We start from the raw sequence: 144179 nt of genomic DNA, 5'->3' as shown, positions 1-144179 counted from the left end.
CTATAGATTGCTTTGGGTAGTAGAGTCATTTACACAATGTTGATTCTTCCAATCCAAGAACATGGTATATCTCTCCATCTATTTGTATCATCTTTAATTTCTTTCATCAGTGTCTTATAATTTTCTGCATACAGGTCTTTTGTCTCCTTAGGTAGGTTTATTCCTAGATATTTTATTCTTTTTGTTGCAATGGTAAATGGGAGTATTTTCTTGATTTCAATTTCAGATTTTTCATCATTAGTATATAGGAATGCCAGAGATTTCTGTGCATTAATTTTGTATCCTGCTACTTTATCAAATTCATTGATTAGCTCTAGTAGTTTTCTGGTAGCATCTTTAGGATTCTCTATATATAGTATCATGTCATCTGCAAACAGTGACAGCTTTACTTCTTCTTTTCCGATCTGGATTCCTTTTATTTCCTGATTTCCTTTTCTTCTCTGACTGTTGTGGCTAAAACTTCCAAAACTATGTTGAATAACAGTGGTGAGAGTGGGCAACCTCGTCTTGTTCCTGATCTTAGTGGAAATGCTTTCAGCTTTTCACCATTGAGGATGATGTTTGCTGTGGGCTTGTCATATATGGCCTTTATTATGTTGAGGAAAGTTCCCTCTATGCCTACTTTCTGCAGGGTTTTTATCATAAATGGGTATTGAATTTTGTCAAAAGCTTTCTCTGCATCTATTGAGATGATCATATGGTTTTTCTCCTTCAATTTGTTAATATGGTTTATCACATTGATAGATTTGTGTATATTGAAGAATCCTTGCATTCCTGGAATAAATCCCACTTGATCATGGTGTATGATCCTCTTAATGTGCTGTTGGATTCTGTTTGCTAGCATTTTGTTGAGGATTTTTGCATCTATGTTCATCAGTGATATTGGCCTGTAGTTTTCTTTCTTTGTGACATCCTTGTCTGGTTTTGGTATCAAGGTGATGGTGGCCTCGTAGAAGGAATTTGGGAGTGTTCCTCTCTCTGTTATATTTTGGAAGAGTTTGAGAAGGATAGGTGTTAGCTCTTCTCTAAATGTTTGATAGAATTCGCCTGTGAAGCCATCTGGTCCTGGGCTTTTGTTTGCTGGAAGATTTTTAATCACAGTTTCAATTTCAGTGCTTGTGATTGGTCTGTTCATATTTTCTATTTCTTCCTGATTCAGTCTTGGCAGGTTGTGCATTTCTAAGAATTTGTCCATTTCTTCCAGATTGTCCATTTTATTGGCATAGAGTTGCTTGTAGTAATCTCTCATGATCTTTTTTATTTCTGCAGTGTCAGTTGTTACTTCTCCTTTTTCATTTCTAATTCTATTGATTTGAGTCTTCTCCCTTTTTTTCTTGATGAGTCTGGCTAGTGGTGTATCTATTTTGTTTGTCTTCTCAAAGAACCAGCTTTTAGTTTATTGATCTTTGCTATTGTTTCCTTCATTTCTTTTTCATTTATTTCTGACCTGATTTTTATGATTTCTTTCCTTCTGCTAGCTTTGGGGTTTTTTTGTTCTTCTTTCTCTAATTTCTTGAGGTGCAAGGTTAGGTTGTTTATTCGAAATGTTTCCTGCTTCTTAAGGTGGGCTTGTATTGCTATAAACTTCCCCCTTAGAACTGCTTTTGCTGCATCCCATAGGTTTTGGGTCGTTGTGTCTCCATTGTCATTTGTTTCTAGGTATTTTTTTATTTCCTCTTTGATTTCTTCAGTGATCACTTCATTATTAAGTAGTGTATTGTTTAGCCTCCATGTGTTTGTATTTTTTACAGATCTTTTCCTGTAATTGATATCTAGTCTCATGGCGTTGTGGTCAATAAAGATACTTGATACAATTTCAGTTTTCTTAAATTTACCAAGGCTTGAGTTGTGACCCAAAATATGATCTATCCTGGAGAATGTTCCATGAGCACTTGAGAAAAATGTGTCTTCTGTTGTTTTTGGATGGAGTGTCCCATAAATATCAATTAAGTCCATCTTGTTTAATGTATCATTTAAAGCTTGTGTTTCCTTATTTATTTTCATTTTGGAATATGGGTCCATGGGTGAAAGTGGGGTGTTAAAGTCCCCTACTATGAATGTGTTACTGTCGATTTCCCCTTTTATGACTGTTAGTATCTGCCTTATGTATTGAGGTGCTCCTATGTTGGGTACATAAATATTTACAATTGTTATATCTTCTTCTTGGATCAATCCCTTGATCATTATGTAGTGTCCTTCTTTGTCTCTTCTAATAGTCCTTATTTTAAAGTCTATTTTGTCTGATATGAGAATTGCTACTCCAGCTTTCTTTTGGTTTCCATTTGCATGGAATATCTTTTTCCATCCCTTTACTTTCAGTCTGTATGTGTCTCTAGGTCTGAAGTGGGTCTCTTGTAGACAGCATATATAAGGGTCTTGTTTTTGTATCCATTCAGCCAATCTGTGTCTTTTGGTGGGAGCATTTAGTCCATTTACATTTAAGGTAATTATCGATATGTATGTTCCTATTCCCATTTTCTAAATTGTTTTGGGTTCGTTATTATAGGTCTTTTCCTTCTCTTGTGTTTCTTGTCTAGAGAAGTTCCTTTAGCATTTGTTGTAAAGCTGGTTTGGTGGTGCTGAACTCTCTCAGCTTTTGCTTGTCTGTAAAGGTTTTAATTTCTCCATCAAATCTGAATGAGATCCTTGCTGGGTCGAGTAGTCTTGGTTGCAGGTTTTTCTCCTTCATCACTTTCAGTATGTCCTGCCACTCCCTTCTGGTTTGTAGGGTTTCTGCTGAGAGATCAGCTGTTAACCTTATGGGGATTCCCTTGTGTGTTATTTGTTGTTTTTCCCTTGCTGCTTTTAATATGCTTTCTTTGTATTTAATTTTTGACAGTTTGATTAATATGTGTCTTGGCGTATTTCTCCTTGGATTTATCCTGTATGGGACTCTCTGTGCTTCCTGGACTTGATTAACTATTTCCTTTCCCATATTAGGGAAGTTTTCAACTATAATCTCTTCAAATATTTTCTCAGCCCCTTTTTTTTTTCTCTTCTTCTTCTGGAACCCCTATAATTCGAATGTTGGTGCATTTAATGTTGTCCCAGCGGTCTCTGAGACTGTCCTCAGTTCTTTTCATTCTTTTTTCTTTATTCTGCTCTGCAGTAGTTATTTCCACTATTTTATCTTCCAGCTCACTTATCCGTTCTTCTGCCTCAGTTATTCTGCTATTGATCCCAACTAGAGTATTTTTAATTTCATTTATTGTGTTGTTCATCGTTGCTTGTTTCATCTTTATTTCTTCTAGGTCCTTGTTAATTGTTTCTTGCATTTTGTCCATTCTATTTCCAATATTTCAGATCATCCTTACTCTCATTATTCTGAATTGTTTTTCAGGTAGACTGCCTATTTCCTCTTTATTCGTTAGGTCTGGTGCATTTTTGTCTTGCTCCTTTATCTGCTGTGTGTTTTTCTGTCTTCTCATTTTGCTTATCTTACTGTGTTTGGGGTCTCCTTTTTGCAGGCTGCAGGTTCGTAGTTCACGCTGTTTTTGATGTCTGTCTCCAGTGGCTAAGGTTGGTTCAGTGGGTTATGTAGGCTTCCTGGTGGAGGGGACTAGTGCCTGTGTTGTGGTGGATGAGTCTGGATCTTGTCTCTCTAGTAGGCAGGTTCACGTCTGGTGGTGTTTTGGGCTGTCTGTGGCCTTATTATGATTTTAGGCAGCCTCTCTGCTAATGGGTGGGGTTGTGTTCCTGTTTTGCTAGTTGTTTGGCATAGGTTGTCCAGCACTGTAGCTTGCTGGTCGTTGAGTGAAGCTGGGTGCTCTTGTTAAGATGGAGGTCTCTGGGAGATTTTCGCTGTTTGATATTATGTGGAGCTGGGAGGTCTCTTGTTGAGCAGTGTCCTGAAGTTGGCTCTCCTACCTCAGAGGCAGAGCCGTGTCTCCTGGCTGGAGCACCAAGAGCTTTTCATCCACACGGCTCAGAATAAAAGGGAGAAAAAGTAGAGAGAATTAGTAGAAGTATGAAGAAAGAAAGAAGGAAAGGAGGGAAGGAAGGAAGGAAGGAAGAAAGAAAGAAAGAAGCAAAGAAGGAAAGAAGGCAAGAAGGAAAGAAAGGAGGGAGGGAGGGAGGAAGGAAGGAAGGAGGGAAAGAAGGAAAAAAGACAGAAAGAAGATACAGTAAAATAAAATAAAGTATAATAAAGTTATTGAATTAAAAAATACTTATTTAGGAAAACAAAGGGACGGATAGAACCTTAGGACAATGTTGGAAGCAAAGCTATACAGACAAAATCTTACACAGAAGCATACACATACACCCTCACAAAAAGAGGTAAAGGGGAAAAAAATCATAAATCTTGCTCTCAGAGACCACCTCCTCAATTTGGGATGATTCATTGTCTAAAGGAGGGAAGGAAGAAAGAAAGAAAGAAAGAAAGAAAGAAAGAAAGAAAGAAAGAAAGAAAGAAAGAAAGAAAGAAAGAAGGAAAAGTATAATAAAGTTATTAAAATTAAAATTAATTATTAAGAAAAAAAATTTTTAAAAAAACATGGACGGATAGAACCCTAGGACAAATGGTGGAAGCAAAACTATACAGACAAGATCTCACACAGAGGCATACACATACACATTCACAAAAAGAGGAAAAGGGGAAAAAATCATAGATCTTGCTCTCGAAGCCCACCTCCTCAATTTGGGATGACTCGTTGTCTATTCATGTATTCCACAGATGCAGGGTACATCAAGTTGATTGTGGAGCTTTAATCCGCTGCATCTGAGGCTGCTGGGAGAGATTTCCCTTTCTCTTCTTTGTTCTCACAGCTCCCAGGGCTCAGCTTTGGATTTGGCCCTGCCTCTGCGTGTAGGTCGCTGAAGAGCGTCTGTTTTTTGCTCAGACAGGACGGGGTTAAACGAGCCGCTGATTCGGAGGCTCTGGCCCACTCAGGCCGGGGTGGGGGAGGGAGGGGCACTGCGTGCGGGGCGGGCCTGCGGCGGTAGAGGCCGGCGTGACGTTGCACCAGCCTGAGGCCCGCCGTGCGTTCTCCCGGGGAAGTTGTCTCTGGATCCCGGGAACCTGGCAGTGGCGGGCTGCACAGGCTCCGCGGAAGAGGGCTGTGGCTAGTGACCTGTGCCCCTTGGTGGCGGCAGCAGCAGCCTTAGCGTCTCCCACCCGTCCCTGGGGTCCGTGCTTTTATCCGCGGCTCGCGCCCGTCTCCGGGGTCCGCGCTTTTAGCCGCGGCTCGCGCCCGTCTCTTGGGTTCGCGCTTTTAGTCACGGCTCGCACCCGTCTCTGGAGTTCCTTTAAGCAGCGCTTTTAAACCCCTCTCCTCGCGCACCAGGTAACAAAGAGGGAAGAAAAAGTCTCTTGCCTTTTCGGCAGGTGCAGACTTTTCCCCGGACTCCCTGCCGGCCAGCCGTGGCGCACTAACCTCCTAAAGGCTGTGTTCACACCGCCAACCCCAGTCCTCTCCCTGCGCTCCGACCGAAACCGAAACCCGAGCCTCAGCTGGCAGCCCCGCCCGCCCCGGCGGGTGAGCAGACAAGCCTCTCGGGCTGGTGAGTGCCGGTCGGCACCGATCCTCTGTGCGGGAATCTCCCCGCTTTGCCCTCCGCACCCGTTGCTGTGCACTCCTCCGCGGCTCCAAAGCTCCCCCCTCCGCCTCCCGCAGTCTCCGCCCGCGAAGGGGCTTCCTAGTGTGTGGAAACTTTTCCTCCTTCACAGCTCCCTCCCACTGGTGCAGGTGCCGTCCCTATTCTTTGGTCTCTGTTTTTTCTTTTTTTCTTTTGCCCTACCCAGGTGCGTGGGGAGTTTCTTGCCTTTTGGGAGGTCTGAGGTCTTCTGCCAGCCTTCAGTAGGTGTTCTGTAGGAGTTGTTCCACGTGTAGATGTATTTCTGGTGTATCTGTGGGGAGGAAGGTGATCTCCGCGTCTTACTCTTCCGCCATCTTCAAGGTCCTCCCTCGACAGATACTTTTAATGCATGCTTTAGATTTATTCATTTTTCCAGATGTTTAATATTTTACTTCTAGAATCAAATCTATATAGCCACATCTATCTGAGCTTTCCACATAATTTGCTGGCAGTTACATTAAATATTTGCACTTGGATATTTGAAAATAAACAGTAAAGATTTCTTTACAAGGAGTGAATATCATTTACGAGTTTTTAAATAAGTAGTGTGAGCCTGAAGTGGTAAGGGTAGTCAATTAAATCTAGTCCCTATCTTTAAAAAATTTTTTTCAGTTTCTTAGGAAGACCAACATGGCCATTGAGTATAATAGTATATACACTGACTGCCTTTGTTTTGGACTATCTCTTTTGAGCATGTTGGTATGGAGAACAGCCTTAAAAGAGAGTCTCCCTATGGGGCAGAAGGCTGGCTAGTTTACTGTCCAGTGTAATAAAGATAACGTCTCCCTCCAGGGTGAAGTTCTGTCAGGTTTGATTTCATTTAATTATAAAAGATTCAGGTCCCCTGAACTCAGGGTTGTTCATGTGTGGGACATAATCCCACTGAGTACACAGCATCTACCTGGGTCTTTCACAGCACAAGGCGAACCAAGGCAAACATAAATCTCATGTTAATTTCTGTACTGTGAATAACAAAGTCCTTTGTCTCTGACCCAGGAGTCTTGCCTCTCTATTTTGTCTCTCTATCTAGGAAACTGTAGCAGACTAACTTCCAAGTAGAGTTCTTGACAATCAACAGCTTGTTGCTTAAACAAATATTATACAATCAAAGGTAAACTCCTGCTTCATTAAATTTTTCACTATTCTGTGGATCTCACCAATCTTTTAACTACTAGAAGCTTCTGTACATGCATTTCCTTCCCCTAGAATGTCCTGCTCCATGTAGTTGGTCAGGAATATTTATTGAGAGATTGCCATGGGCCAGTTGGTGTGCTAAAAGTTGACAAGACCTTATGGTTTTTACCCTCATGAAGAATTTAATCTGGAGGATCCACTGGTTTAGTAAACTCTGCTTTGCCCTTAAAGACGGAGCTCAAATCTTATGTCTTCAGAGGAACCCTTTCACTCATTTCTGCTCAGCTGTTCTCTCCTCTGTGCTTCCACGTTGTATTTGATCCACATCATGGCTTAACTCTCAGTCTCAAGGAAGTGACCATGTCTCATTTATTTTTTATCCTCATTACCTACCTCCATGCCTGAAACCTACTTGGCCCTACATAAGTGTTTAAGAAAGAAAGAAAGGGATGAACAATAAAGAAGCATACAGACTCTATACACTGCTTAGTCTGTTCTCATGCTAAGGACAAGATTAGGTTGAGGCTTTGACTCATATTTTATTTCATTTGTTTGTACCCCTTGTCCTAAATGACTTAGGCACGATTCAAAGCCTAGAGGCAAGGTGCCATCTTGGCACAAGTCCTTACTTTTTACCCAGAGAGTTACAGATGACCTTTGATTAGGAGATACAAGCCTGGTATAATGGAAAGGGCATGTGCATTAACAGAAGCGGATTAAAGGCTGGGCCCTGGGACTCCAGGATAAGGGACACTAAGACATCAACGAAAGTGTAAGTGATGGAGAAAATTGTTTTCTCCCAGGATTTCTCTCTGGAAAAATACTCTAAAGTGTTGGGGAAGATTTTTTAATACATTGAGGGGACGAGGGAGTAACAAAGTAGCTGATAACAATTACTAGCTTTCTCAGAAAATGGAACATATGAAGTGCAGAGCTCTGGTTTCCATGAGGGGTATTAGGTTTGAAGCCAAAAGGAGAAAAGCTACTGCTATTACGAGTCTTTCTTCTCCACACCACTTCCTCCAATCTCTCAGCGTCTCTTCTAAATAAATGTTGAATAAACAGTTTAAATTTTTCAGCTGGTGGTGTGGTCGAAGAGGAATGAAGTGGGGATTTTACTCTGGTCTTCCTATTTGGAGAGACACAGATGTGGCTTCAGATCTTAAGTTTGGGGAAAGAGCTTAACCTCTCCAGGCAGAACCAGCTACATGATTTATGGAGGCCAATGCAAGATTAAAATGTGGAGCCCCTTGTTCAAAATTATTAAGATTTTCAAGATGACAAGAGTAAAGCATTAAACCAAGCATAGGGCTCTTCTGCGCAGGAGAATCTGTCAACTGCAGGGTTCACATGCCCTGTCTCTGGGCTCCAGATACCTTGTGTGAAAAGTGTTGATAAAAATGACTCCCTCACAGGGTTCTTGTAAGGATTACATGAGTTACCAGGTGAAAGTGCCTAGTCTATTATAAACATTCAGTAATTATTTGTTCCCTTCTTTCCCCTCCCCTTTCCTCTCCTTCTCTCTCTTTTCCCCACACCCTTCATTATAACAAGGGTAATATATTAAATACACCTATGCTATTGGTTAAATTAACTGTCAAAGAAACAAATATAAGGTACTTGTAGATAATGTTAGGGATAATTTTCTATAATAACAAAGATAGTACAGGAAGATTGAAATCCATGAATTAAATCACTTCGTAAGTCATAACATAAAATTTCTCCCCATCAATTACTTTTAATGAGAATTAATAGGAATCAATTTTTCTAGTGCCATATTTTGCAATTATACAATACAGTGCTGGAATTAGACTAAAGATCTTTTCTTAGTTCAATTCCATATAGATTAGAGCACTCTGCTTTAATTATCTTAGAATTCACTGCACATTCACAAAAGAATGGTATCTCCTGTGTGTATATTTTTAACAAAGTATAAATCAAAAGAATTGGTTTTATTTTGTTTATTTTTGTATAGTCAGTCTGGACAGTAGCAGATATACCCTGCATACCAAGTGTCCTGAATATGAAACTTAAGTATTTTATATGAAATTCCCTCATGAAAATATTGAAAAATGCCAAAGCATCTGTTATGTAAATTAAATATCAGCCTTGGGCAGCTATGAATTATGGGTCATTCACATTATACAGTAAAATGTTTTACTTTCTCTTAACTAGCACAAATTCCCTCTAGACCTAAGAGTCATTCACAATACATATTTAAGTACAGAAAATGCAAATGGCAATGCTTCTGAAACCCAGTCATAATACCAAAGAATATATATTTTATAATCATTGAAAATTATATTTTCAAATAAATTTTCTGATGTTTTTGTTTTAATAATTGTCAAAAAAGTTGATGCTTTCTTTTAAAATTCTCTGCCTAAAAAATATAAGGGATATAAAATTGAATTAAATTTTAACAGAATAAGAAAATATCCAATGTATATTATAAACATGACCATTATTTCAGTTTATAACATGGTTCATGGGGGAAGTATGGACTGGGAGTTTGGGGTTAGTAGATGCAAACTATTACAGATAGAATTGATGGACAACAAGATCCTACTGTATAGCACAGAGAACTATATTCAGTGTCCTGGGATAAACCATAATGGAAAAGAATATAAAAACAGAATGTATCTATATATATGTGTAACTGAGTCACTTTGCTGTACAGCAGAAATTAACACAACACTGTAAATCAACTATACTTCAATAAAATAAAAATAACATGGTTCCTGTACTAAAAGATTCACTCTATCTTCATAAAACTTAAAAAAAATTGTATATATATTATAGAGAGGCATATTATGTATATACATATATATTTTTAAATAATGTGTGTGTATCCAAGAAAAAGAAAACATCCTTGATCTTTTCCTATCTATTGTTTATTGGAATTAAATAGCCCCAAAAGATAGGCAATCTTTTGTTCTCCTCTGGTGTTATATAATAAAGCCTTCTTTGCTAACTTCATCACAAGCAATAGCTGAGTTGCATAAAAGCTTCCCCAAACCCAAACCCTATAAATATAAATGCAATCACATAAGTCTGTATAATTCATAATGAGTATAGTAGTTCCTATTCTGCCTACTTCTGAGGGTTGTGATGAAGATCAATGGAGATAAAATGTAAGAAAGCTTTCTGGAAGTTCTAAAGCTTTTTATAAATATGTGGGAATACAGTAAAAGGTTGACATTGTCATGTCTAAGTATTGTCAAACACCACGTATTAAATGGATGGTTTCTTGTAACACTGTGTTATGTATAAAGTGCTAAACTATTTAAAACACTGGCTCCAACACTGTGTTTTCAAGTTATGATGATATAGTTTATGTCAGAAACTGTGAACTTGCCATGGAATATGATCCTTTTCCTAAGTACCCAAAAGAATATTTGTTACTAATATTAATGGCTGAAAAAATTTTTATTTTGTTTTACTTGTAATTTGGGACTAGTAATGTAGCTTTCACCATGGACTAGTTAATTTAATATTTTTTTAATTCCAAAAAACTCACTGTTATGTAACAAATATCATAGTCATTTTTCCCAAATGTTTCTAAATGTGTATGCTGTTCTTTTACAAAAATAATATACAAGTATATTTCATATAATTTGTCTTTTGTTTTAAACTCTTTAATTAGATACATTAGAAATTTAAGAATTCTTAACTACATCCAAGGCATGTACCAAAGTTTTTTTTGTTTTTTTGTTTGGTTTTTGTTTTTGTTTTTTGCGGTACGCGGGCCTCCCACTGCCGCGGCCCCTCCCGCCGCGGAGCACAGGCTCTGGACGCGCAGGCCCAGCGGCCATGGCTCACGGGCCCAGCCGCTCTGCGGCACGCGGGATCCTCCTGGACCGGGGCACGAACCCGCATCCCCCACATCGGCAGGCGGACTCCCAACCACTGCGCCACCAGGGAAGCCCTGTACCAAAGTTTTAAGCCATATATCTTCAATGTTATATGTTGTAATACAGATTGCCAACAAACACGTGAAAGAAAGCTCAACATCATTAATCATTAGAGAAATGCAAATCAATACTACAGTGAGGTATCACCTCACACCAGTCAGAATGGCCATCATCAAAAAATCTACAAACAATAAGTGCTGGAGAGGGTGTGGAGGAAAGGGAACACTCTTGCACTGTTGGTGGGAATGTAAATTTATACAGCCACTATGGAGAACAGTATGGAGGTTCCTTAAAAAACTAAAAATAGAACTACCATACCACCCAGCAATCCCACTACTGGACATATACCCTGAGAAAACCATAATTCAAAAAGACACATTTACCCCAGTGTTCATTGCAGCTCTATTTACAATAGCCAGGACATGGAAGCAACCTAAGTGTCCATCGACAGACGAATAGATAAAGAAGATGTGGCACATATATACAATGGAATATTACTCAGCCATAAAAAGAAACGAAATTGAGTTATTTGTAGTGAGGTGGATGGACCTAGAGTCTGTCATACAGAGTGAAGTAAGTCAGAAAGAGAAAAACAAATACCATATGCTAACACATATATATGGAATTTAAAACAAAAAAATGGTTCTGAAGAACCGAGGGGCAGGACAGGAATAAAGACATAGACGTAGAGAATGGACTTGAGGACACAGGGAGGGGGAAGGGTAAGCTGGGACGAAGTGAGAGAGTGGCATGGACTTATATATACTACCAAACGTAAAATAGATAGCTAGTGGAAAGCAGCCACGTAGCACAGGGAGATCAGGTCGGTGCTTTGTGACCACCTAGACGGGTGGGATAGGAAGGGTAGGAGGGAGACAGAAGAGGAAGAGATATGGGGATGTATGTATATGTATAGCTGATTCACTTTGTTATAAAGTGGAAACTAACACACCATTGTAAAGCAATTATACTCCAATAAATATGTTAAAAAAATTTTTTAATAAAAACTGTATTGTAATAAAAGTGCTTTAATATATATTATTATCTTGCTACTTAATTGTTTTCCAACTAATTTGTTTTATTACTTAAAATAGTAAAAACATTACATCTTAGAATATTTTCAGTTTTCTTCTCTTTTCTTGGCATGTCTGTGACCAAGGTCCAAATTTAAAGGAACACTACAGCCATTTTCTTGCTACTTCTGATTTTTATATTTTGCTTAGCATTTTTTCCATATAAATTTATATTTATCAGAAAGCATATTCTCAAAAATGTTCACCGTTAAATAGGGATCTAACTCCAATGACTAATTAGAAGGTATAGATGATTTATAGTGATATTCACTGTGTTATAATCATATACATAAATAATTATTTCTGAGTTTGGTAACAGATAAATATGGATATTCACGAAAATAAAACTACATTCTGAAGCTAATATATCTGAAACAGCCAAAAATACACAAAATTACGAACTTTGTCTCCTCCTGAGTGCCACTCTCTCCTCTAGTATAAGTGGATTTCTGAAGGACATTCCAGTCTTGACATTCCCTAATGAGATGACTCTGCTTGGGCTTTGCCAGTGGATTTTGACAATTCAAACAGAAAATGCTGCTTTAAAAAATCACATCTTGGGGGCTTCCCTGGTGGCTCAGTGGTTGGGAGTCCGCCTGCCGGTGCGGGGAACACAGGTTCGTGCCCCGGACCGGGAGGATCCCACATGCCGTGGAGCGGCTGGGCCCGTGAGCCATGGCCGCTGGGCCTGCGCGTCCAGAGCCTGTGCTCCGCGGCGGGAGAGGCCACGACAGTGAGAGGCCCGCATACCTCAAAAAAAAAAAAAATCATATCTGGACTTTCTGCTTTAAAACCTCAAGTTGGTCATCTGCTGACCACCATACTAATCACCATGAAACATTAACTTCTGAATAACAAGAAAGTGATATAGCAGGAGAAATAAAAGAGGACTTAATGTGTATGGAGTGTCCACTAGATATTAAGTATCATAGTAAATGACTTATATTGAGTATTTTATTTAAAGAGAATGAGATATCTCTTTAAATGAAATATCTGAGAGCTAGAACACACACTACTAATGACTTACTTCCTAGATAAAGATGAATACAGAAATATATGACAGTGCTGTCTAGTGATTTTTTATTTAAGAAATTACAAATAATAAAGAATTATGATGATAGTCATCAAGACTGTGTAGTATTGAAGGTAGGATAAACATATAGATCAATGGAACAGAATAGAGAAACCAGAAGTAGATCCATATATGTGTGTTCAGCTGATTTTTGACAAAGGTGCAGAAGCAATTCAATGGAAAAGATAGTCTTTTCAGTAAATAGTGTTGGAACAATTGGGCAAAATAAGGGGGAAAAAAAGAAACTTGACCTAAACTTCACCTTTTATAAAACTATTAACTCAAAATGGATCATAGGTTTAAATGTAAAATGAAAAACTGTAAAACTTTTAGAAGAAAACATAGAAGAAAATATTTATGACCTGGGGTTAGACCACGAGTTCTGAGCTATGGTACCAAAAGCAAGGGGGAAAAAAAATCAATAACCTAGACTTCATAAAAATTTAAAATTTGCTCTGTGAAAGGCCCTAAGAAGATGAAAGACAAATCACTGACTGGGTAAAAAATATTTGCAAATCACATCTCCAGCAAAGGACTTGTAAGCCAAATATATAAAGAACTCTCTAAACTCAACAGTAGGAAAACAAGCAGTGCAATTAGGAAATGAACAAAAGACTTGGACAGACAACTCACCAGAGAGGATATGCAAATGGGAAATAAGAAGATGAAATGACATTTAATATCACTGGCCATTAGGGAAACGCAAATTAAAGCCACGACGAGCTACCATTACACACCTATCAGAATGACTCAAATGAAAAGTACTAACAATATCAAGTGCTAACAAGGATATGGAGCTACTAGATCTCTTATACACTGCTAGGGGAAATGTAAAATGGTAGAATTACCCTGGAAAACAGCTGAGCAGTTTCTTATAAAGTTAAACAGTCACTTACCCATACAACTCAGCAATTGCATGTTTGGGTATTTAGCATAGAGAAATGAAAACTTATGTTCACACAAGAACCTGTATGTAAATATTCATAGCAGCTTTATTTATAATAGCCAAAAACTGGAAACAACCCAAATGTCCTTCTAGGAATAGACAAACTGTCTGTGCTGTGGAGTGAAAAGTAACAAACTATTGATAAATGCAACAACATAGGTAGAACTCAAAGACATTATGCTAAGTGAAAAAAGCCAGATGCAAAAGGTTACATACTGTAGAATTCCATTCCTGTAACACTCAGTGACAAACTGAGAGTGATGAAGGACAGATGAATGTTGGCCACCTTTTAGGACTGTGAAAAGGGTGTGAAAATAAAGGGTTAGTGTGAGGGACTTTGTGGCAACAGAACTGTATCCTTATTGTAAAAGTTGTTATACAAATCTGTACATGGGATAAAATTTCAAACACACAAAGAAAGAGTGCATGTAAAAGCTAGTGAAATCTGAACAAGTTCTGTACTTTATTTAATGGTATTACACCAATGACAATTACCTGGCTTGACGATTTAATATGGTTAGTTGAGATGTTATTAGAGAAAGCCGGATGAAGGATGCACAGGAAATTATCATACTATTTTTGCAACCTCTTGTGAGTCTTAAATTATTTCAAAATAAAAAGTTTTTAAAAAAGTAATGTATGATGTGATCAGAATATAAATTTACTTCCACCTGCAACTTCAAGTCTATATGAATATCTATACTGGTTTAAAAAAAATCTTGACATATCTAAGATGTTCAAATCCATACTACAACAGATACAGAAAGAACGAGATTTCAGAGTGATTTCTCCAGTAATCAAGTCTTTTAAAAATAATGTTTACAAAAACAGGAAAAAAAACCAATTCATTGGCCTGGCAAGAGCTTTGGAAGAGAAGGAAGGAGAGAGTGAGGAGATTTGAACCTAGTACCAGAGGTTACCACTGGAGATAAATTTAGGGAAAATAGACCCAAGATAATTACAGTTATCAGGTGAAGTGCAGTGATGAGCTAGATCAAGCAGTGAGTTTCATTTAGTGAGATTAAAGCCAAAGATTACAATTTAGACTTCAAGTTGCTGTTTCTGTTATTTGCTGTCTTTTTAAGTTAATGATTGAGCTACTTTGGAATTTAAAGTTCTGGTCTTTTTCTTTTTTTAAAGCATGGAAAGTCTTATTTCAGATGACAAGATTTATGATATACCATCATTCTTCTCTAAAAATTTCTCTCAAAATTCAAGGAGTCCCTTTGCAATTGGAAGTATCCTGTGATCATTATAGTGTTCATTCATGTGAAGTGGTTTACAAATTGTTTTAGCATCTTGGAAATATAATTGGCCTGGGCTCATGATTTCCAATGATTCTCCTATCTATAGAGAGTAAACGTCTCCAAAGTTACAATAGGGAAGAAACTTACAATCTCCCTAGATAACTTTTTTCTGAAGAGGATTTGCTAACATTCTATGTCCTTCCCCTAAATTAAAGATTGTAAGGCAGTGACATCAGAAAATTGGGTATTTGTGATATGGAAGACAAGGATCAGTTCTTGGATGGATATTCAATGCACAGATTATAGACAGTGATGCAGCCACCGTTGCAGCAAATGGACTGCAACTACATATTTTGAATTATTGAAGCAGTGGCTTGAAACTATTCAGTAGATCAGATGTATTGCCTTCCTTCATGAGATTGATGAGAATTCAGCTCTGCTCACCACACTCCAGCGCAGAGGACTGGAGGGCATTTAGCATGCTGAGAAAGGTCAAAGTAAGCCTGTATCAGTTTCTGAAACTAAAAATTCCAAACTCCTTGCCACCCATTAAAATGAATGAAGAAAAGCTATGTTGTGATGTGTAGCATCCTGAAGACTTGCTAGAAGCATAAAAGGAAGGAAACTTCTGTGGCTCAGACCAGGAAATGCTTATTTGTTTCCTTCCAGAGCATATAAAGGATCACAGTGCTATGCACTGTCTCACTCCTGAAACATTATCAGATCAAAAGTTATATGCAGCTTAAATAATGGAAATTCCAACATAGAAAATCCATTACTATATTTGGCCCTTCTTTTTGGCAGATAGTACAGAAACAAAACAGTAAAGTAATTTTGCTATTCAAATTGATTGTGAAATGGATTTTTCATACAAAAGGCTGGAGTCAGATCTCACTGTAGGCAAAAGTATAAAAATTTAGGAAAAACACTAATTCTTCAGAATATTAGGTTTCTGAGAAAACATTTGCCACTAGTGATGAAATATATTTAACTCTCAAGTTGAGCTTTACTCTGGTCAAACCACCACAGTTCCAGATTGTACAACACAGTTTAGCATGCGTGGAATACCCTTTGTCACATGAAAATGGCTGTTCTTCAAGCTGAAATAGTGGGAATTTGCTAAGATGGAGATTTTTTTTCTTTGCTTATGTGCTTCTTATTAGCATGTCAGGCTGATCAGGACTAGAATTCTACCACTCTCTTTCCTGCATTTTTTTTCTCCTTCTTCTGACTTCCTCTAGCATTAGAGATCACAAAGGGCTTGGCATAATTATTAAATAATTGGGCTTCTGGAAGAAGGAAATGTGACAAGTAATGTGCTATACACACACACACACACACACACACACACACACACGAACAATTTCTTTCCTTTTGTTTTCAATTTCTTTCCTTTGAGTTTATATCTGAAAATCTGTTTATTATCCTCAGTCAAATTAAATAATAAGGATCAAAATAAAAATTTTCTTTGAGACCCCATAATTGTTCATCTCCCGGAGAAAGGAAGAACAGTATTTATTTATTTATTTATTTTTAATTTTTTTTGTTTTTTTGCGGCACACGGGCCTCTCACTGTTGTGGCCTCTCCCATTGTAGAGCACAGGCTCCGGACGCGCAGGCTCAGCGGCCATGACTCACGGGACCAGCCACTCCTGGGCATGTGGGATCTTCCCAGACCAGGGCACGAACCCGTGTCCCCTGCATCGGCAGGCGGACTCTCAACCACTGCGCCACCAGGGAAGCCCCCAGTATCTATTACCAATAATTTAGAATGACCATGGTAATAAAAAGGGCTAAATTAGTCAATTAGGTTGTGTTGCATCCTTTTTTATTGATTAATATTTAATACATGTGAAGAATATATGTAACAAATTATTTATGAGACACAATGAATTGAACAGCTACTAACCTAGTCCCAACTTAAGAACATTGCGAATAATGTTACATCTACCTGTGTGTCCCTTCTGTGTACCATTTCTTTACCTCTCTATTACCCAAAAGGTACCACTATTCTGAAACTTGTGTTTATCCTTCCCTTGCCCCCCCACCCAGTAGTTTTATCACAAATGTATTTAGATCTAAACAATATACTGTTTGATTTCTTAGTTTGGAGATTGTAAAAATGGTAATCTAAAGTACACATTTTATGATTTCCTTTATTTAAGTAACATTTTGTTTCAATAATCCATTGATGTTGTTGCATATAATTGTAGATCATTCATTTTCATTGCTGCATAAAATCACATTGTATAAATTTACAATTTAATGATCCATGATCCTGTCAGACATTTGGGACATTCTGTCACCCAGTTAACCAGACCCTTATCATCACCCATTTAAGTTTGGGTAATCCTGACTACCAATTGGCTAAAAAATTTTTTCAGTTAGAACAGGATTAGCACCATGATAAATTACAGCCCTTTGTAACCCAAGAAAGCGCCTAAGATCCTTCTGGTCATGGGATGCTTAGCCTTTTAGTAAGCCATACTGGTTCTAATATTTATTCCTTTTCTTTTGTGTACAGAGGTTTTGTAACACTATATTGTGCTTCACATTTACTTTGAATGAACATGGTCTGAGTTTTGAAAGCTTGAATGGAGAAATAATTTCCATAATGGAAAGAACTTGTGCTTGGATCAGTCCCATCTGGATTTAAACTCTGGTTCTGCCACTTTCTAGCTATCAGATCTTGGATAATTTATTTAACTTCCCCAAATCTCACTTTCTTTCTCAATAAAATGGAACAATCATGCATATTCATAAGATTGATTTTTTTAAAATTTTCTTTGTTTTTGGCTGCATTGGGTCTTGCTTGCTGCACGAGGGCTTTCTCTAGTTGCGGTGAGTGGGGACTACTCTTCCTTGTGGTGCGCAGTCTTATTGCAGTGGCTTCTCTTGTTGCAGAGCACAGGCTCTAGTCACGCAGGCTTCACTAATTGTTGCATGCGGGCTCAGTAGTTGTGGCTCGTGGGCTCTAGAGCACAGGCTCAGCAGTCATGGCACACAGGCTTAGTTGCTCCATGGCATGTGGGATCTTCCCGGACCAGGGATCAAACCCGTGTCCCCTACATTGGCAGGCGGATTCTTAACCACTGCGCCATCAGGGAAGTCCCATAGATTGAAATATTTTTAAAAACATAATATGTTAATGCCTAGCCTAATGTCTGGCACACAGAAGGCATTTAATAAATGTTTAAGGAATAAAGGTTTGAAGAATGAATCGGCAAAGTGGTGAACAAGGAGGCAACATAAATGCCTATGGAGCAAAGAAGGTAACCTAAACGTGTGAATCAAGTGAAAGAAAATACTTAGTTGTGGGTCCTGTTAGAATAAGGGAACAAATGCCCAGTATTCACAGGGCTGCCACATTTACACACAAGGTTGTTCTCTGGAGGTGCACTATAAGACAGCCCTGGTTTTCTTATATAACCATAAATTTAGAAGCGGGAAGTCTGCTACAGCTATTCTACAGTGCTGTCAAAAACTAATGTTCATTTAAGCTATCTTTCTTCTGTGTACTAAGCATGTAGTTTTTGTCCTCATAATTACAGAATGGCTACTGCACCTCCATATATCTGTGTTCCAAGAAGGAAGAAAGCAAAGGGTCATATGTTGTCATCACACAGTTCCTCCTCTGGGTTCCCCTTCCCAAAAAGGTCCTGTTTATATTATCTTTGACCAAAACTGTACCTTATGGCCAATCCAGCCTACAACCATGACTAAAAAAATCAAGTGTTTTAACTTTCCAGCCTCTATAATAGAAGACAGAAATTTTACAAACATATTATCCCTTCCACTGAAGGTTAAAACAGAAAACGTTCTTTTAAGTTTAAGGAAATTATGCTCATGAAACATATATCACTGTGTATATCTGTTACATTTTATTACAGTTTTGACTAGGTTGTTTAAGGCACTATATAAATAACTCAAATGGTAAACATTTTGCAAAATAACTGATTTCTTAAAGATTATACTGCAGGCCAAAGTATGTGAAACAAATAGGGGAAGAGAACAGGAGGGAACAATACAAAAAGAAACACACTAGGAAATCCAAGATATTAGAACATTCTCTAACACCATATACAAAAATAAACTCAAAATGGATTAAAAAACTTAATGGAAGACTAAAACTCCTAGAGGAAAACAAGCAAAACGCTCCTTGACATAATTCACAGCAATATTTTTCTGTCTCCTAAAGTATGGGAAATAAAAGCAAAAATAAATAAATGGGACCTAATTAAACTTAAAAGTTCTTACACAGCAAAGGAAACCATTGATAAAACAAAAAGACAACCTACTGAATGGGAGAAAATATTTACAAATGATATGACTGATAAGGGGTTAATATCCAACATATATAAACAACTCAGACATCTGAACATTAAAAAGCAAACAACCCAATTAAAAAATGGGGAGAAAAACTGAATAGCCATTTTTCCAAAGAGGTAATGCAGATGGACAACAGGCATATGAAAATGTTCAACATCACTAATTGTCAGGGAAATGCAAATCAAAACCATGATGAGATATCACCTCACACCTGTCAGAATGGTTATCATAAAAAAAAACCACAACAAATGTTGCTGATGATGTGGAGAAAAGGGAACTCTTGTATGCTTGTTGGTAGGAATGTAAATTGGTGCAGGCACTGTGGAAAACGGTATGGAGGTTTTTCAAAAAACTGAAAATAGAACTACCATATGACCTAGGAATTCCACTCCTGGGTATAAATCCGAAAAAAACAAAAACACTAATTCAAAAAGATACATGCACCCAAATGTTCATTCAGCATTATTTACAATTGCCAAGATATAGAAACAATCTGGGCTTCCCTGGTGGTGCAGTGATTGAGAGTCCGCCTGCCGATGCAGGGGACACGGGTTCGTGCCCCGGTCCGGGAAGATCCCACATGCCATGGAGCAGCTAGGCCCGTGAGCCATGCCTGCTGAGCCTGCACGTCCAGAGCCTGTGCTCCGCAATGGGAGAGGCCACAACAGTGAGAGGCCCATGTACCGTTAAAAAATATATATATATATATGGAAACAATCTAAGCGTCTATCAACAGAGGAATAGATAAAGAAGATGTGGTATATATGTGTGTATATATATATATATATATGTATGTATATACACACACAATGGAATGGAATACTACTCAGCCACAAAAATAAAATTTTGACATTGGCAGCAACATGGATGGACTTCGAGGACATTATGTTTAGGGAAATAAGTCGGACAGAGAAAGACAAATACTGTATGATATCACTTATATGTGGAATTTAAAAAATACAACAAACTAGTAAATATTGCAAAAAAGAAGCAGGCTCACAGATATAGAGAACAAACTAGTGGTTGCCAGTGGGGAGGGGAGGAGCAATATAGGGGTGGGAGAGTGGGAGGTACAAACTATTGGGTGTAAGATAGGCTCAAGGATGTACTGTATAACATGGGGAATATAGCCAATATTTTGTAATAACTGTAAATGGAAACTAACCTTTAAAAATTGTATAACAAATAAAAATTAACGAATAGAATCAAAAAAAATTTTTTAAGAGAACCAACAAAAATAATAAATAAATAAATTTTTTTTTAAAAAAAGAAACAAGATAGAGGAGAGAAAATTGAATTAAATATGATGACAATAGTTAGCAACCATCTTAAGTGCTTGTTTCTCAAAATCAAAGTCAACTTGCACTCAATCTCATCCTCCCAGAGTGTTGATGAGGGTGCTGCAGAAGAGAAAAAAAACCTATAGATGCTTCAGCCTCCACAAAAGCCCATACATAATAATTTTCAAATATGAAAAAGAATATTTTATTATGCTATGTAAGAATGTTGACCACAGTCTAAAAAAACCAATGTTTTCTCTATTTGAGGAATTCAAAACAATTAATAGACATTAAAATGTATTCAGAAGAAATTTGCTAACAATATACTATGTATGGAAATTAAAGTGAATCAAGGATCCTTTGCTCATTCTCTCCCCTTTTTTCTCTCCATCACTTCTTTTTTATTCTCTCTCTTTCCCTTGCTCTCCTTTTCCCTAAATATGCATATATAAACACACACGTATTAATCCAAATAATATTATATTTCTCTGCAGTATTTTAATAACATACATGCACATTTTAATAACAAATATGCATTTGTAAATAAAATAAGGTATTAGAATATTAGAGCATATGGTTTAATCTGTAAGGGAACAAATGTTTTCAAATTATTCCTTTTCGTTCTTACATTTTTTTTAATGAGACAAGACAGGATGGCAATAACATGTTCCACTGTCTAGTCTTCCCTTTATCCTAACTTATAGCATTATGCTAAATAAAAACAGATACAGTTTTCCACACACTTATAATGCAGGCGTAAACAGTCACAAGGAATGTTATTTCCATTTAAGGTTTATGTCTCCAACATCTTAGTACTATAGTAATAGTTTGTATTTTCAACAACACATCAAAATCCACTTTTAAAATTGTACATATACTATGATCCTACAATTGTGAATATGTTTGTAATCATAATGTAATGAACACATTTAAGAGAAATCTCAAGAACAGTATCTAATGTTTTATCACAGTAGTATAAATAGTCACATTTTAAATTCTTTAATTCATTTGACAATTTTTTTGAGCACATGCTATGTGCCAGATATTATGACTGCCTCTTTTCTTCTCATGTTAAGCCTGGGGTCTGTCTTAGTCTCCACTCAATTGCTGGCATCTAACTAGCGTCTGGCACATAGTAAGTGTCGAATAAGCATTTGTCAAATGCATGAATTGACATTCATCTTAAAAGTCTGTTTCTGTTTTCTGGTCTACTTCTTAGTCACTGTGAATCTAAACCTTTCTTTCCAAAAGAGTAATCCTTTTTCTTATAGCAGAATTTCAGGCTTGAATGGTGGTTGCCTTTGTTTTCCAGCTATCTACACGTGTGCCAAGCTGCCTGAGGCACTACTTGAGCGAATTCTGAAAGCAGCTCTCTTTTTCCTCCCACTCACCATTACCTGAATTCAGTTCACTAGCCAGAATCTTCTTGGATATCTTCTCAGAGGCACTCTGTTGTGCAAATCCAGCACTTTTAAATACAAGCATCATTGAATCACCCAAAAGACTGCTCAACCAAAATTATCCTCCCCACAGAGGGTAAAACTTCCATGAACGTCCTTTTTAGGCTCATTTTCTTACAAATACCACTGGTGAGTGTAACATTAAATTTCAATAATTTTATAATAAAGAAGTTTATCAGATTGCTTTCCTCTCTGAGAGAAAATATTCAGGGCATGTTGTGACTACCAAGAGGTGCCACATTTTTCTCAGGGATTCTAGATCTATCTTGTGCATTTAGCAGTAAACCATAATATTTTATGTAAACTGTTTTGTAAGGTTAAGGGTCATAAAATGAAGTTAGTGAATGTTTTCTTTCCAAGAAAACAAATGTTGTATGTGATAACATATTTACTGGATTACTAAGGTTACAATTGTGACATATCAAGACTCTGTGAGTTTCCGCTGCATATTATATACTTTATTAATGTCTTAGTGAATCATTGTATAATAAGTATTATAAAGTAAAACGTTTAAAATATTTCGGAAATGTCTAATTCTATGTTGGAACCCACTGCCAACCCACCATGAACTATGGCCTAATTTTATGCTTAATTATGAAGCAGCTACAGTATGAATTATCTCTCATCAAAAACCATTCCAGGTCAATGAAGTTCTAAATAGTTCCTGAAGCTATCTCCTCCCTCACACCGTTCATGGGAACCCATATTTTTAAATACCTATAAATGTTCTCAGAAGCTGTGAATCCCAATCCTGTTCTATCACTAACCTACTTTATAATTTTATGTTGCTTTCCTCCCTGCAAGTTTTCTTCCCTGTATAAAAACGAATTTTAACGCAATACTTTTCTCATGAGGACATTGTGAGATTTAATTAATTAATTAATGTACGTGGAACATTCTGGGAAACTCGGAGGCAAGATATTGTGTAAGTATAGAGTATTATACTAAAGTTTCTAAACTGGCTTAATTATACAACAATATACATTTTCAATATGAATATTTTGGCACTATATTCTCTGTGCCAATATTATAATCTAAAATAATTATAGTAGCTTTACTTTTCAAAAAAAGACATCTTTTTCTTAGAATACCAAATGCCACTAGTCTTTTAGCTGTGGTTAAAATGACAGTCTTAGTAATTTTCTATTAGGAACCAAAAGTCATATAAAATGAATTCAAAGAGAGTGAGGAAAAGGACTGCCACAGTTGGTCTTGGCTGTGGGTGTTTATCATGACACACTGACACCATTAGCGATGCACTAGTGTTCTAAGGGTGTGCTTACCATGGTTCTACACAGAGCCAAATTTGAGTTCAAAGCAAAACTTGATGAAATAGTGTTTATGTGGCAAGAAGCAACAAGTTTAAGGGGTGGGGAAAACTCTGAATGTCACAATGACCACCCTAAATTTTCTTTTGTTTGTTCCACCAAATTGAAAGCAATAGCAACCCATCATCCACCTAGCATGCATTGTCCCATAACATGACAGCTACAGAAATAATTGTCCAACCACTTGAATATTTTCAATATATTCCAGCAAGCGATGGCAGGGTCAAATTCCCACAAAGTATAGAATTTATGATCTTAGAATCCACTTCCTTTACCGGCTGAATCCCTCATGCATATATATTTAACACCCTACTTCTAATAACAGAATTATTTGAACTCATAGTGCCTGTCATCTGTTATTCTCAAAGTACCTTACTAATAATAAATAATCTGTGAAATTTGTCTCTGCTGGGTATTACTACTTCTGTTTAAGCAGCAAGTCCCTGAGGTTGGTCCTGTCTATTACCACCAAGATGTCTGATTAGAGGAATGAGGAGTGGAGCCGGGTACCAGGGCCAAATTGCAAGGTGGGTGGCTGGTGATTCTGCTGCTTTCTGTGCTGTCAAAACAAAAAACAAACAAAAAAAAACCCTTCTAGCTATGGCTCCACACAGGGACCAGTTTCCAAGTCTGAATCCCTCAGCAAAACAATAGTGCAGTGAAGCTCAGCACAACAGTAGCAGATCCAGGACCAAAACACTGCCCTAATCCACACCTGTTCATCGTTCCTTTAACCTGCACTTGACTCAGTGCTCCTAGCTTCAGTGTTTCAATTCCTCTCACCCAAGAAAGTCAACAGAAGACCAGAATGACAACTCCCTTCTTCTGAGATGAGCAAGTGGAAATCATAATAATCTTAGAGCATTGGCAGGAGTAGTATGTCTTGTTTATTTGTTTTTCTACTTTGGGGATAGTAACAGAATATAAAAATAAAGTTTCATGGATAATAAATGTAAAAAGGGGAAGCATAAGATAGTCAGGTGATCTCCAAAAACAACTTAATAAAGAGTTGTTATTTCAAATATTATGTAATACATACCCTCTTGACATTTTTGTTGTTGATTCTGAGCACCTCAAAATTACTATATATTCATTTCTATTTGTGGATAATGCCTGCGTAACACTATCAGCATTAAAGTTGTCTTAATTTCTAAGCCGCTTGGTTCTTTCTTGCAAACTTTCCTTAACCACTTATGCAGATAAGGAAATGTGATTCTCACATGAAGACGGAAATTCTTCAGATTTGTGAAGATACCAAGTGTCATAAGGATATTCAGAGTCTCCAAAATTTATATTAGTCTTAGAGTGCAGTCTTTCTTTTTTTAATCAAAATGTGAGTGATCCTGGAGTAATTGATACTATTCAATTATCAAGTAAAACTTCTGAGCTCACATTTTTATATCCTTTCTTTCCCAAATTCCACACAGTAAACATTTAAAGTAAAAAGATCTATATCAGCACTGAAAGTGGTTAAGAATGCTGTTTGCAGACCAGCCATTTTGTTAAATTTCAGGACAAAACATGGGTGAAGTCATATTCAAAGTGCTGACATAGCATCTTTGTGAAAATTAGGACAGGACACCTTTTGAGGAGATAGAGCTCTGAAAGCACATTCATGTCTCTCTAAATGTTGAAGAGCCCTAAGATTCCATTGTTGATTTCTCCTCTGTCTTACCCTACTCATTAGAAGTTCTCATGTCTTTAAATATCATCTTAACACTGACAGTGAAATTTGTATTTTCAGCTTCATCTGCCTGCCCTTGTTCTTGATTCATGTATCTATTGTCTACTCATCATATCCACCTCAACAGGTAACCAGCCTATCAAAGTTAACAGGGCAAAAAACAAACAAACAAAACCCTCTCAATTCCCCTACCTCACCGAAATCTGGTCTTTCCCTTTTCAATGAATGGCCCTACATTTCACACATATATTTAGCCCCCAATTCTAGATGCCATCTTTAATTCTTTTCCCATCTCCTACTGCAACCCTAAAGCATGTTCTGTTGGTTGTTTGTTTACAGTAAATCTTCATTCAAACCATTCTCACACCCTCTGCTGTGGCCAGCTAATAGAAGCCATTATCACTGTCATCATGACTTACACAGCAGCCTCCTAACACTTGTCTCAGCCTCTACTCTTGCTCCCTATACAGTCCATTCTTCACACGGCAGAGCGATCTTCTCAGATTATAAATCAGACCCCAGCGTTGCACAGTTCAGACCCCTCCAACAGGTCCCCAACAGAGAATAAAATTCAAACTTATCATCATGGTGAACGAGGTTCTGCGTATCTGGTCGCTCTGTAGTTCTCAGACCTCATCTAAACTACTCGGATCTCTGGTTCTCTGCCCTCCTAACATTGGTCTTTTGGTTCTTTTCTCAAAAATACCAGGCTTGTTTCTGCCTTAGGGCCATTAGACTGCTCTCAGCATCCATGCCCTCATGCTATACATGTTTATTGAGCACCTATCATATGAGGCTGTTTTATGCAAAGGAGAAAACAACAGTGACTATGGAACCTACTTCCAAGGAGTTTACATTCTAGTGCCTAAAGGAATTCTCTATCATCTCTCATCAGGACTCCTAAATAGTCTCTTAACCCTTCTCTCTGCTTCTAGTCTTACTCCCTTTAAATCCCATGCTTCACACAGAAGTCAGAGGGTGCCAAGGTCCACAGAGAAACTTTCTCTGAAGATTCTATATAAAACAGTGCTCCTCTCTCCATCCCAGGTCCCTATCACTTTCTATTCTTCTTTACTTTTTTCATGGCCATTATAGTAATCTAAAATGGTATTATAAACTTAGTTGCTTACTTTTTTATTACCTGTCTCGGCTATAAGCTTCATAATGGTGGGGATTTTATTTTTTATCCCTAATTCCCCTTCTTAAACTGCACCTGACACATAATATAGATTTAATAAATACTTTAGAGTGAATACATTAAGAAGGATGTCAAAATACACAACATGTACAGGAAAGAGCTTAAACCGAGTGGAGATCATTTCTTCTGGAAGTGCATATAAAAAAGTTCCAGACTTGGAATTATCAAGTATGTGGAGTGGAAGGAGCCTGAGAAGGAAGCACAGTTACTTACTGAGGGACCGTCTGTTAAAAAACCTGGTGGATTCCCACCTTTTAATTGCCTCATACAGAATAATTTGTACAGCATTTGTCTCCAAACTAAAATCAGAGTTGTCCTCTGAAGAAAGTGAAAACTTCTCTTGAAAGTATCCAGAACCGTAAACGTAACTGGTGACACTGTAGAGAGAGTAGGGTGGAGACAGGAGTCAATGTGAACCTATAGGACAAAGGGGGAAAAGGAAGAGGGAAGAACTTGGCCTGAGGAAAATACCCTAAGTGAAGCATGCCTGTTCATTCCTGCACACACATCTCCAGCCTGCCTTCTCCTCTGTCCTTGTTCTCCTAAACTGAAGTTTGTTCATCTGTAGGGCATGATTGTTGACACAGAGCCAGAAATCAGCAATCCAATTTAGGGAAGAAAGTATTTAGATATAGATCTGCACAATTGTAATTAGAGTTTACATTTGCAATAGCACTTGCCATGTATAGGCACTGTTATATGTGATTTAAATACGTTAATTTGTTTACAAGTACTCCATGAGGTAGGTACAATTATTATTTTTCCCATTTTATAGATAATGTACAGAAATGGTGAAGTGACCAGCCCAGGCCCGCACAGCTTTTAAGTAACTCAGTAGCAACTCTAAACCAGGAAGTCTTGCTTCATGGTCAAAACACTTAACCTCTACTCTTTGTAGAAGAAACTCATGTCATTGCCCTGTTAACCAACTTCATTCTCCATTCATTAATAGAAATGGAAACTCAGGAAAACAAGACACATGAGCTAAATATACAACACCAAAAAGTAGAACCAAAGGAACAAACAGAACAATTAGCACTATTGGAAACAAAATTAATGCAAGATGCTAGTAAAATTCTAATAGTATCCTTAAAAAATTTCAAGAAGCTCTTGTATCCACAAAATATGATCGGAATGTCTTGAGAAAAGAGCGGTCAGGAAAAAAAAATAGTTCTTGGAAATTTGAAATATTATTGCTGAAAAGATATTTAAATAGTATATCTAAAGACTAAAAGGAACACCATAAAAGACCAAACAATGATATAGAAGATAAAGATAAAGTAACTTCAAAGAACATAATGTAAAAAGACAAGTAAACTAAAAATATGATAAAAGTAGTTAATAAACATGAAAAATTGATCCAGGACCTCCAACATCCAACTATTAAGAGTTCAAGAAAGAAAGAGAGCAAGAGTGAAAGTGAGAGAAAGAGAGCGAGAGGGAGACAGAAAAGAAAGAAAGAAAGAGGGATAAAGGGGGAATGAAAGAAATAATGAAGGAGAATGGAAGAGAAGATATATTATTAATGGAAGACAATGGAATAAATGTCATAATTAAGCAGTAGTAGAATAAACAGAGGCATGAGCCTGTAATGAAAGGGTGTGAGTTTTAGTAGGGGAAATTTTTTTAAAGACATCTGTGGAGGAAAACTCATGAAATATAAAAACTCCAAAGATTAAGAGAAAATTCTAGAATCTTAAAGACAGAAAGAGTAAGTATCCTACAAAGAAGTGGGAATCAGAATGGTGTCAGTAAGTCTGGATATTAGAAAACCATAGAGGAGGGCTTGACAAAAATCTAAGATTGGAAACTAGAATTCAAAATCTAATCAGGGACTAGATGCATGCAAGAACTCAAAGAGTTTACCTCCCACATATGTTTTTGTAAAACTAATGAAAAATATATTCCACAAAACAAACAAGAAATCTTATGAAGAGTTAAAAATGCTTGTTGAGGAGTTATGAAATTAATACAAAATATAAAAGTAAGAAAATTACATCTATACACTAAGACTAGAAACTACAAGTCTAAATTAGTACAGAAGTCAAGAGGGCTCTGTGAAGCATCACTTTGAAAAGATAGTAGATTCCTTTCAAAAAAATATGAATATGAAATGGGAATTTCTTCTGTCAATAAGGAAAAGAAAAGGCAATTAAAACTCAGAAAAACACAAAAAGCTGTACAAGAAAGCTTTGTCCTAGAATGAGACTAAAAATGTGGCATGATTTTCAGTAACTAATTTATGTTCTGTAAGGACAACACTCATTTAACTTAATCTTAGAACATTCAATTTGAGCAACATGGTTTTTATCACCTATGGTTATTTTTTTTTTCTACAGTAAATTACACAATTTCAATATCAGTAAAAGATGTCTTATAATTATTATAAATGCTGTTTTTAGTTTATAACTTTTACATTTAACTTATTGTCAAAGGTCACAAAACTTTTGATTATAGTCATAGAATGATTTAAGTTAAATAACACCTTAGAATGTGAAATTATAAAATGCCTGCAATTGGAAGATGGCATGAGGAGACGTGGAGGAATATGTAAGGGACCTAACTTCTCATATCATATAAAGGGAATTCAAAAGATTCTTCCTAAATTTTATGAATTGAGATATAGAACTTTAAATACTTAAAATTATAATACTAACCACTAGAGTAATTAAATCATAAACTGAGTGGTGGAGGAACTGTAAGGGAGGAACAGAAAATAGTGTAACTGTGGTCACTTTCTACTTGCAACACTGATTCAGCCAATACTGCTTAAATCAAAAAGTATTGATTTAAGTATTTTACTATATTTAACTATTATACTGGTACATGCAGATCACTTAGAGATATAATAGTAGCCTCCAGAAGAAATAAATTTTATCATTTTTATAATAAGTAAATAGTCATATGAAAATTAAGAAATTCTTGGTATCAAGATGACACCCTGGCTGAAATGAAGTTAGTCTTCATGTCATCTGGCTGAAAAACGTTAAAGTTCTATTACAATGTTAAAATATATATTCCTAAAAGAATGAAGTATGTGAGATATGTAAATTAATTTTTGATGTGAATTATGACCATTCCTTAATTCAGCTAAAGAGCAAAGAATTTAAGATAAAAATGAATAAATAAAATGCAAAATGTAAACAAACACATTAGTGTTTTTTTTGAGATATATTTATTATTATTATTATTTTTTTGGCTGTGTTGGGTCTTCATTGCTGCACGCAGGCTTTCTCTACTTGCAGCGAGAGGGGGCTACTCTTCGTTGCAGTGCACAGGCTTCTCATTGTGGTGGCTTCTCTTGTTGCGGAGCATGGGCACTAGGCTCACAGGCTTCAGTAACTGTAGCACGTGGGCTCAGTAGTTGTGGCTCTCAAGGCTCTAGAGCACAGGCTCAGCAGTTATGGCGCAAGGGCTTAGTTGTTCTGCAGCATGTGGGATCTTCCCGTGCCAGGCTCGAACCCATGTATTAGCAGGCGGATTCTTAACCACTGTGCCACCAGGGAAGTCCAAACACATTAGTTTTTGCTGCATAACAAACAACCAAAATATCTCACTGGCACTCAACAATAAGCTTTTATTACTATTATTATTATTATTCCTACTACTATTATTATTATTTTGCTTACAAGTTTGCAGGTTGACTAGGACAACTTCAGCTTTTAGGTCCACTGCAGTGGCTCAGCTCCATACTCCTATTCAGGAACCCAGACTGATTGGGGCAGCAGCCATCTGAAAAATGCTTTTCTCATGGTAAAGGTTGGAAGTTCCTGCAGGGAAGAGTAAAAACATACTGCTTCTTAAGGCCTGCGTTCAAAATTTACACATTCACTTCCACCTTCAGTCCACTGGCAAAGTGTATCACATGCCCAATCTCAACACTGATGGGACAGGGAATATGATTCCTGTGGTGGAAGGGAGAGGAACGCATTTGCTCAACAATAACCTAAGCTGCCATAGACACATAGGTGAAGTTATTTCTTTCTACTGAGCACTACTGATCTCACTCAGAAATACATTTTAGGAAATTATTATTCCGATTACTTTACCGATATTTGTTTCCCCAAAATAAAAAGGCCAGTAAAAGCCTTACAAGTCAAGTTACCAGTAACACTGAGATAATAGAGTAATATACAACCAAGCCATTATTTATCATCTCACTAAAGCAGACACTAAAGCAAACTGCATGGTAAATTATTCTCAAAAAGGAAAAGTATCATTTTTTCATTGTCTCAGCATACACATTTATGTATACGTGATATTAATTCTAGAAACATAGCAGTCACCGTTTATGTGCATGAGAATATGTATAGCATTTGATGGGAAATGCTCACTTTTTTCTGTTGAATAGCAATATCATTTAGAATATTGAAAATGAATTAGCACATTGGACACAGCGTAGTCTCGTGAAGGTTAACTAAGAGTAACAGCATTTCTCAAAACAAAATTCTTAGTGTATATGTGAAAGCTCTTTAAATATAGGAAATATTACTTTTAACCAAACATATATATATATATGTAGTTATATATATTATACAGTAACTTAACTTGTTTTCTTCCATCTCTACAAAAGAAGAACTATTATCATCAAATAAACGTTGATTTTTTTTTTAATTGGGGTATAGTTGCTTTACAACGTTGTGTTAGTTTCTGCTGTACAACGAAGTGAATCAGCTATGTATAGATAAACACTGATTTGAATTTCACAAATCAAGTATGGCTAACCATTAAGATTTTTCTACATTATTTTGACATTGCTAAAAAGAACATTAAATTCGGGCTTAGAGACATATGGCAATATCGCTTTGATTTGGTTGATTGGCCATCATGTTCAACAATTTGAATTCATTTTAGAAGCAATTTAAACAAGTTACTGGTAAAACTCCGAGCAGGGACAACAACAGGCTGAACGAGAAGTAGCCCTTCTTTCTCTTTATGTATCTCTGTTTCTCTTTTTCGTCTTCTTTTTTCATTCCCAGCTCAGGAAATACAGTCCTCATGCAAACCTAGTGAAATAGCTATTGGGGTCTTATCCTGCTTTCTTGGACCTCCCAGCATCCCCCCCCACAAATTTCCAAACTGTAAAATTGATTAATGATTAATACAAATATACATATCTGTACTGAATAGAATAAGAGCCCTACAAAAGTTTGCATAATCCTCAAACTGTGGAGAGCTTATTAAAGAAAAAAATCAATAAAATTTCAACTAAATTGAATAATTCAACAAAGCCTTTTGCTGGAAAAAAAATCTATATATATTATAGCTATATCTATCTATCTATCTACCTACATATCTCTATATATATAGACAGAGAGAGACATGCATACACATATATGAGTACCTTTGTACACATACATACACATACATGTATATGTGTAGGTGTGTTTATAGATATATACCCCAATAAACCTATGCAGATGCAGTACACTATTTTCATGATGTTCCTGAATAAAATACATCTAGCTAAACCTACCTTAAGTGTATTCCTGACTTACACTTTAATAACAAATCAATAATTTGGAGCAGAAGTGTCAGTGAGGCAAAAAGACTGTCCAAGAAATATATCTAAGGGTAACTTCATAAATTTTGTTTAATTTTTTTGAAGGACTTACATGCAGACATTTTTATCTTTCACTAAATGATCTTTCCAGTGTTTCTGAGTTAACCTTTTGCCTCTAATGGTCTTTCAGGTCTCTACCCATCAAATCTCTCATTCTCATAACTGCAAACTTTTAAGTAAGTAAACAAACAGAACTTTTTGCTGATTCAAATCGGCTCATATCTTCCTAAACCAGGCCAAATTTGTGATATTTCGTGGTACACAGATAGAGAAAGTGAAATGTTTAGTAAACAATGATGACACTTCGTAGGTACTCACTAGATATTTGTTGAATGATTCAATGTATGAATTCTATAAAACCAGAACTGAAAGACAAATGTGGCTTGTTTTTCTTTATTTCACAAAATTTCAACTCCAAAACATGCAGAAAGTCACTTAGTGAAAGAGAAAATGGGTATGTGTATTTAATTCCTTCTACATGCATGCTTAAAAGATTCAAATATAGATTTACAAGATGAATTTGTCCTGGATGTATTTCTTGAACGATCTTTTTTTCTTTTCATTATCACCACTGCTTTAAATTATTGATTCGTCATTAGAATATCAGTCAGGAGTACATTTAAAGTAGGTTTAGTGAGAGACATTTATGCGAGAATACCATGAAATAAGGTTCTCTATAAGCTGATGGGTATGTTTATTCTTGAAATAGTCTGTGAAGGAGTTTTGCTGATGTGGTCATGATAATGTGCTGCTTATGTTTCCCTCTGTGGGGAGCAAAATTCACCGAAGGCCTCAGCAGCTAATGCTCCTTTAGATCCACCCCATTCCTGGGCTGATCATGTCAGGGCCATACTTCCAAAGAGTGAACATGGTGAAGGGGTGGTGCAAGACATGGTGCTCCTTTAACAAGGGGCTTTGGCTCAAAGACTATTAGACTGACCAAAACTTTCTCAGAACTGAGCTTCAGTATGAGACTCTTCCCAGTGATCTGTCCTCTTGCCCCCCTTCTCTCTCAGGTGTCAAACATAACATGGCAGACTGAGTGCTCTTTCCACTTTCTCTGGTGCTGTCCCTTTACCTTTTACAGATTTCCCCCAATAAAACTCTTGCACTTCCAATCCCCCATCAGTTTCTCAGACCACCCTAACAAACAGAGCTGAATAATTGAGTTGAGTTGCAATTGTATTGATTTTTCTCTTTAAAATCTTCTCTAGGGTTGGAGCATCATGCAAACATTTATAGAACTCCTACTCTACCCAGTACAGATCAAGTATTAGTATTACTTGACTTCAGCTTTCCCAGCATCATCAACTAGCCGGGGTGTCCCCTTGACCAGCCAACTTCATCACACCAGGGAAACAGCTGCTCTGGTCCATGGGCCAGATCATCGTGGGTTAGGACGGCCAGGTCCGCATGGTGCTGGGGGCCTCCGGGGGGCACTCAGGTCACCACATCCACTGCGTTGGCCATCATCCACAGCCTGTGATTCGGCTACGATGTGAAGCAGGCTGTGGAGGAGCCCCGGCTGCACAACCAGCTTTTGCCCAACACCATGACACTGGAGAAGGACATTGACCAGGCAGTGGCTGCAGCCCTGAAGACCTGACACCACCACACCCAGGTCACTTCTACCTCCACTGCTGTGGTACATCATCTGCACAGCCGGCATCTGGTCAGGACGCTTCAGACTCCAGGAAAGACGGGAACTCTGTGGACTACAGAGCGCTCAGGCAGGCAAGGCAGGTGGACTGGCAGGCCAGGGATGTGATGCCCATGGGGCCCAGGGTGGGACTTTGGGGAATGTGCTTCCCCTGTGAACAGCAAAGCAGTGCAATAAATGGGGGCTACAGCACCAGGCTCTGGGCGGTCTTGCTGGCTGGCTCCCAATTCCCTGGGAAAACAAACAAACAAACAAACAAAAATAATAATATTGATGAGGAAACGACCCAGAGCAGGAGGAAGAAGAGGAGGAACTGGCAGCTTCTCAAGTCTTATTGTCTCTAAGTCAGACCTGTTCACCTTTTTGGAGCAAGTGAAGGATACCTGGGATGTGAAGGGACTGGAGACAGGAGCCATACACCCAGCTGTATCTTCTCCTGGTATCCAGGGTTTGATGCTATAAAAGACAGGCATAAAAGAGTTTTCCCAAAAAGTGCTGCTCAGAAAATTTGAAAGCTGTCGCCTTGGAAATTTAAACATAACAGAAGACTGGGAATGTAAGCAGGCATGTCAAGGGTTGAAAGGACGTGATTATGGAAATAATCATATTGAGACAATTCCCATAATAGAAATATTACTGCCAAAAGAAATAAAAGATATAAATCGAATTGGGAAAAACTCCACTTTTAGCCAGTAACTTATGGCAGAAAAATACTTTTTTGTAAGTAAGGACCCACATCATTTTTCTATCATACACATTCTCTGAATGGACATTTGGAAAACCTGGAGAATCATCGAGTCTATAGTGTAAATACTCATTCAGACAGTTATGAATATAGGCTAGGAGTAAACATCCATTCAAACAGTCTGAAAACAAGAGATTTAAAAATGAAGAAAAAAATCCCAATATGATCAATTTGGGAGATCCTTTAACAAGTGTTCTTTATTCCTTAACCAAAAAATATTTAAAAATATATGAATAGATCTCATTCATTATGAGAAATATGAATAGATCTCATTAAATCAAATACGAATAGATCTCAACAGTTTGGAACTTTGATTTACAGTGGAAATTGCAGAAGGGCAAAGCAAACCCAAAATAGCGATTCAGCCAAGTCTGCATGGGTATGTTAAGCCCCTGGTTTGGAAATGGAGAAAAGAGATGAAACAGAGAAACATGGTCTACTTCTTACTAGCCCATGCTGTCCCTTCTAGAGTTTCAATTGCTAATTCATTTGAAATGCTTCCAAAGTGAGGTCAGGTTGCTAAAAACAATAGCTGTTGAACACAATCAGATACAAGAGATATTGCCATTATATCTCTGAGCTCAAGAATTATTATTTTTTAGCAGAGTTTAAATGTCTTTTAAAAAAATTTTAATGGGTATCCAAGCTTCATTTGTGAAATTCAAAGCAGAATTTATCTTAAAAGATCTTATCAAACTACTCTGTTTTAGTAGAGCTCAAAAAAAGCAGATAACATTATTTTTTATCAAAAAAGTACCATTTTTTATGTCTAAGAAACTCTCAAATATATGCTTGTATGTTAATTAACTTTTAAAACAACAGTTAACTCCAATTTAACCTTCACAAGGTTGGAAGCAATGCTTTGGATGTGCTTTGCCTATCCAATGTAACAATCCTTTTTTTTCATTAATTTTATATCAGGTGTGTTTCACTGAATTTTTTATTATTATTTTCTTATTATAAACATGAAAATAATTTTGAAAGAATGCCTGCAAGAGGAGAGCAATAGGTTGTATAAGCTGTAAAAGCATTAAAACATAACATAAAAACTACGGTACATAAATACTTGAATTGGTTGACAAAACTGAGAAAACATAACTTGAAGTCATTACAATTGTACACCTGCAAAAAGAGTAAGACTACCAAAGAAAAATTATCCTAGTACGAAGTATGTAGGGACACTACTGAGACATCTGTAAGACATCTAGTAAAAGAATAAAGTGGTGCTGAGAATATTGAAAGTAAATGAGAATAAATGGAGAGGCTAGGTACTGTTGCTTGAAGTGGGTATGGAGTTTGCTGCCCTGTAGAGGAAGCCATTACAAAGACCCGCCAAAGTAACAAGTTCCTTGGTCCCAGCCATATCACAGTTTCTACCTCACAAGTACAAAGCTGGTTTCCCTTGGCCCAACAAAGTGTCCTTTGGAGGGTATGTAATCATGACTATATCATTTTATGCCCACTCAGTGCCTCTGCTTGACCACATATGAATGGAGATGGGTCATAATGGAACCACAGCAAGTGAGGGGGAATTATGACACAGGCCAGCCATACCTGCCTCCAAAGACTACTGTCAAAGACAAATCCTGGGTTTGAATCAGAAGATTCATCATTTACTAATATATTTCCCAGATTGTAAATCATCTGTCTCCCCCAAAACCACTCCTGAGAGAATATAAACTCCTGAGGGGCAGGAGTCGTTGCAGATTTGTTCACTGCTTCATACCAAGCACCAAGAATAGTGGCTGGTAGAGAGTAGGCACTTGAAAAATAACTGTGTATTGAATGAGTAGCTCTCCCTCCCCCAGGAGACTGTAAGACCCTTGGGAGCAAGAACCATATTAAATTGGCCTTTGTACATCCAGCATCCAGTTCACTGACTGAGACCTCTTTGCATCAGTGAATACTTGTTGAATTAATTAATTGATTATTTGAAAGTAGAACCCGTAGAAAAATAAATTTTCTTTCCAATCTGGAGATAAGACATTGGAATCTATCTTTGGGCCATGCATGTGTCTTTTGTTTATCAGGTGTCCTGCAAACTCTTCCAGCCAGCTGTAGGATTCAAGGACAAGTATAACAATGTAATTCATTTTTCTATGGAATCCACACAGAAGCTGGTGCAATTCTGAGGACAGAACAGGAACTAAGGTGGCATTTCCCAGACCTCAAGCATTTAAATATCACTTACAGAGTTGCTGCTTCCCCTACACCTCAGCTGCACTGATATATTTTTCAATTATTTATTATAAAACAATTTTCAATTTACAAATTTCAAATTTTAAAGGCAGTACAGAGAGTTCCCATGTACGCTTCACCCAATTTCCCCTAATGCTGACATCTTACACAACCATGAAACATTCGTCAACACTTGGAAATTAACATCGGTACAACACTATTAAATCAGCTGCAGACTGTATATTTGTATTTCACCAGTTTTTCTACTAATGCCCTTTTTCTATTCCAGGATCTAATCCAGAACACCATGTTGCCCTTAGTCATAATAACTCCTTAGTCCCCTTCTAACCTATTAAAATTTCTTGGTCTTTCCTTGTTTTTTCATGATCTCAACTAACAGACACTTATGAAGATTTGTGGTCAGGAATTCTATAGACTACCTCTTAATCTGAGTATGTGTACTGCGTTATGGTTAGATTAAGGTTGTAGATTTGGAGGAAGAACATCATAGAGATGAAGTGTAGTAGTCCATTAATTTTTATATCCCAAAGATGTTGCTATTTTACAAAGCAAAGTGAGTATTTCGTATCACATGCAACACATGTCAAAACTGGGTTGTGCTAAGCCTAGAACTCCTGGTAGATAGTTCTTTTGTTTACCAGAACAATTGAATTCGTAGTCTAGAGATACAAGGATAGGCTAGGAGCCTAGTCTGGAGTGGGGGTCAAGGCTTAAATTACATGTGTGGGTGAAAACACCTGCTCCTGTTTTGGTCCTTCTAGTGACTAATCCCATCAGCTTCTGGAGAAAAGAAAATGAGAAAGAGACAATTTGGTGGGCAAATACCCAAGTTTCTTACATTGATATCATGAGTGATGACACAGTATAATAAATGGCGCATTGTAAATGTAATAAATATTTGTTGATGAATAAGTAAATAAACAAATGGCAAGGCAACAGAGGCACATCTTCTGGTACAACTGACAGAATACTGGGCTCTGGGGACAGTGGACCTGACCCAAGATGTTTGGCAATTTTTCTTTTCAGATGTCATAATAACCTGCAAAATTAGCTTCATAATAGATAGTTGAAGAGAAACGGCTGGTAAGATCTCATCAAAGTTTACATTAAGTATAAAAGCTAGAAATTAAGTTGAGCCACACATAATAAGCTTCTTCTTGCCATTCTTTTGAACCAAAAGAAGATCCTAGAAAAAAATACTTTTGTTTCCTTATTTTAATTAAGTCAATATATCTAACAATCTTAAGTCAAGGCATTTACATTTTTTAACAACATTAAAATGAATGTTTTCTATATATTACAGACAAGAACTTACGTTCTCTTACCAAACTTAATGTAGTATAGATTATTGGTAGAATTTTATCTTTTGATTTTTAAAGGTTTCACCTGGAGGAATCTAAAAATGCATATATCACTGAAAAGGCAGTTTTTCTATTTTGGAAATAATTCCTCCTTAAAGAATGTCTCTGGCTTAAAGAAAATTTGGAAAAGGTTTTCTCTTTGAAAAAACTCATACGATTGAAGAGATTTCACCTTCAAAGAGTTTTACTCCAGAGAGAGTCCCCTTTGAGAATTATAAGCATTGCATAGGAAATGTATTCTTTGAAGATTTTCATGTTAAAAAACAGTTGCATGACTTGGGTATCCTCTTTGAAGTTTTTTTTTTTAAACAATATTAAAAGGATTTCCCCCTTTGAATGTTTTCATGTTACTGAGTACTGCTTTTCTGAAAAATGTTATTCTCTATTCAGGGGGTGTGCTTTTCTTTTCATTTTTTCCCCATTACTATCATACCTTTAATTATTTTGTTCTAATAAGAGAGATTGAAGATACTAATATACCAGGGCTCCTTCTACCTGCTGTAAAACTAGGATTTGATTTCTCAGCTTCACCCTGCATCAGATCAGATTCAGAAGTACTATAAAAATTACTACCCCATATAAGGAACCAACATAGAAATATGACCTAGCACAGGAGGTTTTATAAGAATTGGCAGTGTCTGGATGAATTACTTAAGAGCATCATTAAGTGATTACAGGTAACAGAGAACACCTCAATGAATAATTTCATCATTGTGTCCCTAAATCAGATACAGCTAAAGAAGAGACAAATCTTTTGGGGTAGATTAACAAGATTAACATCAGGTTTCTCTCATTTGACTAACTTCCAGTGAGACTCCATTATATGTGCTAAATAGGACACAAAATAAACAAGGTATCAACCTTACTCTCAAGAAGTTTATAATCTTACAAGAAGGCATAAAATGCACACAAATGGCTATAATGTCAGATCTTGTGTTAATAAGTGCATCAGTAGTAAAAAAACCCTTATCAGGTTACAGAGAAAGGAAAGGCTGTTTCCGATTAGGGGAATAAATGTCTTCATACAGGAGGGGACATTTTAGATAAGTTTTAAGGCAGAGTTTCCATTTGGAGACTAGTAACCCATAATTGGGTCAAGAAATCAATCTAGTGAGATGAGATTAGCATTTTCTTTTAATGAAATGGAATGGTAGAGAATAGAATAGAATACAATCAAAAAGAAAGTTTCTATGACTCAAAGTAAGGGAAAATGCACTTTCATGAAAATTTTATTCCATTTTATTTTTATGGACATATATGTGTGTGTTTTAGGTTGCAAGTTACTTCTTACAGTGGGTCTCAGTAAAACAAAACAAACAAAACAAAAACCATCTGAAAGCCACTATGTTAAAAATGGAAAAGATTTCAAGGAAGAAAATGAGCTAGGAGAATAGACACATTTTTGGCAGAGGTCAAAAACAGAAACATATTGAAGGACAAAATAATTCAGTACCTGGAAGATAGAGTTCACTAGAGGAGTGAGATAAAAACGGAGAAGTAAAATGAGGTGAGGAAATGAGTGAATTTTGGAGGAACTTGAAATCCAAGCCAAAGACTTCAAGTATTGTTCTAAAGTAGAGGGGAACAATTGAAGATGTTGTGACAGGAAGTAACAACATCAGAATATGTACTAGGAAGATTAATCCATCAGGGATAGATTACAGGTAATAGAAATTATAAATGGGAGAGAGATTAGTGGTATATTGCAATACTGACTGAACAAGAGTGGAGTTTGTTATTTTTTAAATAAATATATATATACACTTCAAAAACACAAATTTTAAAATACTAAAATAGGATAAAGAAGAACTATTATAGTCTCAAATAGAGATGTGTCATCTTATAAAGAAATAAAGTAAAAAAATGAAAAACTTTTCCCTTTAATTGTGTTCTTTTAAATAAGAAGAATAAAAAAATTACACTACAGTAACACTGTGACAATGCTACGTGTAAACACTGCAAAAACTGGGAATGAATTTGTAGGTCTTTTCTTCTTTTCTTTTTTTATTATTATTAGCATTAGGCTTTCTTTTTCCTAATCATTTAAAAATTAAAACTCCAAGACTTTTTTGAAGATATATCAGTTATATTTAGTAACTTTTATATAAAGATAGAATTCATATTGCTAATACGGCTAAGCATCACCATAACTTAAGAAAACTACTCAAAGACCAGAATCACACCTTATGCCTCATATATTTCAGCTCCTAGCACAATGTCTGATGAATAGTAGGTAATTTTTCTATATTTGGCATATAAAACTACAGGATTCCCAGTGAAGTTTGAATTTCATGTAAACGATGAATTTTTTTGGTATAAATATGTCCCATTTCAGAAAACAAATACATTTTAAAATATAAGTTAGGTCCCAAATATTCCAATATACATACTTACACTAAAGAAAACTATTCAGTGTTTTTCTGAAGTTCAAATTTCACGTGTACTGTATTTTATCTGGCAACCCTAATAGTAGGTGCTCACTAATGTTAAATAAATAAGTGAATGCTTATATATGGGTTATTTTTATTGTGGTAAAATATACATAATATAAAATTTATCATTTGAACCACTTTAAATGTACAATTCAGTGGCATTTAGTATATTCATATTGTGCTACCATCACCATGATCCACCTCCAGACTTTTTCACTATCCCAAACTGAAACTCTGTACCCATTAAAGAATAAATCTCCATTCCCCCCTTCCCTCAAGTCCTGGCAAGCACGATTCTACCTTCTGTCTCTATGAATTTGTCTATTTAAGGTCCCTCATATAACTGGAATCATACAATATTTGTCCTTTTGTGCCTGGCTTATTTCACTTAGCATAATGTTTTCAAGGTTCATCTATGTTGTATTATGTATCAGAATTTCCTTCTTTTTAAGGCTGAATATATGTTTGTTCGTTGTTGTTGTTGTTGTTGTTTTGCGGTACGCGGGCCTCTCACTGTTGTGGCCTCTCCCATTGCGGAGCACAGACTCCGAGCGCGCAGGCTCAGCGGCCATGGCTCACGGGCCCAGCTGCTCTGCGGCATGTGGGATCTTCCCGGACCGGGACACGAACCCGCGTCCCCTGCATCAGCAGGCGGACTCTCAACCGCTGCGCCACCAGGGAAGCCCAATATATGTGTTTTTATTAGAGTATTCACATAAAGACTACCCTGTAACGCTCATATAGCCTTTCAAGCTTTGCTCCAATTCCAGCACTTTGCGGGTTAGAGCTATGATTCTTGCTGTTGCCTATCTACAACCCAACATCTTTGCATTTTCTGCAAGAAGCATAAGGAGTGGGGGGGTGTCAGAGGACAGCATGACCTCCAAAGAAGCTTTCAAAAAACTCATTCCCTCCTTCTGTCCCTGAACGCTGCTGCTTCCAGCAATCATACCTTCTGCATTTTCTGGACTCTGGAGCTTATCACCCCAGTCCTTCCAGAGCCAGCCACTTGTGTCTTCTAGCTTGGCTGAATTTCCTGAACCCCTGACACATTGTCTGACCATAGATCCCTACCAAAGCCTTCTTCCCAACTGCTACTGTGTACCGGGGCAATAACCCACTACAATATGTTCAGTAAGCAATTATAGTAAATATTTGCTAGCATAAGTTGAATTCTTTTTTATTATTTTGAAAAATTTATAATCACTGATACATCATTGGTCATTTTGAAATAATGTGTGGGGACTATAAATTTAACTTTAAAATCTTTTAAATATGTTTATATAATAATATTTTTATATAGCTGACATTTGTTTAATTTTCAGCTCTATTAAAGCAATTTTGTACTATTCTCCATATATATGAGATGGTTGCTAAGGAACTATTCAGTGTAAATATCAGGTAATTCAGGTTTGGGCTTCAAAGGTCAAAGAGCTAAATTTGAGAGATCAGGGGAAGATAATAGTTTCTCTTTTTTCCCCCACTTGAAAATGCAGAGAGATATTCTAAAGTCTCCTTTTGTTTCTGTGCAAGATGAATCAACCATGGCACCTGTGCCTTGCCTATCATGACACTCATACCATTTTATGGTGATTGTTTAGCAGCTCTCCTCTAGGCTAAGTGTTATGCTGTGTAAAGACTGCCTTGTGTACCCTCCTCAGTTTCCTGGCCCTGATAAATTCTTATTCATTTTTGCTTTAAATAGTCAATTATATTTTGAAGAAATGTTTTAAATGAAAAAAAATTTAAATATAACACATATTTACCTTTTCCAGCACTTTTCATTCCCTTTTTAAGATCCAATTTCCTATCTAGAATAATTTTCCTTTTATCTGAGGAACATTTTTCTCATGGCACAGATAGCTGATAATTTGCTCAGCTTTGTTTGTCCAGAAAAGAGTTTCATCTTCCTTAACTTTTGAAAGATATTTTCTCTGGACATAGAATTCTAGTTTGAAAGGAAAATTTTTCAGCACTTTAAAGGTGTCACTGCAAATCATCTGGATTGCAATTTTTTCTGGTAAGAAGTCTGTAATCATTCTGTATTTCCTCTGGCTGGTTTTAAGATTTTTCTCTTTATCATTGATTTTCCACTACTTGATTATGATGTGGCTTCATGTGGGTTTTTGTGTGTGTGTTTATCATGCTTGGTGTTTGAGTTCTTGAACCTGTGGGCTAATAGTTTTGATCAAATTTGGGAATTTTTCAGTCATTAATTTTTTCAAATATTTTCAGTCTTCCCTTCCAACTCAGAACTTCAATTACACATGTTTTAGACTATGTACTATCATAACATGGGTCATTGAAACTCTGTTCATTTTTTTCAGTCTTTTGTTCCTTCTTATATATCAGTTTGGATAGTTTCTGTCAATTTTTATGTCTTCAAGTTCATTGATCTTTTCTTCTGTAGTGTCTAAAAACTCCATTAAGCCCATCAACAAAAAGTTTTATTTCAACTATTATCTTTTTCAGCTCTAGAAGTTCCATGTGATTTTTTATTTCTTTGTCACATATGTTATATAAAAATAATTTTATATAAAATAATCCTTTTATATCTTTTATTTCCATTGCATTATATTTCTGTTTTTTCTTTAAATACTTGAGCATATTTATAATCACTGTCTAAGTAAATATCTGCTAAAACCCATCATATCTATAATTTTAAGGTATATTCCTACTGATTGACATCTCTCTTGGCTATGAGTCTCATTTTTCTGGCTGTTTTCATGTCTTGTAATTTTGTATTGAGTTTTGGACATAGCAAATTTTATGTTGTTGCATGTCTATGTTTTGTTGTCTTTTAAAGAGAGCTGAATTCTGTTTGGTAGACATTTAAGTTACTTTTGGATCAATTTGGCTCTTTCATGATCTTTTTTGTAGCTTGGTCAGGGATGGTCAAGAGCAATCTTAACACTAAGGCTTGTCTAGCCCTACTACTAAAGGATGACATTTCTAGGTCTCTATTGAACATCCAGGAAATTCAATGAGGACTCTCTACTATGGCTTATTGGAACTCAAATATCTCCCAGCCCTGTGAGAGCAATGATCATTACTCAGCTTACAGGTCTTCAGTTATTCCTTGACCAGCTTTATGGAGTTTTATTCTATGCATGTACAGCTCAGTATTCGCCAGCAGACTCTAGGGTAACACTTGCAGACTTCTGGAGCTCTTTCTCTGCTCTCCTCCTCTCCAGTTTCCCATCAGTTCAAATTTCAAGTTATTTAACCTCTCCTAAATTTGATATCTGTTACCTCAACTTAGTGAGACTGTCATATTGTGCTTTGCTTAACTCTCTCCTCACCATATTTCAGAAAGTGCCTTCAGACACAAGTTGGAGAGATCATAGGGCTCACCTCATTTTTTCCCTTTTCTCAGTCCTGCACTGTTTGTTGTCCAGTGTATGAAAACAGTTATTTATTTCTATGTTTTCAAGTTTTCTAATTTTTTTTTAAAATTTTGATGGCAGGAGAGCAAGTCGGTTCCCAGTTACTCCTTATGGCTAAGGACACTAATGAGCCTAGCCCATATTCTTATCTGTGATTGACTTGTCTTGACTATTTACAAGTGAAGTTTCTGTTTTCCCCTGCTGTATTAGACAAGAACCCTGATTTCACTATATAGAAGTATGTTCAGTTTGATTACTCCTGAGAGGTAGAGAAAGAACATAGCAATCTTAGAAGAAAAAATATAAAGAGTGGCCTACTCCCTGTGGACATTAATTCTGCTGTAGCTCAAGTACCTTGTCCATATTACAGCTGGGCCAGATGTCCAGACTGGTGAACTTTATTGCTACCAGGGACTTAGGATCTTGACCATTATTTCTTAACTCAGGTGGTATTAATTTCATTAATGTTCTTTAAACTATTTACAAACATTTGTGTATGGTATGGATGAAATATTTCACAATAAAAAATCAGAGTTTCATATTGCAATACAGTAAAAGACTTGGTAGATCAAGGTGAAAAAAAAATGTAGTTTCTATCCTCAAGGACCTATAAGGTATGTGTGGTGGTGTAGTTGGGACACCCAGGCTTACAGAGATATTTAGAAAATAATAGATAAAAATGGGTGATGGAGAGCTATGGGATATTATTACAGCAAAAAGGGAAATATTTTTTTAGTGTAAGTGACATATTAAATGACTCTAATAAAGTAAACAGAAATTAATTAGGCAAAGGACATGTGTGAGGTAGTGTGGTGTAGTGTGGGAAAGTTGGGAAGGTCATAAACAGGTGTAAACAAGGGCACTGAGGCAAGAATGGCACGCTAGGTGCAGGAACTGTTAGTGTCCTATTTGTCTGGAGCATAAAGTGGGAGACTGGGAGTGTCTGAAAATGAGGTTCGACACCATGAAGAGTTTGCATACCATGTGAATAAGCCTGGACTTTACCTACAATGAAAGGGAGCCATTAAAGAATTTTAAGAAGATTAGTTCCATATTCAGATCTGTTTTTACAAAGATCCTGTGGAGTGTAGAGTTAATATGAATAAGAACAGTGGTTAGAAGAGTCAAAAGGTTATTATAGCAATTGAGTTAAGAGAAGATGCCTTCCCCTGAACAAAATTTAGTGATAGAGGAGGAGGGAGTCATTGAGAAATCAAGGACCTGGATGGTATAGCAACAAGGAACTGCAAGAGGCACCCTTCATCCTCAAAACTAGAGGAAAGGAGTAAGTGTGAGTGGTTTATCTAAATTATTTCATAGATGAGAGACCTGCTAGTTAAGAGAGATTGTATATTATGGCCTCAGTTTTCTCAGTAAAAGTGGTCTGAGAGTGAGTGGAGAATTTGATAAGATTTGTGCCAATTTGGAGTAGTAATTGAGGGAGAGGAGGCTAGGTATGACTCAAGGGATTAATAGGAGAAGCTGAGGATCCGATTGTTTTGAAAATATGATTTTATGGTGGCAACATCTATAAGACTGGGAGATTTTTTTCACTTGTGACACTCAACTGTTCAGGTGTAGGAAAGAGAAGATGATAGTCTGAAGCCTTGATTGGGGTTTTGTTGGGCTGAGTTGGGAGGATAGGGCTTCAGAGTTTTTTGAGTAGCAATTAAAAGCTTTCTTTAAATAATCAAAATCTACCTTTTAAAACTTCTCTCTCATACTCCTATAATGAAGAGGAGAAAAATGTATTCATCAGAATTCCTCTTGGGAAGAACAAACTATAGTATTATTGGAAGAATTATTTCTTGGCATTTCAAATGAGACCCCCCCCCCAAAGGCATGTTGAAGCAATAAATGGTGCTCACTAAAACTACACTCCTGAGAGAGGAAGGACACTTTGTTTTGCTTCAACAGAGAGAAGAGAGAATACAAAATCAAGAAGAAAGAGAGAAGAAAAAGAAAGTTGTTGCAGAAGTCTAGCCCCTGCACAATATAACTCTTCATTGTCACCTCCAAATATTCAGGATGAATCTCATGAACACTTGGTGGAAACTGATTTATTATGTTAACTAAACAAGGGACTGAATTTCACATGTATGTTAGTGCAAGGTGTACTGATGAAGGAAATATAGACAGAGGAACTGGAGGCAGAGTAGATCATGAGAATCTAAGCTCCCAGGAGTGGACATTGGTGATTCACACCAACTTTACCTTTAGTGGTAGGAAAGACCCCAATAGCTTCTCAAGGGCAGAATTCAAACTGATCCCTCTGTATATCCTGACTGTCTTGGCATACGCCTTACACATGAGGAGCATTCAATAGCTAAACTCTATTCTGAGTCATCTGTCTCAAGGATGCACGCTACCTTTTATAAGAGGAACAGGAGAGAAAAGAGTGACTGGATCTCTGACCTTTCACTGCCTTCAAATAAACAACTCAAAGCACAGCTCAGCGCTGTCATTTTCATATAACAAGGGCATGACATTTTCAAACATCAGAGTACTAGGCTAGCACGGGTAAATTTTCTAAGAGAGACTGGATAACCAGAAACATACTTGCATTCAGTATCTAGTGTAAATTTTTGTGGCTGGGCTGCAGGTAAAGCCACCCTTATAACAACCCTGCACCAAAAGCCTTAGGCATCTATTCCTAAAGGTTAAGTGCTGGCTCTCTGTTCTCCTCTGGCTGGTCCAGGATATTATCTGCAAAAAGCTTGTCAGGTTGGTTACTATAGTGGCTAGTACTGGATTGACCAATAATCAGGCTAACTTCATGCCTCGGATAAAAGCAAGGTAGGAGCACCATGGGTTTTTTCAGTGGAAGGCTTCCAAATAGTCACTAGAGGGAAATGTATTGGACAAGGTTTAGGTGCGTTTTTTCCCTAAATTTTGGATTAAATTGGGAGCTGGAAAGATGTGGGGGGAAGGAAAAAGTTTTCCTCAGCCCTCTTAGGGTCTCTGGATGGGTCTGAAAATCAAACTGACAAAGACAGATCAACAGCAGAAAAGCACACAAATTCTACTGAATTTTTACATGTACGGGGAGCCTTCACAAGAGAACGTAGACTTGAAGAAGTGACTAGAGCGGGAAGCTGTTATTCCTTTTAGACAAAGAAACAGTAAGTTTGTGAAGAATTGACCAAAGCGGTTTGGGCTAGAGGTAGTAAGTGGTGAAGAAATAACTAGGAAGGTAAGGGTGAGTTTAACAAAATTTGTACAGATTTCTCGACCCCAAATTCCCCATCTCTGATAACAAGAAGTTGTCCTTCTTTCTGGTACAAAGAAAGTAACTTTCAGGTGGGAGTTTCAGAGACGGGTGAAGGGGTGGTGGGACTTCAGAGTGACCTACCTGCTTCTGCTCTTTTCTCGAAATCCTTCAGCTTAAGATATTCGATACGCCAAGGTCGCATATTTTGAGTTAGTGTGCCTTGAACCCCATGAAATGGAAACCATAATTTTGTAAGTAATTATGCCTTCAAAAAATCACTCTGTGGCCTATTTAGTGGATATTTTCAGCAGACATAATGTTGTTGGGTCCTAAGCAAAAAGGTACTAAACAAGAAGGGATAGTCACTGAAGAAAGGGGGAATGTCCAAGTTCATTTGACAAAGATGAAAGGCAGAAAATATTTCACTATTTCCACCTATTCATTCAGCTGTCAAGTCTTAAGCAACTCTAACTCTTCCAGCTAACAACATGTTAGCTAATAAAAATCCTTAGGGGACTGATTGAATGAATAGATAAGAATTATTCATAAATCAACCATGATTAGCATATCAATTGTATGTAAATTAACTACTTGTGAAGTACTTGAGAGTGTCGAAGAAATAGTTTAGAAAACTGTAAACTTAGAAATAGTTTACAGTTAATGTTACTTTAAACATTCTGCTTACACTTAGACCGTTAAGTTGTACTGTTTGTAAGTAAGGAATTCTTTCAGGGAAGAGGAATGTTATTCAAGTCTGGCTCAACCTCAGAAGTTCTAAAATCCACAAAATCTGAATATTGTGGAGTTTTTTAAAAAAATGTTTTATTGTAGCTTTTAAATCCTCTCTTTTTTCTTTTTTTAGTGATTTTGGGAAGGAGATCCAGAAGATATGTCTACACTTGGTGAGTATAAAAAAAGGTCCAAAGATATATTTCATAAATTGTTAAAACCTTAGCTTAAAATATACCCTAATTGGTCACTTTGCATTCCAAAGCACATATAACATCAGAGTGGCCAGGCTGGCATCTTCTATTTAACTATATCCATGTGTCCGATGGAATGTAGGGAAGGAATAATCTCTTCCTCTGCCTATTTTAGGTTTTCCAACTAGGGCCTGTAAATTCGACTGACAGAAGATAGATGAACAAGAGAAAAACAAACAGAAGTTTATTAACGTGTATATCCCACATATGCACAGGGAAACTTGGGGATTAGGAGCTCAAAGGGGTGGCTAGAACTTGGGTTTATGCAGTACTTTAACAAAAGAATAATAAATTTTTAGAGAAGTAACAAGACAAAGGAAAAGCACTTCGAGTCTCTAGGTCTCAAATTGCTAGACGGTAAATATCTGGGTAACTAATGGTAAATAAAGGCTAGTCAGTAAACTTTGTTATGCTTATTCCTCACGTGCTGCCTCCAGACTGATAAGGGTCTAAATTTGTCTCCAGTGGGGACATCTTTGTAAACTGTTGTCTTGCTTTTAAACAAACAAGGAAAGAACAAAGATCTTTTCTTGTATCTGCTTCTTCTCAGTTGCCTTCAACTCAAAATCATCCTTATGCCAAAGTGGCATATTTCGGGTGGCAAAATCTTTTACTGTTCAGGGACAAGATTTTGTTTGCTGCTGAAACCTCTCTGTATTGGTAGAAAATATGAAAAAGGGATAGCTTTCGATGAGATATAAATAAGCTATGCTTTTTGTTAATATCAAAAGAAAGTATTCCTCCATTGCATTAACCAAGGTAAAATCAAAATAATATCATATTATTAGCATTAATATTGTTACCAAACTCAGGTTAAGCTGCTCACCACTCAAAAGTCAATAATTCGAGAGGCAAGTGTCAGTAGAAAGGAAAGTTGCTTTAATCAGAAAGGCCTGCAATCTGGGGAGATGGTGGACTGGCATCCAGAGACCAACTCAGAAGGTTCTGCTCAGCCATGACAGTTTTTAAATGGGAAAAAGGGGGAAGAATCTCAGTTATGTTAAATAACTTAATTTTCATCAAGGCAGGAGGTTGGGTTCTGATCATTCTCCATTGAGTGCAGACTGGGTGACTCTCTCTTCAGATGTTATCTTGTCTGAGTTATCTGCCTGCAGGATTCCTTAGGGAGCTGTTGGGAGTAGAGAGCTAATCATTCTTTAACTACTTCATTCTTCATTCTTCTTTTTATCTAGGGAAAGAATCAACAGGTTAGACGAGGCATGGTGTGCATCAGGAGAGCATAAGTCAGGAGTTAGTTTCAACTGCTTAGTGATCTCATTCCTATAATTAGGTTATTTTAAGGTCAGAGAGGAATAGAAATGGGCAAACAGGACCTACAGGAAAGGGGCAAAGGAGCTGCTTTCAATATCATGGGAAAATATCCAATTGGCCGATTATAGAAGCTTCAAATCAAAGACAGTTTTCAGGCTATACCAAGTGTCATGAAAGAGCTACTGACATAAATATCTTGAAGCTTTATGTATTTCAGTATTAAAGAGAAATGATGAATTCATTATATTGGCTTTTCCCCCTCTTCTGACATATCAAGAGTCTCAAGGGGGCAACAGTTTTATGAAACAGTCTTGCAACTTCCAAAAAGTTAAAATTGTAAATGTCTACCCTGAGTTTCTGCCCAAACATCTTGTAGGAACCTCAAATCCTCTGCTGCTTAAAACCTTCCAACAGTTTCCTGTTGCATTGCCTTTGGGATAAAGGTTCAAACTCCTTAGCTTGGCATATACAGACATTTCAGTAACAGGTTCCCTCTTTACTTTCCATTCCTTACAACAAAATGTTCAACACCATTGTTACCTCTCTGTGTACAGGTTCCAAGCACTTCATGCTCTCTCCTGACGCCCTGTTTTGCACACGCTGTTTCCTCCATCTGTAATGCCCTTCCCTGTCTCATCTATTGGCAAACTGAGGATCGAAGCTTCAACCACCCAGAGACCCTGATCACCAACGTCTCCTACTCACATTCCCCCCAGAAATGTGTAGGGGGCCTCCTTTATGTTTCTGGTTATACTAGAGCTGCACTGAATTTTATTTTATTTTTTTGCACTGAATTTTAGTAATTCATTTTCCCATCTCTTCTCTCTACCAGAAGTCAAATTACTTGAGGTTGAGGACAGTTAGGTTGTGTTGTTTCTTTGCTTTCTTTCATTCTTATGGCTTCAATACTTCACACAGATATTGAGACATGGTAAATTTTCGATAAGTTATATGTTAAATAACTTAATTTTCAAAAATTTTGAAAAGCCACAGTCAACATATTTCAATATATTTACATATGGAGTATTATACCTGCAGTCTCATACTGTTTTATCTTCTTTTAAGTCTCTGCTTAAACCTTACTTTATCAGAATGGCCTTCCCTAACCTCCCTTTTGAAATATATCAGTCAATTCTCATTTGTTACCCTTTGTACCCTGCCTTGCTATTTTTCTATATAGCAGTTATCATCTCCTGACATATATATGTATGTATACATGTGTATGCATACATGTATATATGTGTATGTGTATATATATATGTATATATATATATTTTTTACTATCACTTCCTCTGGAATGTAAGTTCCTTGAGAGTAGTCTTTGTTTTGTTCTCTACTATGTTCCCAGTCCCTAAAACAGTGTCTGAAACACAGAAAGTGTAAATTCATTCATTTAACAAATATTTATTGTTAATAAGATTAATATTTTATAGAGCCAGGTACTGTCCTAAATGCTTGGGATATATTGATGAACAAAGTAAGAGCTTCACCTTGTGAGTGTCCAGGGTGAGAGACTGTTGAGGGAGAAAGAAAGACAATAAAAAATAAACATAATACATAAGGAAATCATTTACTATATTGGAAGATGTTATGAAAAATGAAAGTAGGGTGAAGAGGATCAGGTGTGCTTAGGGGACAATTTACAATAGTAAATAGGATGTTCAAACAAATGTTTATGAATAAATAAATATGTATTGTGTGAATACATACTTGTTTAATGAATGAATGAATATCTCTTATTCCATGTGGTCAGCTATTTTATTTATATTTAAACTTCCATTAGTTAAATAACTTTGGCTCACCACCAGCAACATGAATGGTAACTTCTAGAATGGAAACTTATTTTTGTTTGAGCTGGATATTTCACCTCATGCAAAAATGAACTGAAAATCTATATTCTTAAATAAGACAACCTGATTAGAATCTTTGAGTTGGATCATAGAATCTGTACACCTCTAGTTATGTCATTTCGCAACATTTCTTTTAGTGAAAAGAAGTTAAGTGATACGTCCCACCCAGTTTAGGCAACTGACACAAGAGCCAGCTCTCCTGAATTACAGATCCAGTATTCTTTCCATTATCTCAGCCTGGTTCAAATCCAAATGTTCATTCTGAATAGAACTACTAGCCTGTAAAAATGCAACACACTTTATATCGGTGGGTAAAGTCAAATTGTTTTTCTGTATTTCAGTCTTCTAAACTATGAAACAGGATAAGGAATAAAGATTTGTCATCTGTTGTGCAGGCAGATCACTAGAAATAATAATGTTCCTAAGTAAACTTTCTTCTAAGTTCCCACTTCAGCTCATTTGTCTTATATATCTAATCACTTATTCATATATTCAAACATTTTTATTGAGTGTCAATTCTGGTCCAGGCACTGTGCTAAGCACGTACAATAGAGAGATGATTACCACTTGATTTAACAAAATCTATTCATTAATTCATTCCATAATGATTTATTGACTATTTGCTTTGTGCCAGGTATTGCTCTAAGTGTTGGAAGAGCAGCAAAGGACAAAAAAAATGCAAATTTATTACACTCATGTTGTTTGCATTTTGAGAGATGAGACAAATAATAATCAATTAAACATTTAGATATACAATATAATGTTACACTCTTAATCCCTAAGAAGAAAAAAAGAAGTAAGAAAGGAAATAGAGTGATGGGAGAGAGTTGCTATTTTGCCTTTCTGAGGGAGGGGGGCACTTCTGAGCAAGACTTGAAGGGAGAAAACCATGCAAAGGTGCAAGAGAAGCATGTTCAAAGCAGCGAGCCCAGCCCGAGGTTGATGTGCTTGGCAGTGTATTCTAGATACAGCAAGGTGCGCTGTATCAGTGGTGTGTTGGAGACACTTGTACACACCCTCGAGAGCCAACTCTGCTCACCTCTTCCCAAATCCATGTTTAGTCATGCTTGTAGCTTGAAATCAGCCATGCAGGAAGAATTTAAGTCATGCAAATCAACAAACATGACCAATGAGAGCTTTTCTCCCAGTATTCTGCCTCTGTTCCCATGCACTGAGGCAGGGGAGAGTAGTAGTGGTGAGATCATCTCAGGGGGCAGATCTGACTTCTATGAGACTGGTTCATATGGCGGAGACCTGGCAAAAATGTTATGCTTGTTTTCTTATGTAGCCCTACAATCTCCCCCAACCTCAGCCCCTGAGGTGGAGAGAGTATCACTTGTAGTTACTGCTCCTTGTAATTGGCAGGTGGTGTCAGTGAAAATTCCCTTTGTCCCACCCTTGCACTTAGGTGCACTTATGTGCCACTCCTACTTTTTAAAAATGTTTAGTCTTTAACACCTATTTTATCATTTTCACAGTACCACCAACAACTAAATCTGAAAGAATAAAAAAGCTAAGTTGAGGACAGGAACAGAAAATGCTATTGATAATACCACCTGAAGTAAGTATGACATAAGAATGGCTTTAAGGTTCCCAAACTGAAATACATAGTACATTTGTAAAGTTCCAAAATACTCATTCTAGATCTGTTATCACATTTTTAAGAACATTATGTCAAGCACTAATATGATGGTGATAAAGGTAAAGCAACTAATGCATTGCAAAAAATGTCATACAACTTTTTTTTTATTGACAGTGTATGTAGTTCCAATTAATGTGTAGAAAGAATATTATCTTTACCCTTTACCCTTTACCCATATAAATGGTAGATTTCCTTTATTACCCCAGAACCTATAAATGCAGATAAACAGTGGTTAAAAGAAAAATAAATGTTTATTTGGTATAAGTAACAGGAAGAACTTGACTAGCTTACTAGCTTAAAGAGGGAGAGAGAGAGGGAGGGAGGCTCAAGGGTAGGAAAACCACTGGGCCTTAGGAATGACTGGAATAGAAACTGGAAAGTCTGATAGCCAGGCAGTATAGACTCTCATTAAGTTTTGCTCTCTTTTTGCATCAGCTTCATTCTTTTATTCCCTCTACAGACCAGTTATCTCCGCTCGTTAGCTCATATGGTAGAATATGGTTGTCCATTACTTCTGGGTTCAGATGTTACCTTTCTAATCACGTAAGAAGACCAGCTGAGAGTCTTTTCTCCTATCTCTAAATTTCTAGGTGGAAGGATCCAATTGATACAGTTTGCTAAGCTGCCCATTCCTAGTCTAATCAGCTATGGCCAAAGGGACTGGGCTCTCACAATACAAATGTGGCACATCAGAATACTTCAGACCCGATTCTAGAGTAGAAAAGAACTCAAAAAATCACTGAATTCAATCCATTGCCAAATGCAGTGATCTCTTCTGTCTGCTCTCTGACCGATGGCTATATTCAGCCTCTGCTTAAACACTCATAATAACAGAGAGCTGACTAAAGCATGAGGCAGCTCATTCATGGGTGAGGCAGTTTTATTGTTAGAAGGTCCATTCTTACATTGAGCTAAAATCTCTGTAACTTCAATCCATTATACTTTGTGGAACAATAAATAAGATGCCTAATTCCTCTTTTTACTTGGAAGCCCTTTATTTATTAGAAGATAGCTAAAATGTTCTTCACTGGTTTTCCCCAGTGTAAACATCTCCAACTCCTTCAAACTTTCTTTCTCTGGTAAGAATCCCCCATCCTTCACTATTTTAATAATTAGTTTGCTTTCAGCTGTCTAAAAATGATATTTTTACTCCAAAGCATAAAGCAGTAAAGGAACCACCTTTGCTCACATCACTGGCAAGTCCAAAGTCAGTCTTCAGCAAGTGGGTGGTCCAGCAGCTCAGTTACACATTCAACCCTCAACAAACGCTTAGGGAGCAGCTACTATGTGCCAGACATTTGTACTAGGCATTCGAGGTATGTCAGGACCCAAACAAACTGCCATTCTAGAGCTTATATTCCAATGGAGAGAGACAGATGGTAAACAATAAATGTAAAAAAAAATAAACAAATCATATAGAAGGTTAGTGGTAAGTGTTTTGAATAAAAAAAAGTGGAACAAGGAAAGGGGGCTGAGATTGGGGGTGAGGTAGCAGGTGGCTGTATCAGGGTAACTTTCATTGAGATTTCAATCAAGACTTAAAGATGAAGACTTTATTGGGGGTGTACATAGGAAGTGGCAAAGGGGATATTTGAGGGAAGAGCCAAGAAACAGCTAAAGAGAAGACCCTAAGGCGAGACAGTGCCTGGAATATTCTAGGAACAGCAAAGGCCAGTATGTCGGCAAGAAATGAATATAAAGAAAAGAGTTATCTCGGCTGAGGACAGAGAGAGGGCAGGGGACCAGATCATGTAGGATTTATAAACCTTTGTAAGGACCTTGCCTTTTACTCAAAATGAAATCAAGCTCCATTTCAGGTTTCTGAGCAGAGGCGTGACATGGTTTTGCTTACATTTTAAAGGAATCTCCCTGGCTCCTATTAAAAATAGATTGTTGGGAGGCAAGAGATTCTTTCTGTCTTTCTGTAGGCTTTATGCTTAGGTAGGCTCCTGTTGTGATTTTAGTGTGGTTGCAAGCAATGATCAGAAGTACATGCTTCCATGTTTGCGTCCATCAAGAGAGAGATGATGATTATTACCATCATCAAATGATGGTAAATTTCATGCTGACAGACCCACCCTTGAACCAACCCCTGGTTTCAAGGGCGTGCCATGCTCTGATTGGCCTTAGGTCTGGATCACCTGAAATTATCACTGTGGAAGGGGGGGATGATTACTTTGATTGGTTTACCCCTGACCAAATTGCATGGCTACCCCACAATAGAGCTGCTAACGATATTGCTCTCCACAATTATCCTGTTATAACTGGTATTTTTTTTAACATATTCTAACTAAATATAATCTGTGGGGAAAATTTGAGTAGGACACAATGGAACTATTGTATGGTTAATTGAATACTTTTATTTCATTAACAAATCCTAATACTGTAATTGCTTTGGGTCAATCCTTCATGATTTCTTTATAAGTTGTACCATCAAACCCTGTATCCCCTAATATGTAGAGCATTTTGCAGCTGATCTTTAAAAACTTAAATAGGAGACTTTACATTTATATTCCTGTTGCAATCCTTTCAGTATCATTTTGAATGCTGATTCTATCTTCCTAATATAAGTTATCTGTCATTTGCAAATTTGGTAAAAATACTTCATCATAAGTATTAAATAAGGGCAAAATCATATTCATTTCCCCTTTCTTAAAAAGATACTTTATTTCTCTAGTAGAAAATGGGTATAGGGGGTGAGGGAATTATAGACTGAAGTGATGATCCTCCAACAGAAATATCTATTTGCAAAATAATTAAGAGACTTAACCAAACCTGAACGATTTTCAGCTCTCATTTCTCAGTTTTTCATTGCCGGTGTTAAGAAGCAAATGTATTCAAATTACTTTGAATACTCTAGAAATATTAAAATACATTTTGAAAATGCTGATGGGTTCCATTTTTTATTTGGTTCCTTTCTGTGTGAAGTTATCAAAGAAGAATTTAGTTTGGAAGAGTTACGTATTCCAGGAATGAGCTTAAAAGCTGTATTTTTATTTGCAGAACACTTGTCAGTTATCATTTGTGTGGTTATTTGCATAAAGTCAAATAAATTATAATGTGGATTTTATAATACATTTATAGCATTTCATAATTTATGATATTATAAAGCAAAATGATGTTGTTTCTTTTGTATTTAGCATATTTTTCATCTTTTACTTTTTTCTTTACTTTTCTCCATTCATTATCCTAGTTTAGTTCTTTATGCATGATCATTCTAAAAACTGCTGATCCACTCAAACTATTGTGTTCTCTTCCAAGAATAATCTTTATTAAATGCACAGTATAGGAAGGACAGCCAGCTATGCTGAACTTTTTTCAGTGAACAAGTAGATAAGCAGTCGCTTTTGCAGAATACAAAAGAGCAATATTTGTGCTAAAACAGTCCTTTGTTCGCTGCCATCTAATCCTTTCTTTTTTAATGTAAAATTTATTTTTACCAAAGTAACACATGCACAAAGCTTAAAAAATAAATAGTTCTGCAAGATTTATCATGAAATAAACAAACCCAAACTACACTCTTCTATCTCACCTTTTTCTTTTCCCTAAGTATTATATCCCAGAAACAACAACTTTAAACTCTTCTTCCTGATTTTCCTGGTATTTACCACCATGCTTCTGATTAATATGTTCATATGCCATTTTCTCACCTATCAATTCTAGACATTATCTGTTGGCTTCCTACTTAGGAATATGAGAATTTGTATTCCCATCACACAGACATATGCACACATCCCTGCTTTTTTTCCATCCTCCCATGAAATTGTTTTACATCTTAATTTTATTAATATTCACTGCTTACATTTTTATGAAGATGTAACTATTTTTATAACTGATCCACAGAGTGTACATGATTATACCTCCTTAAAACTTTATCTTGAAGTTAATTTTTTAAAAGTTTCCATGTATCTTTTATTATTTTTTTCCCCTAAGTTTGCCAACAGTACTATAAAACTCTGCTCAATATATTCAGACATTTTTGGTCTATATGTTCCATGTTTTTCCTTGGAGTCATGTTTCCTGGAGCCCTCTGGTCTCATATTGCATTGGAACCCAAGGACTGATATATGGCTATATAGTTGTTGGCTTAGGCCTTAATTCATTGATATCTAATTTACTTCTCTTATATGTTTGATCTCTGGTTTCCTGGGTACCACATCTTCTTTACTGATGTATTCCTTCATTGGGACATACATCTTCCAGAAGATTTCAAAGAAAAAGTACATAGGGAACAAACTTTTCTACATTTAGTGTATCTAGAAGTATCTTTATTCTATTTTTGCACATAGATAATTTGGAAAGGAATCCTTCTTCTCAGTACTCAGGAAGATTTGTGCAATGTTTGCCTAAGGTGGAGGGAGGAGGTGGGCATTGACAGGTGAAAAAGAGAATCTTAGTACAGTTTTACTTTGGATGTCTCTTATTATAAGTGAGGCTGAACATTTTTGTTTTTACTTTTCTATAATGTTTGTTCATATTTTATTCATATGTTTTACCCATTTTTTAAAATTTGTTTGTTGGCCTTTGACTTTTATTTTTAGGAACTCCTTGTATATTAAAGAAATCAGCGCTTTTTTATGATAAGAATTGGTAATATTTTCCTGCAAGGACTCAAGGACCTGGAGGGTAATTTGATAGCATCTTTTAAAATAAAAAATGCATTCTACCCAGAAATTTAATTTATAGTATCTATCCAGCAGATATATTCACACATGTGAAAAATGACTTAGAAACAGGGATATTCATCAAAGATTTGTTTGTAAATAGCAAGATTGGAGGCAACCTAAGTGTCCATCAATAAGATCTAGTTAAATAAATCATGACTCTTATTTGGTGGAATATTTTGCAGCTATATATAAAGAATAAGATATTTCTAAATGTACTTACTGATAAGGACAGATCTCTAAGATATATTTTTAAGTTAAAAAAATAAGTTACAGGACAGTGTGTACTGTGGTTACTACTTTGTAATAAAAACTATGTATGTATGTAATCAATTTATGCATTAGAATATATGTGGAAAAATATACAGTAAACTGGTCCTCAGCAGCTGGAGAGGAGGTGTTAAAAATATGTGCTTCTTCTTTTTGAAACAGCTTTATTGATATACAAGTTACATACTATGAAAATCACCAGTATTAAGTGTATAATTCAATGAATTTAGCATATTTAGCATATTTACAACTATCACCACAATTTAGTTTTAGAACATTTCCATTAGCCTAAAAAGAAAATTATGTCCATTTAGTTATTCCCCATCCCTACTCCCAGCCCTAGGCAAACACTAATCTACTTTCTGTCTCTCTCTGTTTGCCATTTCCAGGCATACTGTATATGCTTTTATACTTTTTGAGTTTATATTTTCCATTGTGAATTTATACCTGTTATTCAAAAATACATACCCCTCAGAATTATCTAATTGATCCTATGATTATTTCCTCTTCTCATAAGAAGAAAATGCAGCATAAAAAAGTTAAAGGAAGTCTTTAGTAATATAAACAGACAAGAAGTGAGGATAGGAATAAAATCAGAACATTATGAAAATGATCCTATCTCCAATTTTTTTTTTTTTTTTTTGCGGTACGCAGACCTCTCACTGTTGTGGCCTCTCCCGTGGCGGAGCGCAGGCTCCGGACGCGCAGGCTCAGCAGCCATGGCTCACGGGCCCAGCCGCTCCGCAGCAGCATGTGGGATCGTCCCAGACCGGGGCACGAACCCGTGTCGCCTGCATCGGCAGGCAGACTCTCAACCACTGCGCCACCAGCGAAGCCCCTATCTCCTATTTTTATTGCATCAGTATTAGACCTCATTTTGGCTTAGCATACACTGAAATTTAGGTTTAATCTTTGTTCACATAAGTGTAAATCTCTGTAAAAGGTCAAAACATTTACCACTCAGAAGGGAAAGAACAAATCATTATACTGAAAAAAGATATGGGTATGAAAATAATGCTGTACAGGCACTTCACTTTTTATTGCCTTATTTTGTTAGAAAGCCATAAATACTAATATAATCTTGTCATATATTACAAAGGTTGACCATCTGCTAATGTTGAGATTAATAATCTACCCCATGGTTAACTCATAAAATCATACAAATTTAGATTTGGATGAGGTTTTAGAAATTTATCTATGACATTTTCCCAGATTTATTCCACTAGATACCGGCCAATCTAATTATGTTAGTGGTGACATGTTTAACCTTTGTGAAAGTCTCTGTATAGATTTATTTATATGAATATTGTTGCTGTTAAAAAATCCAAGGGCCAAATTTGTGACCTGTTCCTTCTCAAGTGAATAATAATACTTAATAACAAAAATAATAAGGATGATGATAGCAGCCTTTATTGAGTATTTACTGTAACCCATCACTGAGCTAGAGCAGTGCTTTATGTACATTATGTCTTTTAGGTTTCACAGTCACCTAGGATGAAGGCCCTATTTTTAATCCCATTTTCATTTTCAGGAAAGGAAATCCCATTATTTTCAGTAAATGAAATTTATTCCTGGAGGTTAACGAACATGTCTAGTGTCACACAGCTACTAAATGAAAAGAGCTCAAATTTGAACCCAGTCTTTAATCAGCATGCTTTTGTGATATACATTGTTGTATTAGCCTCACTCCTGACTCCATGTTGTATTTTGTCCTTTGTTTTATTTCTTATTTCACTTTTTATATTTCACTTTTTGTGTCTTGACTTGTAAAGAACCTTAAATCTTTTCTAGAAAGTGGTGGGGTTTAAATAAGCAAGCATATTGACAATTGTTTGTTTGTAGTCTTGTGCTTTATTAGGAGAAAAAAAAAATAAAAATGTGTTTTTGTGTGTATTATATTTTCTTTTGCCTCCTAAGGCCAGGTTTGCCCCCATGCAACAGTTTGTTTTTGCCAGGATAAAGCAAGAGCTAATCAATCAACATTGGTTGAGTCAATGTGGGGAATACAAAGAATTATGCTAGAGTTCCTGCCCTTTGGGAGCTTACATATTTAATTGTTGAGTGAAAATACACGTACAAAACCACAAACGGGCTTCCCTGGTGGCACAGTGGTTGAGCGTCTGCCTGCCGATGCAGGGGACACGGGTTCGTGCCCCGGTCCGGGAAGATCCCACATGCTGCGGAGCGGCTGGGCCCGTGAGCCATGGCTGCTGAGCCTGCGCGTCCGGAGCCTGTGCTCCGCAACAGGAGAGGCCACAACAATGAGAGTCCCGCGTACCGCAAAAAAAAAAAAAGCCACAAGCACGTGAAAAGTGATTATTAATGGCACTGATAATGGGCGCTTTATGTATCATAAGTCAATGATTAAGGCAAAGAAGCCACTGTAGGAAATAGGTGTTTTTGTTTTTAAGGAATCCCAATCCCTGAACCAAATCAAGAATTTTTAACATTTGAGTGCTTTGAAGAGTTCTATTTGGACAAGATGCTCCATAAGGTTTGCCCAAGTTAAAAATAATATAATTTTATGAATCATACAGAAAGTACCATTTAGTACAGTGAAATTCCAAATAGTAAAAGGATAAGAGGTTTGCATGCAGAAGATACAGGAAAGCCCATAATAGGCATTGAGAGTAACTGGAGAGACAAGGGATATTTGTGTGTGTGTGTGTGTGTTGTGGTTGGGGGGGGAAAGGTGGAGGAGAGAGAAAATTGCTGGCAAAGCAGTTACCCACTGAGCAAATTTTTCAAAAATGGATGCCTTTTCAAACGTTGTAGAGCCTCTGATAAAAACATTTTAAAGGAAATTTCCAATATGCTATTAAAAATAAAACAGAGACCGTGAGAGATACTGTATAGAAAAGAGAGTCAATTTGAGTAGCCTTTCTTAATGCTTCTTCCATCTCTAATCAGTGGTGAAGATGGAGCTACCGCTCCCATCCCCACTTGCTCTTTCAAGCCCCAAAATGGTAGATCCTACCCTTGGTACCAGTTTTTGTACCAACTCTTTAATACATCGCTCAACCTGTGTTCTTTTCGCTCAACCTGTGTTCTTTTCCATCCAGGTATTGTGAATATTTCCTAGGGGTCCCCACTAATCATCAACTGAGTAAGGTGAGAATCACATCCTTCTCCACTTGGAACTTCAAGCGTCTGGAAGCAAAAGCGTATGTTTCAATCTGATGATGTGTACTTGCTTTGGAAATATTGTTTTTACTAAGCAGTGGTCTTGGTTAACGGGGTAAAGTGTTGTTTGTTTTTTAAGAGGATGGAGAGGTCTGCAAATAAAAGATGGCATAGAAAAAAAAGCTATAAAATAGTTTTTCCTTGGCCCGCCTAGGTCGAGGGGGGAGCCAACTTGGAGCCTGATTTGGAGGGAAAAGTGGAGGCTGCCTGGGGGCAGTCCTGCGGTCCAATGACCACGCTCCCGAGGTCTAAGGCAGTGGGTGTGGAGGGTTGGGCGGTGTCGCACCCACAGCGCCCTAGGAGGGCAACAGGGACTTCGGAGAGGAACGTACAAAAGAAACGGAGCACGCCACGCTGCACAGCAGCAGGCCCCGGCCCACAGCGCTGAGAGCGGAGGGCGGAGGGCCTCACGCGCGCGGCGGCGCGTAGGAGGCGACGGCGGCTGCGCCCACTCCCCCTCGTTCCCGCGCCCCGCCGCTCGCCGCCCGCAGCCGGGCGCCGGCGCGCTCGGCTCTTTCCGCCGCCGCCGCTGCCGCGCGCTGCCCCGTGCGCTCCGGCACCTTCGGCAATTTCCGTCGGGACCTGGCCGCCATTTTCTCTCCGCTTGTGTGTCTCGCCGGCTGCGTGGCTCGGTTCTTGTGAGCGAAGCTTTGTCCGGTTCGGCAATGGACGGGTAGGTAACGAGGCCGGCGAGGAGGTGTGCGAGAGGGGAGTGGGGCCCGCCTTCGGCCTGGTCCGGGGTCGGGCCGAAACCCCCCGGCGGTCCCTCCCCAGGGCTGGGCTGCCGTTACCCAACCCCCGCCCCATCGCACACACCCCTCCTTGGGCTTCCCCCTGGCGGGCTCTGGTCGAGAAAACGGGAAGAAAGCGGGCTTGTGGACTCGGCAGGCGTTGGGGAGACGGCGGGGCGACGACCCCGGGGAGACAGCGGGCCCCGGCGGGGCAGCGGGGGATGGGCTCTGGGGGGTCCCAGGACGTCTCGCCCGGCCCTGCCCCCTCTAGGAGCCATTTCGATCCGTAACCTGGGACCCGGACCGCGGGCGAGCGGCGCGGCTGGGAGCGGGTGTAGCGGCCGGAGAGCGAGGCCTGCGTGGGAGGCTCCCTAAGGAGAGAGAGGCCGCCCCCACCTAGGCCCCCCCCAAGCCGTCCCAAGCTTCCCCGGTTTCGCCCGGCCCGGCCCGCCCCGGCTGGGGGAGATGCCGGTGGCGGGAGCTCCCGGGAAGGCTGAGTGGGAGCCGCGGGGGAAGGGGGGGCGGGGAGGCGTGCGGTGGCGGGAGGAAGGGGGAGGGCAGATGTCACACTCCTTTGTTTTCACTGGAGTCCGCTAGTGGGGGCGGGAGGCTGAAAAAACGCCTTTCTGTGTGGCCTAAGATCGTTCCAAGCTTGGCAGAAGGGCCCAGCAATTAAATCATCTCAAAAACGAAGTGTTTGTGGTCGACATCAGTCACATGGGCAAAGGCCAAGAGCCATGGCAGAAACAAGAGTAGATAGTCAACACAGGGCCATCTTTTCAGCTACTTTGACCAGTTTCTGGAAAAACAAAAACAACTCCAAAAAGCCAGAGCCGTGCTGCATCTTTGAGGCTGGCGATAGTGCTAAGTGAGGTGAGGCAAGGGCTTCGGGAAATGATACGGACCAGGGTCTCCCTGGTACTTAACGCTCCCCATCTGAAAAGATTCTTTAATAATTTAACTCATTGTTAGAAAGGAGGCACCCTTTAGGGTGAAAATATAGCCGTATTCATCCCGTTTGGGGGCATAGGAAAACAGTATCACTTAAAAAGTACGTTTATTGGAATCATTGACAGTATTTGAAGGGTCAGAAGTAAAATGTGAGTTTATTTTAATCATCTGGAGTTCGGTATTTTGTGAAGAAACTAAGTGCAGGTCATATAAAAGTTAACAGATTAACAAAATTTGAATCTTCCTAGAGGTTCTCTGGAGATTATTTTCCAGATGAAACAAATCCAGAGAAGTTCACTCTTTCCCCCAGATCAATATGGAAATAGATGGCAAAACTTGCCCTGGAATTCATGTTTCCTGTTTCTATCAAGATTACTAAAGAGTTAAGTTTTAAATCAAAGGGTAAAGGGGTATTAATAGGCTTTGGGGGTTTGTTCAGTTTGCTATTTGAAGTGTTAAAAAATACCAGAAGTGTGGTGAGTTTCATCACACCTTTGAAAGTAATTTCTAGAAAGCCAAGTTGATTATGTGCCACTGACCATCTTTGTTTTCTGTCTGCGTTGTGAGTGGAAAATTCATGAATGATGAAGTACCCTAAAAAGTTTCAAACAATGACCATTTGAAGAACAAGAGGTTGAAACTTGTTTTTTTCATTACAGAATTGTCACTGAAGTTGCAGTTGGCGTGAAGGTAGGAAAAAAGTTTAAAACTAATGAAAACTGGATTCCTCAGTCAACTGAGCATATTATCATCATTAGTGGAAACTTTCTGTTGGCTTTTGAAAACTATAATACAGCTTACAAAATTCAAGTGTAAAGTGTTTTGTTCAATTTTTAAAGTTGGTTTATATAAATAGTTTTAATCTAAATAGACAACAACCATAAATTTTTTTAGAAAGGCAGCCTATGAGAATAACATTTTAAAATAGTTATGAATGGTGTTCAAGGAATTTAAAAAGCTTTCAGACATGGCTTCTTGTGAATAGAAAATAACCCAATTTTCTGAGAGGATATGATGGTTTTAAATGGACAGATAAGTGATTTGACCTAAATCATATAATTTTAGTAATCTAAGATTTTTTTAGCTCTGCTTTTGTCTTACGAAGACTAAAATATTTTCACCAATAATAAGCCTCATTAGAAATCAGTTACTCTGATCTTTAAAGAGAAAAGAAACTTGTTTAGGCAGTTAGCTTCAAATTTGAGTCAGAAGTTATAAAGCTGGTTTGTGTGTCTGTTAAAGAAAGATAGGCCTTATGGTAGAGATTGTTTGGAATCTTTCCTCACTCACTATGGCCAGGAAAACTACTCATACTTTAAACGTTAGTTCTAGTGCTTAGGCGTTTCATTTCCTTGAATCCTTGCATATTTTAACATCGTGATTTATTATAAATTTTGTTTGTAAGCCTTTCTGCCCTCTTAGGGCATGGTTCTTGTCTTAAATCTTCAATTTTCCAAGCCTGACACCATCTTCCAAGCCTAGTACTAAGATACTTGTTGGATGCAATGACATTGGATGCAGTGACATTTCCCCCCTTCAAGTGTGAGTAGGCTTGAGAGGCTGTGTGCTTAGTCCAGTTATGCTGATTGTTCCAAATAATTTTTGGAATTCTTAAAATTTCATCCATAACAGTGTGATATTAATCAGAACGCTTTTGGAGATATTTTGCGTTTTGCTTATTTTCTGTCCTCTGTATCTAGTAAACTAAGTACTTGTGCATGCTTTAATATTTAGGCTTGTCAAGTTCATATTACGTAGATTGGGGGAGAAATGATGAGTGGGAAGGTGTATTTATTTTTATTTGGCAATGCTGTTTTCTAAGTTGAGAGTGCAAGGTGTAGATATTATAGTTACCATCCAAACAGACTCTGGAAGTGAATTTTTTAAAAGAATAAATGATTCAAGTCTGAGTTGTCAACTGTTACTGGATGAGGAGAAAAGGAACTCACAGGACCCCGAACAAGCAGAGAGAAATGAGGATGCCTGGAAGAGGATGTACATATTGGGTTTATTGGCAGTTTTCTGTATTAGTAGTTTGAAGAGAAAACATTAGAAAATGATATAAAAGTAATTGCTAGCCAATTTTTTTGTCCAGTGTTTAATATAAAAGTTTTGATAACTAAAGTTATGTTTTAAATAATTTTCTAGGATAATGGTTAAGAATTTTTGCTTTGGCGTCAGACTTAGGTACAAGTAATTAAGCTTTTATGAAATAAAAAAAAAAATAATGTGCATGGTTAAAAAAAATTTAAAGTGAAAAGTATTTCTCCCTGATATCAAGTCCTGTTTCTTAGGTGTAGATAATTATGTTAACATTATTTTTGGTGCATTTTTTCCTGAAATTATTAGTTTATATATTAGCACACATATAAACATCCTTGTTTAGCGACACATATGGATTCATGCCGTGTGTACTGGTCCATATCTTGTCGTTAAAAAAAGCTTTATTGAGATACAATTTGACATAAACTGCATATATTTAAGGTATACTAGTGTTTTGACATGTATACCCCTATGGAACTATCACCACAATCAAGATAATGAACCCCAGAAGTATCATTTTGCCCTTTTGTAATCTCTCCCATCTGCCTTTCTTTCCCCAAGCAACCACTGATCTGCTTTCTGTCACTATAGATGAGTTTGCAATTTTTAGAATTTTAAACAAATAGTCATACAGTATGTACCTTCTTTTTGCCTGGATTATTCCACTCAGCATATTTATTTTGGGATTTCACCCATATTGTGTATCAGTAGTTCATTTCTTTTTATTGCTTTGTAGTATTGCATTGTATGGATATACAGCGATTTGTTTATCCACTCAACTCTTGATGGACATTTGGATTGTTTCCAGTTTTGGGCTATAATAAGTAAAGCTTCTGTGAACATTCCTGTGCAGGTCTTTTTGTGAATGTAAGCTTTCATTTCTCTTGGGGAAATACCTATGATTGGAATGGCTAGACCATATGGTTAGGCATATGTTTAACTTTTTAAGAAACTGCAAACTATTTTCTAAAGTGGTTATACTATTTTACATTGCCACCAGCAGGGTATGAGATTTCCAGTCCATCTACATCCTCTCCAGTCCCTGTTGTCTGGTTTTTTTTGATTATAGAGATTCTAGTGGATGTGAAGTCGTAATCTTTGTGGTTTTCATTTGCATTTCTCTAATGTCTTTGGTGCTGAACATCTTTTCATGGGCTGTTTTCAAGCTGTGTATCATCTTTGATACAGTGTCTTTTTAAATTTCTTGTCCACTTTTTAAATTGATTTATTTCTTTGAGTTTTGAGAAGTCTACATTTCTGGTTACAAGTTCTTTATCAGATAATATGGTTTAAAATATTTTCTGCCACTTGTGTTTTCATTCTCTCCACAGTGTTTTGAAGAGCAGTAGTGCAGCAGTTTTTAATTCCGATGAATTTCAGTTTACCAGGTGTTCTGTGGTGTGTATTTTTTTTTGGTTTGGTGTGGCTCCTGCTTTTGGTCGTATCTAAGCCATCTTGGTGTAACCCAAGGTCACGATGATTTTCTTCTCTTTTTTCTAATAGAAGTTTTACAGTTTTTAGTTTTGCATTTAAGTCTTTTTGAATTAATTTTTTTAATATGGTGCAATGTATGAATCAAGGTTTTTTGGGTTTCCATATGGACACTTTTTCTAGCAACACTCATTGAAAAGACTATTTTTTTCATTGAACTGGCTTTGCACCTGTGTCAAAAATCAGTTATGTATGTACGTATGATTCTGTTTCTGTACTGTATTCTCGTCCATTGACCCATTTTTGTCTACCTAGTAGACAAAAGCGTACTGTTTTAATTACTGTAGTTTTATATTAAATCTTGAAATCAAGTAGAACTTTGTTCTTTTTCAAAGTTGTTTTGGCTCTTCTGGGTCCTTCACATTTTCCTGTGAGTCAGTTTCTACAAAAAGGCCTGCTGGGATTTAATTGAAATTAACTTGAATCAGTAGAGCAATTTGGGGAAAATTAACATCTTAATGTTGAGTTTTCTCATCCAAGAACACAATTTATCTTTCCATTTACTTAGGTCTTTCATTTCTTTCAGCATTGTTTTAGTTTTCACTGTATAGATTTTGTATTTTTTTGGTCAGATTTAGCCTTATTTTGTGTTTTTTGGTGCTATTTTAAAGTAATTTAAAAAATCAGGGCTTCCCTGGTGGCGCAGTGGTTGAGAGTCCGCCTGTCGATGCAGGGGACACGGGTTCGTGTCCTGGTCTGGGAAGATCCCACATGCTGCGGAGCGGCTGGGTCCGTGAGCCATGGCCGCTGAGCCTGCGCATCTGGAACCTGTGCTTCGCAGCGGGAGAGGCCACAGCAGTGAGAGAGAGGCCTGCGTACCGCCAAAAAAAAAAAATCAAATGTGTATTTGTTATTAATATATAGAAATACAGATTATTTATGCCCATTGCTCTTGTATTCAGCACCTTTGCCAAACTCATTTATTAGATCGAACAGCTATTTGGTAGATGCCGTCAGATTTTATATATACACTGTTCATCATATTTATTATCTGGATGCCTTTTGTTTTTCTTGCCTGTGGCATCTAGTACAATATTTAAATGATGAGAGCAGGCCGCCTTACTTTTTTCCTGATATTAGGGTAAATTACTTAAATGATATATTTTTTTCTTAAAAGTTTGGTACAGTTCACTAGTGAAGCTGTGTGGGCCTGGTGTTTTCTTTGTGGGAAGGTTTTAAACCACATTCAATTTATTGAATAGATATAGGACTATTCACATTATTCTGGAGTGAGCTTTGGTAATTTTGTTTTAATAAAATTAGTCTGTTTCATCAGAGTTGCTGAACTTATTTGCATAGGGTTGTTTGTTGTATTACATTTTAATATTTTTATTATCTGTAGAATCTATAGTGATGTTGCCTCTCTTGTTCCTGGTATTGATAGTGTCTTTTCCCTATCAGTCTGGCTAAAGATTTATTTATTGATTTCATTAATATAAAACAGAAATCAGCTTTTGGTTTCATGGAGTTTTCTCTTTCCCATTTTATTGATTTCTTCTGTTTTAATGTTTTTCTGCTTTGTATTTAGTTTGCTCTTTTCTTAGTTAACATTGAAGTTGATGTAGTTGACATATCTTTTCTAATATAGAGAGGTTTAATGCCATGTATTTTCATACAAGTGTTGCTTTCATGGCATCCCTCAAATTTTGACATTTATACTTCTTTTCATTCAGTTCAAAATACATTCCAATATGCTTTTTTATTTCTTTGACCCATGGGTTATTGAGAAGTATTTGATTTCCAAGTATTTGGAATTTTCCATGTATTTTTCTGTTATTTATTTCTAATTTAATTCCATTGTGCTTAGAGAACATTTTGTAAGACTTGAATCTTTGTAATTATTTTATTGTTTTATGGTTCAAATATATATCCTGTTTTAAGTGCATTTGATAGGGATGTGCATTCTGTTATTGTTGTGTTCTATGCATGTCAATTAGGTTATGTTTATTGGTAGTGTTGCTCAAGTGAGCTGCCTTTCCTGATTTTTTATTGTTCTGTCACTTATTGAGAAAACGATATTGAAATCTCCTATATTGTGTATTTGTTTGTTTTTCCTTGCAGTTCTACCAGTTTTTGCTTTATGTTTTTGAAGTTATAATTAGCACATAAACGTTCAGGATTACTATGTCCTCTTGATTCATTGACCCCTTTATTATTATGCAGTGACCTTTTTTATCCCTGGTAATCTATTTTGCTTTAAAATTTATAAAAATTTCTTTGCTTTCTTTTTTTAAAATTTCTTTGCTTATTTTTTCTGATATTAATACAGCCATCTTGGCTTTCTTTTGAATACAGTTTACATGGTATATCTTTTTCCATTATCTTACTTTCAGACTATTTGTATCCTTAGATTTTAAAGTATATTTCCTGTAGACAGCATAAAATAGAGACTTGATTTTTAAATCCTATCTTACACCCTCTTCTTTTGGTTGTTGAGATCCTTCACAGTCACTATTGTTATATTAATATGGTTAGTTTTAAAAGTACCACTTTGTTGTTTTGTCTCTTATGTTCTTCATTCCCTTTTTTTTTTCCTGCTTTCTTTTGGATTGAGTAATTTTTTTAATTCCATTTTAATCTCTTTAGCTGATTAGCTTATAGCTGTTTTGTTATGTTGATAGCTGTTTTAGGATTTATAGCATACATCTTTAATTTATCACAGTCTTAACTCAAGTAGTATTTATGCTACTTTACATATACTATGTGAATATTAGAATACTTCTCCCCCTTTGGCCTCTGTACTATTATTATAACATTTTACTTCTATGTGTTATAAATTCTATACGGCATTCTTTTTATTTGTTTTAACAGCCATTTATCTTTTTAAAAGATTTAAACAACAAGACAAATAATCTTCTACTTTACCCTTAACATAGTTATGCACATGCATTGGATACTTAGGGAGGATTCTCTGCAGATTTCCAGAGTTCTCTCCGTGCAACTCTCTTTGGAACTCTGCCATACAAACTCTAGTTGCTTTGGTCCCCCTGGATTCTTGCCTCTTTCTTAACTCTCAGGGAGTTTTCCAAGTTCGACTTGGTTTCCTTATCTGAGCTGTGCCTTGACCTGGACTTTTTCTCAAGTGAGTAAGCTGGGACGATGATGGCCTTACCCCATGGTTGTTTTCTGACTCTGGGGGATCATTGTTCATCATTGTCTGATGTCCAGTGGTCTTGAAGAACATCGTTCTATATATTATGTGTGATTTTCTTTTTCTTTTATTTTTTTTCTCAGTTGGGCAAACTGGCTCATGTTATACCTTCTTGGCCAAAATTAGAAGTTCATTTTTTTAAAAAAAATTATGTAATATTTCTGCAGTAATAGATTTATCTTCTTCTTTGTTCTGTGGATGCACCACAGTGTAGTTGCTTGACATACCACAATTTAGATCCACATTGATGAACATTTTGGTTTGATTCCCTTTGCAGTTAAAAATAGAAGCATACTAAAAATAGAAGTAAAAATGCAGTGTCAAATGAAATTTACAATTAAAAAGTTTGTTAAAACCACAATGCCACAAGTTTCTTTACTCATTTGTTTTCTACAGTTGTGTATGGGAGTGCCTGTTCTTCTACACCCTTACCAATCCTGGGTTTTAATAAAAATTTAGAATACTAGCTAATTTCACGGTAAAAAAAAAAAGTTTTGTAATTTGAAATGGGTGAGATTTTTAAAATTTGACTTTCTGTTTCTGTGAACTGCCTCTTTGTATATGTGATCTATTTCAATGATTATCTTGTTTGTTACAACTCTATATAAAAGGAAAATTGATTCATATACATCAGAGGTACTTTTTCTTACAGTTTATTACTTTTTTACCTCATACAGTTTTGGGCATCTAGGCGTGTTTGAATTATGAAGTAGTATAATTTATTTTTTTTGTCTCTGATACTTAAACATTTTTAATTTCAGTTTCCTTAAAATTGAGATTATAAATTCTGAAGATTAAAAGTGATTATGCATAAAAAGTATTTTCTGTGAATTAGGTCCTTTGTTAATGTTAACCAATTTATACTACATAAAGAACAAACAATTTTTATAGCTTTAGGGTATGTTGAAATCTCATTTTTCATTATCCTTATAAATGTGCTGTAGATTTTACTCAGTTCTCAATGATTTTAGACTCCTTTCTATTTGGTCAGGTCAGTGAGACTGTAAAACAAGAAAGGAAATTTGTGAATTTTTAATATGAAGTTTGTTGCATTTGTTTAAAATGTTTTTTTATGTTCTTTGTAATTTGTTTCAGAGGTTTCATTTCTGTACTCTTAACCATTTTTGCCTTTGAAATTCTTGCAGAATAATGGGCCCAAGTAGTTAGCTTTTTTCAAGTTAAATTTCACTAGAATTTTGAAAGTACTGGTTGTAAATTGCTGAATGCACAGTTTTAAGTTGTGATATGACTATTTTATTCATCATCATTGGCTTTCCTAGACAATTACAGTAAAATAATGCTAAAGAAAACTTTTTTTTAATAGTTGAACATAACTGATTTATAATAGGTAGGTTAAGAAAAACTGTGTTGTTTGGGTTTTTAGATTTTGAGTTTTCTTAAAATGTTACATAATGCTTGCTAGGGTATTTGTATTAGAATTTCAAATTAGAGACATTAGTGTGTCTGCTGAATGTCAGCACTGTATTAAAGACTGGTGATTCAGAGACATTAAGAATAGAATATATGTGTCTTGAGGGCAGAGACCTTTTTTGTTTTATTGTTTCTGTGTCATCAGTAGTGCCTGTTAAATAGTACATACTCAGTATATATTTAATGACTATTGAAGGGTCTCTGGCTTCAACATGCTCATAATCTCATGAGCCACTTATCAGTTAAAAAGGTAAATATCAATTTTATTGCACAACATTCTTCCTTTTTGCTGGAGATCCAAAAGAGCTGTATCTCTAGAACCTCATCTAGTTGAAGAAACAAATATACAAGGTTTAAGCAAATGCCCTATGGCTACGTTTAGGGAAGATTGGTTGGTAGAATCAGAGTAGATTTCATGAAATCAGTGGATTGTAACCTGTGTATTGTAAATGTTTGGGAGCAGAAGTGAGCAGTATATGCTGAGGGGAAGACATGGCCAAAGTTTTGTCAATAGGCTGGCACAAATTCATAGCCCTTGAACAAGTTAGCTGAATGATGGATTTTACAGCGAAGGGTTTGTGTAATATATGGGAGGGAGAGAAAAAATAGAATGGCCGATAGGTTGGAGAAAATTTCAAGTATTTCATGTGGTAGGCAGTATTCCATATATCTGTAAGCTTCCATACATGAAAGTAGCTCATTATTCTGCTATCTTTAGAATGTGGAGACTGAGCTGCAAAATAGTTGGCTTTGGTACTGTATGGAGCACCATGAATTAGAATATAGTCGTTAACTATTCTAATCTCTTACTTGGTCCATTTGTGTTCCTGAACTGTAATAGCTTTCTTAATTTAGTTTCGGACATACTTCATTAAGGGCTAAGGTGGTTAGGTAATATTTTTACTTTAAAAGTAATAAAATACAACAGTTATGAAAGGTATGTGTTTTTGAGCAATGATTCGTCTTATAACTGTTATGGTGAATTTTAAACATTAAAAAAAGACACAGTAGTATCACGAAGCGTTATTTATATGTCACTCAGCCCCAACAATCATCAACGAACAACCCATTGCTAAAACTTAGGAGATCCACACTCTACTTTTCTCCTCCTGTATTATTTTGAGAAAAATTCCAGATTATTTGTTTCATCCATAAATGTTTTGGCGTGTCTCTTTAAAATATAGGGTCAGTCCTCCCTCTCTTTCTGTTTTAAAGAAATACAATCACAGTACTGTTAGTGCACCCCCCCCCAAAAAATAGCAACAATTGCTTAATGTTCTTAAGTGCCAGATTTGTAAGATTTCTATTTGTCTCATGAAAGTCATAATATTTTTACAGAGTTCATTTTTCGTGGTGGGGAGGGATCAGGATCAAATAAGAACACATTCAGTAAATTGACATGCCTTTTAAATTTCTTTCACTTTACGAATTCTCCTTTTATCACTGTGAGGTTTTTCATAATTACATTTTATTGTTGAAGAAAACTGGTTGTTGGTCTTACAGAGTTGTCCATAGTCTGCATATACTGATTGTATTCTGATGTTGTAATTGTTATGTTGTCCATATAGTCAGTTGGTAGATGGATCTACAGACCATCAGGTTCTCTTTCTGTTTTTAGTAATATTTTATAAGTGGTGATATGTTTTTCCATTAGAAGATATGATATCTGATTTTTTTTGCATATGTCTGTGTGATGTTTTTTCCAAGAACATTTTGTAATAACTTTTTCTTCAATTTGTTTATGCTCAGCATAGTTTGCTCAATAGACATGTTTGTCAGTATTCTGAAAGGATATATACAAAGAAGTATATCTTGAAAGTCCAATTAAATTTTCTATAATAGAAATATATTAAAATTGAACATAAATTGGCATTACTGATGGTGGACAAGAAATTTTTTTCAATGAAGGGCTTGTCAAATTAAAAGCACGTGATGTAGAATTAACAGACTAGAGTTGGCCTCTAACATTGAACAAGGTAACCTCTGAGTTTCAGTTTTACAACTTTTAAGAAGGGTTTAACAGGACCTACCTCAGAAATTATGTTGAAGATTGAATAATACGTAAAAGATTTAGCACAGAATGGCTGTAAGTGCTCAAATGATGGTGATGCTTGGTATTGTAGTTCTTTAATTTGTCAATCCTATTTAGAAGGAGCCCTTTATTAGAAGTCAACTTTGAAGTTTTCATTTTTTGTTACTGATTTCTAGGAGTTTTTGTATATTGTGGGTACTAAAGCTTTGTGAGTTATATATGGTACAGATAAATTCCTTCCTGTCTGTGGCTTGATTTTTTTGCATTGATGAATAGAGTAGGAAATTTTAACATTAAATTTACGTTTTAGTTTTAAGAAATCTTTCTTAAACTCAAGGTTTGATACTATATAGTCTTCTGGATTTTATTTTGAAAATTTTTAAGTTTTGATTTTCACATTTAGGGCCTCAGTTTACATGTAATTTAATTTTTGTGTAATGTGTTGTAAATGGCTAACAAATCTGGTACAAACTCAGTTGAATGGTTCATATTTTCCTACTGATCTGCAGTGTTAGTTGTCAGGTTTCCATATATGTGTGAGACTTTCCCTGGGGTATCTCTTGTTTCATTGTCTATTACTGTCTTACTACCCAAATGTCTTAATTTAATGTGGCATCACAGTAAGTTTTGGAATCTTGGAGAGTGAATTTTGCAACTTCAGAATTGTCTTGGCATTTTCTTCACTGTATATATATTTTTAAGATCAGTTGGCTAAGTTCCATGAAGACTTTTCAGGTTTTGATTATAGTTGTACTAAATTTATAAGTTAATTGGAGAGTATTGTATTTGTATTATCAAAAAAATAAGATGGCAGAGCTGGAGAGAACAGTGATATTTTTCTTTGAAGAATTTTTCCTTTACTTCTCCGTACTATTTTGTTTAATGCTTAATGCAGAAACTTAATGCTTTAGGCAAAAAGGAAAATATATTAATTCACTGATAATTTTACCAAAGCTAATCAGCACTGTATGTACTTCCCATCATTTTCCCTACATGTTAGAAGGATTTTTAAAAGCTTATGTGTAGGCATGAGGAAAGAGAGATGCTTCTTTGCCAGTTTGATTTTTTTCCAAAGTTATTGATTTACTTTTCTATTCTATTTACTTTTCTATTGATTTACTTTTCTATTATTGATGTACTTTTCTATTTCCCAGAATTTTATAGCATTTTTAAATTCTCCCTTTTTAAATTTTTATTAACAGTACACATTCATATTTTATCTTTTTTCTTTTTTTTTTCCCTTATCAGAGACCTTATTTTACTGGTCTTTTCAAAGTACCAGCTTTTGTTAATTTTTTTTGTTTGTTTCATGATTCACTAATTTATGTTTTTGTCTTTTTTTGCCCACACTAGATCTATTTTACTGTATTATTATTTTTTGTCCACTTTAAATTCCATCCCGAACATGTTTATTTTCTTGTTTAAAAATGCATTCAAGGTGAAGAAAGATCAGTTGATAGTTTGGGCAGTAAGCTTTGACTTTTAAGAGTTCCCTTTTTTCTTTTTTCTTTTTTTTTTTAAGATTGAGGTGTAATTGATGTGGAAACATTGTGTTATTTTCAGGTGCACAACATGAATTGATGTATGTATATATTGTGAAATGATTACCAGAATAAGTTTAGTTAACATCCATCACCACACATAGTTAAATTATTTTCCTTGTGATGGGGATTTCTAAGACTTATTCTCTGCAACTTTCAAATATACAGTATTATTAACTATTATCAGCATGCGGTACATTATATCGTCAGGAGTCATTTATGTCATAACTCCGAGTTTGTACCTTTTGACCACCACCTTCACTAATTCCTATCCCCACTCCGTCCCTCCCTAAAAGGCCTGGCTGTGCTTCTGGATACCACTGTTTTCTGTATCTGTGAGTTCAGTGTTTTGGGTTTTTGTTTGTTTTTTTAAGAATCTACATATAAATGAGATCATATGGTGTTTGTCTTTCTCTGACTTGTTTCACTTAGCCTAATGACCTCATTTGCATGTTGTTGCAAATGGTAGGATTTTCTTCTGTTTATAGCTGAATAGTATTTCATTGTATAGATTAACCACATTTTCTTCATGCGTTGATGGAGACCTAGGTTGTTACCATGTCTTGACTGTTGTAAATAGTGCTACAATGAATACAGGGTGCAGATATCTTTTATAGATAGTGATTTTATTTCTTTCGGGTAAATACTTAGGTGGTATTGTTGGATCATACAGTTGTACTTTTTAAAATTTTTTGAGGAACCTGTTTTCCTTTTCCTTAGTGGGTACACCAATTTACATTCCCATCATCAGTGCACAAGTCTTCCTTTTTCTCCACATCCTCGACAGTGCTTGTTATTTCTTATTTTTTTGGTAATATCCATTCTAACAGGTGTGAGGTGATATCTCATTGTGGTTTTTATTGGCATTTCCCTGATTAGTGATGTTGAGCACCTTTTCATGTTCCTGTTGGTCGTTTGTGTGTCTTTGGAAGAATGTCTATTGTGTCTTCTTTGATCATACTGTTCATTTTTTCTGAGTAGTATGAGTTCTTTATTTTTGATACTAACTTTCTATCTATGATTTGTAAATATTTTTTCCCATTCAGTAGGTTGCCTTTTCATCTTGTTGGTGGGTTCCTTTGCTCTGCAGCAGCTAAAAGTTTGATATAGTCTAAATTTATTTTTGCTTTTGTTGTCTTTGCTTTTGGTGTCAAAGCCAAAAAGTCATTGCTAAGACTGATGCCAAGGGGCTTAGTTATACTAAATCTTTAGTTTGATAAGGATTGCATTGAATCTGTAGATTGTTTTGGGTAGTGTGAACATTTTAACAGTATTCTTCCAGTCCATGAGCATGGAATATCTTTACACTTATTTGTGTCTTCTTCAATGTGTTTCATCAACGTCTTACAGCTTTTTTACTTTTTTAAGCTTTGTGAAAGCTTCAAGGTATACAAAAGTAGGGTGAAAGGTATAATAATATACCTCCTTTGCCTTCCTGTGGGAGAATATTAAAGCAGATCTCGGTGATTATTTTATATCATTCCTAAATACTTCAATGTGTATTTCTAATAGATATAATCTCTTAAAGATGACATTTATATCATCATACCTAATAAAATTTTAAATAAGTTTTTCCTTTTTTATTGAAGTATATTTGACATACAATATTATGTTAGTTTTAGGTGTATAACATAATGATTCAAAATTTACATACATTACAGATTGATCACCATAACCATCTGTCACTGTAAAAAATTATTAATTATATTCCCCAAGCTGTACATTACATCCCAGTAACTTATTTATTTTATAACTGGAAGTTGGTATCACTTAATTCCCTTCACTTATTTTGCCCAATCCCACCCCATCACTAAAATAATTTCTTAATATCATCTAATGTCTAACAGTAGTCAGTTTCCCAGTCACTTTAAAGAAGTCTTTTATATTTTCTCTTTGAATCAGGGATCAAGGAAAGTCAACATGTTGATTTGGTTCTTTTAAGTCTATTTATGTCAGTTTTCCTTCTCCCTCCCCCTTTCTTGATTTTCTTTTTTAGAGAAACTGGGTCATCTATTCTGTACAATTTTCTGAAAATTATAATTTTGCTGATTATACCTTCATGTTGTCATTTTGTGTGTTTCCCATGTCTTGTATTTCCTGTGTACTTGTAGTTAGATGAGGCTTGATCGGATTCAGGTTTAATTTTTAGCAAGAATATTTTATAAATGTACTCTGTAATTTCTAATGTATCACACCAGGAGGAACATGTCTAGTTACCTCTTTGTGATGTTTTATCAGTAGGTTCAGTACTGACATTTATCAGTAGGTTCAAGTGTCCTCAGCTTGATGCATCCAGTGTAGAGTGCTCTATCATCCTTTCACCTAGTGGGCTTTAGTAGCTGATAATTGAGTAATTTCATTGGGTATTGCAAAAATGGTGATACTATTTTTTTCTCCTGCATATATTTTAAAATATTTTTCTGTTGGAAGAACTTTTTTCATCAAACATTTGGTCATACTGAAACACCCTTATCAAAAGAAAAGCAGGGTAGATTTTCAGTTAAAAAATTTTTCCTCATGAGCTCGTAACTCCAGTAACTCCAGTGTAATGTGAGTTCTTTAGCATTGATGTTAGGTCGTTGTGAAGGCAAGGATTTTTACGTTTATTCCAGTCTTATTGCAATGATCATTCCTTTAAAAATGTTTAAATTTTCTCATCTTGGGCCAGCAGCAGCTCATAATACCGGTAATTTTGATACTTACCTAAAGTATCATTTCTTCCTCCAAAACTTCAATTAGCCATTTCTTTAAAAAGAATGGTCTTTTGGTGAGACCTGGTCCTTAGAGACCACAGTAATGTGGGTGCAAAGGTGCCAATTGCTTTTAGGTTGTTGTTGTTTTAAGGTTTTTTTCAATTCACAAAGCTAACAAAATTTTTTTGAGACAAATATATTTGAACTCATTTATTTCCAGTTTGTATGTAATTTTACAATTTTTCCTCTTCCAGTTTTTTGTTTGTATCTCTTGTATGTTGTAAACTCTTGCTTGCTAGTGTTAACATAATTGCATATATACTAGTTTCTTTAAAAAGCAACATCAGTGTTAACATTAACGTTGTAATACAGTTTTAAGACGTTTGCAGTTATTTTTGTCCTTAAAGTGTATTTTGCAAAGAATGTATAGTAAAATCACAGAATTTTTAAATCTATTGAGATAATTCTGTGTGCCGTTCTACCACCAAGCTAATAGTTAGGTTTATTTGTTACATTTTGGTTTTCATTTTTAGGGAATTTTTTTCATGTTGAACAAATTTTCCAAAGTCAAAACTGCAAAACAAGATACATTCATGGATGTCTAGTCTTTCACTCCTGTCCACTCTACTTTGCTTTTTCTATCCTCTTATAGGTATCTATTTTCACTAGTTTTTGGCTTATTCTTTTATTTAGTAGAAGTAAATGTGAATTTCTTTTTACGTGCTAGCTCCCACCATCTCAGGGAAAAGGTAGCACAGAATACACAGGGTTTAATATCTTACCTTTTTTACTTAATGAGAAATACACTCTGGAAATCACTCCATGGGTATATATGGAAAATCTCATTTCTTTATACCACTGTATAGAAAGTATGCAAGTGCCTCAGTTCCCCCTAGCCATAGAATAGTATATTGTCAAATGCTTGGGGTTTTGTCAGTCTGAGAGGTGAAATGGCATCTAAATCTAGTATTAATTTAAATTTGTTTTTACTGTGAGCAAGATGAAACAACTTTTCTGTTTAAGGATAATTTCCATTTCGTGTGTGCTGAAAACTAATCTTATCTCTTGCCTATTTTTTTATGAGTAACTGGTCTAAATTTTCATAGGAATCTGTATTTGAAGGTTTGATTCTATTTTTGGCTCAGGTTTTTAGGAACAGTTTCAAAATTTTATCTGAATAAACTACAACAATTAGATTTTGTTCTATTTTTCTTTTTTCTCTTATTTTCATTAAAATATGTTTATTGTGTTTGACCAGATATTATGATCTGTATGATTTCTTCTCTATGGAACTTACTGAGGTATTCATTACATAGTATGTGATCCACTTTTGTGACTTGCATACTCATGTATAAACATAAAATATTTTCTTCTGAAAAATTTTAAAGTCTTATCTGTTGCGTTTGTCTCTTAATTCATCAGAAAAAAATTTAATTCATTTATTGTACGAGGTGGGGATCCAATTTCATTTTTTCTTCTGTATTTTTTACTCTTATAGAGATAGCCAGTTAAAATATGCAGTGCCGTTTTTTTTCACATTACAGATATATATATATTTTAGGGTAAAGGCTAAACCACTATAACAAAATGGTAATGCAGAACATAGTGGTGTAAATAACCTAGAAGTTGATTTTTCATAAGTGAAAGTCCTGCAGTTGTAAGAAAATGGTATCAGTATGCTCCATGAGGTTATTCACTGGGCTAAGTTTTTTTCATCTGTTTTTTTCCATGACCTAATGATATATAATTACGTTTTTTTGGTTTTGCTTACCTAATTCTCACCCAAAGTTTGTCTATTGTTGTCTTGTTTTCAAAAAATCAAATTTTGGTTTTATTGATCCTCTTCGGTATGTCATTATATGTATTTTATATTTTTATTGGTTGTATGAGTTTGTGCTTTCACAGCTTTTAGCAGGTATGTAGCACTCAGTCCACCTCCTTTGTAGCACCTTTGTGTTCGTGGAGGCCAGAAATACATGAGTGAGAACCTTCCTTTCTCTCTGAGAATCTCATTTTCCTCAGGAACTTGATATTCACATCCTTGTCCCATGTCTTTCTGTCATGGTTCTCTTTTCTCCAGAGGAGAAAGTTGTTGGGCTAGTCTCAGTCCTGAAACCTGTCAGAGCCCAAGGACTGTGATAAGATGTTATCTCTGTTTTTCAAATGAGTAAGTTAAGGTTTAGAACAGGTAAGTAATTTACCAGTGACATAGTAGGTGAAAGCTGAACTACGGAATCCTTTTTCTTAAATGCCATATGGCATAATTGTCATAGAAACAAAGAAAACTAGGTTAATTCATCACATCAGTCGACTAAAGAAGAAAAATCATATGATCATATCACTAGATGAGGATAAAACATTTGACAGAATTCAGCACCCATTCATGATAAAAATTCTCACTAAACTAGAACAGAGGGGAACTTCAACTCGACAAAGAACCCTACAGCTAACATCATATTAATGGTGAGAAACTCCACACTTTCTCATGAAGATCAAGTACAAGGCAAGGATGTCCCTCACCACTTCTTTTCAACATCCTCCTGGAATTCCTTGCTGATGCAGTAAGGCAAGAAAAGGAAATTAAAGGTATACAGATTGAGAAGGAAGGTATAAAACTTGTTTGCAGATGACATGATAGTCTATGTACAACATCCAAAAGAATTGACAAAAAATTTCATGGAACTGATAAGTAGTTATTGCAGGATTGCAGGGTACAATGTTAATATATTAATAGGAAAGTAAATTGCTTTCCTGTATACCAATGGTGAGCAAGTGCAATTTGAAATTAAAAACAAAATACAGTTTACATTAGCACCCCCAAATTTGAAAATCTTAGGTATAAATCTAACAAAATACATATAAGATCTACATGAGGACAACTACAAAACTTTGATAAATGAAACCAAAGAACCAAATAAATGTGGATAGATATTCCACGTTCATGGATAGGAAGACTCAGTATTGTTAAGATGTCAGTTCTTCTGAAATTGATATATAAATTCAGTGCAATCCCAATCAGAATTCCAGCGAGTAGTTATATGGATGTCAACAAGCTGATTCTGAAATTTATATGGAAAAGCAAAAGACCCAGAAAGCCAACACAGTATTGAAGGAGAATAACAAAGTTGGAGGACTGATGCCACTCAACTTCCAAGATTTAATATGAAGATACAGTGATCATGACAGTGTGGTTTTGGTGAAAGAACAGACAGGTTGATCAGTGAAACAGAATGGAGAGCCCAGAATAGAGCCCCCCCCCCATAAATATAGTCAACTTATTTTTGACAAAGGAGCAAAGGTAGTCTCCCCAACAAGTGCTACTGGAACAGCTGAACATACATGTACAGAAGAATGAATTGAGACACAGATATTACACTCTTCACAAAAATTAACTCAAAATGGATCATAGACCTAAATATAGAATGCAGAACTATAAAACTTTTAGAAGATAAGGTAAGAGAAGATCTAGATGAGTTGGGTATAAAGATGTCTTTTTAGTACCACACCAAAGACATAATCCATGAAAAAAATAATTTATAAGCTGGACTTTTGCAAAAGATACATGTGATAAAGGGCTGTTATCCAAAATATACAAAAAACTTTTAAACTCAGCAATAAGAAAACAACCCGATTAGGAAATAGACCAAATAACAGACATCTCACCAAAGAAGATATACAGATGGAAAATAAGCATTTGAAAAGATGCTTCACATCATATGTCATTAAGGAAATGCAAACTGAAATAACAATGAGATACTGCTACACTGTCAGAATAGCCAAAGTCTGGAACACTGGAAACCATAAATGCTGGCAAGGATGTGGAGTGTCAGGAATTCGCATATATTGGGAATGCAAAACTATATAGCCACTTTGGAAAACAGTTTGGCTCTTCTTACAAAACTGACCATACTCGTACTGTACGATCCAGCAACTCGTTGGTATTTATCCAAAGGAGTTGAAAACTTACGTATACACAGAAACCTGCACGTGGATCTTAATAGCAGCTTTATTCATAATAGGCAAAACATGGAAGCAACCAAGATGTCTTTCAGTAGGTGAATGGATTAATAAACTGTGGTACGTCCCAACAATGGGGTAATTATCAGCAGTAAAACAAAATGAGTTATCAAGCCATGAAAAGGCATGAGGGGTACGTGGTACCATAAATGCAAATTACTACATGAAAGAAGCCAACTGAGAACGCTACATACTATGTGATTCCAGCTATATTCTGAAAAAGGCAAAACTGAGGAGACAACAAAAAGATCAGGGGTTGGGAGGAGTTTGGATGAATAGGCAGAGCACAGAGGATTTTTAAGGTAGTGAAGATACTGTGTATGATGTTATAATGACGGATATGTCATTACACATTTGTCCAAACCCTTAGGTATTAAAATGTACAGTATTAAACCCTTAGTTAAACAGAACTTTGGGTGATTATGATGTGTCAAAATAGGTTCATCCTTGGTGATAAATGTACCAGCCTGGTGGAGGATGTTGATAATGGGGGAGGCGACGCATCTTTGGTGGCAGCGGGTATATGGGAAATCTGTTCCTTTTTCTCAATTTTATTTTAAACCTAAAAGTGTTCTAAAAATTTTTTAAAAATACTAGGAAATTTTTTGTTGTTGATAGTGAACCAATAATGGATGTCAGCAGTTCTTAAACTTCAGCATGCATCAGAAGCATCTGAAAGGCTTGTTAAAACTCAGGTTGTTGGATCCTGTCTCCATTGTTTTGTTCAGTATATCTAGGATGGATCTGAGAACATATGTTGCTAAGGAAATTTCCAGGTCTAATGCCGCTCTAGGGACCACACTTTAAGGATCTCTGAAGTATCTAATTCTGTATATTATATCATGTCTTTATAAAACAATGCCATGCTGAATCTTCCATACTTTGATTAAAAAATTAAATATGATGTAAATATGGTATTAACGTGACTTGATACTATGTTTTTATTTTTCTCATGCTTGTATTTCTGTGAACTTGATGCTAGCAAGTAGAAAGCTTTTTAAAAAGGGGATGACGTATAAATATTTTTTCATCACTGTGATACTTATTATAATACAGCTTATTAAAGTATGAGCTTAACACAAATTAACATAAATTTTATGGTTAATTTGGATTGTTTTGGACTTTGTAAAATGCTTTGGTAAATTATCTCTTTTGTACATTTTTTTCCACTTTGGTGGTTGCATTCAACTTTGTCCTGATTGTCTAAATCAGCCAGTGTTGATTTAGTTATTTTAAATATTAATTACCCATGTATGTAAGTATACACATACTTAAAATATGCAAAACAGTTGATTTAGCTATTTTAAATATTAGTCTGCTCACACATACTTTTATATGTACACACATTTTTAAAATAGTTGAAACAACATTGGTTGGTTTGAACAACTGTGCAGTTCTGAGAACATACGATTTATAACCTTTTCTTTAAAGGATTTAAAGACATGATTCAATCTCTTTATATTGGTAGAAGGAAATTTCTCATTCCATAGATTTTTGCCTTTGTTTACAGTGTTCTAGCCATTGGAATATATACCTAATTGTTTAATTTTAATGATTATGAAAATGAATTGTCCAGCTCATGTAAATGAGTTGTCCAACTCACCATTGTGAAGTTCTCATTTTCTAAAGACCTGAGTTATCTGGATGAGTAAAGGGCTATGAGGCTGAAGGATTCACAGTGTCTGTGAGAAAGTCCAGGTGCTGTGGCATTAGTTTGTTTATTTAAAAAAATGATGTAGTTCTCCAAGGCTTCTGATTATGAAACCTAATCAGTTTTCCTATTTATTGTCTGTTGGACTTGGGTGAATGGAAGGAAGGAAACACTGTTGGCTTTGTGGAAAAGGAAGAGATGGATAGGAGAGTGGAGTTAACTTTTTATTTTAGGGATTAAATTTTTTATTCCCAGTAGTGTAACACCTGACATTTGTTTTGACATTTGTTTTTCAGTGTCTGTTTTTCAGACACTGTTTGAAAAGTTACCAGATAAGTGACAGACTTTCAGATTAATATTTTTAAATGTAAAGGGGTCTTATGCTAATTTGTTCTTGTTTTAACAGAGAGGATCTGACGAACTACTCTCAGGCAGTGTTCTCAGTAGTCCAAACTCTAACATGAGCAGCATGGTGGTTACAGGTAAGTGTTAACTCTCTTAACAGTCTCATAATTTGCCATTTTGCAGAGCAGAATGTTAAAAGTTTAGTGTGTTTTACCAGAATAGCCTTTATTTTTAAATACTCTGTGTTGAAACAGTTTAGAGAAATTTTACTATAGTATGTATGTGTCAAGTGAAAAAACCTTGAAGTGGGTGATTTGTGGGCAAGTAACTAAATCTGATTGCTTTTAATCCCAAAAATGTAACCTTTTTTTCTTTCATGTTACAAGTTCCCTCACTCTCACTCCTTTTGTACTTTTGTGCTTAGCTTCTATTGTGTGTCATAAAATATTTTTAAGTATTTCTTCTCTATCCCATAAATCCTAAAGCCCAAACTGTAAAAAAAAATACCATAAGATTCAGTTGCATAGCTGTTTTTTTAATGTGCTTTAAATCTTTTTTCTGTGTGGTAACAGTATTTTTAACTCTTTGGATTGGTTTCCTTTATTTATTTACTTGGAAATATAAAATGATTTTATTTAATCTTCATAGTTAGGGTGTTTAAGCTTTATATGTTTGAAACATTACTGTTGGTTGGTTGTAATGTCTGTCTATAAATAAATACAGACTAATTTTTAGAGCTTAGTTTTATGGCCAGTGGACCAAATTTGAATCTGATGATGACTGAATTAGTTTGCCTTATAACCCTACATTTTATATTATTACCTAAAGCCAAAGTTTCTTTTTTCTAAACCCTTTTCTGAATTACTTGTTTTAGGAATCGTATTGGGCAATATAAAGATTGTAAAAGAATGGAAGCATTTTGATTTCCTTCAGGTAGCCATGCTTGTGTATATGTACACCTCAGTGCACATGGACACATCCCTGACAATTAAGTAAAAATTAAAATGAAGTATTTTTCAAATATAGTTATAATGATGTTAAGATGAATTTTTCTGCACATCATCATTACCGAGTTTTCCATGTCATGATTACAAAGCAAAGTCACTAGGCCATGATTTTGATAGTTAAGGTACCATGTACAAATAATTGAACAAACAGGCTCAAATATCTGTATCTCTGCTTTGCCAGTTTCATGTTTTTTGAAATAGTACATTTAATGATTGATAATGGAAATGTTTTCTAAATTAATATGTAGGGCTATGACAGAGTACTGGTAGCAGCCTTTCCTTCTTTCCATCTTTCCCCAAAATCAAAAACTACAAAACTGAATAAAATATATGGGACAGCTGTTGTCTGGAATTGATGAGTAAATAGTACAAGATAATGAAACCTGAGATAAGGGAAACATATGAAGTGAGTCTCATGAATACTTTGGCTTTTCTGCTTTGGGGTACCCTACTGTTGTAGCACATGGAGGTGGAGCTGAAGTAAAGCATGGAGGTCTCACTGTGCTGAAGAGACTAAGATTGGAATTCAAAGCTGCTGAGACATGTGGGATTTATGGAGAAGGATCCTGAAAAAGGAACTTGTCCAGGGGTTTGGGCATTGGTTGGAGGGCCGAATTTGGTGTGGGGATTCTTACTTAATTCAGAGTTTTGAATAATGGCTGGGCTGCATATGTGTAGGTTGAGACTCTCCTGGTCTATCAGAAATGACCAACTGTGGGTCAGAGCTAGAATGGTGATTCCATAGGTTGTGCAGTGCTCTGAGACATTGGAGTTCTGGGTAGTTAGAATGCATATGTCTTGCAGATAGACATTCTGTTTAGACTGCAAAAAGCTCAGGTCTTAAGAGAAAGGATCATACACTATAGTAAGTGACAGCCATAAGACTAAGTTAATAAACTCTGATAGTCCAGCCTGACAAGACATGAAGGATTCACCAGTAATTGAATTGCCTGCCTAAATAAAACAATGTGCCCTAAGGAAGACAACATGATTCAGTCTTCCCACAACTATCATCCACAATATCCTGCATACCATCAAATTTTACGAATCCTGTGAAGAAGCATTCAATAAGAATAGACCTCAAAATGACCTTGATATTGGAATTAGCAGACAAGGACTATAAATATTTTTAAAGCTATAAAAGAAAATATTGAGATAATGAACATGGAAGAATGTGTTGAGAAAAGAACTATAAAGAAAGCATATAGAAATGCTCTAATTGAAAAATACAGAATTTGGAATGAAAAATTCACTGGTTGGGAGTAACAGCAGTTTGAAGACAACTGAAGAAAGGTTAATGAACTTGAATACAGATTGATAGAAATTACTCAGTTTTCCAGAGAGAGTAAAAGTATATCTTTGGGGAGATCAAGTAGTCTAACATACATGTAATTGCAGTTTCAGAGAGGGAGTAAAGAGAATGGTGCCAAATATATGTAATTGAAGCAGTAATAGTTGAAAACTTCTAAAATTTGAAGAAAACTGTCAGGTAGGATAAGTAAAAAGAAACATACCAAGGCACACAATAATCAAAATATTGAAATCTAATAATAAAGAGAAAATCTTATAAGCAAGCAAGAAAAAGATATCTCACAGGAGACTAACACCTTGCATTAAAAGAAAAAAAAGTTCTTTAGGCTGAATGGAATAGCACTAGACAAAACCTTGGATCTACAGGAAATAACAAGGAGTACCAGGAATGGTAAATAAATGTGTGAAAATTTTAAAAAGCTATCTCTTTTACTCCTTTAAACTTCTTTGAAAGACTGTTTAGGTATACAGAAAACCTTTGAATTATGTGGTTCATTCTGTACATAGATGTTTATATGACAGTGATTAGCACAAAGTGAAGATAAATGGAATTTTACAGTCTAAGGTTTTTATATTACATGAAATGATAGAGTATTAACTCTTACATAAGAATATTCTGGTAAATTAAAGTTGCATATTGAAACAATGTCTTTAAAAAGGTACAAAGACTTACATTCAAAAGCAAATAGAAAGTTGGAGGGCTGACTCCTGCTTTTAAAAGTTATTGTAAACCATAGGGTAATCAAAACAAAGTCGTATTAGCATAAAGAAAGATAAATAGATTAATGGAACAGAATAGAGAGTCCAGAAATAAAGCCACACAGTTATGGACAACTGGTTTTTGACAGAGGCACAAAGGCAATTCAGTGGAGGAAAAAAATAGATTTTTCAGCAAAGGATTCTGTAACAATAGGCTATCCATATGCTGCCAACAACAGCAGCAACAAGCTATCGATACTTGGATCTATACTTCATACAAAAATGAGCTCCAAATGGACTTTGATGTAAATGCAGAACCTAAAAATTATAAAACTTCTAGAAGAAAGCATAGTAGAAAATCTTTGTGACCTTGGGTTATGCAGAGATTTCTTTAACGTGACCCCAAAAGCACAATCTATGAAAGAACAAATGGGGACTTCATTAGTTTTAAAAACTTACATTATTCAAAAGACATTGTTAAGAGAATGAAAAGATAAGCCATGGAGTGGCAGATCTTTACAAAGATGTCTGATACATATACATATGTGTATATATAGCTGATAAAGGATTTTTATCCAGAATATACATAAATTCAGACTACATATATAAACTCTAAAACTCAACAATAAGGCAGCAAACAACCCAATTTGATAAATTGGCAAAAGTAATTGAATTGGTCAGCAAAAAAGATATACAGATGACAAGTAAGCACATGAAAAAGATGTTCAACATCATTTGTCGTTAGAGAAATGCAAAGTGAGATAACATTACACATCTCTGCAACAGCTAAAATTTGAAAGACTGATCATACTAAGTGTTGGAAAGGATGTGGGGGAACTGTAACACTCATATACTGTTGATGGGAAAGTAAAATTGTAGAACTACTTTGGAAAACAATTTAGCAGTTTCTTAAAAAGCTAAACATTTACTGTATGATCCAGCTATTTGTTTCCTAGGTGCTTACCCAAGGAATATGAAGGCATATACTCATTAAAACACTCATAGGAATGTTCATAGTAGCTTTATTCGTAATATCTAAAATCCGGAACAACCCAAGTGTCCATCAGCAGATGAATATATAAAAAGATAGCTCTTTTGGTATTGAATTCCATTGCATACAGTAAAATACTGTTTGGCCATATAGAGTGACCTATGTTACATGCAGCAGCAGGGATAAATCTCTTAAATAATTATGCTCTGTGAAAGACGGGGAAAAAAAGAGTATGTCCGGTATGAGTCTATTTATATAAAACTCTAGGAGATTGCATATTAAAGCAAATTGGTGGTTGCTTGGAATTTAGAGGTGGGTAGAGCAAGGGAGAGGGTTGTAAAGGGCATAAGGAAATTTGGGGGTGATGGATATATATATTCCCTTATGCTGAAGGTTTCACAGATGTAAATATATGTCAAAACTTGTCAGATTGTAACTTCATAGACATCCTATTTTATGTGAATTGTACCTCAAAAAGACTATTTAAAAGGAAAAGCCCATAGAGGAATTAAAATGGAATACTATCAAATATAGCAAGAGAAGAACAACAAAACACTGGACAGTTAGAAAATAAAGAGCTAGGTGTTAAGCCCAGTCATAAACGTAAATGTAAATTGGTTAAACTAACATAGTTTAGTGCAGTAACCACTAGTTTTGTGAGACTGTGGAGCATGTGGAATGTGACTACTCCTAACTGAGATGTAAATGGGTTTGTGTGTTGTTCAAAGACGTAGTACCAAAAAAATAACACAAAATCTCATTTTTTAAAATACTGAATTATATGTTGATATGGTAATATTTCAGATATATTGGGTTAAAATATATTATTAAAATTAATTTATTTGCAACTATATGCCAGTAATATGGACAACCTGGAAGAAATGGACAAATTCTTAGAAAAGCACAACCTTCTGAGACTGAACCAGGAAGAAATAGAAAATATAAACAGACTAGTCATAAGCACTGAAATTGAAACTGTGATTAAAAATCTTCCAACACACAAAAGTCCAGGACCAGATGGCTTCACAGGTGAATTCTATCAAACATTTACAGAAGAGCTAACACCCATCCTTCTCAAACTCTTCCAAAAAATTGCAGAGGAAGGAACACTCCCAAACTCATTCTGTGAGGCCACCATCACCCTGATACCAAAACCAGACAAAGATACTACAAAAAAAGATTATAGACCAATGTAACTGATGAACACAGATGCAAAAATCCTCAACAAAATACTAGCAAATAGAATCCAGCAACACATTAAAAGGATCATACACCATGATCAAGTGGGATTTATGCCAGGGATGCAGGGATTCTTCAATATATGCAAATCAGTCAGTGTGATACACCATATTAGCAAATTGAAGAACGAAAACCATATGATCATCTCAATAGATGCAGAAAAAGCTTTTGACAAAATTCAACACCATTTATGGGTAAAAACTCTCCAGAAAGTGGGCATAGAAGGAATCTTATATAATAAAGGCCATATACAACAAACCCACAGCAAACATCATTCTCAATGGTGAAAAACTGAAAGCGTTTCCTCTGAGATCAGGAACAAGACAAGGATGTCTACTCTCGCCACTATTATTCAACATAGTTTTGGAAGTCCTAGCCACAACAATCAAAGAAGAAAAATAAAAGGAATCCAAATTAGAAAAGAAAAAGTTAAACTGTCACTGTTTGCAGATGACTTGATACTATACATGGGTAATCCTAAAGATGCCACCAGAAAACTAGTAGAGCTAATCAATGAATTTGGTAAAGTTGCAGGATACAAAATTAAAGCACAGAAATCTTGTATTCCTATGCACTAACAAAGAAAGATCAGAAAGAGAAATGAAGGAAACAATCCCGTTCACCATTGTAATAAAAAGAATAAAATACCTAGGAATAAACCTATCTAAGGAGGTAAAAGACCTGTACTCAGAAAACTATAAGATGCTGATGAAAGAAATCAAAGATGACACAAACAGATGGAGATATATACCATGTTCTTGGATTGGAAAAATCAATATTCTGAAAATGACTATACTACCCAAAGCAATCTACAGATTCAGTACAATCCCTATCAAATTACCAATGGCATTTTTTATAGAACTAGAACAGAAAATCTTAAAATTTCTATGGCGACACAGAAGACCCTGAATAGCCAAAGGAGTCTTGAGGGAAAAAAGGGAGCTTGGAGGAATCAGACTCGCTGACTTCAGACTAGACTACAAAGCTACAGTAATCAAGACAATGTGGTACTGGCACAAAAACAGAAGTATAAATCAATGGAACAGGATAGAAAGCCCAGAGATAAACCCACGCACCTCTGGTCAACTAATCTGTGACAAAGGAGGCAAGAATATACAGTGGAGAAAAGATAGTCTCTTCAATAAGTGGTGCTGGGAAAACTGGACAGCTACATGTAAATGAATGAAATTAGAACACTCCCTAACACCATACACAACAATAAATTCAAAATGGATTAGAGACCTAAATGTAAGGCCAGGCACTATAAAACTCGTAGAGGAAAACGTAGGAACAACACTCTTTGACATAAATCAAAGCAAGATCTTCTTTGATCCACCTCCTAGAGAAATGGAAATAAAAATCAGAATAAACAAATGGGACCTAATGAAACTTAAAAGCTTTTGCAAAGCAAAGGAAACTACAAACAAGATGAAAAGACAACCCTCAGAATGGAAGAAAATATTTGCAAATGAATCAGTGGACAAAGGATTAATCTCCAAAATATGTAAACAGCTTAAGCAGCTCAATATTAGAAAAATAAACAACCCAATCAAAAAATGGGCAGAAGACCTAAATAGACATTTCTCCAAAGAAGACATACAGATGGCCAAGAAGCACATGAAAACCTACTCAACATCACTAATTATTAGAGAAATGCAAATCAAAGCTACAGTGAGGTATCACCTCATACTAGTTAGAAGGGGCATCATCAGAAAATCTACAAACAACAAATGCTGGAGAGGGTGTGGAGAAAAGGGAACCCCTTTGCACTGTTGGTGGGAATGTAGATTGATACAGCCACTATGGAGAACAGTATGGAGGTTCCTTAAAAAACTAAAAGCAGAATTACCATATGACCCAGCAGTCCCACTACTGGGCGTATATCCAGAGAAACCATAATTCAGAAAGACACATGTACTTCAGTGTTGACTGCAGCACTATTTTACAATAGCCAGGTCATGGAAGCAACCTAAATGCCCATCGACAGACAAATGGGTAAAGAAGATGTGGTACATATATAGAATGAAATATTACTCAGCCATAAAAAGGAACAAAATTGAGTCGTTTGTAGAGATGTGGATGGATCTAGAGACTGTCATACAGAGTGAAGTAAATCAGAAAGTGAAAAACAGATATCGTATAAACGCATTTGCAGGGCAGAAATAGAGACACAGATGTAGAGAACAAACGTATGGACAACAAGGGAGAAAGTGGTGGAGTGGTGCTGGTAGGATGAATTGGGAGATTGGGATTGACATGTATACACTAATATGTATAAAATGGATAACTAATAACCTGTTCAAAAAAAATTAAGTTCACTCCCTTTTACTTTTTGATGTGGTTACTAGAATACTTAAAATTTATGTGGCTTTTGGTATGTTTCTTTTGGACATTTGTAGTCTAAGAGGTCCAATTAAAAGGCAAAGAATATCATACTGGATTAAAAAGTAAGACCTAATTACGGTGTCTACTGCTGTCGTCAGGTTGAAGTACAGAGACACAAGTTGAAAGTAAAAGGGATGGAAAATAATATTTCACGCAAACAGTAAGCACAAGAAAGTTGATGTGATTGTATTAACATCAGATGAAGTAGAATTCAAGACAAGGAGTATTACTGGGTATAAAAAGGCATATTTCTTAGGGTCGAAAAAGTCAATATATTGGAAAATATAACATTCCTTTATTTGTATATCAGTAATAACAGTTTCAAAGTACATATTAAAAAATGACAAAATTAAAAGAGAAGCAGAGAAATCTACAATTTTAAATTTACAATTGGCTGTGGCTGTTTTAACATTCCTCATAGTAATCGATAGGACGAATTGATCTTAAAAAAACAGTACATAGAGGATTTGAACAATGCTGTCAGCTTGGCTTAAGTCACATTTACAAGACATCCAGTAACTGCACAATAGCCTTTTAAATGTACATAGGATATTCAACATGATGTTAACATAGCTTACAATAAATTTCAAATGATTGAAGCTCATATAGTACCTGATTGTAGTGGGATTTACAGAAATCTAGGAAATTACCAAATATTTAGAAATTTACACAATTCTGAAAAGCACATGAATCACAGAAGATATAAAGGGCATATTTTTGACTGAAAGAAAATACATCATATTTTAATCATACACCAAATGAAAATACATCTATATTTTCTTGGAATATAGAAGAAAATATAGAAATACTTTCCCCACAAGAAGTGCATGGGGGGAAAATAGTTCTATATTAGTACTTATCTACCTACATTGGAAAATATCTGTAGCAGAAAAAAAGAAAGGTTTAAAATTTCTGTCAAGAAAGAAAAAGAAAACATAAATTACCAGAATCAGGAATGAAAGTGGAGATATCACTACAGATCCTACACAGTGTAATAGGACAGAAAGTATCACAAGCATCGGTAATGCTGATAAATTCAGCAACTTAGGTGAAATAGACAAACTCTTTTATAAATCTAGTGAACCAAAATTGATATAATAGATTACCTCTATATTATAATATTATAGATATAGATTACCTTTATCTCTATTATCAAAATTGAATTTTTAATAATAAAAAACATCTTTTCATGGAGATTACTCAGGCATAGGTGATTTCACTCGTAGGTGGTTTTCACTTGTAGGTGGTTTTACTCAGGCATGGGCGGTTTCACTGTTGAATTTTATGAAACTTCAAAGTAAGAAATAATAGCCATTTTTTCTTTTAACCTTTTTTAGAAAAAGAGAAGGGGAATACTCCCTAATTCACTTTATGAAGCTACCAAAACCAAAATCTAACAAAGATAATATAAGAAATCAGGATTTCACACTAACATTTTTCATTAACATAAATGCAGACATTCTTAACAAGATATTAGCAAATCACTTTCAGCAGTATGTAAAAGGTAATTCATGATGACTAATTCAGGCTTACCTCTTGATTGTAAGGTTTAACAGTCGAAAAGGAATTCAGTGTAATTTATCACAATAGAATAACGGAGGAAAAAGAATCATCATGTTAATAGAAGCAGAAAAGGCATTTGACAAAAATACAGCATCCATTCATGATAAAAAGTTCTCAGAAAACTAATAAGAAAGGGGAACTTCTACAGGGTAGACAAGGGGCATCTACTAAGAGCCTACAATAAATTTCATTCATAATGGTGAAATATTGAATGTTTTTTTTTCCACTTTAAATTCAGTTTTATTGAGGTATAATTTCCATACAATAAATTGCATCCATTTAAATTGTACAGTCAGATAAGTATTGAAAGATGTATACACCCATGAAATCACTGACAGTCAAAATATATATCCATCACACATACTAGATTCCTCATAGCCCTTTGTAGCCATCCCTTCCTGTTTTATCCCCTTCTCAATCACTGATCTGCTTTTTGTCACTATTAATTAGTTTGAATTCTCTAGAATGTTGTATAAACAGAATCATGTACTATGTACTCTTCTGTGTTGTACTGCTTTCACTTTCCTCTTTACTGCTGAGTAGTGTTTGCATTTTGTTTATTCATTCAGCCATTGATGGACACTTAAGTCATTTCCCTTTGGGGACTATTATGAGTAAAACTGTTAGGAGCAATCATGTTCAAGTCTTTACGTGAACATCCACTGTTATTCCTCTTGAGTAAATGCTAAGGAGTGGAATGCCTGTTTTGTGTGGTAGGTGTATGTTTAATTCTTATGTACATTTAATGCCAAACAGTTTTCAAAAGTGCTTATACCATTTTACATTCCCACCAGCAGTATATGAAAGTTCCAGTTGTTCAGCATCCTCACCTTGGTATTATCTTTTTATCTCTTCTAATGGGTGTGTAAGTAGTTTCTCAAGGTTTTAATTTTAGTTTTTATGACTAATGAGGTTGAGGAACTTTGCTCTTTTTTTCTGATTGATTAATCTAGAGCTTTTGTGTTTCCAGGTAAATTTAAGTAATCAGTTTCTTTAAAACAACAGTAACAACAACAAAACCTGCAGGGGTGAATGTTTTCTTCTTAAAATGAGGAATGAAGTAAGGATGTCTGTTTCCACAATTTTTCTAGCTTTTGCTTACATTAAGGCGAGTAAAATAAATAAAAAGCATAAAGATCAGAAGGGAAGAAGTAAAACTGTATTATTCACAGTCAACATGATTTTTAAAATAGAAAACCCAAAGGAATCTAAATGATTTTAGAATGGTTTACAGGATACAGTTCACCATACAAAGATAATTTTTTTCTGATATTATTAGCAAAGTTTTGGAAAATGAAATTTTAAAAAATCCGTTTATAGAAACATCAGAAAGACAAAATATCAAAGAATAAATTTAACAAAAAATGTGCATGATAACTACATCAATAACTGCAAGGCATGGCAAAGAGAAATTAAAGACCTAAATAAATAGATACACCATGTTCATGAGTAGAAGGCTCAATGTGTTAAAGATGTCATTTTTCCCCTAATTGGGATGGAATTTATAAATCAGTCAAGCTGAACAGGCATTTACATTGAAAGTGATGAATTGGTCTACACTTTATATGGAAATAAAAAGACCTAGAATAACTAAAGCCATTTGAAAAAGAAAAAAAAGAGTTGGAATACTATTTCATTTCAAGAGTAAAGTAATCACAGCAGTTTAGTATAGCATGATTAGTGTCACAGAACAGTATTTATAAATAAACTCCTACATTTAGGGTCAGTTGATTATTTACAAAGGTCCCTTGGTCATTTAATGGTGAAAGGGAAGTATTTTTAACAAGTGGTGCTAGAACAGTTGGATACACAAATGAAAACAAAAAAAAAATTAGAAACTCAAACCTTACTTCATGCCGTATGGAAAAAGATGAATTACATACCTAAACCTAAAATCTAAATATGCAAAGCTTTTAAGAAAAAAAATCCTAGAATGTATCCTCAGCCTTGGGGTAAATGAAGATTTCTTAGAAAAGGTACAAAAATACACTAACCATAAAGGAATACTTTACAAACTAGAGTCCATCTAAATGAAAACCTTCTCATCAAACGACATTATTAAGAGAATGAAAAGGCACGGCACAGGCTGAGAGAAAATATTAATATTCATTCAGATATCAATACATGTCTGACGTACATAAATACTTATATCCAGAGTATGTAAAGAATTCTTGCATGTCAAATACAAAGAGACTAATTTTTTAAATGGACAGAAGAAGGTACACGAATGGCTAATAAGCACATGAAAAGATTTATTAGTCATAAGGAAATCACAATTTATAACTAATATGAGATACCACTTCAGACCAACTAGAATCTAGGCTAAAGTTAAACAAATCGGTAATGCCAAATGTTGATGAGGATGTGGAGCAGCTGAAACTATATGCCATTGTTGGTGAGTGTAAAATAGTTGGAACACAGTTTGACAGTTTCTTTTTTTTCAGCTTCACAACAAAATGAATCAGTTATATATATACATATGTTCCCATATCTCTTCCCGCTTGCGTCTCCCTCCCTCCCACCCTCCCTATACCACCCCTCCAGGCGGTCACAAAGCACCGAGCTGATCTCCCTGTGCTATGCGGCTGATGTTTCTGATGCAGCCGCATAGCACAGGCAGTTTCTTATAAAGTTAAACATAAACATGTCCTATGACCCAGTACTTCCATTTCTAGTTGTACAAATGTGTGTATAAAAAACTATTTATAATGGTCCCAAACTTGAAACAATCTAAATGTCTATCAACAGGAAAATGGATCAAGAAGTTAGTCATACAGTGGATTACTACTTATTAAGAGCAAAAGAATTACTATTAATACATGTAGCAACACAAGTGAATATTAAGAAACGTTATATGAAGCAAGAGAAGCCAGACGCAAAAGAGTATATACTATGTGATTCCTTTTCTGTAAAGAGCAGATAATTAATTTTCAGTATAGAAACCAAAATAATTGTTGCTTGTGGGTGTTGGGGATTAATAAGTATTAGGACATTTTCTGGGGTGATGGACATGTTCTTTGTCAATGAACAAAGCTGTAAAATAAATAACAATTTATTTGAAATAGTAGGCTACCTGTGGAAACCCATCAGCTACTTGTAGAGTTCTGTCTTTCTGCAATGTAAAATGTGAGAAGGGGAATGAGTAAAAATGTCCTGGTGGGCAGGGGTCTGGATATAGGATTTGACTTGTTGTAATAAGGAGATTGGACTTCACGATATTTACACTTAGAAAGGATTTTTGTTCCATTTGCATTTTTTAGGGGGCAGAGGGGGGTTACTACTGTACATAGGACAGTTTAAAACTTTACAATAATTTGCTTTAGAGACACCGAGGTCCTGAATTTTAGAGTCTCAGGAGTAGAATATGGAGAGAATGATATATGAAGAAATTAGACAATTTCTGAGTTATTTAGAAGTAGACTTTGGTAGAAGTATTAAGAGTTTCGGCCTAGAATCACTGGGTTGATGGATAGTAGTTCTATTAACAAAGGGAGCAAAGTAGAGAAAGTGATTTGTTTTTGTTGAAAAGAAAGAACAATCTGTTACTGTTTTCCTTTTTTTTAAAGTATGTTTAGGAATGATAATGTACTTTGTGACTAAAGAATGAATCAAGTGTTTTTGTAGTGATGGAGTAAAATTTCTTAAAGCCTGTTTCAACCTAAGAAGTTTATATAGATTCAATTTATTTTACCTTTTTGAACAAAGGAAACATTGAGTTTTAAAATTGTTCTGTGTTTTTCCTAACATAGAAAGATGAGAGTCTGTGTATGTTCAAACAGACCCCAATTTGAATAATAAGACCTTTAAAAACCAGTGACTATACTTACCTGGACAAATATGCAGTTGTCATCCAGATGGCTCAAAAAGGGACTTTTACAGACAGTATTACAAGGACATTTTTATCATTATCAGATACAAAACAGAATTTCATTCTTACATTCCAGCTTTTCCCAAAATGTTTCTTCTGACTTCACTAGAATTCTTTTTCCAACAGCATCTATCTCAACAGCCTTTCCCTGTCCAGACTTTCTTTCTCTACACGTATATTTGTGTCAAAGAAAAAAAGAATTTTAGAAGTGAGAAAAGTTAATGTTATTAGAAACTTAGTCTTGGGGAAATAATCTTATTCAAAACTATTTTGTAATAAACTAATTCCTTCTTTAGAAGCGTAACATTTCAAAGACACAGCTCTAACTAGTATTGGAATTGGATTTTATTGGAAGGAATTTTTAACTCTTTGGAAGTGGGGAGGAGGCTTGACAATTGTAAGATATGGTCTCTCTTGAGTCCATTTTTTTATAGGTGTGGAAATGGAATACCTCTTTAAGTTAGGTATACATGTTTCTGCCAGTGCTACTGCTTTTCTTTAATATCAGTATTATTGCTGAAAGTATGACTTTTTCTCTATGTAAAAGAACTGAAATCATTTTATAGATTCTGTTACATGTTATTCAGAATTCTCTGAGATTTCCAATTAATTTTTACATACAGACATTTTTGATAAGTTATTTCATTTTTTTGTAATACTTTGAGACTATTCCAGCACGTTGTTTCAGTTTGAATGTTTATGAGGGTCCTAACAGCATGTCCTCTTGCATAGAGGTGTAGAGGTAATGTGAGCCTTCCTCTAATTTAGTGTAACCTTCTATATTTTTCCAGCTCATGCATAAGTTACTTTTGACAACTAGGCTATGCAGCTACTCAGAAATGCAGAGTTATAGGCAGCTTTTACAGTAAACCTAGTAAGATTTTTTGTGTGTGTGCGGTGACGGTTGGAGTTAACTAAAGCTAGTAGAATAACACAAGTATTCTCTACCTGTATATACCTACGTTTCTGGTTTAACTGTTCTTTGAAATTTCTGTTTTCCCATATAGAATGCAAAGAGTATGAGCATTCATTTTTCTTAGCTCAGATTAACTTTATTTTATTTTTTTGTTTTTCTAAAGCCAGCAGCTTGTATAACACTGTGCTTTGCCCAGAAGTCTAACTACAACTGCTTGAGAGTAAAACTGCTTTGCCTCTCAGTTATATTTTGATAAAGGAAGTTACGAGTGCTTTTTATAAATGCTTGCGTCTGGAAGAATTGGAGAATGAGAATGTACTTATATTTTGTTAAAATAGTTTTCACTGGACAGATGAAGTAAAAAGTTTTGAGATGTTGCACTTCAAGTTGGTATATACAGTTGAAAGTATAGAACTAGAAATATTGGTGAATGAGTGGGACTAAAATAATAGACATAAAATAGAAGTTGATTTTTGAAACCCCTTACTGGAGTGTCTATATGAGCAAGTAAAAATGGGAACGACTTGAGACCAGAACACGTTGGGACAGTCCAACCATTTTGGGAAGTAAATGAGTTAGCAGAGGGGTCAAAGCAGGTATCAAATGAGTCAGGGAAGTAAGGAAACTAGAAGTAAGTTATTAAGGATGCTGTGAGAACAGAGAGATTTGGTAAGGTTGAGAGGGCTCACAGCTCTTCCGCCACAGGTGGATTTAACAAATTACCCAGGATCTTGGTGAGACCCTTTTGTGTGAAAACTACAGTTAAAAAGCCAGTAGAAGACAAAAGTCAGTCAAAGAGAAAAGAGATGGACTGGGACTGTTCAAAAGTGAAGATGTTCACTTTAGAACTGAGGTAGAAAACTTTTAAGTTTGTATTGGAATGTTCACTTAGAAACAGTTTCTGTGTCTTGTTTTGAATTTGTGAGTAGAAGAGCTCCATTAAGCCAAAGGCTTTTTTAAGAAGGCATATATGGAAGACAGTATAAAGATTTCTACAATTTATATGCAGCTTACATGCATGAGTAAAAGCATTACTACATCTGTTGTTGAAAAACAGTTTTTAAAATTCTTTAGTTTTACCTACCTAAACCGAAGTTTCTGTCTGGAATTACCTGGGAAGTGTAAGGGAAAGGATTGTGGAAAGAAGTCCAAATTATAGTACTTTGTCTTCTGAAGAATCATAGATCTGTAACCCAGAGAGACCCCATCTTCCTTACTTCTCTAATAGGGTCATAAATGGCCTACATGTTTCATAAGTTGAGGCCACACTTTGTTTTATTTATTTATTTTTGGCTGCGTTGGGTCTTCATTGCTGCACGCGGGCTTTCTCTAGTTGCGGCGAGCAGGGGGCTACTCTTCGTTGCAGTACACAGGCTTCTCATTGGACGGCTTCTCTTATTGCAGAGCATGGGCTCTAGGTACGCAGGCTTCAGTAGCTGTGGCATGCAGGCTCAGTAGTTGTGGCTCGCGAGCTCTAGCGTGCAGGTTCAGTAGCTGTGGTGTAAGGCTTAGCTGCTCCGCGGCATGTGGGATCTCCCGGACCAGGGCTCGAACCCATGTCCCCTGTATTGGCAGGCGGATTCTAAACCACTGCGCCACCAGGGAAGCCCCAAGGCCACACATTCAGTGCCCTTTCTCTTTTCCAGGGTTGAGGTACTTTTATATATGAAAGTCAGCTTAGTTTTATTTAAAGAAATCATCATTTCTCAATTTTACATTCTCATAGTATCATTATTTAAAATTGAGACTTTCATAATATTTAGCACTAAAATATGAATATTTAATAGCCACCCTTTCTGAAGCTATTAACTGAGAGGAGTATCAAGTAGTGTAAAGACAGAGTGTAAATGTTGTTAGTTACATGGCATTTGGAAGAAAAGAACAGATCTTCTCTAGGCCATTATATATTACCTGAAGTTTGTCTTTGTAAGGGTCCTCCTGTAGTAGTGGGTTGAGACTACAGACTATGGAGTCATACTCCTGAGTTTTAATCCTTTTCCTGCCATTTTCTGTCTTTACCACTTAGTAACTCTGACCTTGGGCAGCTTAAGTACCTCTCATTTATAAATGGGATTGATGGGTTATAATAGCAGTCTTAAGAGTTGTAAAGTGCCTGGCATGTAGGTTACTTTCAGTGAATGTTAAATATCAACGCAAAAGAAAAGTACCTTCTTTTCTACAAGTTATTTATCATCTTCTTTAACTGTGAAAACTGTCCCATCTACCTTTTTTACTCAGTTGTTTTACTCACCATCCACTGACAAGAAATCATCCAACACAAATTCAAAACAATAAACTCTTGTATTCTTTTAATAATAGGTTTAGGCAGGTTTTTGCCTTTTGGGAATCATATTCTAAGAATCATTTGAAAAGGGAAGCATTTTTTTCGCCCTATATGTGTAGTGATGGGTAGTATCTTTATTGTGATTTTTTTTTCTTGCCTTTTTCCCTAAAGGAAAAACAGAAGTTTGCTGTTTGAGTTTCCTGATATCATAACCTATAATTCATGGGACTATACGTTGGACTGAATTATTTGTTCTTGTTATTCAAACAAATGAATGAACAAGAACACAGTCTATCAGATTGCTTTGCTAAGAAAAGGCCTTAGAAGAATATGCATTTGTATGTCAGTTATATGTTTTAAGGTATATGTGTATTTTTTGATTCCCTGCAGTATCATTTAACAGACCCAATGATGATTTTGTTAAAATAAGATGCCACCAAATAGGAAATTCAGCCTGTTTCTGGTAGGTTCAGGTGCCTGTGCACATAGATGTTTTCCTTACTTATGAAAGGAAGTGTGGAGAGCTTTTTGTAGTTCTTCTTATTTTTGGAATGATGAAGAGCTAACCAGCAAGATTTTTCTGGTAATATATTCAGAAGCCATAGCTTACTACTCTTCTGTACAGAGTCAACTTAAGGGAATTTTTAAATGCATTGGCTGTTCGTTCATGTATATAAACTTGAGTGAAACTGTTAAAATATGACTTAATTGACACTTTAAGTTATACTTATCAGGTGAATTCACATATTATCTCTGATCATCCAGTAAAATCACTACCACATCACCCTCTTCCAGTCCTCTGCTAAGTCACTTTTAATCACATTACTGTGCTTTACTTTCTTCATAGCACTTAGTACAACAGAAAGAAATAAGAAATAACCAAGTGGAAAAAAGTATTACTTGTTTCATTATCATAGTCTTGCTAACAGCTGAGTTTCTGGCATGCATAAATGCATTCATTCAACAAGCATTCATTGAATAAGCCTCAAGCCAGGCACTGTGCTAGGTGTGGTGGACATAGAGAGAAATAAGACACTACCTCCTCAGCTCTGTAAACAACTAATTTTAATACAGTGAAACTTAAATGTAGGAATAAAACGCCATAGGAGCTACAAAAAAGTGCTATGGGAAGAAATAGTTCTCCCCAGAGGTACTAGAGAAGTCTTGACTATAGAGATGATTTTTGAGCCAGTTGTGAAGGAAAGGCGTTCAGCAGGTGGAGAAAGTGGGGAAAATCACTATAAGAAATAATCTGGTTCATGTACTGGGTAGTCCATCTCTCCCACTAGACTACAGGACAGCATCAGGGATCTTACTGCTTACTGTTCACCGCTGTACCCCCAGAACCTAAAGAAGTGCCAGACATATTCTTGGTAACTCAGTAATGTTTAAAGAATTAATGTTTGAATAAATTTTGAAGGCACTTAGAAGATCCCGATGGTCTTAGAATTTTATAGATGGTATTGAATGTTTTCTGGGGGTGTACTGTAAAGTACCAAAAATCATATCAAAATGGAGTATACATGCATATTTCTCACTGTGTAAGGATTCTTCAAGTTAGTTAGATTCTCAGAAATATCCTTGAGTTCTTAGAAGATTAAGAACCACCAAAACATCACATATTTTATTGATTCTTTAGTAAGTTTGGATTTTGGTTTTTTGTTTATTTTGTGTGTTTTGGTAAAGCTTTGGAATAAAAGCAGGCAACTAATTTGTTGTTTAAAATATATCACTTTAAAGCTCAGAGTAACAGAATAAGATAATCAAGTCCATGAGTGATTTATAGTAGATTTTGATAGTGACAAAACATTTTAGGTAGAGGAATGTGACCCATAGTGTGGAGCGACTGCATAATAATTTTTACAGCATTGCCTTCTTTGATTCCATTTTTTAGCACATTTTTCAAATTGAACAATTTAGAATTTCTCAGGTAAAATTATAATTAATTTTTGCTAAGTCAAAATTTTCACTTCTTTGTATTTTCCTTAGTCTTAGACTAAGTCTTAGACTCCTTATTAGTCTCTAATAAGATCATTGAATTGTAAGATAATTGTGTTCTATAGCCATTGACCATTTCTTTATGAAATTGCATTTTAATGTTTTTGATTATCACTTGCTACTCTTTACATATGCTATCCAGAAATATATTTACCCAATAATAATCTTAATTGATGATTTCATTTAGTAGTAATTGGTGGATATGATTTTCTGTTACTTTGCAAACCTGGTTTTTGAATTTTTAGGAAGTATCCCAAGTATGCTCAGCTCTGTTTTTAAGTTCTTTATTAAAGTTTGTTTTGTGATTTTTTTATGCAGATAAGGAAAATCAATATACTAAAGACTGTTTCTTTAATGTCTTTCAGCCAATGGTAATGATAGTAAAAAATTTAAAGGAGAAGATAAAATGGATGGTGCTCCTTCTCGTGTACTTCATATTCGGAAATTACCTGGTGAAGTGACAGAAACTGAAGTTATTGCTTTAGGCTTACCTTTTGGTAAGGTGACCAACATCCTTATGCTGAAAGGAAAAAATCAGGTATATTTCTTTCAGGACTTATAAAATGTTAAGCCTCAACTATCTAGCAGGTGTGAATTAGCTGTTGCCTGATGAAAGGATAGTATATAGTAGGTTACTTTTCTTAAAGAACATGACAGAAGTCTTACTCTGACTTCTCCTTGTAGCTGTGTTTGGGAAACTAATGGTAGGGAGCTAAAATGAATAAGTCACCGTAGTTTTCAAATTTTGCCTTTTAAATTCCCTTTAGGACTCTAATTGAACTACTGGTCAATGAGATTGTAGGAAATACAGATGAAATACTTCTTTTATTGTGGCTTTGCTCTTTGTAATATCGGAAATCAGTAAGGACACTAGCAGCATCTTATCCTTTAAGCTTATCCCAGGGAAATATTTATCTGATAGCATTAGAAAAAGATAGTCATTAGTCCCAGATATTCTATATTGAATAGTTATACCTGTAGCAGTAGGGTCCAGGTATATTAAAAATCAAATTTTGTTTTAAAGTTTCTAATGATACCATTTAGAAGAATTTAGAGAAATTTAATGTTCTCTTAAATATAGTTAATATCACTAATATGACATTTAATTTTTTTCTTTGTTAAATTGTAAATGCTTTAAAAATGACTTGGTGTTCTCTTATGTTTTCTAGGTTAGGAGTGGTAAAATTCTGGTGCTGGAAAATGTTTAGATTTTATTTTCTCTAGCCTTTGTTGAAATGGGTACATTTGTAGTGTATGGAAAATCAGAGGTGGAAGTACTTTGTATTCTAAGAGCTTCTGAGTTTAGCTTTAATTGTATCTCTAAACTTCAGTAAGAGATTTCTAATTCTACCTACTAGAGCATCTAAATGTAACTTGAAAGGTTATATTCTAGATACTGATTTTTCTAATGAACCAAATAGATTACACAGATATTGAAGTTTATTTGAATTTGATTCATAATATTAAGATTTTTGCTATTTAAATTTTCAGGCATTTTTGGAACTAGCAACAGAGGAAGCAGCTATTACTATGGTTAATTACTATTCTGCTGTGACACCTCACCTTCGTAACCAACCGATTTATATTCAGTACTCCAATCACAAAGAACTAAAAACAGATAATACATTGAACCAAGTGAGTATGTGTAGGTACATAAATAAAATGGCCTAGAACGTATTAAGAATCTCATAAACATATTAGCAGAAAAAAAATTTTTTAACCATTCAGAAGATTTTTCTATGAGCATTTTCTTGTTTTTTGTTTTCTGGTTTTTTTGTGGCATTTTCTTGTAGCATGTTAAGTATTAACCATTATGTTAATTTACAGAAAGTATGTGTGGTCTCTTATTTTCATATTTTAAGTTAATACTGGATAAATTAGTTAAATAGCATTTTTTTCAGTGCTTTTAAGGTTCTGGTCAAAGTGTTCTTTTTCTTTGTGCAAATTAAAGTTTTTGTATAGATACTGTCTGAGGTAGGACTTAAGTATAAACTGTTTATGCAACTCTGCTGCTTAGACTTCAGTGTACGAAGTTCAGTCCCTTTGGTTATTTGACTTTTTATAGGTCTTAATTTCTTATGGAAAAACTCCTGCTGAGGATGTGTTAATGGTTTTCCTGGGGGGAAAAATGTAAGAATTGAGAATATATGTTGAGAATATGTGTTGATCTTTTAAAAATGTGATGTAGAAGATATTAATTATCTAAAATTATTTTTTTAGAAAAAGTATAAGAATGGTTTTAGATCTAAATACATAGGATTGCAATAAAAACTGGTCTAAAAGCTCTTCAAATGTAGTTTTTAACTAATTATATCTGTTTTAGTAAAATCTAAACTGTGGCTCTTATCAAAAATTAAATGGAAAATAATTTCTCATAGATTTTAACCTTTGTAAAAAATAATTTAAGGTCATTTTGATAGTTCATGAAAAATAAGCTTGTAAAACTTTTTGCCTAAAAGATAAGGCTAAAATTTCAGTTGTTTTTTTTAATTTGATAATTTTCATTTCTTTTGAACCAGAAGTTGTACTTCTCAGAATTTATCATGAGGAAATATACCAAAAGAAAATATGTATTCTCTGTTCTTTTTATTTAGAGTTTAAAATGGCATTTAATATCCCAATTTTATTTTACATGTTAGTATTTTCAGTAATTAGTGAATGCATTCTCATTTAAAAAGATTCAAATGAAAATGATGTGGAAAGAATAAAGATAAGGCATCTATAGATAGATAGATATATGTAGGGGAGGGGGATTTGTAATTTCAAATAGGATAACCAGTGGAAGCCCAACCAACAAGTGACATTTGAGTAACAAACTTCAAAGTGATTAGAGAATAAGGCACTTACTGAAGTCTTGGGTATGTTCCAGACATAGGGAGCAGTCAGTGCAGTGTTCTTATGTTGAAAAAAATTTTTTTGACAGCCATATTTTTGATTTTCAAAAGTTCTTCTTTTCTTTGATACCCTTTTTACCTCGTAGTTGGTCATTCTTTACAGTTACTAATTAATGGTATTTTAAAATACTTGACTGTATCTTTTACTTTCTTTAGAATTAGCTGTTACGTTTATCTTGTTCCCTCTATTCTTCTCTTCCTCCCACCCACCCTCATTGTCTGTTTATATTTCAGAATGGACAATTAGGTTTTATTGGACTTGCATGCTTTCCTTTAGAGTAAGGTAATGAGGACTTGGATACTAACCTGGGATCCCCCCCAAATGCCAGAGGTCTTTATTCTTGGCCTTCAAAACTCCTTTTAGAGTTTCTGTTCTTTTAAGGGAGTGTTTAGTTGTTGTTGCTTTTGTTTTTATTGTTTAATAATAAGTTGGTTGATGGTGAGGAGGAAGAGGATGTTTGTTAGCCATACTTTCTGTTAACCCTTTTATTTTCATTCTCCTTCCTCCTGTGTACCTACCAATTTCTAATTTGATTCCTATGGATGCTACCAGTGCAAACCCTGTTTTGCTACGTGTTCACTGTGTCTTCTGTCCATGCATTTTCTGAGTTTTGGGAATTTGATAAAATTATTCTGAGCTAGTGATAACCTTTTCTCTTCAGTATCTGCATTTATTCCATTTTGTACTTATTTATAGTCATTTTAATAGTGTTTTATAATAGAAGAGAGAAATGAATGTGTGTGTCAATCATGAATTCTTCCAGAACCTTTCATCAAATCAGTAGGTTCTGTGAATTCACTCTTTTCAATATCTGCCCAGTTTTCTTCTTTCTTGCTACTTCATTTGCTCAGACACAGTCATCTGCAGCAAATCCTTTTCATGCTCAGGGTAAAAGCCCTTTGAGATGAGTACTGTTTCTGTCTTATGACTACTCCCACCCTATTTTCCTGTGCTTCTATCCCAGTAGTAATTGTAGCGCCTATAACCTGGCATGCTTTCTCTTATTTTGTCTTTGGAGGCCATTGTGCTTCTGTGCTGTCACTTTGACCTGGAATATTGTGGCCTGCCTGCCTTTGTACCACCTTTCCATCCCTTACTTCACATGGCCACTTGTTAGACATCTTCAGGTTTCCCATTAGTTAGTTTCCTTGAAAGCCATCCTCTGATCCACAGAGTGGATAAGGTTTGGATTTAGAACCCTTAATACAAATGAAAATCACAGTGAGATACTGCCATGTATACCATACTGGATAAAATTAAGACCAGTAATACCAAGTATTGGAACAATGTAGAGAAGCTTGAACTTCGTAAATAAGTGATGAGAATGTAAATTGGTAGAATCATTTTTAAAACCTTGAAATATCTACTAAAGCTGAGCATATACATATTCTTTGACTTAGTAATTTTTACTAGTCACGTATCTGAGAAAATACATACATATGTGCATGAAAAGATATGTATAAGAAAGTTCATGGCACACTGTATGTAATAGCCCAGAGCTGGAAATGATCCACATGTTCAGCAGCTGTAGAATGTGTTATGGTATATTTATTCGTTGGAATACTGACTGGCAAAAAGAATGAACAAGCTACTGGTGTCTCTAGAACTTGGATGAACATCATAAAAATTATGTTTATTGGAAGAAGCCAGATCAAAGTAGAACACATACTATATGGTTCCATTTATATAACTGGGAGAAAGCATGTGTGTGGCTTCTGGAGTGTTGGTAATGTTCTATTTTTTTATCTAGATAGTCCTTTTACAGATATGTTCTATTTGTGAAATTTTATTGAGCTGTATATACTTATGATTTGTGTCCTTTTATGTGTATATGATTGTTTCAATATGAAGTTTAATTAAAATCTAGGTTGGCAAGCCAACTCTGCTCCATGAATTTTTTTTTTAAAATGTATGAAGAGGCTTCTCTGGTAGCACAGTGGTTAAGAATCCACCTGCCAATACAGGAGACACGGGTTCGAGCCCTTGTCCAGGAAGATCCCACATGCCGCAGAGCAACTAAGCCCATGCACCACAACTACTGAGCCTGCTCTCTACAGCCTGCAAACCACAATTACTGAGCCCACATGCCACAACTACTGAAACCCACGCGCTTAGAGCCCGTGCTCTGCAACAAGAGAAGCCACTGCAATGAGAAGCCCATGCACCGCGATGGAGAGTAGCCCCTACTCGCCACAACTAGAGAAAGCCCGCGCACAGCAACGAAGACGCGATGCAGCCAAAAATAAATAAATAAATGTGTTTATTTATTTAAAAAAAAATGGGGGAGGGAGATGCAAGAGGGAGGAGATATGGTGATATATGTATAGCTGATTCACTTTGTTATAAAGTAGAAACTAACACACCATTGTAAAGCAATTATATGCCAATAAAGATGTTAAACAAAAAAGCTACACATAAATGAGACCAAAAAATGTATGAGGTTACTTGTTAATGATAATAGAGAACGTAATTGTTAAGGTAAAAAAGGAAGATGGAGAACAGTGAATAGTATTGGAAAGAAAAGTATGCAGTAGATAAGTACTTAACATGTTTGTATGGAGTACATATATACATATATGCTTGTGTATGTAGGGAAAGCAGACAGGGTGACTGAGTTGCAGAGGAAACTTAACTTTTTATACTGTTTGGATAGTACACCATGATCAAGTGATTACTATTTTAAGAAGACGTTCCATTATTTAAAATAGCAGATGTTAGAGTTGTTCTAAGTTGTGATATTTCCATGCTTATTATAATAAATGTATATAAAGACATGTTCACTAATGAAGAAAGTGAACAGTGAGCTACTTGCAATGAGCTACTTAAAATACTTTATTTAAATATATATTGGGTTAAATATGTTCAGATGTTTAACAAACATTGCTCTAGAAATCTTTTTATCCCTCTTTTTTTATAACTATATTCTTTATAGTAGTGTAAATGTGCCCATTGTATTAAATATTTATTGTATGTTTCAAAATGTTGGATTTGAATTAACAAGTCACTTTAACATAAATTTATAGGTCATATTTTATTAGCATTTAGATGATGAAGTTTGACTAGATGAGTGTGTGATCTCTTTGAGTACCAAGCTATATGATTTCCTGGTTATATAATATTTCAGTGAAATGACCATCCTCCCACCTTTTTTGAGATATAATTCACATATACATTGTGTGGGTTTTAAGGTGATTTGATATATTTATATTTCGCAAAATGATAACCACCACCACATTAGTTAATAGGTCCAGAAAAAATGTGACACTTCATGATTTTGGGGTCATATTTGCATAGGGCCATGCTAATCTCTGTGTTGTTCCAGTTTTAGTATATGTGCTGCTGAAGGGAACACTGATCATTCCTTATTATCATAAATGTTCTCATTCTTTTGTATCCGCCTTCCTTTTCATTCATCACTATGCTCTGTTTATATTCCTGTTCATCTGCCAATACAACTTTTTCAAACTATAAAGCAGTGTAGAGGTATTTGTCATTATTATATCTAACAGTTATTTGCCTTTATATAGGTTTTCTGACCCCAGATAAGGTAGAAAGAAATTATTCCTTATCAGTGAATCTGTCAGTAATAATAGGAAAGGCATAATAGTAATAAAGGCAGTCTTTTTGGAACATTTAACATATGATTTAGTTGACAGATTTCCCAAAAATACTGTATTTTTTCAGTTCCATATATATATTTTTTCACATTTTAAAATCTCAGAAATCAAGATGTGTCTTATAATAGTTGATCTGTCATGGTTCAATTATAAATATCTTCCTAGTCCTACGTAAAATTATAGTGTATTAGATACCATAACATGTATGGAAAATATTCTTCATATTTTATTTTGAAGTATTCCTGAAAATTTTATGGCTTTGTAGTATGGTATACATCAATTTCTGTTCTAAAAATTTTGGTTTCAGAAGTTATGCTAGTATGAAAAAAAGACTTAATTTGTATCTGAATATTCTTCTAGGATTTATTGGAAATAATGTTTATGGGAGTTCTTTTGGATAATCTAGTAATCCCCTTAAGGTTTACTATGTGCCTTTTTTATGGAATGAATAATGTTAAAGTTTCATTGTTCTCTAAAAGTTTCTGTTTAAAACATTTTCTGAATCTGTCAGACTACATCTTGTTGTTTTGAGAGTAAATTACACTGACTGTCTTTCTTGTTCCACATTGGTCCCAAACCCTAGATAATTGTTTTAAAGTAAAATAAATACTAGTATAATACTTGAATTATAATCCTTGGCTCATGGCAGGTGCTCAAAAGTATTTATTGAGTGTTAAATTTTATTTAATCTATGTGTTTTAGAAAAGAATTTAATATTGTAACGTTTAGCAAAGTATAGGTGAAAATACCAGGAATGTTCCTAAAGTGCTTATCTTTCATTTTTTAGCGTGCTCAAGCAGTTCTTCAAGCAGTGACAGCTGTCCAGACAGCAAATACTCCTCTTAGTGGCACCACAGTTAGTGAGAGTGCAGTGACTCCAGCCCAGAGTCCAGTGCTTAGAATAATTATTGACAATATGTATTACCCTGTAACACTTGATGTTCTTCACCAAGTAAGTTTAGTTTAATTTGCATGTTTATCTATAAAACTGAGAAATAATAATACAGTAGATAAAATTTGTTTTGATTTTAATGTTTTAACAGATATTTTCTAAGTTTGGTGCTGTATTGAAGATAATCACATTTACAAAAAATAACCAGTTTCAAGCTCTTCTCCAGTATGGCGATCCAGTAAATGCTCAGCAAGCAAAACTAGTAAGTCTAGTTTTTTTTGAGATAGCGATAATTTTTCAGTGGTAGATATGTATATACACATACATATGTGTAGCTAATGTTATTAATACTGACATAACTTAGCGATACCATATAGCATTTTAGATGGCACACATTATTGTCATTAAGGTAATATTGGAAAAGCTTAGTATTTATGATAAAAAAGAAATGTTTATTTTTAACATTAGTCATATTTATAGTTACATGTAATACAGGCTTATATTTTGCATTTTTGTTTGATTTAGGTCCAGAAGTTTTGTGCTCTTGAGGATATAGCAGGATTGTATTGTGCATGCATACCTGTATAAGATTTTACATTTTCCAGTGGGAGTTTCAAAGTAATATATCTATAAGATAGTTTGGCTGAAATACATCAATAGACATGTGGCTCAATTCTATGATAGGCTCTCAGCTATTTCCAGTATTCTTTTTAAGTATTTTTTTAAAAGATAGGTTTTTTGAATAAGTTCTTAGTCTCCCTTTTATTCACATTACTTACTTTTTTGTTGTTGTTGTTGTTATATATGGAGGGTAAGAAACTGTTCAAAGCAGTAAAATCTACCCGTCATAGCTACCACTGAAAACTGCATACCACATCTTTGTTTCTAAATGCCTAATCTTCTGTTTGTGTATCTTATTTAAATCTACCTTTGTCTGTCTCTTTAACTTCTTGTGCTGTAGTATCTCATTTTTATTCCATTATTAAAACATTAAATATTTATTATTAAACCATTAAATCAACTGTCTGTACTTGTATTTGTCTTACCTTTTTTCTCCCTTTCACACTTTTACTTTCAGACTAATTATGGTCTATTCAATACTTCCTCCAGATCAAGATAGCTTGTATGGAACCAGGCCATTTTTAATTATTGTTTCATTGCATTCCATCCTTAGAATCTCATTTGGGGAGCAAAAATAGCTTCAGGTAGCAGAAAGGCTTTACTAGTAATAATAACATAATTGAAATGGTTTACCAAGTGCTGTTACCTCATTTTTTTCTGACTACTCCATTTATAAACAGAACAGGAATTTTTCCTGTGTTACAAGGGGATGCTAAGATTTAAAGAGGTAAATTACTTATAATGTACACTATCTGTAAAGTTGACATTTTTTTAGTCTACTTTTCTCCAGTGTGTTGCTACTCATTGGTTCCCAATTGCATGATCTAATCCTATTATGTTTCCCTTTTCAGCAATTAGAGTTCTTCTTTAAAAAAATAATGTCTTTCCTAACATGCTGCAGCCCTCCAACTTTGGAGATATTTTATATTTAAAGAGTTACTGAAATCATTGTGGTATGAGGTTTGATCAATAGCAGACAATCTAGAAGCCGTGTTCTCGATGGCACTTTTCACAACTTCAAACAAATTTAAATATAGTGCACATTTTTCTTAATATGGAATATTTTCTTTGTCATTCCCTTCCGATCCAGAGGAAGAGTATTTGGTAAAGGACCAGTGAAATGGAATTTGATTCAGAATTATACTGCATTTGGGCTGTACAATTCAGTGGTTAAAGTAGTTTATATGTATCTTTCAGTATTTGATAGGTTTTCTTTCTTTTTTTTTTTTTTTTTGTGCAGTACGCGGGCCTCTCACTGTTGTGGCCTCTCGCATTGCGCAGCGCAGGCTCAGCGGCCATGGCTCATGGGCCCAGCCACTCTGTGGCATGTGGGATCTTCCCAGACCGGGGCACGAACCCATGTCCCCTGCATCGGCAGGCGGACTCTTAACCACTGCGCCACCAGGGAAGCCCTAAACATATACTTTTGATGACTCCAGTCATTTTTCTTCATGCCTTTATCTGGACTGTGGACTGTACCTAGAGAATATCGCATAATCTAGCCAGTACTAATTTAAATTCTTCAGCATCAACTACAAATAGACTCTGCTTGCAAAATCTTACCACATTTCTTCGGTCTGTTCTCCCATTTTCCACAGTGACTATATCGGATAGAAATTTCTCTTTCCACCAAGTCTGTCTTCACTCTTTCTTACGACCTTGCCTGCTGCTTCTCAGAAAAAATAGAAACTATCAGATGGAAACTCCATCAGTATTTCTCACAAAATCTACTTATACCCACACATATCTGTCTCTTCTAAATAAAAGGCATAGATATTTCTAAGACCAGTAAACACCAGATACCATCCTGTTCTGCCTCATAAGAGCCTTTGCATTTTCATCCCCTCTTTCTCTTGTATTTTTCTCTTTGTTGGTTATTTCTCACCAGTGTTTCAAGTGTGCTTAAGTGTTCTCTCATTTTTTAAATGAATTTACCCTTAATTCTGTATTCCATATATCTGTCCATCTAACACCTTGTCTCTCTTCCCTTTCTTCATTTATAACTAGAATTCTTAAATAAGCTGTCTTTATTTGCTGTTTATACTTATTATCCTCTTCTTATTTCTCTACTTAGAGTAATTTGGTTTCAGCCCCTGTTGATCCATATTTTTCTCCCTCGTGTCACCAGTGATCACTAGAGTAGCTAAATCTCAACAGAATTATTCAGTCCTTATCTTAACTAACCTTAGGTAACATTTGACATTGAACCTTTCTTTCCCTTTCTTAAAATCCTCTTTTCTCCTGGTCTCTGACACTTCTCACCTAGATATATCCCACCTCTCTGTCCCTTCCTTGTTATATCCCTCCCCTTCCACCATGGGGACCTCAGCTGTTACACACAGCTCAATTACACCTTTGTGATTCTGACTACTCACATCACTTTTTCTAGCTCAGACCTCTTCTAAGAGACCCAGATTAGGAACCCATGGACCATGGCGCACCTTCAAACTTAGCGTGTTCAATTAACTCCTGTCACCACCACCCCCCACCACCAAAAATACGAAAGCCTGTATTTTCTGTGTCAATAAAGGTCAAGGTACTATGAATCTAAGAAACAAGCCAGAAAACATTGAATCTTCCTTTATTCCTCTTCCTTTCAGCTTATCACCAAATAGTACTCATTCTAGACCCTAAATTTCTGTTGAATCTATCCTTTTGTCTCCAACTCTCTTGCCATCACCATAGTCTAAGCTAGTGTCATTCAAAGTGCTAGTCTTAGATGCTACAAGGCACTTGTGCAAAAATACAAATCAGCATACTTCTAGCTATAGTTTGTTTAGTGTCAGTGTTGATAATAAATTTGGACACAAAGTTCTCTTCATGCAGAGTGACTTGGGTTGCTAGTCCATGAACCACAGTTTGAGTAGCACTGATCTAAGCCATCATCTCTTAAATCTGTGTTTCATTGGTCTTCTGACAAAACTCACCACTTTGAGTTTTAAGAATGATCTCAAAGTCATATTTCTTCCTTTCTCAGTGCCCTTCAGTGACTGATTTTTGTCCTAAATATAAAATCCTCCTTCCTTAACATAGCTTATAAAAGTAAATCTTGCCTTTCCAGTATCATCTTCCACCTTTAACCATATTGGACTTCTTTAAATGCTTGCATATTCTATATATTCTCTGATCTCATGGGCTTACAACTTGCTGTTCTGTTTGCTAAAACTGTTCTCTCCATCTCTTATGCCCAACTCCTACCTCTCTTTCAAGTATCAGTTTAGAAGTCTCTTCTCAGAGAGGTCTTTCATAACCTTTCAACTAGATTGGATCCCTTCCTTTCTTAGTTCTCATCACTGCACATCAAACTTATAATTACTTGTTAAGTGTCTGTATTATCTGTTGGACTATAAGTTATATATGAGTGGGTATCATGTCTACTTTGTTCCCTGCTACATTTTTAGAACCTAGCACAGTGTATGGTATATTACAGGTATTAGGGCTTTTTGAACCCATGTCACAACTTTCCCAGCATCTAGAGTGCTGTAGATCCTTCCGACCTTTCAACCATCCATGTACATCTAAGTGTATTATAAAATGAGTTGATTCTAAACTTTGTAATTCAGTTGCTGTATTTTTATGCTTGTTAAAACAGTAGAGATCGTATAAAATTTATAGGTAAGGAATAAGAATTTGGGAAGGGAATCTCAAGCCTGCTTCTCCACTTCTATAGTGATTGTTGTTCAAATGAATGAGAGAATGACAAAATATTGCTTACGCCCTGGGAATTCATTTAGCAGGCATAGTGTACCTTTAGGTTTGGGGGAAGAGAATTATAGTATTCTTTAAAGTATGGTCCAGAGCCCATTCTTATCAGACTGTGGTCCAGATACATTCTTATCATATAGATTGCTTACACAGAATGGGACTCTTAGGCCATTCTGAACTAACAGTTCTAATCTTTGGGGTTGGGAGCCCACTACTCTGTTTTGTTTTGAATGCCCTGGGAATCACTGCCATGTAAAGGCAGCTTGAGTGACAGAGCCAACCAAACTTTCCATATATTAGTTATGATCTTTGGCAATTATTTTCATTTAATTGGAATTCTTTCCCCCTAGCATTTTGCTTTATAAGAAAAGAGCAACTCAGAAAAAAACATTAACAGTGGAGTTTTATTAGTGAGGGTTGGAGGGGAAAAATGTAACTATCTCCTGAATTTGTCCTGAGGTTGGCTTTAAAAACCTCTTAAGTCAACAGAAAAGGTAATGTATATTGAGGGTTGACATTTAGGGTGGTAATCACAAGTCATTTTAACAATTATAATTGTCAAGTAAAAAGTAAATTGTTTTAAATGATCTTCACATTTATTAAAGAAAATGCCCTAATGCCTTTTTCAAAAATCTTGTTTATTGGCAAGCAGTGTATTGGGCAAAGATAATCACTTAACTGTGGCTTTCTATCTAGTTCAGTTTCTATATTTTCAAGAAATAGAAGTAATCTTTTTACCTTGACTTTTAAAAATTATTTGTTTTATATAACCCTGAAATTATAACACACATGGTAGAAAGTAGCTGTTTTTGTTATTAGAGACAGCTTTTCAGGTGTCTTATCTATCTCTATTAGGAAATGTGTACAATTGACACTGGACAGTGACACTGTGTCTTTTGGAAATCCTTTAATATGGTCACTCTGTTTTAATATGCAAGTGGATTGTTTCTCATTAATGATTCCTTCCAGGAGAGAGTGTATTTCATTAGTTTCATTGTTGGCTTTTCCTGTTTTTAATCCATATGCAGTGTTTATTGTGTTGTTAACTATACATTGTGTATTTAACATCTTTACTGAGTTTATCATGTTTTTGCCATAAATCTTATACTTAGTATGAAAATACTTTTTCCTGATTGTTTTTGAGTACTCCAAACCTTCCCTTTGCATAGACACATTTGAGAGGCCTTTCTGCAAATTAACTTGAGCTTTTACTGTCAGAAATCTTTGCTCTAGCAAGATCACTGCAATCCCGATTGCTGAACACAGACTGACTTGTGTGCTGCCATTATTTCCTGGAATTTTGCAAACACACGAGCTTGAAGTGAGCTTGCATATCTAGTTTACTCATTTGTAGTCATCTTCCCTCAGCCAGCTATTGAAAGTGCATGGATTTCTATTCTTGTGTATCCTCAGCTCTTGTTCCTCTTGTATGTTGCTAACAGGTGATTTTAATTTACATATTGTTTCCTGATTTCTCTAGCTTTTGTATCTTAGGTATACTTGTGTATCTTCCATCTACATAAAGATACTATTTTTTAATTAAAGGAAGAATGTCAAAGGCTTCTAGAGGGCTTTCTAGCAGTTAGCATATTCATGGTAGATATTTGGCAGTCAACCTCATTGAAAGAACTCAGCCCCAAAGAAACTCTGCTTATTGTGAAGTTAGTGTTTTTGTGTCAGTAATTGCTTTTTGCATTAATTTAGATAATATGACCCAGAGCCAGGTCTTTTCTTACAAGATATCAGATTTTTTTGTATGATGTTATTGAAATAGTCACCTAAGAGTGAATTTTGCTACTCATCTTTTGACGTTCATATATTGGGGAGAGAGATAGATTCTATTACTTGGCTCAACATTTCCCCTATAGGAATGAGTAAAAGAAGACCTATTTTCAATGCTTTGTTTGTCTTTACAGAAGAGTATTGAATTAATACTTATATTACTCTGGCTGAGAGAGTTGATACTTGGTTTTCATTCTCATATGATGATAGGTACATTGCCTAATTCAAATATAATTCAAATCCTGATGTGTATGTAGTCCCTTTAAGTGAGTTTTCATCAGTAATTATTGAAATTGGTGAACTTGGGTTGAATTGTGTTTTTAGGTTAGTTTTTAGCTTGGTAAATATATTCACATAAATCTTACCTTTTTTTGAATTTTATTTTATTTAGTTTTTTATACAGCAGGTTCTTATTATCTGTTTTATACATATTAGTGTATACATGTCAATCCCAATCTCCCAATTCATCCCACCACCACCACCACCCCCAACAGTTTCCCTCTTGGATAAATCTTAATTTTGTATATTAAAGGAACGGGTTTTCTTTTTTTAGAGTGGGAATATTTTAATTATAAGCTTTATATACATAAGGAGCTATTATAGAGGTTTACTTTTTCCATAACAGGGCACTCTTGATTATATTTTAGTCTGTTTCAGTTACTTTCCTTCTTCAACAGTGTGACAATTAAAATAGTCATACTGAGGTAATACAAAAATTCTCTTTCAAACACCAAATGTGAAAAATATCTTGTTCTACTATTAATATAGTTCTGGTTTTACACACTTAATAGATCTTGGTCTGCATAGATATCAGGCTTGATCTATTTATGTATTGTTATCAGAAGAATTGTTTTCATTTTTGAGGTGAATTATAGAGCTAAACATGTTCTTCATTTCTGGACTGTTACTTTATATAGTAAATGTTTATTCTTCTAATGAAAAATTAACAGTGTGTTCCCCTGTTCTCTAGTTCGTTCCAGGTTTCTATCCAGCTGGAGTAGCATTGGTGATTATATAGGAACAGAAAAAAACATAATAATCATAACAGCAGCACAGTCCTTTTATAATTCATATATTTTACATATGTGTAAAATATATATATGTGCTTTTACGTATGTGATCTTTTATCTAATCCTCATAATAACCCTGCAAGGAAACATGGCAGCCATTGTCATACCTGTTTTCCAGGTTCAGAAAGATTCTGAGATTCAGAAAGGTTAAATAACTTGTTCAAGATGACCTTTCACCTCTAGAGGTGTACTCCTTCTATTCCAGAAGTTTCCTGGGATGACATTTAATTTGCTTATTCAGCAAGTTATTCTGATTCAGGTTGAACAACCTAGGTTAAGGAAGATAATATTGGGTTGGCCAAAATGTTTGTTGGGGTTTTCCTTAAGATGTTATGGAAAACCCAAATGAACTTATTGGCCAACCCAAGAGTTTTTGCTCATTTCATGGTAGTTGCTGTTATGCATCATAGTGATATTTAGTTGTCTTTAGGCACCTCATTTAATGTGGCATCAAACAGAAGTTACCTTATACCTATACCAATTTTTATAAGTGTTACCATACAGCAAAAGATATGTGTATAATAAAATTAACTTTAAAGTATTGTGCAGACTATTATGGTACTACTTTGGCAGCACTGACTATATTTGTGACCCTTGTTAATTTTTTTAAATTAAAATATTTGCAGATTTTTAAAATTAAAAGTATTAGCACATATGTTTAACTGGTTACATTTTAGATTTAGATAACACTTTTCTATTTAAAGAAGGTAGTATTTGTGGAAACCAGTATATATTGGTTGGAATAGTAAAGAACAGGGTATGGAATTTGATCCCTTTCCTGGTGACTTATGTGCAGTTTTTCATTGTTGAGTTTCATTGTCAAAGTCATACTTTTTCTAATTTTTATTTCTTAAGATTGCTGATATATTTTGTTCACTTTCACAGGCCCTAGATGGTCAGAATATTTATAATGCTTGCTGTACCCTAAGGATTGATTTTTCCAAACTTGTGAATTTGAATGTAAAATACAACAATGATAAAAGTAGGGATTATACTCGACCTGATCTTCCATCTGGGGATGGACAACCTGCATTGGACCCAGCTATTGCTGCAGCATTTGCCAAGGAGACATCTCTCTTAGGTATGATTTTTATTGTCTGTACCACTTTTCTCCCATTTTGCCAAATGGGAAAGTGCCTGTTAAACTCCAGTAAGTATAATGAATCTCCCATTTTCGAATTTAAGAAATTATGTTAGGTTTCTCCCTGCATCAGGTAAGAAAGCATATGTATGCTGTTGGAAGAAAACCCTAAGTTCATAAGTATAATGAAAATTATATGTTATATTCTTTTTCACCACTCTCATCTTCTCTCCCAGAATAGAAGAGGAAAAGCTCTAATGAAGAAATACTGTTGAGTTCTTAATAAAATATTTACACTTTAAATTGAAGTCATGCTGTCTAGGGCCCCTTGTGCATATTCTTTAGGGCCAATCTAATTGTTTCAATTTAGCACTGCACAGACAATGAAAAGTTAACAGATGCAGCATATAATGGGAGTAGGTGTATAGAATTTTTTCAAAGCATATTATATTCTCTCTTTTAAACAATTTTAACTAGAAAGAATTTTATATAAAATTTATTTTGGTATTTATCAGTATTTGCATTTTGTCTTAATCATTGTATTTCACCTCATTCTACAATGGATTTGACCCACCTAATCAAAAACAAAACAAAACAAAAATTTGCAACTAATAGTTGACAGAGTCAAGATGAAGAAAAAATAAAGGAAAATGTTATTTTGTAAGTAAAATAAGTGATTTATAATTTAAGATGAAATTTTACAGTTTTATTTGATGTATTCAGGAAATTCTCGGTTTCTGAAGTTTGTAAGATTATCATTAAATGAGTTGTTTCTATACATATGGAACCCAAGATTGATGAGTCACAAACTAGTTCTTACAGTTTATGTTTATCAATTAAAAAAGAAAAGGCATTATAATGAAGTAATTTTTGGAAATAGATATTTACTTACTGTGAATATATAGCATGTGTTATCCATTTATAAATATGTAATATAAGTGATACATCTATGAACTGAGACACACTAATGCACAAGAGAAGCATTTGATATGTGAAATTAATTCTGGTAATTTTAGGCAAAACTGACCCTTTATTCTAGTTGTCTAATACATCTAGCACAAGTCATAGCAGTTTATCATGACCATAATAGATTCTTTAGGTTGGTAACATTCTTTCTTCAGAGAATCTCTATCACTGTGTGGGGCTAATTTAAGGCTTTATTCCCTCAACTTGGCTTGTAAGTAGATAATATTGACTATGGTGTACCATTCTTTAAAGTCAAGAGTGAGACAGTAATGAGTGATACATGGCCTTTGCTTGTAATTGTTACTGTGAATTCTTAAATTTTTTTAACTGATAGAAATTATTTTATAGAAAAGACAAAAATCAGCATTTACTGAATAGTTTCTATGTCATAGGCATTCTGCAAGTCACTTAGCAGATACATTATTTAATCCTTAAAATAACCAAAGTAGAAGATGACAACAAGATTTTTTATAGTAGTTTCTAAGAAGTTTAAAATATTACATGCAACTCATTAAAGAAACAAGGGTAAAATACCAAGAAACTTCAGCTAGCGTCAAACATATGACCGTAGTAATCACTTTCTTGGACCCTAAGAGCTATGTGTGTTTGCTCATTTGGGTGTAGTTAGACGAGTTTGTATGTGTTTTTGATTCTGGGTGGAGTCATGGTTAGAGGGAATTCATCATCGTTTTCCTTGTAATCTCATGGCTTTGATGGAATTTTTTTAAAGTAATAATAAGTCTCATAAAAGATTATAAAGTTACACCATAACTAACTTCTGTCTTATTCAGTGCTTTTATCATTTTTCAAGTGTTCTACATTTTTGCATTAAAAGATTATGAGTAAAGTTGCTCAGTTCTTAGTAAATAAATTTGGTGTCTTCTTCCAGCTCTGTCTTGAATATTTTAATATAATATGCTGGCATACCTCGTTTCATTGTGCTTCACAGATACTGTTTTGTTTTTGTTTTTAAAAAACAAATTGAAGGTTTGTGGCAACCCTGCATTGTCAGATGATGGTTAGCATTTTTTAGCAATAAAGTATTTTGTAATTAAGGTATATACATTTTTTTAGACATAATGATGTTTACACACTTCATAGACTACAGTATACTGTAAACATAGCTTTTGTATGCACAGGAAAACGATAAAATTTGTGTGACTCACTTTATTGCAATACTTGCTTTATTGTGGTGGTCTGGAACCAAAGCTGCAATATCTCCAAGGTATGTCTGTATTTTTGTTTCTGTGCTCTGCCTGATAAGAACAAGGAAAATATTTTGTGGTGAAACTATGTGAATTCACCTTCCTTTACTAAATGACTTCATCATTTACCTGTTTTAATGGTTTTACATCTTACAACTGGGTTTTTTTATTTTAAATGTCTGCAGATAGTTTTTGAAAATGGGTGAGTTATAAGTTTTAAAAAATCAAATAATGGAATTTATAGTTTATGAGATAACATATTTTGATTTTTTTCTTATTTTCTATGTAAATACATATTTGTACAAAATTAAAATCACACTATTTTATTTGAATTATTCTACTGAGAATTTTTTTGAAAATTGATAATTATAATAGCTTCATAACATTCTAGTGGATATATAATACTTTTGGAAGTATGTTGGACATTTAGTCTACTTTCATACTTTTCATCAGTATAAATGGTGCTGTGACAAACACCTGTACATAACTTTTTTGTCTCTTATTTACTTAGACTAGATTCCTGGAACTAGAATCATTGGGTCAAAGAAAATGTTAAAGCCTTCTGAATCTTGTTGCAGATTTCTTTCTAGAATGGTGATATTTAAACTAACATGAATTGTATATGAGGCTGGCTATTGTACTTTTTCCTCTACCAGCTTATTATAATTGTTACTATTTTATGAACTAGTTTATAATTTTTCATTGCTTATTAGGTACTTACAAGTCTCTGAATTGGTTGTCTGGATTCTTTCTATTAGGATGTACAAAACATAAAATGTATATTAAGGATATTATGTTCATATTTGGTATGAACTAAGCATTCAACTTTATACTTACATTTTAGACTGGCTAGTTACGGAAAAATATTTTAAAATAATTCATCACAATCCAAACCTTTCCATATACAGGACATTAAGGTAACTTTTTTTTACCCCCCATACCTTTGGTGGGTACCGTTATCTTTATGAGGAACCACTTACTGTTTTGCTTTTTAAAGTAGTCATCAAACACTCTTAATAGTGACATACACTGTTATGTTAGTGAGGTCATGCCTTCTGGAATGGTGACTAAATTTTTTTCTGTTTATTTGCTTCTAGTGATATTTAGTAAGTCAGGTGACTTCAGAGTACAACAAACTAATATTGATAGGATCCATTTCCTGCTTGAGTCTTCCTCAAACAGTACTTGTGCAAAATGAAATAATTGCTCGGTATCCTTTTATTTCAAAGATTCTGTAAGAACACAGATACTAGGTGATAATTCTTTTCTGCTAAATATTTAGGGGGATTCACTTTACTTTGTATGATTTTTATATTATATCTAAGCACTTGACTAAATTTAATTAATTTGGAATCAGTATTATAAATTTTAATTGGTTTATTTTACACAGTAATTTTTTAAGACTAGCATTCTCGGCTTCATTTTTTTAGTGCTAGGGACCACAGTGTCTCCAAAAATGTAATTTATTCAAGAATGGAGACTGAGGGCTTTTTAATTAGTTAGAAATCTGACATTTAAATACATAATCACAAACTTGGCAGACTATTAGTTATTCACGTATTCTACATCAGAGAACAAGGTGATCAAAAATCCTTGAGATTATAAATTGAGATGTCATTATAATCATTTTATCATGTTTAAGAAGTGTAGTTAATTTATTAAGGGGTGGTCACTTTTAGAAAAACTGCTAGAAGTAATTAATTTTTCATGATCATGTTGTCTACATTTTTAAAATTAATGCAGATAATATGTACAAAGAATACTTACTTTAGAGCCTTCTGTGTATTTTGAGTTAATAAGTAGCAGCCGTTCTCATCATACGGTTTTAACAGAAAAGCAAAGCAAACTTTGTATAGGATATCTTTTGAGGTGAAAATAGTTGATAATTGAGAACAGATATAACAACCATTTATTCATAAGGGTAAATATGTAGTTCTTATAGATCAGTTCTTCTCAAACTTTCCTGCACATCAGAATTACCAGGTCTTACCCTAGACTGAGAATCCCTAATGATTAGTGGGTTTCTAATTTTTTAAGATTCCAGGATTCCAAGATGTAGTGGGAGTTGAGAATTACTACTATAGAGGAAAGTTTGTAATTTTTTAGGTGCTTTTAGTTTTTTAGCAAAATTATTAATGTTCTCATAAAAACATACTTTATACCTATTGAGCCAGTATTCTAATACTTTTCTTTATTCAAGCCATGTAAATCTGTCTTGGTATCGGTACAATTCCAGTGTTTAGCTGTTAAATTGAATTTGGTTTTCTTTTCTATGTGTTTATGATGCATAAAATTAACAAGTAAACTTGTTTTTAAAATATTTTTTAAAACTTACTTTAAACTTAATATTTTAAAATTTATTTTTAAATGACTTCTGAAAGCTTTTGTTTTTGTTACTTTTGAATGAGTTATTTACATGGTGTTTTTTTTTTAAGTTTTTATTATCAAAGACTTCAGTTATCATATCCATTATCTCAATTCACTAGTTCCCACACTTGTTTTATCTGTTCATTTTTTCTGTTGTATTTTGAGGCAAATCCTTAACATCAAGTCATCTCAAACATTACCATAATTTCTCTAAAGTAATGACATTTTCTTACCAAGCATACCTGATCAAAATTGATTAAAACCTGATTATCATACCTATCAAAATTGATGATGATTTCTTAATGTTGCTGAATACCCAGTCAATCTTGCATTTCCCCAGTTGTCTCAAAAAATGTTTTTTAAGCATTGATTTGTTTAGAATAGGATCTTCTCAGGGGCCACACATGGCATTTGGTAGTTATGTCTCCTGAATGTCTATTACTCTGTTAAAGTCCTCTCCCTCTGCCCCAACCCTCGATTCCATTGACTTATTGTGGAAACCTAGTTATATTCTTTAAGAAAATGCCACAATCTGGATTGGTCTGGCTATTTATTTCCTTATAGTGTCATCTTTTTTTTTTTTAAGATCACGTGTTCTTGTGTATTCATATTTATTTATTCATTTTTAAAAAATATTTATTTGGCTGTGTCGAGTATTAGTTGCGGCCTGCGGGCTCTAAGTTCCCTGACCAGGGATCAAACCCAGGCCCCCTGCATTGGGAGCACAGAGTCTTAACCACTTTCTGTCTTTAAAATGTCTCTTTTAAAGAGGAAGTTGCAAGAGCTGGGATAGAATTGTTCATTTTAAAATTTGGATAACATTTTTACTTGTGAATCATGAATTAACTTGAAGCAATAAGCTTTAAAGAATTTATTTAACTCCAAGTACATTTTATATAATATTTGAATTAATATGTTTTAAATCTGAAAATTTTTTTGTTTTCTCAGCAAAGGAAATAGTTGGTGGTAATTGTATACTTCATACTTTGGAGGTATAATGGGCCATAAACATTAGGAGAAATACATTATTACATCAGTTCATATTTACTTATTTACCCGCCTTCTCAAATGGAATAAGCTTATAACTGTAGGACTAAAATGTTATTCATAGGCTGCTTTTTAACTATCCAGGGTACACATTTTCATTCAGAGTTCTTAATGGTTGATTTTATAGTCCTAAACTGATTTGTTATGGTCATCCATTCTATTGTTCTCAGCTATAGCTTTAAGAAATTTCTTTTATTAATCCTACGTTTACCTCCTCCTTTTCCATGATACCCTGTCACACATTTGAAAACCTTATATTTATCCTGGTGTTCATATTTTTAAAGCTAAACAGCTAAACAACAGAAATTGATTCAGTGGTAATCAACTTCAGCCTTTGGATGTAGAAGACAGATTTAAATTAAATCATACTGTAGATTTAATCTTGAAAAATTTTTAAGAGTTGACAGTTATGTATGTGGTATGGCTAAGACAAAGTAAAGCCTTCTAAAGTATATTACTGCTACCTCTGCAATTAGTAGAAGAAACACTATGCATTTGTGACCATAGTATAAAATGTGCCTCTATCTGAAGGAGGTAAAAGTTATGCAGGAAGTTTTCAGTCTCTAAAGATGGAAAGCACTAGATACAGGAAATTTTAGTGTTTTTTTTTTTTCTGAGTTCCTCCTAACTTCATATTTCTCTTCCTTTTAATTTCTGTATTTTTTCTTTTTCCTGTTGATTTTAATTTAAAAATGGTATTCTGTCTCTGAATCTACCTCTCCTTTTTGCCCCACTTTCTGAATTTTTCTTACCCGCCTTAATTGCTGTGAGCTTTTCACATTCCTAGAAGGATTCTACCTCACCTCAGTGGCATCCTGCTTTATTCATTAATTGCATTTTTCAGCAGTCATTTTAGCACTGTGCTGGGTACTGTAGGGGCTCAGAAAAATTACAAGGTTTCTGTGCTTGTAATCTTGTTTATACTCTGGTGGAGGCAGCATACGCCTGAATATCTCTAATGTGAGGCAAACTGAAATATATAATAGAGTTTAATGTAGTATTAGAGCATAATGAAGTGAGTAATTTATCATCCAAAGGAGAAAGTGGAAGGGCTTTATGGGCCAAAGGCATTTGATTTGGATAAGAATAAAGGATTTAAAAAACACAGCATGAGAAATGTGATGAAGAATATATCATGCATGTTTAGGAAGTGACAAGTATTCAGTTGTGAATGAGGCATAGGGTAATTGGGAAAACATGAAAGGCAGTGATGTCAGAAAGAACTAGTTTGAGAGAAGATCTTAGAACTGATGCTATCCCAAGGAGTATACTGGAGACTGTTAGTCTAAGTAAGGTAAAATTGTGAATCTAAACTAGGGACAGAAATGAGAATGGAAAGAAAGAAACATGGGAGAAATTAAATGTAAAAGTAATAGGACTTGGCACCTTACAATATGATGACTCATGAAGAATTAAACTTGGTGGAGGAGTCCACCTAGACAGTAGGAAATTCAGCCTAGGACTTAGGCAAGAGTTCTGTGGGGTTGAGAATTTGAAAGGCCAGAGGAATGTTGTTTTGGTTTAGAGAGATCAGATTTGTAGTTGCCAGACACAGGGCTTGGGGGTGGGGAGAAATTGGATAAAGGTGGTCAACAGGTACAAACTTCCAGTTATAAGATAAATAAGTACTAGGGATGTAATGTAACATGGTACATAAAACGAACACTGCTCTATTTTACATAAGAAGGTTGTTAGGAGAGTAAATCCTAAGAGTTCTCATCACAAGGAGAAAAAATTTTTTTCCTATTTCTTTAATGTTGTATCTGTATGAGATGATGGATGTTCACTAAACTTATTGTGATAATCATCTCATGGTGTATGTAAGTCAAATCATTATGCTGTACACCTTAAATTTATACAGTGCTGTATGTCCATTATATCTCAGTAAAACTGAAAGAAAAAAAAAACTTTGGTTTAAGATTCTCAGGTATAAGAGAGCAAGAGGGCTAAAGACTTGAAATTGAAACTTTAAGCACTACACATTTATGTTGTGGGAAAGTAAAGAAGTAAGGGATTGAGGGATGAAATAAATAAGGTTAAATTAAAAGTGCCTATTCAGTTTAGTAGTTACCATAAAGTTTATTCTTATTCGTAAGAATGGGTATAAATCAAATTATAATGGATTAGGAATGTAAATTTGATAAAGTACTTACTATTCTTTGAATAAGTGCTGTAGGAAGGAAGGAGAAATGGGATGGTAGTTGAGGAGCAAATCAGGGCCCAAGAGGAAATGTTTACAGTAAAGGAGTATGCATAATCATTAAGAGTATGTGGTCCAAATCCAGACATCCTCAGTTCAAAAGCTCAACTTCACTGTCTCAGCTTTCACATTTGTCATGGATATAATGATAGTAATCCCCATGTTTTAAGGCTAGTGTGAGGATTAAATGTTTTAATACATACAGAGAACTTTTCACAGTGTCTGGCATAGAATGAATGCTAATTTCGTATTAGCTAGTATTTGTTTTGAAGGCTAGCTTAAGTCCTAGAATTGATTGTAGTAGATTGGATCAAGAATATAGTGGAAATGTTGGGGCCTACGAAATATAGAGATACTTTTCAGGACCATTGTGAGAACTGGAAGGAATTTTTATCAAGCTCACAGAGAGATTTAGGGGTAGAGCTGGAGCCGGAACTGAAGTCATCAGCTTTTGATAGTCCATATTCTTTCTTCTCACCATTTGTATCTTTATGAAGAAAGGGGAACAGATAAAGAGAGAGAGAGGACTTTTGAAGTTGATTGAAAATTTTGGGGGAATTCTGATCTCAGTCTTACAAGATACTTGCTGAACATAACAAGGACTTAAGTCTAGTGGATTTTTAGGGAATTCTTGAAAATAGAATAGGAAATGCGGCTAACATCAAATAACAAAATGTTTGTGGAATCAGTTTGGGGTTGTAGGGTGTGTGTGTGTGTGTGTTTTCACTCTAATATTTTACAAACCTAGATGAAAGCATATCCAAAATGTAGGATTTGATTTATCCAAGTCTGGCATTGTAGAGCATTAATGGATTAGGAACAAGCAAGCCAAAATGCTCTAGACATAGTATAGTCTAGCCAAGGGAGAACAGAAAGGGAAGTGGTTGTCATATAGGCTAAAAATGGGTTGGTTCAGTGGCTGGTATGGGAGTAGGAGGATCTATAAGATGGAAGAACGAAGTCAGGAAAGGGGATGTAATGTTAGAAATGAATGGCAAAAAAAGAAAAAAAATCAAAGATGTAGCAAAAGAAGTTGGTAAAACAGACTGATACAGTAAAAATCATCAAAGTAGAAGTTTTTAAGAAATAGTGAGACCAGTGTGTCAGACAGATCACAGGATGAGGACAAGAGCTGAGATAGAAGGAAGAAATAAAGCCAGGTGCCAGAGTCTTAATGTAATGAGAGAAAATGTCCCAGTGACCTAATGGCTGTTTTGATGAGAAATGATTGCATGGTACGACCTCAAAGACATTCTAATTGGTGACGGCAGAACAGCAGTCTGAAAGTAACATTGGGTGGTGAGATAGTGGGATGAATAATGCACCCTTTACTTTCCTTTGGGGAAGGGTTTAGGGAGGTAAGAATGACTTTTTGAGAGGGTTATAAGATAAGTTTCATTAGGACCAAGCAAGCTTTTAATTAAAAATTTTCTCTAAGGAACACATTGAATAAAATGCAATTGTTAATGATAGAAAAGAAAAATGGGTTCTAGAGGGTAAAATAAAAATTGAAGGGAAGCTTGGTGGAAGAGGAAGAATGGATTGTTTGAGGAAAAAATAGCAGCTGTCATTCTTGTCAAAGGTAAAATTTTTATTTTCAAGTCAGGAAATAAAATATTGTAAAAACTGCCTCCCTCACCCAGGACCCTATACTACATGAATTATAACAGGCCTCAAAGTCCCACCACCAATCCTCTGTTCAGTCGTGTGTGAGAATAACAACCACCAGATGTCTTGAACAGGGAAAAGAAGTGTAAGACCAAAAACAGGGGAAAGAACTTTAAGACCAAAAGATATGATGTAATTGACTTTGGATAGATGTTTCAGAATAGGAAATGAAAGGATAGAACAAATTCTGCATCTCTAAAAAGCATGGATAAAACTGTCGTAGTCAAGAGGAGCCTAAGGAGGTATGACTAAATCTAATAACGGCATCCTGAAACAAAAAAAGGACATTAGATGCAAATTAAGGAAATTTGAATACTTTATGGACCTTAATTAATAATAACATTAATACTGGCTGATTAGTTGGAACATATATCATACTATTGTATGATAGTACAATATATCTATTTATAATATATATGATATATAACTATATCATGCTATAGTAAGATATTAATAATGGGGGAAAAGGGGTGCCCAAGGTTGTAAGAACTGTGGAGAATTTTTAATTTTTCTGTAAATCTAAAACTGTTCTAAAGTAAAAGTTTATTAAAAATTATAGATAAAATTTGCAAATGATTTAAGATGTTATCAAGAACAGTTTAATTCTTCAGTTGTAATGGACAAGGTTAGGGATGTCTGTGTACCTCAGCAAAATATGACCTGAGGGATAGAGGGATAGATAGATGCATAATTTGTAATCACTTCATCCCTGTGGACTTTGAATCTCTATCAGATAGGTACATGGCAGTGTGGCCATCAGTCTCAGGGAGAAGGGGGCTAGTAATGTGTCAGAACTAATATAAGAAATTTATAAAATTGCTGAATCACTCAAAATTCTGGGTGGCCCAGCCGATGAAGATCATTTCACATAGAAGGGGGATCCCTGTGACACCTTCTTTTTCATGTGGCAGTTTATGAAGCTCTTTGACATTATTTGATTCTTACAACAATACTGAAAGTAAAACACATTTTTATCCCCCATCTCAATATGCATAAATAGTGTTTTTTACAGCATACCTGCTGCCTTGAAGACGTAAATCATTAACATTAAAATAATTTCTACAGCTAAAAGTAATCCATTAGAGCCAGTGTGCATAACGTGTTTTATATGTTTTTTTACAAAGGGAAGATAGTAAATGTATTTTCTCTCACAGCTAGGAGTTAACATTAATATGAAAAGTACAGTGCACAATTCCTTTTCAGAATTCATTATAATAGTACATCATGAAATACTTCGTAGGTTTTTATATTTTTGTGTAGCAGACAACACTGAGATTAAACCTAAAAAAAAAATTACCTTATTGACAAAATAATTTTTTAGAGAAGAGTATACTGAAGGAAATGGTGGAAACTATCCTTAGAGGCTTTAAAAGTCCAATAAAAACGTCAAGACTATTTTAGTGATTTGGAACTGTGAAAGGTGACTGAAATAGTTTTTCTAAGTTACCAGACGAGGAGAAGAAATAGTGGAAGAGAAATACATGCTAGTGGTGCTAAGGACAGTGACTGCCCTCATCTCTTGAAGTACTTTTGCATCATGCTCTGGGCTGCCTAAAATGAAGAAAGAACATTTGGCAAGAGGATAGATCATCTGACTTTAGTAGTAAGTGACCCAGAATGGTGAGAATAAATGGAGAAGTAGGGAGATTATGAAGTAGCATTTGGATAGTAGCAAGAACAGTGGGGACCTCATAGCTTACATTCCACATTTTGCTGAGCTTTCCATTATCTCCTTACTAGAAGGAGATAAATTGTATCTACTTGGAGCCACAAAATTTCACGAATATTTTCACAAGAAAATTAAGTCTTATTTTTACTAAAGTGTAATGTTGTTTATTAAAACGTGGCATTCTTTTTTTTTAAGTCTCTCACACTTCAAAAAGGGCTTTAGCCTAGTCTCTTAATTCTTAATTACCATTTTTTAATTAATGTTAATTATTTTAATTCTCAGTGATTATTTTTCCATGATGTCTTGATGTTTTAAATAATATTGTGCTACCACGGTATCTCCATTACAAATCCCAGACTTAAAGTTTCTTTGAATAAATTTTTCATCATTGAATATTTTGGTGAAGTATTATGATGTTTAATTGTATATTGGCATGGTAGAGATGTATTTTAGAAGAAACCATTTTCTGCAAAAACGAAGTGTTTAGACTGTTGTGTTTAGACTGATATATCAAATGTATTGATGTTTTATATGTGTTTCATGAATTAGTAATTTTTCTTGAAATATCAACAGAGAAAGACAAATGATAAGTAACTTAGAACTATAAGTTTTGGAATCTAACTACATGTCTAGTAAGAGTATGCAAGATCAAAATGACTGTGAGTACATACCTAGGAATTAGGAATGTATCTTACAGTGGCAGCATTTTAAGATATCCATTGAATGTTAAATGGAAACAGCCTATCAAATGTAATGAGAGCTATTATATTTAACATTGAGAAGTTAGTAATACCATAGAATAGTTAAAGTGGTGGATCCTAAAAGGCACTAAAGTCTATTATGCATGAGTAATTATTAGACGTGAGAAGTTTCTATTTTAAAATTAGATCCTTATTTCTGGATTTACTTTAAAAATGAAATTTGCGAGTAGATACAACACGATTGGCCATGAGTTAATAATTGGTAAACAATTGTGGATACATGGGGCTCATTATTCTAGTCTCTCTACTTTTGTATATGTTGGAAAATTTCCAAAACAAAAAGTAAAATCTAAAAAATAAAAGAGGAGAAATAAGAAAAAAAGATGGGGGGGAGGGAATCTGCAAAAATGGTATGTGGAGTGGTGGTGTGGGGGACTGTAAAATAAACTCATACAGAGCAAGAATGTAAGTGAGAAACACCATTCTACTGATGGGGGAGGTACTCAGAAAAGATAAAAGGAGATTGGGAGGGAAAAATTTTGTAAGTCAAAAACTAAAGAAGTTAAGAATTGTCAGTCTTCAAGAGCTGTTCACCCTGCCAATGAAAGGTCATAGTTTCTGTAAAGTAAAAAGATAAACAAACTTGGCTAAAAGAGTAACGTCTGAAACCAGAGGTAACAGCACATCCTTATGACATGTACAAGAAAGCTGGAAAGAGAAAAGAAGAAATAAAACATGAACTTATGGGACAGCAGTACTAAGGGCCAGTTCTACCCAGGTATGTCATGAATTAACTTCATGTAGGTTGAATGTTTGTCGCCTTTATCATGAGAAGGAAAAAAAAGAACATATAACTCATTTCTTTAGTGAACTAATATTTATTGAGAAATAAGCTGGTATGTAAGAATTTAAGGGATGAAAGGAATCCAAGTTTATTGATAATTGAAATACGGATAAAGATGCTGAGACAAAGGGAATTCCATGGAATAAATGAAGAATCCTGAAGATGACAGAACAACAGTAAGACTGGAAAGTAGAACAGTAGAAATAAGAAGGAAATGTTAAAACTGGTAGGTAAAGGATAGGAAAATATTGAAAGAGAAAGCTTGTGTGATAATAGAGACTTTTTCTCATTCTTTCTACGGGGGAAGTGTTGTAATTGAGAAACTTGTGTTATACCTATTTGAGTGTGGAATTAAGGAAAACAGATTATGGTAAGATTTTCTTTAGGTCACTTGAATTAATTAAATAATGATGTTCAGGGTGATTTTGTCTCTAAAAGTGAAGGACTTACTATATATGTTTTGTAAGCTGTAATTATTTGTCTAATTTCAAGCACGTTTATAAAGAAGGTAGCACTTGTATAAAAAAGTGAGTTACTGTTATGTTGAAGATGATTTTTTTTTAGATTTGGCTCCTCACTATGAACCATGGAAGTGAATTTTTCAAGTCTCTGACTTGGAGGTATATTCTTTATGCTGTGTTTGCTTTTCCATAGGAAATGGAATGTTGTATATTTAATTTTTTTTAACATAATACAGGTATGTACCTTAGTTCTAATATTTAATGATTTCATTGAAACCAATTAATTTTATCTACTACTTATCAGCAACTAATTTTTCTAAATGTTATAAAAATTAACTTTCAGGAACCATTTGGAACGGTCAGCCCTAAGCCGTGCAGCCATCGTGCTTAAATTGGTTTTTGTAAACGACTTGTGTGTGTTTCGTAAAATATGCTTTATTTTAAAATTAGGGCTTCCTGTTGCAGCTGTTCCAGGAGCTCTGAGTCCTTTGGCTATTCCAAATGCTGCTGCAGCAGCTGCTGCAGCTGCTGCTGGCCGAGTGGGTATGCCTGGAGTCTCAGCTGGTGGCAATACAGTCCTGTTGGTTAGCAATTTAAATGAAGAGGTTAGTAAAATAATTTTCTAGTGTTTATTTTTTACCTCCATTTCATTTGTGAAAGTTTTTCATGTTTATTTCATTTTGCACTTGCCTTTCTTTTTATGTACATTCATTAGTCAAAGTATTTTCTGTGTGTTTCTACTTCCGAATAAAATCTATGTACTTGTTTAGGTAATACTTTATTTCCGTAGACAGTCATATCTCTTTTTTTATATATATATATATATATTTTAACCTAACTACCTATTTTTCCTAAGAAAAATATGGTGAAGTACTGTAGTTTGGCTTTTTATCTTTTTGTTGTTCTCAAAAGGCAAATGTGATCTAATTTGCAGATGTAACTGTAAAACAATTTTGCTCTTTGCCTTTTCTAATTATTTGCTTGTTCATTTCATGCTTATGTGTCATTGCATTTTTTTAAATCTTATTTTATGTGAACTACTCTAATACATTTTTCTTTGAAGGTTCTTCCAAAGATCTTGACGAGGCACTCTTCCAGTCTTTCTTAGTAATTTTTTCTTTGCAGTTATTAGTCATTGTCTTCTAAAAATATTTTTCAACTTTACCCCTCCCTGAACCCCTCCCACCCCCTTAAATAAAGTTTATTGCTGAGTTATTTTCTTTAGTTGTACATTTTATGTCTGGTATATTTTATTTTGATTGCTATGGAAGCTGGTATGAAATGTGGGAAGCTCAATGTATCAGTTTATGATGTCTAATTTGAATATTTCATTTTTAATTGGCCTCTGTTAATATGAACATTAAGCTATTTTATCATTTAGTACTATTGTCATCCATAGTTCTGCATGCTAAAATGTTTGAATCAGAGTGCCTTTGTTTTTCTCTTAAGAATTTTGCCTGCATTTCATAACCAGCCATGCTTATGCAGTTAAAGTTCAAAGTTTAAAATTCCTGTGCATGCTTTCCTTCCCTATGTTGAGATGAAATGCTGTAATTTACTCTTTGATATAGATGTACTTTACCCATATTTGTCTTGGATGACTACATTTTACTCAGTTTTTCTTGTACAGTACATAAACCAACCATTTTCTGACCAAATCCTGCATTTCCTATGTACTGACCTATATTTTATTTTTTTTTTGTTCCCCAATTCCTTATTTTTTTCTTCTGCATTGCTGTTTCCCTTCCCCATTTCATCCTTTTCCCTGTGTGTTCACCTTCCCTTTCCTTGTCTTTTCCCAAATGCCCATTCCCTTCCCTGTCTTATCCTTTATTTTCCTTGTCCTTGTCTTCATCCCCTGTCTCCATTCCCTGTGTTCATGCTTCTGTGCTTGAACAAATGTTCCTCGGACCAACTTGCCCCAATTAACCGCCTTGAACCATGATCCATGACCACCTCACCATTCTGCGGGAACCACCCTTCGTTATGGATGATCTGTTCATCTCCGCTCTTCCTCGACTCTTCTCTCTTCTTGTCTTACGCTGCTTGCTCTTCTCTCCTTCTAAAGATGGTTACGCCCCAAAGTCTGTTTACCCTCTTCGGTATGTTATTGTTAGCACTATACTTTTATTATTGATTTGATTTTTGTTTCACCTTAATTCTTATTTGTAGCTAGCACTTTGGCTTAAAGTTGAATAGTAAATCTTTTGCTATTTTTCTTTGCTATTTAAAACTCTCCATAGACACAAAATTTGTTTTAATGCATGCTGATTTATTTTGCATGATCTTTAATTTAATATCATTCACATAGCTTTGAGGGTTTATCAGAGATTATTCTTTTCAAAATTCACTGTTCAAAATCTTGATCTTCTTTATTCATTTGTGAGAATGATGAGTTTGAATGAGTGATCATGTTGATGTCTGAATGTTTCATTAATATGTCAGAAAGATAATATTTAGCTGACTTGCACGTAAAATTAATTCCATTTTTGGATTACCTCTCTGTGGCTCTAAAATAAGGTGTTTATGGAGATGTGCAGCGTGTGAAGATTTTGTACAACAAGAAAGACAGTGCTCTAATACAGATGGCTGATGGAAACCAATCACAACTGGGTAAGATTAAATTATATGTTATCTATACATCTTCAAATCTGATTTCAAATATATAATCTAAACCTGTGAATATAAACAAACTCTTTGTTAGTAAGAAGCCATTTATTAATAGCCAGGGTTCAAAATGTCATGTTAATTTTCATATTTTAACATGAATAGTTGTACATGATGAACATATTTGTATTTTTCTGCTGTCCTCTTAACCATTTCTTGTGTGGAGTCTAAGGAAGAAATGTTTTGGCTTCAAAATTACAATAACAATTTCACATAAGAATTATGACATACATATTAAAGATCCTTAGTGTTTTTCATTCCTGGATACTCCTTGTAATCAAAGTTAACAGTTCATATAGTCCACGGAATCCTGATTAACGCTGTGTTATTTTAATTCTTCTAAAGTCATTTGCAAGTATTTAACTAAACTTAGTAAAGAGTCACATGGGAAATGTATTTTAGAGATACCAGGTTCTTGCAAAATGAAAAATTTACACCAAATATCCCACTGTTAATCCTTTCTGAAATCTTAAAATGTACTTCAGACAAGTTACACTTATACTATTAGATAAATAATTGATGACTTAATTAACATCTCGTTTGAATTCATGCACAAAGCCAAATCACATAAATCTAGAATGTAGCTGCATATTCATGGTGTGATTGACTGTAAAGTCAATATGTTCTTAGCTTATAATTCTGTTAGTTGAGATTTGGCGATGATGGTACTTTAGATTGGGTGTACTCACGTTATTAATTTTGAAATTTGCCATTTTTGGGGTAAAAACTAGTGTATTTTTGCTATTATATCCAGTGAGACTCACAAACTAAGAACATGATGAACTAGACCTTTTAGCCTTTGGAGTCAGAAGTAAGTTTGAAATTCTGTGTTTCTTACCAGCTATTATCCATCTTTAGTGGAAGTTATATAAAAGTGCTGATGATGTCATAGATGCTAATTAAATCTTTTCTTCTTCCTCTGCTTGTGTACACTTCTGTACTCTGGTGGGTGTAGTCATTGCCATTGTTTTTATAAACTTTGCAAGTAGCATTTTATAGTTTTTGTTTCATAGTTGACAAAGCATTCTTAAATGTTTGATTTTCTTCCTCATTGTGTGAGCTGTGGGTGGCATTACCCTTATGTAAATAAAGGATACGCAATCATTACGGTTGAGAAGTACCTGAGGTAGAATTTAACCAAATGTTTCACGATATTTTTGGTTTTGTTTTATGTAAGGACTAGATAACTGATAATTTAATTTTTGCTATACTTGTATTAGTCTGTTTGGGCTGCCATAACAAAATACCACAGACTGAGTGGCTAAAACAACAGAAATTTATTTTCTTATAGTTCTGGAGGCCAGTAGTTAGGTGCCAATAGATTTGGTTTCTGGTGAGGACTTTCTTCCTGGCTTTCAGACAGCTCCATTCTCCATATGTCCTCACATGGCCTTTCCTCTGAGCCTTTTCTCAGCCTCTGAGGCTCTGTTTCTCTTCCTGTACTTATAAGGACACCAGTCTTATTGGATTAGGGCCTCACCCATGTGACCTCATTTAACCTAAATTACCTCCTTAAAGGCCCTGCCTCCAGGTAGTCACATTGAGGGATTAAAGCTTCCATATATCACTTTTGGGAGAATACAGTTCAGTGCCTAACAATACTTAACATTGATAAATCTTTTACCCCTAATTTTTATAAAATTTTTTTACTAAAGCTTTGACTTACTAATAGCATGATTTATAGGTTTCAAACTATATGTAGTGGCAAATAATTTATTATTTCTCATTGCTGCCAGGTTAAATTTTGCTTTCTTGAAGTATATGTCCATAAAAATATGTACTTGCACCTTTAATGCCTTTATAGCACACACACAAACACACAAATCCTATACAAAACTAGGGTGCGCTTTTGAAAAAAATAAGTGAAATTTTTTTAAATGTAGTATGCTTTTTTTATGGGCTCTGTTCTCATTCTTTTTGGTTTTCATGGGACTCTGTTTGGAAATACTCATTGTTTTATAATATAGGCAGATGTTTTTATGCTCAGGAAGTAGTATGGGAGAAATAAACGGCAAGGTATAGTTAGTAGTATACAAGTGTTAATGGGATTGTTGCAAATCTTAGAGGCCATGTTAAATCATTTTAGACTAGAGTTTTAAAATTTGCAAACATTAAGATGTTTCAATTTCTACCATAACCTATTTAATTGATACTGGAATTTTCTTAAATTGGATATTTTAGGAATAATATAATTTGTAAATTATGTTTTGAAGTAGTGTACTGATCTTCAGCGATTAAAGTAAATGAGTTCTAAGGAAATGTCAAAGAGTAGTTCCTTGTTAAAATAATTATCTTGTTTCTCCAATTCATATTTTCAAGACCTACTTATAAGAAAGCCTCAACTGTTCTTATTTAATATGTAGCTGCCATCTCAAAAGTAAACTTACTTCTTCTTTAACTACTAAATTATATCTAGCGAAGTGTGCTGTAAAGGGAGTAGGAATCATGTAACTCTGGTGTTGTGATATTTGAGCAGTTTTTAAGTATGTGTATATATTGGCTTTCACTTCTTCATTACTGTGAGTAATGGAGAACTCTAAGTCGCACTTTGAGGTATTGCTGGTCTCATAGAAGGGAGCTCTCAATAGACCTTCCCCCAAAAAAACAGTCAAAAGAAAGGAGGGAAAAATAGCAAATGATATGGAGAAAATGGGGGAAAATAGAAATTTGAAAGTAATGATAGAATCAAGTCCAGATGTATCAACAATAACAACAGATGTAAAGGAGTAAATTCATCAATTAAAAGACAGATTTGATTTTTTAAAAGCCACCTATTTACAAGAGATGTGAGGTGCAAAGATGTAGAAAGATTGAAAGTAAAGGGATATAAAAAGGATAATTGACAGGTAATAAGCAAAAGAAAACTTATGTACCTATATTCATTTAAGATAAAGATTATTGATAAAAGATTTATTAGTTCACCAAGAAGATGACAAGTTTTATGTGTATGTGTGCCTAATGAAATAGCTTCAAAATGTGTAAATTATAAATGGATAGAACTGCAGGGAGAATTGAGCAAATTCACCACGATAATGGAGGTTTTTATACACCTTGCTGAATTATGTCAGGCAGAAACCCCCCCAAAAAATCAGCAAGACGCAAATGATACAGCACAATTAGATTAACAGAATTACACATATATAGAATTAGGCATCTAATAGTTATACATCCAACACATTCTTTTTAAGTACACAAGGAATGCTTACAGAAAGTGATCACAAACTAAACTATAAAGCAAGCTTCAGTAAATTTCAGAGAGTATCATACAGACCAAATTCTCTGACTACTGCGCAGTTAAGTTAAAGAGTTAATAACAGAAAGTTACATTTAAAATCTCCAGGTATCTGGAAATTGAAAAATAATTCCAATATCTCATGTCTCAAAGAAGTTATTTTAATGGGAATTTTAAAATATGTAAAATTAAATGGTAATAAAAGTACTGTACATATTAGTATGTGTCGTACAGTGAAAGTGATGTTTTACAGAATGTTTTAACTGTTAAGAATAATGGTATAGGGACTTCCCTGCTGGCACAGTGGTTAAGAATCCACCTTCCTGGGCTTTCCTGGTGGCACAGTGGTTAAAAATCTGCCTGCCAATTCAGGAGACACAGGTTCAAGCCCTGGTCCAGGAAGATCCCACGTGCTGAGGAGCAACTAAGCCCGTTCGCCCTAGAGCCCGTGCTCTGCAACAAGAGAAGCCACCGCAATGAGAAGCCCGTGCACTGCAGCGAAGATACTGCCCCCACTCGCTCCAACTAGAGAAAGCCCGCATGCAGCAACAAAGACCCAGTGCAGCCAAAAATAAATAAATAAATTTATAAGAAAAAAGAACCCGCCTGCCAATGCAGGGGACACGGGTTTGAGCCCTGGTCTGGGAAGATCCCACATGCCGGGGAACAACTGAGCCCATGCGCCACAACTATTGAGCCTGCGCTCTAGAGCCTGTGAGCCACAACTACTGAGCCCACATACCACAACTACTGAAGCCTGCATGCCTAGAGTCCATGCTCTGCAACAAGACACTGCAATGAGAAGCCTGCGCGCCGCAACAAAGAGTAGCCCCCTGCTCGCCGCAACTTGAGAAAGCCCGCACACGGCAACGAAGACCCAACACAGCCAATAAGTAAATAAATAATTTAGAAAAAAAAAGAATAATGGCATAAACCCAAGGAAAAGAGATAATAAAGACAAGACTAGAAATCAATGGTATAGAAGACAGTTGAGAGAAAAAAAAAATAAAGCTAAAAGTTGGGTCCTTTGACAAGACTAATAATCAAGTGGATATCAAGATTCATTTTTTTTTAAATGGGAGAGGCAACACTATTTTTAATTATAAAGGGGATAATTATTGATACACTTCTAGTTCCACATTATGTAAACTACGTATTTTTTTAACCATCTTTTAATTTCTCGTTATTCATTACTATTTTCAGAGATAAAGGGAGAGGTAGAAAATAATACTCAACCAAAAATGACGTTTCCACTATGCAACATTGACTTTTTTCTTCTTGATCATTGATTGCTTTGTTCATTGATGCCATATTTCTTGGAACAGATTTCAGGATATTAGAGTCCTGTTATTTAAACTTGATTCATTTAAAATTTTTCTAATCATTTCCTTCTGCTTTGTTTAATCAATATATATACCTCCATTTTTGACGAGCTTTTTATTGTTTAATACCCTTAAAAGCCCCAGTATTCTAATTACCCCTTTCCTTAACCCCCATCCACTTTAAATTTACTCACATCCTTTTATCAGCAATCAGCTGACTAGAATCTCCCGTATTACGTGGTTACTTTCTGAGTTAGCTGTTTGGTTATTTTGCTTTATTTTTGACCCCATTTCTCTATCATCCATCTCCTCTTGGTGCAGTTACTTACTATGCCTAGGACCTCTTGTTATTTGTGCCCTTCAGTATCTCAAAGCTCAACTGTTTGTGTAGTATTTTTATAACTTCTCAAAAGCTGCACTAATACACCTTTTCTTATGACAACCTTAGTCTACTTCTTTATGCCACTTTATTCCCAAAACTCATTCCTTATAACACATTTTGTATGAGGTAATAGCTAATAGCACTTTATCATAAGCAAAGTTCTGTTCACTTAAAACAACAAAATTAATAGAACCTTAAAAATATTTTATAATTCAAGTAAGCTTTATTATAAAAGGAGTTTACATACCATCACTATGGATAATTGAGTTGATTTTATAAGTATACGCGAAATACAGTGTAAGGAAGTTAAGGCCTGACAGCTTATTTTTTTTATTAGCCTCAGTTGAAAATCTAAGAAAAAACTATTACAAATGTATAACACTGCAGTAAATCAGGAAGAGTAAACTTTTTTTTCCTTCCAGTTTTACAGTTATACAGCACTGTGTAAGAGGTACAGCATTAATGATTTGATTTGTATACATCATGAGTTGATTATCACAGTAAATTTAGTGAACATCCATCATCTCACATAGTTATAAAAGAAATAGAAAAATTTTTTGTGTTATGAGAACTCCTAGGGTTCAGTCTCTTAACTTTCATGTATAACATACAGCAGTGTTAAAATTATGTTTATCATGTTGTACACTACATCCTTAGTATTTATCTTATAACTGGAATAGTAAACTTATTTTTACAAATTAGGGAAGCTATAAATGAAAAAGATTTTTTGGAATGGTACCTTATACTTCTATAGCATTTTCCTTTTCAGACCTGTTTTATATTTAACTGGTTTATTCTATACAAGTAAGTATGACAAGATGCATGGATTTAACAAATTCCGGGTATCTCCTGTGTCAGACTGTGTACTGTAGTATACTAATCAAATTAAAACATTTGAGAGTAGGGATTTTATTCTCAATTTCCTGCTCTTCCATATTGCCTTTACCTCTCTGTTTAATACTCTAATACTTTGATTTGAGTAGTCAAATAGACCTTCAATATGACTTATGACATGGTTTTCTTCAGTTGTGACTAGTGAATAAAACATAAAACGTATAACTGTTCTCTAATCTCAGACCAGTTCTTTTAGTTGAAAAGTAACCCAACTGCTGCCTCAAGAAGTAGCTATGTGATGTTCTGTGTTTAGGCACTGTGCTGTGTGCTGTGGGGAGAGACACTGGTTCCTGCTTTCATGTATCTTACAGTCTGAAGGAGGATATAAATAATTAAAATGTAATGAATTTATGAAAATAAATAAAGGGTACTGCATGGGGGAGTATCTAGTGAGGTTCTGAACCTTTTCTAGATGATGAAGAAAAGGCCCTCTTGAGGAAGTAATACTAAAGGATAAATAGATTAGGAGGGATAGTGAAGGAGATAGGAAATTGTTACAAATAGAAAAGCATGCACACGGGGCTAAAGGTAAAAAAACTAGTGTTTAAGAAAATACGTTTTGTACACCTGGAACATTAAGTACAAGGAATACAGTACTAAGATACTGTAGGTTCCATGAGGAGGGCTAGGATGGTTCTTGTCTTACCACTTGATTCTCAGCATTAACAAAGTGGTTAGTATTGTATATCATCAATAAATGTTTTTTCAGGGATGCTTGATAGAGATGTTAGGGTCAGACTGAGAAAGGCGCATAAGCCATGTTAAAGAGTAAGTTTAGACTTTATCCCTAAGGGTTTTAAGCAGGTAGTGACATAGATTTGTATAGAATGGATTGGAGAAAAGTAAAGAAAAATCCAGCAAGACAAATTAGGAGACTGACTGAGTTATCCAGATAAAAAAATAATGGCAGTGAAAAGTGTAGAAATAGAAGATGAATTTGAGAGTAATTAAGAGGATGGGTATGGTAGGACTTGGCAATTAGGATATAGATCAGCAGGGAGAAAATGTTACAGATGAGTACTAAGTTTCCTTCTTGGGCATTTAGCAGGACTGTCAAGGAAGAGAGAGACTCACATTTTGGATTTTCGTTCTATAAAAGAAGCTGGCTTTTTTGCCTCAGTGCCTTGTCTAGTGCAAATGAACTTGTTTTGTCACCAGTGGCTGTTGTAAATTCATGATTTATTTTAAAATCATAACAGAATTCAGATATTTCAACTTTTCTAAAATGAGAATTATTTTTGCTTTGAACCTTGATACTGTTTTTTAATAGGCATTCTTCCCCTTTATAGCCATGAATCATCTTAATGGACAGAAGATGTATGGGAAAATTATTCGTGTTACTCTGTCTAAACATCAGACTGTACAACTACCTCGAGAGGGACTTGATGATCAAGGGCTAACAAAAGATTTTGGTAATTCCCCACTGCATCGTTTCAAGAAACCTGGATCCAAAAATTTTCAGAACATTTTTCCTCCTTCTGCAACCCTTCACCTATCCAATATCCCGTAAGTATTAAAGCTGGAGTAGTTTATTAAGGATATACATTTTAGGAAGAAAATATAAACATTTTTTATTAATTGTTACTCTTTTTCTCTAATTTTCCCAGTCCTTCAGTAGCAGAAGAGGATCTACGAACACTGTTTGCTAACACTGGGGGCACTGTGAAAGCATTTAAGTTTTTTCAGTAAGCAAGCTTTCTTGTCTTTAAATTAGTGACTTGATAGAAGTAAAAGTTTTCTTCAAGTAGTTCTTTTTGTTTCTAGACGTCTTTGATTCTGGAATGGGCAAAAGTTAAGTATTTAAGCCCTTCCTAATTTTTATGAAGTATCTAATTTCATACTTTTGTTTCAGAAGAGATCACAAAATGGCTCTTCTTCAGATGGCAACAGTGGAAGAAGCTATTCAGGCCTTGATTGATCTTCATAATTATAACCTTGGTGAAAACCATCATCTGAGAGTGTCTTTCTCCAAGTCAACAATTTAAAAAAGGGGAGATGAAGATTGGCGATGAATCACATTGTTTGGTGTCAACACCTATTGACTGTTCAGAAAAGTGGGGACCAGAGTTTGATTTTTTTTTGTTGTTTTCTTTTTTCTTTTCTTTTTTCCCATGCTGTTATCATTCCTTGGTTATAAAAAGAAATGGCATATGTAAAGGCAGAGTTATTAACTGCTCTTTTTCATCTGTTCTGTAGAGAAGCCATTTTTATTGTCTGTTTAAAATTTTAATTTTACTTTCCTTTTTCAACTTAGTTGACATACGTGCCTTAAAAAGGAAAACTAGTGTTGCTATTGTGCATTTACTAGAAGAAAGGAATTGGTTGTCTAGGGCACATTGTTAAATGGGAATTAACAATATGTTTAGGCAGGGGTGTGTAAAAAGGGTTAAGTTTTTGTTTCTCCTGCTTGGAACTTATTTTGAATTATTGGCTTGTCACATTTCTTTCTATTTAATCAAATAAGATACATAATACTGAAAGAATAAAGCAGCATTTTTTTAGTTTTTACTACCTTAGGCTTTATTGCTTTAAAAAAAAACATTGGCCTTTTGTATCTCACAATTCTGGTCTAGATTCAGTTATGAATGTAGGCATTAGTTAAAATTAACAAGATGCAGAGTATTAATTTCTTAAGACAACAAAGTGATTTCTGTAAGTTTGAGCCCTACGTGGAAAGCATTGTGGAATCTTAACCTTTTTGTACACACTCTTGTGGGACGTATCATATAAATGTCAGCACTAAGTAACGTCTTGTTTGTGGCTGAATATTTTTCGTAGATGTTTTTGAAGTTGACATGATTTATGTGCATTTAAATATATATTGCCATCCTTAGTTTGTAATTAAGATTTGGAATACGGTTGTGGATTTCTGAGCATGTGCAGACTGGTCTAGCTAGTTCAGGAACTGGTGCATGTATTTTTCAAAGATAAAAGAAAGTGTACTGCGAAAATTTGCAGGAAGATTAATTTTGTGGCAGTTTTCTAAAACTGACAACCAGGTGGGACCAAAGTTTATGTGCCTTTAGTCTTAATTTACCTTGCATTGTAATATTCAGTTTTAATAAATCTTCAAAATATTTTGTATTTAGGAATAGATCTGACTTTGACTTTAATAAAAACATGGCTCAGAATCTACAGGTCAAATTAATTTGAACAGTTCTTGTCAATCTGAATTGTTGATTCTGTTTAAATGACCAATACTTTTTCAAATTGATGTACTTAGTTTCAAGGTTCATAGATTCTGTTATCTATGTAGACAGAATGGTCATGTATATTTTCTATTAGTTGAGTTTTTACATCTTTAGAAATGTAAAATTCAGTATAGTTTGAAAGCGGCACAATTAAAAATTAATTTTCTAACAAAGTTGGGAGGTTTGATGGTTGTTTAATTTCCTTTTGTGTGTACTCTGCTTACCTCTGTAGCATGCTCAATAAACACTTCTGTAGCTCTGTATTCACCTTTTCTGTCTTTCTCTGCTGCCTTTTCTCTCTCTTCTTCTTTGTTTTCACTCCACTGTGCTTCTGAATTCATGTTTATTCTCTGCCAGGGTGGGAAAGGAATAATAATATTACAATTCTATGGCTTTATACCATAAATAAATCTAGATGCTGTGAAAATATACCAGCTGGTTTTTTTTTAATTTGAAAGATGGTAACTGCTTTTCAGGAGGACACATATTAAACATTTCCCACCCTGTTATAATCTACTGCTTTAAAGACATAACTTTTATTGTATCTTGTTAATTCTTTCTATCTCTTTTGTTGTTGTTGTTTTTTTTCCAGTAGATTTATGCACTAATAGATCTTTTGGATTTGCCATGCTCTCTTGCTGCAGTTTCATCTTTCATCTTTTGTGTCTGCTAAAGATTTCCTACCTTGTGAGTTTTAACAAAGGGTACTTGATGTTACTGGGAAGAAACAGTATACCATCTGCTTTTGCCTTGGGTGGGAAGGAAGATACACATTCAGGTATTTAAAAGTTTAAGGGGTAGTATGTGATGTTACGATTTTCACTTTTTAAAGGGTTTCGATTAGGGTGCTATTTGTAGTACTCAATATTTTGGGGGGCTCACCTTTTTTTTAAACAGGCATTTTGGTGTCTGATAACTTTGTTATACATGTTCCTTAAGTTTGTTCTAACTGACAATTATGCAATACTCATACATTAGGAAAGTTAAAAACAAATGAAGGAGTATGCAGTTCATTTAAGTGTGCTTTATTAATACAATAATTCAGTCACTTCCGAGAAAGAAAGAATATAGTAAATAATTGTTTACATTTGGGTCGACATGGGGGGTGATTTGGAAGCTAAGTTATCTCAATTTTTTTTTTCTTAAAATAGCACTGTAGTACAGAAGAACTCTAGCAACAGCACATGAGCCTAAAAAGTCTGTAAAAAACCCATAATATGAATGAATAGTAATCGAACAGTTTTCTTTAAGTGAAGTTTTCTCAGTATTGGGTGGTAGTTGAAATATCTGAAAGTAGGTGCTATATCTGTTTTTCAGGTAGTTCCTTGTGGATGGGATTGGCTTGGAAGAAGAAACAGAAGTTCTGAGATGTTTGTGGGAACTGGGGTTGCTCCAGTTACTGAGCTAAGGAGTTCCCAGTATTTCTGATGGGGGAGTGACCAGAAACCCAAGTTTTTCCTGCCTAGGGAGTGTCAGATTCCTCAGTCTTTTAGGGTGCACTCCAGTGCAACCTTCCTTCCAAAGCAAAAGCCAGTGAAGTGAGAATTTTGACATTTTGAAGTGCTTTATTTTCGTACATTATTTTAACCCAGTCCTCAGCATATAGTAAATTGTTTAATTAGGTGAAAATAATAGCTTTGTCATCATTATTATTACCGCCATATGCCTCAGTCTTCTCTCTCAAGCGAGCTAGCTAACTGTGAAGTGTTCTTAAGATGCAGCTGCTTTTTAATAGAGGTCTTACCTTGAATATTAAGAAAGATAACTTGATTATTTTTTCCTACAACTGAGAAACTGATTTTTTGACATTAAGATTTATTTTGGAAAATGGGTTTCAAAATACCTACTTACGGAATGGATTCATAAAGTTTACATTTAATGTTAGAAATCTAATTTAATATTTGAAAGCAGCTAAGAACACCCTGGCTTAACCAGGACTAAGGAATCATTATATTTAGTTACATTAGGGATATATTAACACTTTTGAGGCATTTAAAGTTCAAAATATAAGGTTAGTATAATCAGATTGTGGTAATTGGTTATTTCTATTTTTGGATCAACATATAGTTAGCAGAAAAGGACAAGTTACTTTTCTAAGCTTCAGTATCCCTTGTGTATGGGAAATGTAGGCAGTACTGCTCTTCCCACCTCACAGGGTACTGTGAAACTCAAATAGTAGGAATGCAGAAATGCTATGCAATTGATAAATTGCTATGTAGAAGGAAAAGTTGCAATGTCAGTTTCATGTCTGCCAGATCTTAGTTATCTACAATAAATAATACCCCGATATCTCTTTGCTACAGAGGACTTTTTTTAAAGTTTTTAACTGATAACATCTGCTAAAGCAAAAAGATGTAGAATGCAAGTCTATAATGCATCCCAAAGCCAAATGAAAGGAGAATCTGGATTTAGCCTTGTATTTTCTGTTTGAACTATTAGATAGCCTAGTAACACAACACAGATACATATTTAATTATGGACTCCATTTAAAAATGAGATTTTCTGTGTATATACCTTTAAAGGTTGCTGTGAAACAGAGGTAATTTTAACAAAGTCTTTGGAGAATATGAAAAGAAAAGACATTCTCATGAGTAGCTTGGGACTTCAAACAATATTTCCTCACTGCCTTAATATTTTTAAATAGAGCAAAAATCTGAAAATGTTTTTTCATTCAGGAGGAAAGGGTATGGAACTGTTTAGTG

At 35.1% G+C, this 144179-nt stretch overlaps 1 protein-coding gene and 1 non-coding gene across 6 annotated transcripts; one reads left to right on the top strand and one right to left on the bottom strand.

Moving 5' to 3' along the window:
* The first annotated feature begins 61257 nt into the window (after positions 1-61257).
* Positions 61258-141650, top strand: PTBP2 (polypyrimidine tract binding protein 2). Of its 5 annotated transcripts, none has more exons than XM_060139530.1 (14): positions 61258-61333; positions 63002-63032; positions 82799-82874; positions 101364-101536; positions 102490-102633; positions 108298-108462; positions 108554-108664; positions 116466-116661; positions 130255-130394; positions 131858-131891; positions 132310-132402; positions 139576-139792; positions 139894-139971; positions 140142-141650. In XM_060139530.1, the coding sequence occupies exons 1-14, from the start codon at positions 61326-61328 to the stop codon at positions 140269-140271; spliced, it is 1596 nt and encodes a 531-aa protein (XP_059995513.1). In that variant the 5' UTR covers positions 61258-61325; the 3' UTR covers positions 140272-141650. The 5 variants fall into 5 exon arrangements, with proteins under 5 accessions (XP_059995513.1, XP_059995512.1, XP_059995511.1 ...); XM_060139529.1 differs by having other exon boundaries at positions 140139-141650; XM_060139528.1 differs by having other exon boundaries at positions 130240-130394.
* Positions 107144-107245, bottom strand: LOC132516543 (U6 spliceosomal RNA). The gene has a single exon (XR_009539370.1). It is a non-coding gene; the product is annotated as a U6 spliceosomal RNA (small nuclear RNA).
* Positions 141651-144179: the final 2529 nt, after the last annotated feature.

The sequence above is a fragment of the Lagenorhynchus albirostris genome, chromosome 2 (assembly GCF_949774975.1).
Source record: "Lagenorhynchus albirostris chromosome 2, mLagAlb1.1, whole genome shotgun sequence".
NCBI lineage: Eukaryota > Metazoa > Chordata > Mammalia > Artiodactyla > Delphinidae > Lagenorhynchus > Lagenorhynchus albirostris.
The sequence above is the reverse complement of the archived record's forward strand: the minus strand, read 5'-3'. Positions and strand labels throughout refer to the sequence as shown.

Excerpts from the sequence above, each read along its gene's own strand:
- PTBP2 (XM_060139527.1), top strand. Across the intron at positions 130,395-131,857 it reads TTAGCAATTTAAATGAAGAG|ATGGTTACGCCCCAAAGTCT; the intron begins GTTAGTAAAATA and ends CTCCTTCTAAAG. Across the intron at positions 132,403-139,575 it reads TGGAAACCAATCACAACTGG|CCATGAATCATCTTAATGGA; the intron begins GTAAGATTAAAT and ends TCCCCTTTATAG.